The sequence below is a fragment of the Dermochelys coriacea genome, chromosome 2 (assembly GCF_009764565.3).
Source record: "Dermochelys coriacea isolate rDerCor1 chromosome 2, rDerCor1.pri.v4, whole genome shotgun sequence".
NCBI lineage: Eukaryota > Metazoa > Chordata > Testudines > Dermochelyidae > Dermochelys > Dermochelys coriacea.
This window is the reverse complement of record NC_050069.1, coordinates 240,097,832-240,242,010: the sequence shown is the minus strand read 5'-3', so window position 1 is coordinate 240,242,010 and position 144,179 is coordinate 240,097,832. Positions and strand designations below refer to the sequence as shown.

General features: G+C 43.2%; 1 protein-coding gene across 11 annotated transcripts; it reads right to left on the bottom strand.

Moving 5' to 3' along the window:
* Positions 1–28,480: 28,480 nt before the first annotated feature.
* On the bottom strand, positions 28,481–129,411 carry JCAD (junctional cadherin 5 associated). Of its 11 annotated transcripts, none has more exons than XM_043509517.1 (5): positions 85,421–85,595; positions 81,746–81,812; positions 58,616–58,974; positions 45,038–48,768; positions 28,481–34,252 (listed from the first exon to the last, which is right to left on the bottom strand). In XM_043509517.1, exons 3-5 carry the CDS (start codon positions 58,912–58,914, stop codon positions 34,218–34,220), a joined length of 4,065 nt encoding a protein of 1,354 aa, XP_043365452.1. In that variant the 5' UTR covers positions 58,915–58,974; positions 81,746–81,812; positions 85,421–85,595; the 3' UTR covers positions 28,481–34,217. The 11 variants fall into 11 exon arrangements, with proteins under 11 accessions (XP_043365452.1, XP_043365449.1, XP_043365450.1 ...); XM_043509514.1 differs by having other exon boundaries at positions 81,750–81,812; XM_043509515.1 differs by lacking the exon at positions 81,746–81,812 and adding an exon at positions 59,962–60,023.
* Positions 129,412–144,179: the final 14,768 nt, after the last annotated feature.

Genomic DNA, 144,179 nt, shown 5'->3' with positions numbered 1-144,179 from the left:
GGCCACTAGGATAATCGTGGGCCAAGCTCAAGAGCTTTACCCGGTACTTAGTTGAAACTACCAAGTGTCTCTGAAGATGCCAGTCTTCCTGGCGTCCACCAGAAAGAGTTTTCTTGTATAAAAGTCCTCTTTCTACAACAAACCTGGATCAATTAGAAGAGTCGAGAGGTGGTTTGCTCTGGGCCGCTGTCCAAGCTCTCTGGAGGCTTTCATCTGCTTCCTGTTCGATCTGGAACTGTTCCCTTGATGCTAGAGACATCAGTTCCTCATTGGATTGTGGACCTAGACTTGGTCCCTCTGGAAGCGATGTAGGGGATGGGCTGTTTCTGTTGACTGTGAACCGCTCTATGCACTATGTTGGGGTTCAGGCTCCAGCTGCACCTCTTGTGTAGGGTTATCGGCTTCTGCTGGTTCCGGGACTGGCTCTGTCTGGGTCTCTGGGACTGGATCCACTACTGCCATTGTAGACATTGGCATGGGGTCCAGGTCCATCTCCTCTGACTGGCTCCTGGTAGAAGTTTCCGGAACAGAGCTAGGCGGGACAGCTTGCTTAGCCTGGCTGCAGGTGACCATTCCCACCCTCTTGGCAAGCTTCACATGATTGGCCAAGTCTTCCCCTACAGCATGGGGATGGGATAATCATCATAGACTGCAAAAGTCCATGTTCCTGACCAGCCCTTGTACTGGACAGGCAACTTGGCTGTAGGCAAATTGAAAGAGTTGGACTTGAAGGGTTGAATTGTCACTTGGATCTCTGGGTCGATTAAATTGGGGTCCACTAAGGAAGCATGGATAGCCAACACTTGTGCTCCGGTGTCCCTACACATGGTGACCTTCTTCCTACCCACACTCAGTTTCCCTTCGCTCTGAGGGTATCTGGGCCTGAGGACCTCTGGTGTGATTCCAGTGCAATGAACTGTAATCTGTTGGGGTTCTTGGGGCAGTTGGCCTTCACATGCCCCGGCTTGTTACATTTAAAACATCGCCCAGCTGACAGGTCACTGGGGTAAGGTGGGTTGCTGGAGAACGGTGTGGCAGGACAATAAGGTGTCTGGAGTATTCCTTGATGGGTAGCTGGGGCCTTGGGCTGCCCCAGCTAGCAGGGTGTAGTCTGAGGGTGTCCCTTCTGGTATCCGCTCCAATTGCAACCAGGGTTGTTCCTCTCTCCTCCCTCCACCCATTTTGTTCTGGCTTGCCCCACTTCTCTGGCGGTCTGGGACTACTTGTATTGATCAGCATAAGAACCAAGACTTTCTGCTGAGTCCATTTCCTTATCCCATAAACACCGTTTTATTTCCTCCTTGGACATATTCAGGAAGTGCTTCTGAGCTATCAAATCACACATTCCGTCAAAGCTAGTGACACCCCTTCCTTGGACCCATTTATCTAACAGATTCTTCATCTGGTTTAGATAAGCCACATTACTTAGTCCAGGCCCTCTCTTAAGGGTTCAAAATTTTACTCTGTACGTTTCAGTGCAACTTGAAATTGCTTTAAAACCAAATCCTTGAACTTATTATAGTCAGAAGCCTCATCAATAGGCATCTTATTGAATATGTCCAGAGCTCTTCCAGTTAATTTTGCGACCAATGTGGTCATCTTGTGAGCTTCAGGAATTGTATGGAGAATGCACAGTCTCTCAAAGGTGAGAAAATATTCAGCAATATCACTGGATTCATGATACTGTGGACATAGTCACTCCCATTTGTGGATTGTTGGGGAAGGATTGTTAGGGTTATCCAGTAGATTCCACTCAGCCCTTATCTTCTTCAACTCCAGTTCATGCTTCCTCTTTTTCCCTTGCCTCCATTTCTTTTTCCCTTGTCTCCATAGCTCTCCTGTGAGCAGCCTCTTGGTGTTTTTCTTTCTCTCTCACTGCCTCCAGTTCTCTCTCGTGGGCAGCCTCTTTGGGCTCTGTCATGTTTGCTTCTCTGTTTTTAAACTAACTGTACACCCGAGAGTTAGAAATAAAAACAAACAAAAAATACCTTGGCTTGTCAAAAATATATACGTTATATATAGGTTGTGCTGTAACTGGATACCTATGTTCTCTGATAGCGATTGTCAGCCTACAGAAAAATCTTTAAGGTGTGTTTATATTTAAAAAAAAACAACCACCTTTGTCTCCAGGCAAAGAGACAGAAAACCCCTCTAGTTGCTCTTAGGTAAAAAACAACTTCAGGTCTGTGAAGACTTGTGAATTTCCCTGCAGGAGGATAACTACCCTGCCTTTAGGTAGAGAAAACTCCAGCTCACAAAAGACAATTCCCTTTGTTTCTGCTCTAGCCCCCAAGCAGAGACAAAAAAACCTCCGCTTTCAACTTAAAACCTGCTTTCCAGCTGCCCAAAAGAAAAAAAATTCCTTTAAAAAAAACCTGTGCTTCTGGTTCAAAAAAATCTCAAATTGATCTCAAAATGATTTCAATCCCACTGCTACCACCCTGTCAAGTTCCTTCCCCTCTCTGAACTCTAGATTACAGATGTGGGGATCTGCATGAAAAACCCCCTAAGCTTAATTTTACTAGCTGAGGTTAAAACTTCCCCAAGGTACAAATTATTTTACCTTTTGCCCTTGGACTTTATTGCTGCCACCACCAAGCATCTAATAAATATATAACAGGGAAAGAGCCCGATTGGAAATGTCTTTCTCCCCCACAAAATCCTCCCAAACCCTATACCCCCTTTCCTGGGGAAGGCTTGATAAAAATCCTCACCGATTTGCATAGGTGAGCACAGACCCAAGATCTTAAGAACAAGGAAAAAGCAATCAGGTTCTTAAAAGAAGAATTTTAATTGAAGTAAAAGAATCACCTCTGTAAAATCAGGATGATAAATACCTTACAGGGTAATCAGATTCAAAACAGAGAATCCCTCTAGGCAAAACCTTAAGTTACAAAAAGCTACAAAAACAGGAATATACATTCCATTCAGCACAACTTATTTTATCAGCCATTTAAACAAAACGGAATCTAACACATATCTGACTAGATTGCTTATTAGCCCTTTATAGGCGTTCTAACCTGCATTCCTACTCTGGTCCGGGAAAAAAAAACACAGAGAGAGAGAGAGAGAGAGAGAACTTTGTTTTCCCCCATTCCAGCTTTGAAAGTATCTTGTCTCCTCATTGGTCATTTTGGTCAGGTGCCAGCGAGGTTATCTTTAGATTCTTATCCCTTTACAGGTGAAAGGGTTTTTTCCTCTGGCCAGGAGGGATTTAAAGGTGGTTAGCCTTCCCTTTATATTTATGACAGAACCCAATTATAGTTTTGGTTTTCACAACATCCCCTGGGAATGAGTTCCACAAGTTGACTGTATGTTATCTGAAGAACTACTTCCTTTTGTTTAAGCCTGTTGCCTATTAATTCCATAGGATGACGCCTGGTTCTTGTGTTTTGTGAAGGGGTAAATAACACTTCCTTATTCAGTGTCTCCACACCATTCATGATTTTATAGACCTCTACCATATCCTGCCCAAGTTGTCTCCTTTCCAAATGGAACAGTCCCATTCTTTATCTTTCCTCATAAGGAACCTCTTCCATACCCGTAATCATTTTTGTTCCCCTTCTCTGTACTTTTCCCATTTCTAATATATCTTTGCCAAGATGAGGTGAGCAGAACTTCAAGCAGTATTCAAGGAGTGGGTGTACCACAGATTTATATGGGCGGGGGGGGGGGAGAGAAGGAAGAGAGCCTGAGACATAAGCCCGTGTATCAGAGGCCTGATATAAGGCAGGACCTGCTCACAGAGTCTGGCAAAAACAGGGCTGATAATGCAGAAACACACATTACTAAGAAGTGCTAAGCACAGAGTGCTCATGCAAATACATCCCCGTTATCAAGTAGTACCAGGACATTCCCATATCAAGGATGGCACAAAACACATTCCCCAAGAACAACAGGAACACATTGACCGCTCCTAAAAGATAAGGTCAGGATTACAGTACGGACTAGAGATGTTTTGATCGAACCAACATGTACAAGGTGATGGGTAATAACTAGCCATGTCAGAGGCAGAACTAAACTTGTTTGTATCATGGTATAAAGATGTACTTCAGAGGGAGTATCTTTGTCCAGGAAAGGGGGGGGAGGGGGAAGGGAATGGAAAGTCCCACCATTCACTGAGCTGTGTCCATTGTCATGCGTGTCTCCTCGTAGAGTCTGCCAGGTGCTATTACTGTGCTTTGCGACAATAAACCTGGCCAGGCACCTTCCGCTACTAAACCAAGTCTTGTGGTTCTTGGGCAGTTTGCTTGAGGTCTGCTGTGCCAACTACCTGCACAGAGCTGGGACAGCACACACCACACACACACAAACACCTGATGACAAGGGGATTATGATATTTGCTGTCTTATCTATCCCTTTGCTAAAGTTCCTAACATAGTTAGCTATTTTGACTGCCGTGCACATGGAGCAGCTGTTGTCACAGAACTACCCATAATGACTCTACAATCTCTTTTTAAAGTGGTAAAAACTAATTTAGACACCATACTTTTGCATGTATAGTCAGGATTCTGTTTTCCAATGTGCATTATTTTGCATTTGTGAACACTGAATTTCATCTGCCATTTTGTTTTCCAGTCACCCGGTTTATGTGAGATCCCTTCACAATCTGCTTTGGATTTAATGATCTTGAGCAATTTTGTATCATCTGCAAACTGTTTACCCCTTTTTCAAGATCATTTAAGATTATGTTGAACATTACTGGTTCCAGTATAGATTCCTGGGGGAAACCACTATTAACCTCTCTCCAATGTGAAAATTGACCATTTATTCCTACCCTGTGTTTCCTGTCTTTTAACCAGTTACTGATCCATAAGAGGACTTCCCTCTTATCCTGTGATTTCTTGCTTTGCTTAAGAGCCAGAGGTGAAAGTAAGCCAGTACACAGCCAACCATACCAGCAGGGGGCAGCTTCCCCAGGCAATTTAAAAGGGCCCTGGGCTCCCAGCAGCTGCTGGGAGTCCCTGGCCCTTTAAATCACTGCCAGAGCCCCGCTGCCAGAGCCCCAGGATTATGGTGGCAATTTAAAGGGCTTAGGGATTTAAAGGCCTTGCCCCTTCCACCCAAGGGACCCTCACCCCGCCTGCTCAAGACCCCAGCCCTGCATACCAGTAAGTCCCTTAAGTTACTTTCATCCCTGTTAAGAGCCTTTGTTGAGGGACCTTGTGAAAGGCTCTCTGAAAGTTCAAGTACACTTTATCCACTGGATCACCCTTGTCCACATGTTTGACCACCCCCCTCAGAGAACTCTAGTAAATTGCTGAGGGATGATTTTCCTTGACAAAAGCTATGTTGCCTCTTTGCCAACAAATTGTGTTCATCTCGGTGTCTGGTTGAAACTCTAGTGAAGCACAGATTTAACAATTTGCCTGTACAGAAGCTAGGCTTATTGGCCTGTAATTGCCAAGATTGCCTCTGGAGTCTTTTAAAAATTGGCATCACATTACCTATCCTCCAGTCATCTGGTACAGAAGCTAATGTAAGTGGTAGGTTACATACCACAGTTAGTAGTTATGGAATATTATATTTGAGTTTTTCAGAACTCTTGGTGAATCCATTCTGGCCCTAGTGACTTATTACTGTCATTTTCTGCCAACAGCTATACCAATAAAAACCCAAGTGTGGACAGTTTTACTTGTATACAATCGTGATATAGCTTATTTCATTTCACAAATGAGAATAAGCTGTACCACTATAACACTGTGCAGTACTTAAGCACAGACAAGCTCAAAAGTGAATATTCATGCTATAAACCAGAATCTGAGAATTACACTCATCCAATCAGCTTTTATTTCATTTGACCAAATCTGACTTGTAATGCTTTGACTTATAATCACTTAAAATCTTTATAGTTAATAAATCTGTTTATTCTACCTGAAGCAGTGCTTTTGGTTTGAAGTGTGTCAGAGGCTCCCCTTGGGATAACAAGCCTGGTACACATCAATTTCTTTGTTAAATTGATGAACTCATAAGCTTGCAGTGTCCAGCGGGCGTAACTGGACACTGAAAGCTGGAGGTTCCCAGGGTTGTGTCTGGGACCACAGATATTGGCCAATGTCATTCGCTTGCAAGTAGCTGGGGGCAGCTTACATGCCAGAGGCTGTGTGAGAACAGCCCAAGAGTGGGGGTTCTCACAGCAGAGCAGGGTAAGACTTGCTCCCAGAATCAAGGATTGGAGTGACCTAGCAGATCACCCATCCAGATACACCAGAGGGGAACGTCACGCAGCCCTAATATTATATTTAGCTACCATGCTAACTCAAGCCATATCCATCTAGCCACACTAGACAAGAAGAGTGCTAGCCACAGCAGACCCACAGAACAGCAGCGAAGCATGCTTTCAGTAGAATGATAGTAGACAACTAAATATTTCCCTTGTTTCTTATATTGTTTGAGAGCGAGATGAAGAGGATTGCCTCAAGATTCACCATTGACACATATTATTGTGCACAAAAAATTACCTTAAAAAGATTATTAAAGTTACAAAGTTAGGAAATACCAGAACTAAGATTGCCTGGGCAACACCAATACAGCCCCCTTGTGCAGTATGTATGCATTATGACAGAGTCTTTAATTACATGGTCATACGCTATTCCTTGCGCAGAACCTCTACCTCATCTAGTGCACAGGATTGAAAATACCAAATTGTGATGAGGTGTCCCCCCCACACAGGACTGGAAGGGGTTAAGATGGTGGGGGGGGGGGGGTTCACTCCATGGGCTGCACCTGGAGGAGAAGCCAGGGAGCAGGGAATTGATCAGAAGCAAGATCAGCTGGAGGGCCCTATGAGCCAGAAATCTGGCAAAAGAAGGAGCTGGAGGAGGGAAGGAGCCTTGCATCATTCCCTGGAAGAAGGGAGGTGTGTCTGGGGCTAGAGGTATGTAGCCTACAGTTACTCCCTGGAACGGGGGTGGGGAGTGTAGCTTGGCAAGCCCAGAGAAGTTGGAGAGCAAAAGGTGGACAAGTATCAGGGAAGAGCAGCCATGTATGAAGTAGGTCAAACGTTGGGTGCCAATGAGAGAGGCCCTGAGCTGGGGCCCATAGTAGAGTGTGTCCCTACCAGGTATCGATGAAGTGGCACTGTCAGGGCAGTGAGCAGAAAGACTGCCTTACCCCATTTGTCAAGAGGGACTTTGATATCCAGGAAGGAGGGGACACATATGGTGACTCAGCCAAAGGGTCGAGTTATGAAGAGGAGGCTGTGGTTCCCAGAGTGAGAGGGGCCACAAAGTGAGACAGGATGGGAGAGACACCACCAATGGAGGGTGCAACACCTGGAGAGAGCTAGTCCTCAGGACAAACAGGAAGAGGCACTACCAGCATCACACAAATGATTAGCTATTCAATATTTTGTTTTCCTGTTGTTCAGTGTGTGGCACCAGCCCTTATTTACTGCACACTATTCAAATGATGCCCTGAACTGACAATTATTAATTTCCTCACAGGCTTTTCTATGGTGCTCATCACTGCAGTACCTGAGTACTCCACAAACATTAATGAGGTCTTCACAACACCCCTGGGAGATGGGACTAATAGCACTGCCCTATTTTACAGCTGGGGAACCAAGGTACACAGAGGCTAAGGGACTTGCCCAAGGTCACACAGGAAGTTTGTGTGGAGAAGGGAATCTCAAATCCTAGGCTAGTGTCTTAACCACAGGGGCATCCTGCCTTTCAGTCCTAACTCCTTGTCCAGCCACTCAGAGTTCCCTCCTCCTGCCTCCAACCCATCTGTTCCTCTCCCCACCACTAGTTCCCAGTACTGTCTCCCGTCCCAGGCTCTTCATCCAATCTTGGCCTCTCCCCGTGATGGGGTTTGCTCTAATCACCGCTGGATGGTGCCACTTAATGGTGATCCTGGGGATTAGTGTGGTCAAGGCCAATGAACCTGCCAGCGATTACACCCCAACAGTTTCTCCTCTACAGCCCCTCTTGGACTCTCAGGAGCCACAGCTGCCCTCTTCATGATTCCAGCTAGGTCACTATCGTAGTTCCCCTTCCAAGGGGGAGTATCAAAGTTCCTGCTCTCCAGCAATCTCAGGAAGTCTTCTGCTTCACTGCCTCACAGTGCCACTCCCTCAGTGGAGGTAATCTGGGTCTGCCCTCTACTCCAGGTTCCAGATCGGGGACTTTCCACACAACAGCACAGGTCCATTTCCTGCACCTTGCTGCCTTTCCCTGAGCCACTACCATACCACCTGACCGTCCCCACTCCTCTGTGTTTGCCAGTCTCTTCACTCCCTTTTCCCAGGGAGAAACTTCAAGCAGTTCATCTCTGCAGGCTCCAGGCCTATCTCCCTCTTTCTAGTGAATACTGACAGCTTTTCTGAGTAGCCCCTTCTGTTGCCAGCCTCCTGGCTTATATAGATCCCGCCTGTCATCCACAGGTGAGGGTCTCTCTAATTAGCTGCCTCCAGCCTGTTTGCAGTCTAATTACCTGATTGGAACCACCTGGCCAAATTCAGCTCTTCCAGGACCAGTGTGCAAAGTGTAATTATTTTTCAAAGGTCAGATATGGGTGGATTTTCATGAGGATGGCAAAAGGACATACCTGACAAGACATATCTGTCACCCCACTTCCTAATGTTAAGTGCCTACTCCACAGATGGGGATGTTAGAGCATTTATTACAAGATCTCAAGAATTTTTTTTATTATAGGCAAAACGTATTTTCCCTGAGCCTTATCCTCAGAAACAAATTAAATTTTCCAGAAGAATTCAGCCTGGGGCATACACTAACATATCAGCCCAAACACACAAAGTTTGGCAAAGTTATAAGAACTGAATACACGGTTTTATAATGGGAAGTGTCAGGCAACCTGCAGGGGCAGCAGGTTTGTAGAAATTTTGATGGTGCCCAGAACACCCAGAACCTGCCTCCCCCTTTGCAAACTCCCCCGCTACCTGCCTAAGGCTCTGGGAGGGAATTGGAGGGGGGGCTGGGGTGCAGGCTCTGGGAGAGAGTTTGGGTGCAGAAGAAGTGAGAGGTCAGGCTCTGAGAGGGAGTTTATGTGCTGGGTGCAGGCTCTGGGCTGGGGCAGGGAGTGGTGGTGCAGGAGGAGGTGGGGGTGCAGGCTCTAGGATTGAGTTTGAGTGGTGGATGCAGGCTCTGGGCTGGGGCAGGAGGTGGGAGTGCAGAGGGGGATGAGGGATGCAGGCTGTGGAAGGGAGTTTGGGGGCAAAAGTGAGTACGGGGATGCAAGCGGGAGTTTGAGGGGAGGGAGGGGTTCAGGCTTTGGGATGGAGTTTGGGTGCTGGGTGGAGGCTCTGGCCTGGGGCCAGTGGGTGAGAATGGAGAAGGGGGTGAGGGGTGCAGGCTCTGGGCTGGGGCAGGGGGTGGAGGAGGGGGTGAGGGGTTCAAGCTCTGGGAGGGAGTTTGGGGGCAAGAAGGGGTGCAGGGGGATGGGGTGCAAGAGGAAATTTGGGGCCAGAGAGGGTGTGTGGGGAGGGGATGTGGGTGCAGGCTCGGGAAGTGGATGGGGGGGTTCAGTGCTTACCTGGGGCACCCCCTCCGGCAGCAGCTCTTAGGTGGGGCCAGGCCGGGGGGTGTCCCTGCGTGCTGCTGTCCCCAGGCACTACCCTCGCAGCTTCCCATTGGCCACAGGGGCATTCGGGGCAGAGGCACCACACAGCAGCACAGCCCCTCCCCTCCCCTCCCGTCCCCCCACAGGCTGTCGGGTGGCGGCAGGAGCGGCCGAGCTGTTTTAAAATCACCAGGGGGCAGCAGGCAGGGCTGGGGGATGCGCAGGGTGGGGGGGGGGGTGGGTAGGCGAGAATCTTTCCTGGAGCAGGGCCCTCAGGCCAGGAATATCCCTGGTGCCCAGGCACCAGGGGCCCATAGAACTCATTGTCCATGACCACCTCAACAATAGGCAGTGCTATAGCTTTGCCTATAATAATGCTTCAAAATGATCTTTATAATGTAACATTTTTAAAGGAGTTACTGCACATGGGATTCAAAATTAATGATTTAATTGAGGAAGCCATAGGAGAATCCATTCTGATTCGAGTAACCACAGGAGATCCCTCCAGTTTTCCTATAGACTTCCACTGAGATTAGATTGACTTCAAGAGCAGCTCTGAACTAACTGAGAAGCCATAAAGTGACAGTGTACCAGTGTTTCATATGGGCTTCTGCTGAAATTGGATCACTAGATTTACATTTTGTACTAATTGTATAATGTATTGACTAAAAATAATCCACCTATTAAAACAAGGCGACAATAAAAATCCCCACAAATCAGATTTTTTACTGTACAAATAACTAATTTAAAAATACTGGTCCAGGTTTAGAAACAGAGCAGTGGGTGCTTGGTAAAGGTGAACCACTGGTTTGACAGGGATCGTTTCTGGGTCATTAATGCTTCTCTTTGCCTGTTTTTCTCTTTATAAGGGCTAAATTTCCAAAGCTGGGTGCTTAAAACCAGAAACCAGTGTTAAATCCCCTGGGTACTGATTTAGGTGCCTGACGTTAGTTCTGCTTGAAAATTTAGCTGTCAAAATGTGGTCTCTGGTTCTCTGCCTTATCCTCATTTCAGCTCCTTTGGATCTATTTTGTTGTATCTATTTTTCACTAGTATTTGTTTTCCCTAAATCCTCTCTCTCATTGCAGGAGAGATGAGCTTTCTGAAGTGGGCTGGCACAGAGCTTTAAAATAATAACAACTTACACATTGAAAGAAAGACCCAGCTAGAACTAAGGGCACAAGTTCTTCTGATCTTAGAGAGAGGGACCTGGTCATAATGAAAATTCATTTTATGCAAATAAAAGCCATGCAGAAAACTCTCCACTTAATTCAGTTTTGAAAAAAGGCAATTAGATGCATCTTGAGGAGCAGGGTGAAGAATCTGATTCAAAACCCATTGGACTCAATGGGATTCAAAGCCCTTGTTTTTTTTTTCCCTTGTTTTTCAGTGCCATATCTCACCAAGTCATGACTGGTTTTTGTATTGACATTGGGTCAGATGCTCCCCTGTGTGGATGTAATATGTACAGGGAATGGAGGCAGAAACTGCACTCAGGTTCCTTACCCGAGGAAGAGGCCCCGGGTTACAATCCCTAAACCTGCAGACCTCCAGGATCTGTTGGACGGAAAGGACATATGAACAGAGACCCTTGGCTGCTCCCCACCTCTCAGCAGCCTGGCTACAGTGGCAGGGACTCACTCTACTTACAGGTACCCTGTGAAGCCCCTCTTTAGGGTCATGAGAAGGGGAGGGGAGTTCCAGAGTACCAAGGTGGGCAGGGATGGAAGTTCGAATCTCGGGTAACTACTTTTCCCAAACCAGTGAGGAACAGCTGTGGGAGAAATCAGGCGGAATAAAGCCCCACTTCTTCCATATCTATGGAGCAGCTATTGAGGAGTTTCTGGGCCATCAGGGTGGGTGTCTGTGGGGACAGGGGAATACAGTGCATTTGGCACTCCTCAGCTGCCATCCTCTAGACTCAATCCACGGCTTCAAGTTGCTCACTAGAGGCCTGCTCTGGAATCCATTGATGTCAGTGGGAGTCTTTTCATTGACTCCAGCAGGCACTGGCTCTCACCTGTTTGTGTATTAGACCAGGGGCTCTCAACCTTTCCAGACTACTGTATCCCTTTCAGGAGTCTGATTCGTCGTGCATACCCCAAATTTTACCTCACTTAAAATCTACTTGCTTACAAAATCAGACATAAAAATACAAAAGTGTCACAGCACACTCTTACTGAAAAATTGCTTACTTTCTTATTTTTACTATATCATTCTAAAATAAATCAACTGGAATATAAATATTGTACTTACCGTTCAGTGTACAGTACATAGAGCTGTATAAACAAGTCATTCTCTGCATGAAATTTTAGTTTGTTTAGACTTCACTAGTGCTTTTTATATAGCTTGTTGTAAAGCTAGGCAAATATCTAGATGAGTTGATGTAACCCCTGGAAGACCTCTGTGTACCCGAGGGGTACACGTATCCTGAGTTGAGAATCACTAATTAGAGGACCACTGAATTAGACGGCCTTTGAATCTGAAAGATTAAGGCCAACATTTTCAAAGCTGGGTGCATAAAGGTAAGCACCCAACTACATGGTGATTCTCAGAGGTGCTGAGCACCCACAACCAATGGGAGACACAGGTGTCCAGTACCTGTGTAGTCTCAAAAGGTGGCACATCCTTAGAGGAGAGGAAGGTGCCTGTAATCTGCTCCAAGGTAAATGGCAAGCTCTTGGCATATTGCCCAAGAAAGGGGTCCCTATGTGCAAAAATGTGGGTGCCCAGCCTTTACTACACAACCAGGTGCAGATAAGTCACAGCACACTTCTCACTGGTACAGCAGCTCCCAGAGAGGGCTGAACACAGCTACATTAGAACATGTCTTGTGCGATGTGGCGTGTTTCCTGCTGATGTGTGGTTTGTACAGAGTTAGCAGTTTCAAGCGCTGTCCAATCGGCTGTGAGCGAGGTGACCTCAATAATGTAAACATACTGCTCAGCTCATGCAATGCTCTCACTATCGATGGATGGAAGAGACCTATCAAGGCATCTAGCCCACCTCCCTGCCAGTGCAGGAATAAGGAGACATTTTGCCTTGTAGAAAGGTGTGGAAAAGGCTTTTTCAAGAACTAAAGATGAGGAACAAGGAAAGAACACCTCTAATAATATGTTGCAGTGTAGTGGTCCCTTGCTCCCAGGTGGGGAGGGAGACCACCCTACCTCACTACCGGCAGCCAGTAATCAGTAGTCTGTGGGGAAGCTCTGGCCCTCCTGGCTGTGGCAGACAACAAGCAACAGTCTATAAAGGAAAGCTCTGACCTTCCAGGTGGGACAGAGCCACAAACAGTCTTTAGCCCACAGCCTCCTGGCAGGGGCAGATGCCAATTAACAGTCTGTGGCTCCATAGCCTTCTGACTGGGATAAGTCAACACCACAGTACAGGTCTTCCAGCCAAAAGGGGGAGTTTGGCCACCCTAGGAGTGGGGTCAACAGCAGGGGGATAGAGGGACCCAGCCCCACCTGACTCCACAAGTCCCAGCCCGGGCCCTAACAGTGGCAGATGGATCCACCACTGGGTCAGTGGAGATCTTATCGAAACACACTAACTAATTCTTTGGCAGCAGAACCAGACTAAAGTCTTGTTCCCCTGGGCTACTTCCTACCACAGTCTAGGTGTAGAGACCCGCAGCCCAAAGGTTCTCTATCTCCTCGGGGTACTCAGCAGCCAGCAGTCCTCACAGCTCCCCAGGGCATTTGTCTCGAGGCAGTTCCAGTGGCTTCTCGGAGTACTCGTCTGCCTCCTCTGACTGCAGGGTGCACCTCCGCTCAGGGCCTAGTCCAGGATCCTGTCGAGATCTCAGCTCCCTGGAAGAAATGTCCGCTCCTTCTGGTGCTTCATCACCAACTGAGTTCCAGGGTTCTCCTATTCCGGTGAAGGGGGCGAGGGGGGATTGAGTGGGAGTGTCATGGTCCCTCGTTCTCCAGTTCAGAGAGGCCATTCCGCCTCACTACATGTAGCATATAGTATCTTCTCACCGGTAGATCTCAAAATGCTTTCAAAGGGTGGGGATTATTTCTGTTTTGTAGATGGGAAAATGGAAGCACAGAAAGCTTAAGTAACTAGCATAAAGTTATAAAGTCAGTAAAGCATCAGAGTCCAGAAATAATCTGCGTATGACTGGGGGAGTGAGGTCATTTATACTCCTGAATCCTTGGAATAGGTGAATGGAAATAAAGCTGTATGGAACATTCCTAACCTCTCCTCTCTTCCCCTCCCAATACAACTAGTGCTGGGTGTGTTACAAATGTGACACCCGGGACAAGTTTGTTGAGTTTGCAAACTTCTTAGCTAGCCTAGGGACAAATTTTGAGAAAACCTGGATTAAGTTAGGGAGCCAGCTGGAAACGAGGCAAAACTTGGTGATCCTGGCAAAGTTTCGCTCTGTTTTCTGACAATGCAAACAGAAATGTAAAGGAAAATTTAAAGGGATGAATGAGACCAGAAAAATTCAGATTCCACAGGGCTAGTGATGGACAACTCCATGCTTACTTCATTCATGTGTGTTGGGGCACCTAACTGCCTCACTTGGACAACCCTCCCTTGAAAGATAAGTGCCCAAGCCCCAGCTGTCCTCCTCCAGATGAGTGACCCCACAGTCAGACGAACACACAACAATCTCTTTTCCAGCTACTCTTTAGGCAGCCTGATTCTCACAGCCATGGAAAATAAGTGCATTCTGCTGAACATCACCATATTTACCTCCTAACTGCCTGAGATTTCTTGCTTTTAAACAATCACCTTCAGTTTATTTCCTATACAAGCTTCTAGTGCCACATTTGCCTATCCTGGAACAGGATTCAGTTGCAGAGGGAGAAGATTCTCATTGTGGAGTTACTGGAATGCTAATGGGGGCCTAGGTCACAGTCTCAGGGCTGAGGTGCAGTTCTGATGGGTGGGAGAGGAGGGAACCCTGGATTCTCTGTGTTACTGACTATGATACAACATTACAGCTTGGGAGATGACAACAAGGTCTGGTTAACCCAAACCTTGAAGGCCCTCAGTGTGTTGGTTCACTGCCCTCCAAGTGCTGATACTCAGAGGAGGCAGAATGGGCTTATTCAGAGTGGAATTACTCCAGGATAAAGGAGCTGGCACTTCCAGTCTTGTGAAAAGTGCTGTAGGATCTAGGCAGTAGATGCCATAGCCAGGACTTCGGTTTTATGTCTCTTTCAAAAGATGGCACCCCCAGTTAACATGGCCACTGTTTCATCCTCACCTAACTGCCCCTGCCAGTATGATTGGTGTGCTGGCGAGGACAGAGAGGCATGCTCTTCAAAATGGTGTCCTCCACCCATGGTACCAGACAAAGCCTTGTCTGGTTTTGCCTCAGTACCACATAGAGGACAAAACCTTAGAAAAAGAGGACTGTCCAGCTTCAAACTGGACATGTGGTTTGCCTACCTCCAGTATGAATAGCACATGACACCATGCAGAAGGCCAGGGTTGGTCTTAGGGAAAATGGCGCCCTGGACAAACTTGAATTTTGGCACCCCGGTCCCTGCTGCTTCCCCATCCATCCCCTGATCGCCTCTGGCCCTCGCTGCTGTCCCCAGCTCCTCACCCATCCCCATTGCCCCTGGCTTCCTCTGCCTCCCTGGCCTCCCACGCATTGCCCCAGCACCCACTGATTCCCCCGGCTTCCCACCCCTCCATTGCCCCTGGGATCTGCTGCCTCCCCACATTGCTTAATTTGTAATGAAAGAGGTGCCAGGACTCAGCCCTGGCAAGCCCCAGCATTGGCTGAGCAGCTGTAGAACAGCTGAAACTGAAAGGCGCACGATGCAGAAAAGAAAGGCATCCCAGTTGCATCGCCACAAACAGCAGATCAGGCTTTCCCTAGGAGTCCCAAGATCTGCCCTTGCTCATTTTCTGAAAACCCTCAAGACCACAGCACAGGGTGTTGAAACTTCCTCTCCCTGTACCCCTCTCCCAGGACACTTCATCTCACTTTTGGAGGTATCCAAGTTTTCCCAGACCACTTTGGCTCACCACTGTTTACAATACTTCTTTAAACATCAACCCATTGAATAAAGGACAATCCTAATTACACCCACATGAACAGCTTCTGCGTGTATCAGGGACTTTCTGTACGTTTTGCACATGCCGACACCTTGCAGAGATTAAACATTCTCCACAGCTATTTCCTTGCCAGGCCCAGCACAGTGCTGTGTGACTGAACACTGTATGAAATCAAATTCTCTGGCAGCTGCTTTTAATCACTAAATCGGCAACATCTTGAAGCATGTGAGAGTAATCATGTGAAGAAAGAGGGACAAGATTAAGCAAAATCAAAAATTTCCTTGTCATCATGTACAACACTCAAGTAAGTCAATCTTCTCCCACCTGCAGGAAGGTGCTCTGCCCATCTGCAGGGAAGCACAGAACGAGGGGTAACAGACAGAACCTCAGTCTGGAGAATACCTTCTGGAAATTTAGAAGAGCTCAGGCTCTTTAGAACTTGACTACACTGGAGTACTTCCATCAGCCATCCAGCAGGTGGTGCTGTTGTCAAGCCTTTCCTGCCTCAGTCTTTCTCCACATTTAATGAAAGGATGACCCACAGGTCAGATGGAGCGGGAAATGCGCATGGGCGGCTGAACATCTGCATTGTACTTGGCAAGAGCTTTTAATCAATCCATCTTTCCCCCCAATTTATTGGCATATATTTCTTAAACATATTAGATGAACCTTGCTGCACTGATGAGGAAAACAGGGTGTATTCTTCTTTGTTTGAACAATTGCACAGAAAGCAAAATTAGCCAGTTGGAGAACCCTGCTCTCGTAGAAATCCTGGTTCCAGAGAATCGGGCAAATACATAAATCCAAGAATGTATCTAGCAGCAGGAAAACACCAACCTTATGACTTCATTCAGTCATATCTAGAAAACACATACCCAAGCACAAGCTGGGCTTTGCTCCTGCCCTTTCCATGCTTATACTGCACTGGAGCTCCTGCCACTTGGCATTATATGCACATCTATATGTATCCAATCAGACTTAAGCAATTGCAGATCCACCAAGTGAGCTACTTTGTGTATTTTCACTCTGCTCATACGTCAGGGAGACGTTATGCAAATGCAACCCTGATGACAGACAGTGCAGAATACAGACAGGTATTCCAGGGACAAATATCAACTGCAGCCTTATCTTTATTTATAATTTAGCCATGTTAGCAAGAAACTGAACCAGAGACCCCTGCTTCCAAAAAACAGCTGAGGTCAGGCCCATTATAAAGACTTATAGAATCATAGAAATGTAGGGCTGGAAGGGACTTCAAGAGATCATCTAATCCAGCCCCCCATGCTGAGGCAGGACCAAGGATACTTAGATCATTCCTGACAAGTGTTTGTCTAAGACTTGTTCTTAAAACCTCCAGTGATGGTGATGCCACAATCTCCCTTGGAAGCCTATTGCGGTGCATAACTATCTTTATAGTAACAATTTCCCCCCCTAATATCTAAATCTCCCTTGCTGCAGATTAAGACAATTATTTCTTGACTTTCCTGCAGTGGACATGGAGAATAATTGATCACTGTTCTCTTTATTACAGTCCTTAACGCATTTGAAGACTATCATCAGCTCCCCACTCTGTCTTCTTTTCTCACCACTAAACACACCCAATTTTTTTAACTCTTTCCTTATAGGTCAGGTTTTCTTAACCTTTTACCATGCTTGTTGCTCTCCTCTGGATACTCTGCAATTAGTCCACATCTTTCTTAAAGTATGGTACCCAGAACTGGACATAGTACTCCAGCTGGGGCCTCACCAGTGCTGAGAAGAACAGGGCAATTACCTCCTGTGTCTTACATATGACACTCCTATTAATACATCCCCAAATAATATTAGCCTTTTTCTCAACTGCATCACAATGTTAACTCATATTCAATTTGTGATCCCCTATAATTCCCAGATCCTTTTCCTTTGTCTATCCAGTTATTCCTCATTTTGTATTTGCGCATTTGATTTTTTCTTCCTAAGTGTAGTACTTTGTCTTTGAAGCCAAACCTCTCCCAGCTTGTTGTTTTCCACATATTTTATAAGCATACTCTCCTCTCCATTATACAAGTCATTAATGAAAACATTGAATAGTATTGGATCCAGGACTGACTGCTGTGGGACCCACTAGACATATCCTACCAGTTTGACAATGAACCATTGATAACTACTCTTTTAACCAGTTGTGCACCTTATAGTAATTTCATCTAGACCACATTTCCCTAGTTTACGTATGAGAATGTCATTTGGGACTGTGTCAAAAGCCTTATTGAAATCAAGATATATCACGTCTGCTTCTTTCCTACTATCCTCTAGGCCAATAACTTTGTCAGAGAAAGAAATTAAGTTGGTTTGGCATGATTTGTTCTTGACAAATCCATGTTGGCTATTAATTAATACCTATTATCCTTTAGATGCTTGCAAATTGATTGTTTAATAATTCATTCCAGTATCTTTCCAGGTATCAGAATTAGACAGACTGGTCTATAAATCCCTAATTCCTTTTTGTTCCATTTTTTAAAAGATAGGCACTATGTTTGCTCTTCTCCAGGCCTCTGGCTCCTCTCCTGTTCTCCATGAGTTCTCAAAGAGAATCATAAAAGGTTCCGAGATTGCTTCAGCTAGTTCCTTCAGAATGAATTTTGTCAGTCCCTGCTGACTTGAATACGTCTAACCTTTCTTATATTCTTTAACCAGTTTTTCCTTATTTTGGCTGGTGTTCCTTCCCCTTGTTGTTAATATTAATTGTGTTAAGGATATGGTCACAATTACCCTTTTTAGTGAAGACTAAAGCACAATGGGCATTAAACAACACAGCCTTCTTCAAGTCTCTGTTATTAGTTCCCCTTCCCCACTAAATAACAGACCTACACTTTCTCTTGCTCCTCTGTATTTATAGAACTGCTAAATGTAACTTAACCTTTCTGATTTTGGAGGGCAGAATGGCATATGGGGGAAGTCGTCCAGTATAGAGGCTGCATCGGAGCAGTATGCAAAGCCCTACACTTCCCCCCATGCCAGCCCCTGGTGCAAGGGCATGCTTTGGGGGACAGGAGAGGGTGTGGCTGGAGTCCTTAGTGCTCTTTCTATTTTAGGCTGCAGAGTAATCCACAAGCTATATGTTAGAGTAACCCAATATGTTTACGCCACCTTTGACATCCCCATGTCTGGGCTGTGCCTCTTGAGAGGTGCTGTATAGAATCTGGCACCGGAGCTAACTACTGAGCTAAAGGAGGACCAAGGTTTGAGAGCACATCTGGTGCACAAGAGATACTGAGTCCATGAACTACTTTTTCCCTTGGAAGTCTATTTACTAGGCTTAGCTGTATTAGGCTTTTGAAGCCAAATAAAATCAGACATACTTAAGCCAGCAATAGCTTGTTTTATAAATACTTCCATCACCGCAGCCCTGGCTTCCTGGGCCAGGTGCTACTATCTCAGAAGCCCTAACTCAAGAGATTCCACCCACATGGATGGCTTCAAAAGTCATCATTTACCCATGGTTGTTACCCCCACCATATCTGAGATACCCTCCTTATGTTCTGTGATGGATCTAGGAAGACACAGCAGTATTTTAGACAGCACGTAGCTCCACTTCTCAACAGAGCCTGCTGTACCAGGGGTTAGAGGACAGAAGGCGTATTAGTGGCTTTAAACGTTTAATAGAGCCATCCCAGAGCTATGCCTAGCCAGTAGACCATCCTCCAAAGGACAAACAGTCTGTGGACTCAGTCTCTTGCTAGTTTTTCCCCTACAAAAAGAACAAAAGCCCATGTCACTTTCAGTCTAGAGGACTTATTTCCAATTAAGGAAAACAAAAGGGAAAGAAAGAACACCTAGGAAGTCTCCAAGCAACAGAGAACAGCACACTCAGAGCCTCAACATCCAGCACCTGAACTGACGCACAAAGCAGAAGCTGCCTCCACACGTAAAGATGCCGTGTACAGAAACAGATTGATATTTTCTTTCAGTTACATCCATCCATACAACTGGAAGTGGGAAGTCTCCAGGCACTCTGTGCAGGGGGACGGGGAGGTTGGCGGGGGGTTGATTAGTTGACATTCGTCTGGCACTTTGAAAATGTAAAGTGTACTATTAGCTCAAACTCTTGTCCCTTTACCTGCTGTGTTCTATGAGTTTTGAAGGGCTTAGTAAATTGGAATTTCCAATAAACCGGGGAGTGGTAATTCTCTCTTCTCTCTGGGTTTCTTGTATAAGGAGAAGTGGTGGTAGTGGAGAAACGCACCGTAACACTACTGAAGAAATAGTGGGCACCACTAATACTGGCTGGACAACACAGGAAGTTATCTAGAGTCTCTTTTCAAACTGGGGTTGTCACTAAGGAGACACAAATTGAGATCAATGGTGTTACACTGTGTAAAATTAGCATAAGTGAGAGGGGCCTCCGGGCCAGATCTTAGGTGGGATGATCAGAGACACTGTCTATCTAGGTTTCAGAGTAGCAGCCGTGTTAGTCTATATTTGCAAAAAGAAAAGAAGTACTTGTGGCACCTTAGAGACTAACAAATTTATTAGAGCATAAGCTTTCGTGAGCTACAGCTCACTTCATCGGATGCATTTGGTGGAAAAAACAGAGGGGAGATTGATATACACACACAGAGAACATGAAACAATGGGTTTATCATACACACTGTAAGGAGAGTGATCACTTAAGATAAGCCATCACCAGCAGCGGGGGGGGGGGGGAGGAGGAAAACCTTTCATGGTGACAAGCAAGGTAGGCTATTTCCAGCAGTTAACAAGAATATCTGAGGAACAGTGGGGGTGGGGTGGGGTGGGGGGGAGAAATAACATGGGGAAATAGTTTTACTGGGTGTAATGACTCATCCATTCCCAGTCTCTATTAAAGCCTAAGTTAATTGTATCCAGTTTGCAAATTAATTCCAATTCAGCAGTCATAGAATCATAGAATCATAGAATATCAGGGTTGGAAGGGACCCCAGAAGGTCATCTAGTCCAACCCCCTGCTCAAAGCAGGACCAAGTCCCAGTTAAATCATCCCAGCTAGGGCTTTGTCAAGCCTGACCTTAAAAACCTCTAAGGAAGGAGATTCTACCACCTCCCTAGGTAACGCATTCCAGTGTTTCACCACCCTCTTAGTGAAAAAGTTTTTCCTAATATCCAATCTAAACCTCCCCCATTGCAACTTGAGACCATTACTCCTCGTTCTGTCATCTGCTACCATTGAGAACAGTCTAGAGCCATCCTCTTTGAAACCCCCTTTCAGGTAGTTGAAAGCAGCTATCAAATCCCCCCTCATTCTTCTCTTCTCCAGACTAAACAATCCCAGCTCCCTCAGCCTCTCCTCATAAGTCATGTGCTCTAGACCCCTAATCATTTTCGTTGCCCTTCGTTGTACTCTTTCCAATTTATCCACATCCTTCCTGTAGTGTGGGGCCCAAAACTGGACACAGTACTCCAGATGAGGCCTCACCAGTGTCGAATAGAGGGGAACGATCACGTCCCTCGATCTGCTCGCTATGCCCCTACTTATACAACCCAAAATGCCATTGGCCTTCTTGGCAACAAGGGCACACTGCTGACTCATATCCAGCTTCTCGTCCACTGTCACCCCTAGGTCCTTTTCCGCAGAACTGCTGCCGAGCCATTCGGTCCCTAGTCTGTAGCGGTGCATTGGATTCTTCCATCCTAAGTGCAGGACCCTGCATTTATCCTTATTGAACCTCATTAGATTTCTTTTGGCCCAATCCTCCAATTTGTCTAGGTCCTTCTGTATCCTATCCCTCCCCTCCAGCGTATCTACCACTCCTCCCAGTTTAGTATCATCCGCAAATTTGCTGAGAGTGCAATCCACACCATCCTCCAGATCATTTATGAAGATATTGAACAAAACGGGCCCCAGGACCGACCCCTGGGGCACTCCACTTGACACCGGCTGCCAACTAGACATGGAGCCATTGATCACTACCCGTTGAGCCCGACAATCTAGCCAGCTTTCTACCCACCTTATAGTGCATTCATCCAGCCCATACTTCCTTAACTTGCTGACAAGAATGCTGTGGGAGACCGTGTCAAAAGCTTTGCTAAAGTCAAGAAACAATACATCCACTGCTTTCCCTTCATCCACAGAACCAGTAATCTCATCATAAAAGGCGATTAGATTAGTCAGGCATGACCTTCCCTTGGTGAATCCATGCTGACTGTTCCTGATCACTTTCCTCTCCTCTAAGTGCTTCAGGATTGATTCTTTGAGGACCTGCTCCATGATTTTTCCAGGGACTGAGGTGAGGCTGACCGGCCTGTAGTTCCCAGGATCCTCCTTCTTCCCTTTTTTAAAGATGGGCACTACATTAGCCTTTTTCCAGTCATCCGGGACTTCCCCCGTTCGCCACGAGTTTTCAAAGATAATGGCTAAGGGCTCTGCAATCACAGCCGCCAATTCCTTCAGCACTCTCGGATGCAATTCGTCCGGCCCCATGGACTTGTGCACGTCCAGCTTTTCTAAATAGTCCCTAACCACCTCTATCTCTACAGAGGGCTGGCCATCTCTTCCCCATTTTGTGTTGCCCAGCACAGCAGTCTGGGAGCTGACCTTGTTAGTGAAAACAGAGGCAAAAAAAGCATTGAGTACATTAGCTTTTTCCACATCCTCTGTCACTAGCTTGCCTCCCTCATTCAGTAAGGGGCCCACACTTTCCTTGGCTTTCTTCTTGTTGCCAACATACCTGAAGAAACCCTTCTTGTTACTCTTGACATCTCTTGCTAGCTGCAGCTCCAGGTGCGATTTGGCCCTCCTGATATCTTTCCTACATGCCCGAGCAATATTTTTATACTCTTCCCTGGTCATATGTCCAACCTTCCACTTCTTGTAAGCTTCTTTTTTATGTTTAAGATCCGCTAGGATTTCACCATTAAGCCAAGCTGGTCGCCTGCCATATTTACTATTCTTTCGACTCATCGGGATGGTTTGTCCCTGTAACCTCAACAGGGATTCCTTGAAATACAGCCAGCTCTCCTGGACTCCCTTCCCTTTCATGTTAGTCCCCCAGGGGATCCTGGCCATCTGTTCCCTGAGGGAGTCAAAGTCTGCTTTCCTGAAGTCCAGGGTCCGTATCCTGCTGCTTACCTTTCTTCCCTGCGTCAGGATCCTGAACTCAACCAACTCATGGTCACTGCCTCCCAGATTCCCATCCACTTTTGCTTCCCCCACTAATTCTACCCGGTTTGTGAGCAGCAGGTCAAGAAAAGCGCTCCCCCTAGTTGGCTCCCCTAGCACTTGCACCAGGAAATTGTCCCCTACGCTTTCCAAAAACTTCCTGGATTGTCTATGCACCGCTGTATTGCTCTCCCAGCAGATATCAGGAAAATTAAAGTCACCCATGAGAATCAGGGCATGCGATCTAGTAGCTTCCGTGAGTTGCCGGAAGAAAGCCTCATCCACCTCATCCCCCTGGTCCGGTGGTCTATAGCAGACTCCCACCATGACATCACTCTTGTTGCACACACTTCTAAACTTAATCCAGAGACACTCAGGTTTTTCCACAGTTTCGTACCGGAGCTCTGAGCAGTCATACTGCTCCCTTACATACAGTGCTACTCCCCCACCTTTTCTGCCCTGCCTGTCCTTCCTGAACAGTTTATAACCATCCATGACTGTACTCCAGTCATGTGAGTTATCCCACCAAGTCTCTGTTATTCCAATCACGTCATAATTCCTTGACATCACCAGGACCTCCAGTTCTCCCTGCTTGTTTCCAAGGCTTTGTGCATTTGTATATAAGCACTTGAGATAACCTGTTGATCGCCCCTCATTCCCAGTATGAGGCAGGAGCCCTCCCCTCTCAGACATTCCTGCCTGTGCTTCCTCCCGGTATCCCGCTTTCCCACTTACCTCAGGGCTTTGGTCTCCTTCCCCCGGTGAACCTAGTTTAAAGCCCTCCTCACTAGGTTAGCCAGCCTGCTGGCAAAGATGTTCTTCCCTCTCTTCGTAAGATGGAGCCCGTCTCTGCCCAGCACTCCTCCTTCATGGAACACCATCCCATGGTCAAAGAATCCAAAGCCTTCTCTCCGACACCACCTGCGTAGCCATTCGTTGACCTCCACGATTCGACGGTCCCTACCCAGGCCTTTTCCTTCCACGGGGAGGATGGACGAGAACACCACTTGCCAAATTAAGTGACTTACCCAAGGTCACATTGTAGGTCACTAACAGATCTTGGCCTAGAATTCAGGCCTGCTGATTGCCAGGCCAGTGCTTTATCCATTGGGACACAGTGCCTCCCATGTACAGCTAGTTTGAGTGAAGGGTGCTTTGATAAGTGATGTTGCTTCCCTGTTTGGTCATGATCATGAGACAATGTTTTTATTTCAATGGGAAAGCACAGGGGCAGAGGCCCAGATCTTCAGAACAATTTAGGTCCTTAACGGAAGTTAGGATCCTATATCCCCTCAAGGATCTGGGCCAGACTCCCTGGTCAGTCACCCTTCCCTTTGTGCAGCACATATGGCCTGGGACACCAGCTTTATCCCAGGGCCATGGAGCACCATTCTGTGGGCTAGTGCTAGCACATCACTGCATGAACTTTGCTGAGGGTTGCCTGTGGCTGGGTTTTCACTCTCCACAAGAAAACAGAAGCCACTGCAAGGTGGCTGAAGAACTGAAATGAGTTTGAGTGACCTTGAGCCACAGTGATATCTAGGCTCAGTAAAAGATGATGTTTGTGCTGGGCCTGGAAGAGGTCAGCGAGAGAGAGCTAATGAAGTTAGCCTAGTAGAAGGTAACAGTGTGACAGTTTGGGCCCGGTGATAGGGTTGCCAACTTTCTACTCGCACAAAACCGAACACCCTTGCTCCACCCCCTGACCCCCCAACCCCCCTTCTCTGAGTCCCCAGCCCCCTGCTCACTCCATCTCCCCGCCTCCGTTGCTCGCTCTTCCCACCCTCGCTCACTGCTCATTTTCACTGAGCTGATTCAGGGGCTTGGGGTGTGGGGGTGGTGAGGGCTCTGGCTGGGGGTGTGGACTCTGTTGTGGGGCTGGGGATGAGGGATTTGGTGTGCAGCTTCGGGCTGAGGGGTTCAGCGTGCAGGAGAGGGCTCCAGCTGGGGGTGCAGGCTCTTAGGTGGGGCTGGGGATGAGGGGATTGGGGTGCAGGAGGGTGTTCCGGGCTGGGATCAAGGGGTTTGGAGGGTGGGAGGGGGATCAGGCTGGAGCAGGGGGTTCAGGCACAGGAGGGAGTCAGGGGTGCAGGCTCCAGGCAGCGCTTACCTCAAGCAGCTCCTGGAAACAGTGGCATGTCCCCTCTCTGGCTCCTACGCGGAGGCACGGCCAGGCAGCTTTGCGCGCTGCCCTGTCCGCAGGTGCTGCCCCTGCAGTTCTCATTGGCCACAGTTCCCGGCCAATGGGAGCTGCAGAGCCAGTGCATGGGGTGGGGGCAATGTGCGGAGCCCCCTGGCTGCCCCTACATGTAGGAGCCAGAGTGGGGAAGATGCTGTTGCTTCTGGGAGCCGTGTAGAGCCACGGCAGGCAAGGAGCCTGCCTTAGCCCCACTGTGCTGCTGACCGGACTTTTAGCGGCCCGGTCAGCAGTGCTGACCGGAGCCGCCAGGGTCCCTTTTCGACCAGGTGTTCCAGCTGAAAACCAGACACCTGACAACTCTATCCGGTGACTATGTGCCCAGAGAAGGGCTATGCGTGAGTGCATCCGGCATCAGCCAGAGATCGTGCAGAGAGGCCAAGGAGCACTAAGAGTCTCAGCTAGAAATCCTCCTGGGCAGCACTGCATGGGAGGAAAACTACACTCCTCCCTCTGCAAAACTCACAGCATATGCCCCCTCTGGGCCCAGCTAGTTTGCTGGCAGGCCAAGTGTCCACAAAATTGCTAGGTGGGAGCTGGGACAATGTTCCCCAACAGGAGTGTGGCCAGCTCCTGTTAGCGTGTGATTGCTCTCTGTGCCCTGCCCCTCACACCGCTGACAGGGGCTGGTCAGAATCTAGCCCTGTGTGAGGTAGAAGTAGGAGGAAAGGTATGTACAGGGGTTTGTACTGAATTTCTTGGACTCTCAAGGCATATTGACTTAGGGCCAGATTTTCAGACGTGCTGATTCCCTACATCTCATGCTGACTGACCAGAGCTATGGGTGCTTAGCGCTTCTGGAACTCAGGCCCCTAGCACGCACCTGAAATGAGCAAACTAAGAACCAGCCCGGTCAGTGTTCAGTTTTGAACTTGCCACTCTCCTCTTTTAAAAGGACTTTTGGTGCTCAGGAGAGCCCTGGGCACTCCCATCCTCTACCTGGCCCACACAGCAGGCACCTTAACCTTCCCCACATTACCCTGCCAGGAGGTCTCACCTTTGCTTTGAAGACTCAGCTCTTAGGATGACAGTTCAGTCACTGTCCTAGTCTACACTACACAGTTAGGCTGACTAAGCTCACCACAACCTAATTATGTCAGTGTACACACTACAGCCTTACTTCCGCCGATGTAAGTGCCCCAATACACCCACATCATAATTCCACCTCCATCAGAGGCACAGGGCGTATGTTGGTGTTTAGGGTGACACAGTGTCTTTGTAGACACTCTGTTACTTACATCGGCTGTTACATTCCCTGGACAGCTGGGTGGCTGGACCCCACTCCCGGTTGGGAGCTGTGGTGAGAAGCCCAAATGGCTCAACCATGCTCCTAGAGAGGAATGGGGAGGCAAGAAGCCCCAGGTGGCTTCCCAAAGCTCCTGGCCAGGAATGCAGAGTGGGGGGCAGCCCTCCGGGAGCCTGTGGGGCAGCTGGGCTCCTAGCAGGGAGCTGCCAGCAGAGCTGAGAGATGGGACTCTCAGTTCCCCACTCTGCCCCTCTTAGGTCAGTGGAAACGGTCTGGTGAAGACGCACACCACCAACCCAACGAGGGTAGCGTGGACATGCACCATTGAAACAACTACTACAGTGGCTGTAAGTTGACTTAAGTTTTTAGTATATGCATACCCACTGTGTCTAGTCATTCTGTGTCCACAGAGGCTATCAACTATCCAGCAAAGCCAATAGGAACATGGACCCCTCTGGTCCTCTAAGAAATGGCCTGAGATAACCAGCTTCTTTCATGTGGAACACGCAACCATCAGACAGTTAATGAGACATTAACCTAGGTAGATTAAAACCCATGACCTGAGAGCGAATGGCTCAGTATTCTATATTATCATTGTCTGAGACATTCAATCTTGAGCAGTAAACTTAGAACCAGGAAAAACTAGACAAGACACCAGAAATACCAGGGTAAAATACTGTCCACAGAACTCTTAATGCAAGAAACACAGGCCACTTTACAAACCCTTCCAACTTAGAGCCCAGCATATCCCTAAAAAATAATGTTATTAAAATGCTAAACAGACTAATAGAGATTTAGTGGCTTTGTAATTACCGTTCTCTGTGAGTGGGCCTCCTGCACAACTGGGTGTCCTCTCCATCACAGGTACGTTTAAGAGACATTGCATCACTGATAAGATAGTTATAGAACTGGCTTCTTCAGCATTCAATGTATGGAGTTCTCCAAGTTCAGGTGGATCTGATAAAATTCTATTATTAAATGTCTAAAAGGCCCTCAATCAGACTCTGTGCCAAACTGCGGCTGCCATGTGAAGTTGTGTAAAGGGAAGAAGAGCTTTTCCTCATTGCATGGGGCTGGGAAGCAAAGGTAATGTGCATGGTTGGTGCCAATGGTCAGGGATGCTAGCTTTCCCACAAAGAGAAAGAAAGGTGAGGGCTAGAAGAAAGTGCACTCAGCCAGCTAGAATTCCTCCTGGTGGCTTCTAGCATAGAATAGCTTTTCTACCCATTGCTCTAGCACTGGCTACGGCTTTAAGCCACACAACAGTGTGGTGCATCTTAGAAGCAGTAACCAGTGTATAAAAAGGCCTGAATAGATTCGGGCAAAGCTCAGAGTTACTTTTTCATCAGCTGTTAGAGAAAACTAAATATCCATTCCTGACTCTGGCTGGGCAAAGCTAGGAAAAATGCACTTCAAACCACAGGGAGGGAGTGTATGTGTGTGCGAGAGAGAACAGAACACTGGTAAACCAGGGGTGTTGGAACAATTTGTAGAGTGGGGGTGCTGAGAGTCATTGAACCAAACTGTAAACCTTGTATATAATGGAAATCACTTCAAGCCTGGGGGTGCAGCAGCACTCCTAATTCCAGCACTTATGTGGTGAGCCACCAAATATAGAAGACCTGTATGTCCCACCATTCTTGCCACCTGTTACGCTATGTCTTCATTGCAAAGAAAGGTGTTTTTACATCGAGAGAGTTAACAAGATAGCTCTCTCGATGTAAAATCCTGTTGAGACAAGGCACTGCAGCTTGTAACCGTGGTAGGTAGTTAAGGTGAAATTTAACAGTGCCATTTCTCAGCTAGGATTTTACATTGATACAGCTAGCTCTCTCAGTGTAAAAAACACACATCTTTTTTGCGAAGACATAAATTGAGACACAAAATTAAAGTGACAACTGGAGTGTCAACCCGTGCATTTGGATGTCAAATGCGCTTGTTCTAATCTGGCAGGAGTTTACTCCCAGTTAGCCCAGGTGTAAATGACATGCTCCTAGGCAGTAAAGGACCACCAGATTCACACATATGGGGAGAACAGATTCCAAAGCTACAGAATAAATATATGGTGCAAAACCAAGATGGCAGTGAGCTGAATTTAAAGTCTGTTACAAGCTATAATGCCATCCCCTAAGAAGTGGGCCAGCTTTGTGGTGCAGGAAATAATTTTTCAGGGCACATACTTTAATTACAAGGTGAATTCTCAATCCACGAGGATATAACATGACCATAGTTTAGTGTCTGCTACCACACTCCCCTGACAAATATCATGATGCTTTACAGTTTCAATAGTCCCACTATCTATCTCCAGGTGAAGAGAAACATCAGCTGACACACCCCATTCCTTCCCAGAACAAAAAAAGCAAAGATCAGCATATTCATGCAAAACCTTTATTTGGAGAATGTCTATTGTTTGCCAAAAGTGCCACCTGACTTACATGGTAGCATGGAAACATAGTGTTTACATTGTGCAGAAAAATACAAAGAAATCCTTAAAGACATTCATCCTGCAATATTATACAAATATTATTGTAGTTGCTTACCCCTGTTTCCTCTCTTTATCCCTCTGAATCCCCTCTTGGCCTGTCTAGAGCAGAGATCAATGGCAATGACTTATTGTTGGCAATGGAGATGACCCACATGTTGAAGCTCTCTCTCTAGAAATACTTCCCGTTTTACATAAAGACCAACACATGTACACTGATGCATATTGTCTGTATTTTTCATCTTCTTGTTTTCTGCCCAGTTTAGGAATTATTTGTGGGATTTTTCTGGTTATTTTTTGAACCAGTTGAGAGTTGGACTGCTCAGCTTTCTACTGGGTAGGGTGGAACGTTCCTCATTTATTGTATAATCTCTATGTTCCTGCGGTTTCCCCCAGCTGGGAAATTTCATTTTATTTCTTCTCTCTGCTCTGTGTTGGTCACTTCAGATTTTTTGTTCTTTTCACCCACTCCCTGCACTGTAACACTGGGAGGCATGTTGCAAACACAGTTGGCAGAATGGGTGGTAGTGAGGATTGTGGATTTTGGTTTTGCTCGGGATATCAGGATTCATCTTTTTCTTTGTTTCAAACAATTTATTTTAAATAGTGATTAGGATAAACAGCTTTGATTTACTCCCACATTGAGGCTTCTGGTAAATATTTTCATTTGAGTTGGAAATAAGAGAATTAAATTGCAAATAATGTTCTAGCATTTCAACCTCCCTAACAGTGTTCGAGTGGCTTCAGCAATTTAGCCGTTGTCTATGGGTTTGCAGGCATGAGCCTGTAAACTCGCACCCTTTGGAGTAATCCAAATTAAATCAGTGGGGCTCCTTGTATGAGTAAAGCTTATGCCAATTAATAAGGGCTGCTATATTGTGGCCCTAGTGTCTATATAACCGAATTATGGGGAGCAGTTGAGCCCAACCTCGAAGAAACCAACTGTCGCAGAAACAATCAGTTTATGGACCATGATCCACAGACAATCTACCAATTCTCTCCATTCCATTTAACACAGTTTGTGGTACAGTTTAGCTCATGCCTCCACTTGCCTCTTTGGTCTAATGGATCCCATCAAGGAAAGAGTCTGTTTCCAGTTTTATCAGCTTAACCTGGAAGATCAGAATCTGAGCTGCAGCAGCCAGTGTACAGTTGAAGGATCTTGTGCTATTCGCAATTAGTAATGCAAAATAACTTTACCTTCTTCCTGCCCCCCACACTCACCCTCTTTCTCCCTTCCCCCTACACCTGGTATGTTGGAGTTCAGTCCTACTCCTAATGAAAGCGAAGGGTAGCAAAAGTTAAATCTCTATTCCCAGCATAAGTGCCAGCACTAGCAACTCCTCAGTCAATAGGTTGCATGTGCTTCCAAGGCAGCAGAACACTGACCAGATATATATTACTTCAACTTGTTGAAGAAGCAAAAGCCTTTTTACTAAATTCAGATATTTATATATAAACAAGCCTGCCGGACTGGAGATTTTCAGATAGGCACAAACTTGACACATTATTTGTATTACTTGTAAATTTTAAACACAGAGTGTAAACAATCACTTCTTTTCAAGGTTGGTTGGGTGCTGTAGCATATGAAGTACTGTACTTACCTCTAATGACTCTGCACTACTTGGAAGTCTCCCCACTGGATCTAAACTGAGGGAGCTTGGTGGCCCTGTATAGGATAGGTGTCTGACTCACAGATTACCCCGCTGGTACAATCTACCTTGATCTTTGCTTTGAATGACCTGAGATTGTGAAGGCTAAATTACGGTATTTTTTTACTCCTAGAAAGGTTGTTCTGAGTTAATTTAATGGCTGGGTGAGCACTCATGCAAGTACATGGCTGGGCATTTCAAGTGCCAGATTTCTTTGGCCACTAACAGACTTTTTCCAGACAGGTTCCAATTTCTTTAAGGGGACCTAAGGCCACACGCTCCTGTCCCTTACTCCTCCCCCTCAGCAAGGTCTGGAACCTGTGCTAGAAAAGTAGTGATTCTTTAAAGGAAATGTAAACCGCAAATTAACCCCAGACCTGCAGAAGGATGGATCTGTGCAAGTGGGTGCTTAGGCCTGCAGACAATCCCATTGGCTTCCCCAGAACTCCATGTGGAAATAGAGGGTCTGCCCACTGCTTCCCTGCACAGGCTAGGAACCAGCGTGACTCCCCATTGTTTGTGGTTGGCAAGGGAGTGAACAATACAGAGAAGCATGGAAAGGAGCTGTGGAATCTGACTACTTACACTTCTTCCCCGACAGAAGAAAAATGTCTGGGGATTTGGGGCTCTCACCTTCTTCCTGAAGGTTGTGTCGTTGCATTGGCACTGGCAATAACATGACTAGTTCTTTGGATTGATTATTCACTCTGAAGCTTGATGGAAAAATGGAAGATGATGGTGGGTTCTAGAGGACTTTTCCCGTTACACTTTTTTTTATTTTTAAAGCGGGCAGTAATTATTTTTATACATATTTGGGAATGCCTGGAAATGTAGTGCTTCTAGAGGGTTACACAAGGCTAGCCACACGGGAGCCTGCTGTCTTGTTTACTCACAGAATGTCTGCAGCAGTGCACGCTTCCTACACCAGTACTTGGAGGCACCACCAACGAAATTCGGTGCCTGATGCTCCACTGCTATTCTGATTTGGTGGCATTTTGCACCCACGCTGCTTTGGTGTAAATGATACACAAGGTGTAGGGAAATGGACAATCAGGCTCTTAGTTTCCCTTTCCACTCAGCCCTTGGTCTTTCTGCTGAGACTACCTCCACCACCATTGCTAGTTCCTGCCACTTGTGGGGATGGTTTTATACACCCAGTAAGAAAGGCACAGAGGAAGAATCTATATTCACAGCTTAGCTTTTTATGAGGATCTGTCTGGGACTTTTGCCCCAGCAGGTAAAAGTGTCCCTATGCTGAATGCTAACTGCATCTGGCAAAAGCCTCTTGGACTTATCCACCTATAGTGTTAGCTACTGGTTCCATGCCAGACAGCCATTTTCCTTTACAATGACACACGTGCTGTAGAAAAACCAGACTACAGATTTATGAATAATACACATTCAAGAGTATACAGTATTGTATCTTAGTAGGAAAGGACATGACCAGTGTTATTAGACAAATATACTATGTTCTTATAGCATTAGTGCTACCGTTGTTTCAGCTGTAGGTCAGCCACAAACTACTGTACCACCAGGTTTATAAATCTGCTGTCTAGATTTTAATTTTCCACACATAGGCAATAAATCATCCCCTACTCTCTGTTCACCTTTCTTTAAGATGTTGGCTGTTTACATGTCCTGGTCATTTCACTTTATCCACTCTCCATGGATTCACACAACGGATACATTGAAAAAATTGTTAATTGCCCCCTGCCTAAATTTGCGGATTATCCCCTACAGAATAAACAGATTATCCCCTACAGATGAACTGCAGGTAGGTGGACTGGTGATGGATGGTAGTATACAGTTCTCCTGAAATTCAAGTTATTGCCAGGCATCTCAGCTTTGCTACTCAACAGTATCACTGACATCAAGTGGTTCATTTAAAACAAAACAAACAAAAAAACCACAGAGTGTGACTCTCCTGAGAGAACAAGGGGAGAAACTTATTTTGTAGCTATTACTAGCACAGAGATGGTCTAGGTTGTTGCTAGTGATGAGTTGACAATGCAGCCTATTATGGTAGTACAACCAGAGAAGCCAGATTTAGAAAGGAGCAGGCGATGGCTAAGCCTTATGGATACAGATTGTTCACAAGTAGAGCTGGAGAAAGTCTGCAAGATTCAGTTCAATAAATTATACAATCACATTTTCTTTGAATATGTAACAAACTTTTAAAAATTCCATGAAGTTCCTGTGTAACCGAATCATGTGTTACAGATAAGAAATTCTTGCTGCCAAAGCACAGTATGTGTTTTTGGTCTGTTTTTGCCAACTCACAGACCACCCAAAAATTTATATTTCAGGAATTTGAAATGTTTAAAAGATAAGGTGGTTCTCCAAAACAAGAATGGCTCATAAGAAAGCTCTTGAAATTCATTGATATATTGTTAAAAGAATGTCAGCAAACAACACTTAAAAAACCCCCAGAAGTGGACATACAGGCTTTAAAAACACAAACAAACATTGTGCAGATTAATTCAGTATTAAACATAGCAGAATGTACAGGCCTTTTTATATACTCTTTAATGTTTGTTTTAAAAGCCATATATTTGAATGTCACAAAGAAGCTGTCCAAATCTATCCACCCCCTTCGGTAATGCCCATTGGCTCCAAGGGTGAATTTGACCCAGATTTATTTATTTTCACGCACTAGGCTAATTCAAAACCAAACCACATAAAAAATGTTTAACAAACAAACCCAGGTATTTTATCAGAGCTGCTCACAGATACCGAGACAGGGTTCCAAACCCACTTTTTGGTAATTACAGCCAGTGGAATGTTATGGCAGCAATACCAGCATGGTTGGTTCTCAGCTATGTTCTCCAAAGAGTTGCTCCAAAAAGAACAATCCAACAGTTGAGGGGAAAATTGTAGAAATTAACCCTGTACTCCATATACATACATATACACTGATTGTTCTTTTCACAACAAAAGAAAGTGGCAGTACTGGATATGAGGCCATATGGAACGTGCATTAAGATACATAAGTGACCCCTCCTTCGTCTGTCTTCTGTCAAAAGAATTCTTCTTCTTAAAATATAATAATAATAATAAGTCTTTATACTGGCCACTTAACAATTGCTTACATCGTAGAAAAATAGACAGTATTCTGTAACAAGAAATATAGTTAACTTTGTTAAAATGGGCTATTTTAAACCAGCAATTATTGTGTCATATAAAGAATTTCTAAACAGCAAAACACAAATAGATAATACTGAGTGCAAAACAGCCAGTGGTATTGTTTGCATTGGTTCAATACATTTAGTTGCCAGCTACTGTAATTACATGTTCTGTACACTGTACTACAAAAGTCTTGATCTTTTAGGAGCTTTGGGGAGTTTGCTTTTATTTCTCTACATGTGGCAAATAAGTATTTAATCAAAATTAATTCAAACTGTGGAAGTCCAAACTGATTTCACAATCAATCAATCTTCATTTACCTTATCTTGCATTCATTCCAAAGAATCCCCCTCTTCGCCTCCCTCCCCCATTCAGTGCAGCAGCACTCATGACTCATTTCTTATGGCCAAAGATTCCTCAACTTAAGTAAAGTTTTGGCTTTAGAGATTCATAAGTTTAGCTTATAAATTCACATTCCTTTAAAATCATTTTACTAGTCTCCTGTGTTTAAATGTATACAAAAGAATAAGCTCCAAAGCCTAGCCTCATTGAGTTTACCATCCCAGCTGAAGATTGTTAAACATCTTTTAGATGAAAACTCTTTGTCAAGTGTAGGCATTAAGTCTTAATGCTACAAAAAACAGATGGTATCCAAGTAAGAGTCAGAGTTTTCTGTGATCTCCACAAAGTAGGTATTTGTGAATAACTAATTTCCTATTGGCAGTGGTAAAGGCTTTATCAGAATATCATAAACGCCACAAATGGAGGCAATTTCCAAGTGTTAAAACACAGAGCAAAATCAGCAAAACATTCTTAGCAGAGCAGACGTCTCTAGATTCTCATCGGTGTTCAGCTCACACCCTTTCAACCCTGGAGGGATCGTACATATCTGAAAAATGCAAGACAGGAAAACCATGAGTGATGGGCTTTGAAATCTACTCAAGTTTAGTACATGTAGCTGGCAAGAGAACTAAGACACTATTTTCTTAATTTAAAAGTACAGAAAAGCCCTGGCAAACACATTCTTCTTTTACAAAAAGTCCATTTAAAAATTGAATAATTAACTTGCAATTATTCTTTTTTTACACTGTGTGGGAGAATTCAGTGCTGGTGCTGGACGGAGAGCCCTCGAGATGCAAGTTCTTGACTAGAGCCTGATTCTTGTCCCATTAGCTCTGATTCCGATCTCACTTACACTAGGGTGATTTGGGAGTAACTCCACTGAAGTCAATGGAACTATACCAGTGTAAAACTTGTGTAGATGAGACCAGGATCAGACTCACCAACTAGAAAAGGAGTTTTGCTATTTTGCCATTGAACTGAGTTGGGATGGGGCTTGGCCCCTAGGGGTGTGTGTGTACTGCAGCTGGGAGCGAACCTGCCAGCCCAGGAGGACAGACTCTGCTAGCAGGGCTACATATGGCGGTATGAACATTGCTAGCCACCTGACCTTGCACCCAGGGGACAGGGTGAGCTTGAGCTCAGCTGGGCTCAAGGCTCCTCCAGTGCCACAATGGCCACACCGTTATTTTTAGCCTGCTAGTGCAAGTTTGTCTACCCCAGCTGGGAGGCTCACTCTGAGCTACGGCACAGATGTACCTTAACACTGCAGAGCAAAGCCGGGGCAGCATACACCTCCCAGCCATGTGTCTCAACCCAGACCCATATGACCATTTTACAAGGTGGGGATACAGTTCCGTTTTCATTTTTCAGCACTCAGTGTCTCCTACTCTGCGGAATAATGTCTTTGCTTTAAATGTTGGTATCACAAAGAGAGGCTGTGTTACATCGCTGTGGCTAGGCTGTCTTCCTCCTGCGTGCAAAGCTCCAGGCCATGGTTTTCAGAGTTATTTTGTGTGGACAGAATGCTAGACAAAAGATGTGATGATGATTATCAAAGAAAATCAACCCCATGCTTTGGTGAATGCAACAAGTAAACTAATAGCATCATCACCCAATTATATCCATTTTTCTAGCTAAAAGTACACAAAAGCTGGTCTATTATATTTTCAATGGGTTTCAAACTGAAGTTTTTACTCAGGTTCTGATCATGCAAGAGCTAACATGCAAGCAAATATCTGCATCCTCCCATGCATATCAGCCTGCAGCACTGGGGTGGGACTGCACTGAAAGTCCATGGGATGTGTGCATCCAAGTCACGTAGGTCCTTGAAAACCATACCCATAGTTTGTAGTCATGTAACTCCCCCACTGCAGTGCCTGATCCCACAAACACTGGTGCATGTGAGTAACTTTATTCATGTGTGTACAGGAATGACCATGCAGATTTACACATATGCACAAGTGCTTTAGGATCAAGGCCTAAATCAATGGAAAGTTTTCCCAAGTAAGAACTTCTGGATTTGGCCCCATGTAAAGATTATAAAAATAAACATTTGTTGCACTGACAGATTGGTGTCATATCATTTTGTCTCCTCTCTTGCCGCACTCTCCCTCCCTCCCTGCAGTATTTACAGGGCAATCAATAAAGGAAACCTTGTCAGCAACTGATATATTTTAAAAAATGTGTCATTCACCTTCTTCTGACAGTGTCCAAATGTTTTTATTAACAGACAACACATAGATCAAAGTCAATAGAAGAATACTGTTGGAACTGCTGGAGTCTAAAAGACATTAATGCATGCATCTAAGCCCTATGGATCAATTGCATGGGAAGAACCCGCGAGGTATGGGCACTTTTCCCCGTGTAATTTTTTTTGGCCATTTTTTTTATATACATCCAGCCTTTTGGTATGTAGGAACTACACTTAGTAGAAGGAGATGAAGACAAAACTAGAAAGGAATTCATGGTTTTGAATCATGGTTCTCCCTAAAGGCCAGAGGTGCTGAACATTTGCTACTTCCATCAACTCCCAAGAGAGCTGCAAGTGTGCAGACCTGTGAAAATCAGGGCATAGGACAATGGAAGCTCCCCCAGCCTGAACACTATTTATTCTCTGAAAAGTTAGTCACGCTTTCAGCCATCTGAACTGAAGCCAAATGGATTAGGGCAAGATTCTGCCTGGTGTATGAAGGGGCAGCAAAAGGACTGGTTGTGGCTGGACCCTCCAGGCAGAATTCTGGCTTTGTCATGGAGCTGGTGGGCAGGCTGGGGGAGCAGATGCTAGAGTAGTAGATCTGCTCCCCTAGGATGGTGCAGCATGCTCCCCTGCTCAGCACCCAGCCAGTGCAGTGCATGCATGTGTGCATGGGAAACATGGCCATGGCACTGTTTCACTCTGCCCACAGACAGCTAACAACCATGGGGGGCATTAGCAGGGAACAGGCACTTCACTTCCCAATGGAATCCTGGCCGGTCCCTGTTCAGAGCTTCTTCCACCCTTTCCATTGTAAACCTATGCAGAAGTTGAACAGACTGTGGCCCTTGAGTTGTAGATTTGTAAATGTCCAAATTTGCATCAAATTTGGGTGCAGACTAGCACTGTCTTGCTTTCTCCACTCTTAGGAGACTGTTCATGCATGACAGAGGCTGATGTGCCCAACAAGCTCTGAGCACACTCAACCAAATTCACTGAAGTGGGTGGGGTTACACCAGGGATGAAATGAGCTGGTTGAATGTTTTATTTCATGAGACAGGATCATGTAATCTAAGCTAGTTCATACTATTGCCCTCCTGCTTACTTCTTAGGAATACATTGCACTTCAATTGCCCCTTCCACCAGCTGGATCTCAAAGCATTCAACACCATTAGTAAATAAAGCCAGATCCTCCTTGCTAGCTGGGTGACTAATTAGCACCAGCACTTCACGGAGGTTAAGCGACTTGCCCATGGCCACAGTGGCTTTTCCACAGCAGAATAGGGAAGTAAGCCCAAGTCTCCTGATTCCCAGCCCTGGGCTTTAACTCTGACTTTTCTTCCTCACATCTGACAACAAAAATCCAAAAAGTCCCTCCCCCATCCCATCAATTAAATAGCTCATTAGCTTACTGTATAAGACAACTAATTAGAAAGATCAACATACTAAGGAGGAAATCCTTGTCCCACTTCAGTCACTGGCAAAACTCCCACAGACATCAGTGAGACTGGGAACTCACCCAAATGCTTGCAGCCCAGTAATTACAATTGGCCCTAAAACCACTGTGTGTGAGGGTGGGGGCTCGGAGAGATGGAAAGGCATAGATATGGATGCAAACTGGACAATAGAATAAAAGCTTGGAAAGGTAGAAGATTTCAATGTCAAGGTTCCACGGTAATTATTATAAACAGTTGGGAGGAATTGTTTTTTTGAATTGTGTGAAATACTTTTACAATGTCCTTTGAAGACAATGGCATTGATTTATTCCCATTTATTCAAAATACAGTGAAACCTGTGTTAAGTATGCACTCAAAAAACAAAAATCTTAAGAAGTGATCTTTTACTAATGGTGGAGCAGAAATGTACTCATGTGTTTGGAAATACATTAGGGCGGTCTGTAGCAATGGTAGTTTGCATAATAAGGGGTTGTCTCTTGTACAGTGTTTCATTTTAACTCCAACTCCGTCATTTAAAAATAACTGGTGCGTTTGACAAGTTATTGTATAAAAATAGCAAAACAAGGCTTTGGATGAGAATCTGTTTGTTGACTCCTCTAGCATCTGTGATTGACCTAGCCTGCAACTATGATAGACATCAGTCTTTTCCAGTTCAAGCTGCATGGCACTTTGGCTCTTTTCTCTAAAATTCTGCTGGATACTTACTGAGTCCTCACACCACCTCCCCATTCCAGTCTACCCTCTCACTAGACACATAGTAAAACCTCAGAGTTATGAACACCAGCGTTACAAACTCACCAGTCAGACACACATCTCATTTGGAACCAGGAGTACACATTCAGGCAGCAGAAGGGACAAAATAAATAATAATAAAAAAAGTACTGTGTTGAATGTAAGCTACTAAAAAAAAAAAAAAGGAAAAGTTTGAAAAAAGATTTGACAAGGTAAGGAAACAATTTCTGCGCTTGTTTCATTTAAATTAAGATGGTTAAAAGCAGCATTTTTCTTCTGCATAGTAAAGTTTCAAAGCTGTATTAAGTCAATGTTCAGTTGTAAACTTTTGAACGAACCACCAAAACGTTTTGTTCAGCGTTACGAACAACCTCTGTTCCCGAGGTGTTCGTAGCTCTGAGGTTCTACTGTAAGCCATCATGGGACTTTGGTGGTGTGGGATAGTAGAGAAGGCAAAGCATGAAGCCTCTCTACAAAACTTAGTTTTATACTCCAGACTACACCTCACAGGCCAGGACTTGAGATTTTTCTGTGTCACTTGTATCCATATTTGGGTGTGAATAAGTTAATGTTTTGAGGATGGGAGGATGCTGGTGGAGGAGATTCCTTCCCAACCCCTGTACATGAGCAGTATGCCCTGTTGTATATTCATTAAGGGGAAATGAAGATCAAATTCTATGCAGTTGTGGGAAATGCTGTTACAGGTGCAAAGGAGCAAAACTCCTCTCTGTGCTCTGTTGAAGCGGCATTGTCCCCACCAAGGAGGACTGTATCTAGATGGGAACAAACTGTAGGGGTCAATTCAGCTCTGATTTACTCTGGCATAAACCAGGGCACTTAGATTGTAAGCTCTTTGAGACAGGGCCTGGGTTTTTTTGTTCTGTGATTGGACAGTGCCTAGCACAATGGGGTCCTGGGAAACCACTGAGGCTCTGAGGCATTATAGTAATACAAATAAATAAATCTTAAAGTCTGATCTGATACATCCCTGCAGCAGCGTACACTAGAAGGGCTCCTAAGGAGGCTTGACTGCTGCTCTCATGCCCAGCAGAATGTCTCAAAAGGAGGAAGACACAGGAAACCTCTTCGAGGCACAGTAGACCTGGTTAGTGCAGGGAAGTTGAATTTGCCTACATAGTGAGTTTGGTGTTGCAGTATAGTTCAACGCAGAAGGAGAATCTGAGATGGAGGGGGCATGAAATGAAACAAAGACTAAGGCCTGAACAGTAGGAGCTGGGGGGGATGCTGATGCCTATTTAGAATTCATGCAATTCATCCCAGGGGCTGGGATGGGGACAAAGTATGGTTAAGTTAATCTCCATCTCCCTACACTGGAGAATTTTACATAGATTTATACTGACTGGGTTAAAGAAGAAGTGTTTGTGGGTTTTCAGCTATTTGAGAGGAAGTGGGGAAAACAAAAGAAACATTAAGTACTGGGTTATCAACCTGCCTACCAAGTACCATGCATTTACTCTTTCCAACCAATTTAAAGTCTCTGAACAGGTGGCATGTCTGACTTTACATAGATCTATGGCTACACTTCAAGGGTGCCCATTCATTTAATTAGCACAGCACTATGTTCAAAAGACCAGATGTGAGCTGTTCTGGAGAGTTGATCAATTCGTAAGTTAACTTGGGGTTACTTAAGTAACCGACAAGACTGTCCTTGACCCAAGGAGCAGAGGACTCAGATTCATAGATTCATAGATACTAAGGTCAGAAGGGACCATTCTGATCATCTAGTCCGACCTCCTGCACAGCGCAGGCCACAGAATCTCACCCACCCATTCCTATGAAAAACCTCACCCATGTCTGAGCTATTGAAGTCCTTAAATCATGGTTCAAAGACTTCAAGGAGCAGAGAAGCCTCCCTCAAGTCAACCATGCCCCATACTACAGAGGAAGGCGAAAAACCTCCAGGGCCTCTCCAATCTGCCCGGGAGGAAAATTCCTTCCCGACCCCAAATATGGCAATCAGCTAAACCCTGAGCATATGGGCAAGATTCACCAGCCAGATACCCAGGAAAGAATTTTCTATAGTAACTCAGATCCCATCCATCTAATATCCCATCTCAGGGGATTTGGCCTATTTACCCTGAATATTTAAAGATCAATTACTTACCAAAATCCTATTATCCCATCATACCATCTCCTCCATAAACTTATCGAGTAGAATCTTAAAGCCAGATAGATCTTTTGCCCCCACTGCTTCCCTTGGAAGGCTATTCCAAAACTTCACTCCTCTGATGGTTAAAAACCTTCGTCTGATTTCAAGTCTAAACTTCCTGGTGGCCAGTTTATACCATTTGTTCTTGTGTCCACATTGGTGCTGAGCTGAAATAATTCCTCTCCCTCTCCTGTATTTATCCCTCTGATATATTTATAGAGAGCAATCATATCTCCCCTCAACCTTCTTTTAGTTAGGCTAAACAAGCCAAGCTCCTTAAGTCTCCTTTCATAAGACAAGTTTTCCATTCCTCGGATCATCTTAGTAGCCCTTCTCTGTACCTGCTCCAGTTTGAATTCATCCTTTTTAAACATGGGAGACCAGAACTGCACACAGTATTCTAGGTGAGGTCTCACCAGTGCCTTGTATAACGGTATTAAAACCTCCTTATCCCTACTGGAAATGCCTCTCCTGATGCATCCCAAAACCGCATTAGCTTTTTTCACAGCCATATCACATTGGCAGCTCATAGTCATCCTATGATCAACCAATACTCCAAGGTCCTTCTCCTCTTCCGTTACTTCTAATTGATGCATCCCCAATTTATAACTAAAATTCTTGTTATTAATCCCTAAATGCATAACCTTACACTTCTCACTATTAAATTTCATCCTATTACTATTACTCCAGTTTACAAGGTAATCCAGATCCTCCTGTATAATATCCCGATCCTTCTCCGAATTGGCAATACCTCCCAGCTTTGTATCATCTGCAAACTTTATTAGCACACTCCCACTTTTTGTGCCAAGGTCAGTAATAAAAACATTGAATAAGATTGGTCCCCAAACCGATCCCTGAGGAGCTCCACTGGTAACCTCCCTCCAACCTGACAGTTCGCCTTTCAGTAGGACCCGTTGCAGTCTCCTCTTTAACCAATTCCTTATCCACCTTTTGATGTTCATATTGATCCCCATCTTCTCCAATTTAACTAATAATTCCCCATGTGGCACGGTATCAAATGCCTTACTGAAATCTAGGTAAATTAGATCCACTGCATTTCCTTTATCTAAAAAATCTGTTACTTTTTCAAAAAAGGAGATTAGGTTGGTTTGGCACGATCTACCTTTTGTAAAACCATGTTGTATTTTGTCCCATACACCATTGACTTCAATGTCCTTAACTAATTTCTCCTTCAAAATTTTTTCCAGGACCTTGCATACTACAGATGTCAAACTAACTGGCCTGTAGTTACCCGGATCACTTTTTTTTCCTTTTTTAAAAATAGGAACTATATTAGCAATTCTCCAATCATTCGGTACTATTCCTGAGTTTACAGATTCATTAAAAATTCTTGCTAATGGGCTTGCAATTTCAGTTGCCAATTCCTTTAATATTCTTGGATGAAGATTATCTGGGCCCCCCGATTTAGTCCCATTAAGCTGTTTCAGTTTCGCTTCTACCTCTGATATGGTAATATCTACCTCTATATCCTCCTTCCCATTTGTCATGCTACCATTATCCCCAAGATCCTCTTTAGCCTTATTAAAGACTGAGGCAAAGTATTTGTTTAGATATTGGGCTATGCCTAGATTATCTTTAACCTCCACTCCATCCTCAGTGTTAAGCGGCCCCACTTCTTCCTTCTTAGTTTTCTTCTTATTTATATGGCTATAGAACCTTTTACTATTGGTTTTAATTCCCTTTGCAAGGTCCAACTCTACTCGACTTTTAGCCTGTCTCACTTGATCCCTACATGTTCTGACCTCAATTAGGTAGCTTTCCTTGCTGATCCCTCCCATCTTCCACTCCCTGTATGCTTTCTGCTTCTTCTTAATCACCTCTCTAAGATGCTTGCTCATCCAGCTTGGTCTACAACTCCTTCCTATGAATTTTTCCCCTTTCTTGGGATACAGGCTTCCGATAGCTTCTGCAGTTTTGATTTAAAGTAATCCCAGGCCTCCTCTACCTTTAGATCCATAAGTTCTTCAGTCCAATCCACTTCCCTAACTAATTTCCTTAATTTTGGAAAGTCAGCCCTTTTGAAATCAAAAACCCTAGTTGCAGATTTATTTTTGTTAATCCTTCCATTTAGTTTGAACTGAATTAGCTCATGATCACTTGAGCCAAGATTGTCCCCTACAACCATTTCTTCTATGAGGTCCTCGCTACTCACCAAAATTAAATCTAAAATGGCATCCCCTCTAGTCGGTTCAGCAACTACTTGATGAAGGAATCCATCAGCTATCGCATCTAGGAAAATCTGAGCCCTATTATTATTACTAGCACTGGTCCTCCAGTCTATATCTGGGAAGTTAAAGTCTCCCATGATCATGCAGTTTCCATTAGTATTTACTTTATTAAAGACATTAAAAAGGGCTCTATCCATATCCAAATTAGATCCTGGAGGTCTATAGCACACCCCAAGCACTATCGTAGGAGAGGCTTTACTAGTTTTCTTCCCCAATGTAATTTTTGCCCAGACAGACTCTGTCTTATCCATTGCATCGCTTCTTATTTCTTTACATTCTACCTCATCATTGATATACAATGCTACTCCACCCCCTTTACCTTTGTTTCTGTCTTTCCTAAAGAGCACATACCCTTCAATACCTGTAGTCCAGTCATGACTTCTATTCCACCATGTTTCTGTTATCCCTATGATATCTGGTTTCACTTCCTGCACCAGTAGCTCTAGTTCCTCCATTTTGTTACCTAGACTCCTCGCATTGGTGTAGAAACATCTTAATTTTTGCTGTTTGGCCTCGCTCACATTTTGTACCCTATTAGGCACAGTCATTCTACAGCCAGTATAACCTATTAGACTAGTATCCACACCGCCCTCACTCCTTATATACATTCTCCTACCCACGGCTGTATCCATTCTTACTTCATCTTCTTCCCTCTCAATGCTAAAATCTGGTGTGGAGATTTTCTGGACATCTCCCATCCATCTCCCCCCAATTCCTAGTTTAAAGCTCTCTTTATCAGTTGTGCCAGCCTCGATCCTAGAAGTCTATTTCCTTCCCTACTGAGATGAAGTCCATCCCGAGAGAACTGACCTCTGTCCGTGAATGCCTCCCAGTGGTCATACATCCCAAAGCTCTCCTTATAGCACCACTGCCTAAGCCATCTGTTGACAGTCATAATCTTGTCACACCTTTGTTGCCCTTCTCTAGGAACAGGAAGGATCCCGCTAAAGATCACCTGAGCCTCAATTTCCTTAAGCGTCTTCCCCAGCCTAGCATAGTCTCCCTTAATACTTTCCAGCGAGAATCTAGCCGTATCATTTGTTCCCACATGAAGGATAATTAGGGGATTCTTTCCCGCTCCCTTTAGGATCCTTTTCAACCTCAGGTCTACATCCCGTATCTTAGAACCCGGAAGACAGCACACCCTTCTATTCTCAGGATCAGCTCTAGTTACAGGCCTGTCTATTCTTCTCAAAGAGTCCCCGATCACATAGACCTGCCTTTTCCTGGTGACAGTGCTATTCTCCAGTCTCTCCCCTGTTCCCTCTGGCTGCAAGTTCTTTCCATTCCTATTTTCCCTTACAATCTTCTTCAACCCATCCTGTATCCTCCTGGGGCTCATATTTGGTGTAGTCTCCCTTGACTCTTCCCCTTTTTCTATAGGGCTAGCCTCTCTTCTCTTCTTCCTTACCCTTCCACCTTCAACAAGTACCTGCTGAGCCCCTTCTTCATTTTCCAACTCTGCAAACCTGTTCCTAAACTCTATTTCTCCTTCACTAGCCCGTCTTTTTCTCTGCCTGGTTCTTTGAGTCACATGTTTCCACTGACCACTTTCCTCATCCAGTCTCCCCTCAAAATTCCCTAGCCCTGCTTCCATCCGTGAGTCTGAGCTTTTCCCTTCAGATACCTCATATCTTTGCTCCATCATCTGCTCAAACCCCTTCCTAAACTCAACCAGACTTTCCACCTGCATCTCCAAACCTCGGATATTTTCCTCCATCAGCTCTATCAGACGGCATTTCATACACTTCAAGGGTGCCCATTCATTTAAGTAGCACATCACTATGTTCAAAAGACCAGATGTGAGCTGTTCTGGAGAGTTGATCAATTTGTCAGTTAACTTGGGGTTACTTAAGTAACCGACAAGACTATCCTTGACCCAAGGAGCAGAGGACTCCAAAGCATATGCTGAAAGATTTGGCCTCATGTTTTTCTGGGGGATATCAGTTATCTGAAACATTTTGTATAACGTCTCATGAATATTATCTAGACAATTTCTACCCTGAACGTTTAACCCTTTCTCCATGGCTTCAGATTAGAATACATCAGGTTTATAAGTATTTTTATTTCTTCTCAGTCCTGATGTGGTGTGTTCCTGACTGGAGAATAAAAACCTGGTCAGTCATGGAAAAGGTGGGATCATAATGTGTGCTATGTTGGAGCGCAAAACCAGGGCAGGTATTGTGAAATTTCACTTTATTTTTGACACATGCAGTCTTCTGAATCCATTAGGTAACAGGAAAGTCTTACAACTTTATGAATGAACTTCAGTAATCGGAACCCAAGTGGCTGCAATAACGTAGAGGATAATGCTCACCGCAGGAAAACTACAACTCTTTTATTGACAACTAATCTGTTTATAGCCTATTAAATTACTATTTAAATTACTATTACTAGCAACTGTAGTGTGTGGCAGTAAGTAAACAGGAAGGTTACTTCTTCTGAGGATACCACAGAGGGAATTGATGTACGTTCCCTGTTAAAAAACGGTGCCCAACTGAATCCCAGATAATGGTAAAATGGGCCTTACCTAAACAAAAATCTCTGTCAGCCTTCTTCTTGCCTATCGTAGTTACGTGTCCATTTTCGTCGAGAGAGATAATGCGCTTGGAAACAGCACCTGTGTGCACCATTTTGCGAGGGAGTTCATTACTGCTGAGTGGGGCATAGCTTCCTCTCTCCTCTTGTACCCTTGGAGATTTCTCCTCATCTACTTCCTCCCCTGAATCTGCACTCTTGATACTCAGACGTCGCATACGGGAAACCGAATCAATTTCTTTCATTCGCACCAAACGATCCATGACTGTTCGGCTAGGAGGAGAGGCAAGTTTGCCTTGTAATGTCTCAATCACCTTTGAGGTGCTTCTAACTCTCTTTTCCGAGCTCGGAATGATCACGTTTCTTTCAGCAAGTTGATGCTTAACAGACTTGCAAGGCAGGTCTGGATCCTCATCTTGCCTGTTGAGACCCGCATGCTGTTCAAAACCTTGCTCAATCACCAGAGTTTTAGATCTGGCTTCTTGGTCAGTGCTCTGGTATTCAGTCCAAAATGAGAAGTCTCTCTTTCCAGCAAAGAGAGAACTTTCTGTCCAGTCACACTTTTGTCTGCCCTCGTAAGAGCCGTCTTTTGTTTCTACTTTGTCACGTGCTATTCCCCCTACTGGTAATTCAGGATCCTGGACACTATTTGCAGGGCTGGTATATTGGTGGAGGCCAGTTCTGTCCCCAGGAATTAGAGACTCCACTGCTACTTCTATACCCAGAATCCTTGCAGCTCTTGCCTGCAGTGACTCATTTTGGGGGATCTCCATTGCATTTGCATTAGAAGAAAAATCAGAGTTGTTAGCACCAGGTTCAGGGTAAATATCCAGTCCCACCGACCTCAAATCTGGCTCAGAATGACCTTGATTTCTACTAGTTAAAGACAATCTTACTATAGATCCTCTCTCTAAAGGTTTATCACTCCTGGAAATTGCGCTTTTGTTCCGTTTTACAAAATCTAACATTTTAGCTATGTAATTTCTATCTTCTTTTGTCTCCTTTAAGTCCACATGATTGAATGGATTACTCTGATTTGCATTATTTGGACTACTGGACAAAACTCTATTGCCTGGGCCTGAACTAGCTCCCTGTTTGTTTGTTCTGTTCTTGACTTCCTGGTTACTTGTTTCTGTTATCACACTTCCATCTGCTGGCTTGATTAAACTACTGCTCTCTTTCGCATTCAAGGAGCTTTGTGATCCAACACAGATATGTGGATCATCAGACTTAAGCTCCATACTCCAACTTTCAGACTTACTTTTAACTCTTCCTTGTTTAAATACAGGAACATCTGGTACCAGAGTTTTTAGCTGCTTACAAGGTCTGAGTTCCTGGGTTGATTCATCAGTTCTGGAGGTCCCTATCTTTGTAGGAACACAGTCCTGCTTTGTTCCCTCACTCTCCACGCCATCTTCACTACTAGTGCTTTCTTCCTGTTCTTGGAGCTCCTTGTTAAAACTTTCTAACTCACTTATTGCATCCCAGGGACGGCGACCAACAGGTTTCAAGAGAAACTGACCAAATAGTTCTTTACTCTTGCAGGGAGCATTTGCTTTGCCCTTGACCACATCACCCCTGGGACTTGTGCCAGTTTCCCTTTCCTGGGTAGGCATGGTTATGCAGGACCCGTAAGGCTGGCTCCGGTATGCCTTTGGTGAATGTACCCGAATTACTGAAGTGGCAGTCCTTGAAAAAGCACTATTGCTGGATGGATTGAGGTTCATCTGACCTTTCATATTGTATGCATTCTGCCTATATTTTCTGTCATCGGGGGACAAACCTGCCTGTTCTGATCCAACCAAAGATGCTGTACAGGCTAAGAATTTTGGAGCCATCAGTTTATTATTTGGTTCACCAGGTTTTATACCATAGAAAAATTGTGACCTTTTAGAGTCTTCAGTGAAACAGGTCTGCGTTTGCTGGTCTTTGTACTGATCACCTGGCCAAGAGCCAGAGTATTTGAGTTCCCTGTGTTTTGTAGGCTGAGTAAATCTGAGGTCATTCATTTGTTTGAACTCCTCTGGTTTCCACAGCTCTTGTTTTTGTAACTCGGTTTTATTGGTCATGCTTCCTGTGAGCGCTTGTAACTCCAAGTCGGTAGAAGACATACTTAAAAGACTTTGTTCTTGCAAAGCTCCATTGTTATCAAATTCATTCTTCTTATCAGGGCTCTGTGTTAAGTTATTGTTCCTATCAGTATCTGGCAGATTTGATTCAGATTTAACTGGGATGGACACCAAACAAAATATAGTTTCATTCATTTTTTTCTTTGAACTCTTTTTGCTCTGCATCCCAGTTCCAGGTTCAAACTTTTTTACTCTAGTGACAGTCTCACAGGTGCTATCCATATGTGGGTTTCTTACAGAAAGGTTGCCCTTTGTGTACTCCTGATTAGTTTCATTTTCAGGGAGGTGGTTATCTGTGTCACCATTGTCTCTTTGGTCAGGCAAGGCCCAGTTTTCCTGATCTCTGTTGGATGCTGCCAACCACCTGTTATGTGTTGTGCTGTCAGGAATTCTGTCACCCTTTACAGTATTTAGTAAGTTTGATGGATCCAAAAAGGCACTATTGTATTGTAGTTTGATAGTTTTCTCCTGCAAAGCAGTAGGATTGGTGCTACATGTATTTTCAGTGTGTTTAGTGTTGTCCTGGAGGCTCTCTGGATGTGCTATTTTAATATGCCGTATTCGAGGATCATCAAAAGGAATATACTGAATGGAATGCAGGTAGTCATCAGTGTGCCTGGAATGGCTTTGTTTTCCATGAGGAAGTTGGTCATCTTTGCAGTGTTCACCCGCAGTTTCCAATGTGCTGGGTAGATGGCTGCTGAGGGTCCTCTCTACTGGATGCCGCTGACTGTTGTCAAAGCACAAGTCATAGTTAGGCACTTCATTGAGGGAATGCTGATTCACACTTGGCTGAGGTGGGGACTTGTAAGATGGAGGTGGTATATAGACAGGGGGCTCTAAACCAGAGTCTGGAATGTAAATGTCTTGCTTCAGCTCATTACCTTTAGCTAAATATGAAACAGGCTCATCTGTTTGCTGGTGATCCTGAAAGCTACTGATTTCTACCGGTGCCCTCATCTGTCGGTGCAGTTCATAGGATGGAGGTTTAAGGGGTCTGCCATACTTGGGCTTGGCCAGAGGAAGAAGGTGGCTTCCAGTTTCCCTGGGTTTTGTGAATTCCAAAGGCAGTCTGTTTTGGGGACTAGAGGGTTCTTTAGTTCCACTTAGGAAGTGATGATTATTCACCAGGGAGGGTATTTCCACACACTTCAGGGTGTCTGGTGAAAGAACTCTTGGCAATGAATGTGATTTCCCTTTGTTATGGGAGCTAAGTACATTGTCTCCCAGGCTCAATGAGTATAAATTTTGAAGCAGTTTCTCTCTATCACCATCAGACATTTGTCTTCCAAATTTTTTAGGGTGTTTCCAGCTTTCTGTTCTTAAACTTTGCCATTTGTAATCACCGGGCACTTTCCAGGTCTCCTGCAAGCCACTTCTCGTCACACTGTCTGTTCCTGCTCTTACCTCCAGCTGACTTTCTTTAGCATGTCTGTACACTCCGTGGGGCGGTGCCAATCCTTTCATTTCAGAGTCTCCTTTGTCAGTGTAATCCAGTAAGACGCTAAAGTCTTGTCCTCTTCTTCTCCAGTAGGCCAGATCTTTATCAGTCTTGGACCCCGAAGACCATGCTAACAGAGATCTGTCATAAAACCTGCAAAAGAAATGCAGTGTCACAGGCAAGCTATAAAAATGCAGTCTCTTTCCTTTATAGGGAATTTTATTAGAGGGTCAAATGCTGAATTATGCCAATAGGGTTTCCACTCTCAGTTTCTGTAATTTATTCACAAACGTAGGACATTAAAATCTTCTCTTAGTAATTAACATACACATTTTCTCACAAGCAAGGAAGGAGGCTAAGCTATATGCACATGCACATTAGCATGGCATTTATTTTATTTATTGGTATGCTTAGCTGTTAGAAAACAATTTACACAATGTTGTATGCTGTGCAGACATGTAGAGTCCTACTGAATATATACTATAAAAAGTGAACTGACCATGTTAAAAAAGGCTTTGAACCCTAATTTCTGCTCTCATTTACATCAAAACCTATTGACTTCATCAGGATTGCACAGGATAGGCAAGCATAATATTATAGGACTCTAGATTTAAAAAGAGAAGGCAGTAGAGGGAGTTTCTTAATGTAAATTTCTATAAGAAACAGGATTTTGCATTACAGCACAAGGTTTGAAAGAGAAGATAGTGCTGGTTAATTTGATCTTTTGTGTTTGTTATAAGGAATAAGTATCTCTAGATGCTTCAAATATATCACCATTGTGGTATATATCATTTTATGTGAATATAGTTCTAATGAGATTTTAAATATCAGGTTAATTTTTGTGTGCAACCTTTTAAATTTTTTTTTAGCAAAACACATCACTGAAACATGAAAAAGGAAGGATAAAACAAACACTTTAGTTATAGAAATTCAGAAGGCAGATTTCTGAATTAAATCTAGCAGACAATATCAGATCCTTCCCATGTTTCCAGGCATGGTGTGAAATATTTTCCAAAGGAAAATTGATAGTTTTCTGCATTAAAAGTTTATCTTTTAGTTATACTGTGGTTCTGCTGTTCTTGTAAATAAGGTGTCCAAAAATCTAACTGCCATTATTTTACTATGTAACTGCCACCAGCATAACACAAGAGAGAAAAATCAAAATTGACATAAATAGGACAAGAATGTAGATGGAACCCAAGAAATTCCTTCCTCCTCCCCCACCCTGAGTTATATGTACAGTCTGCTCTTGGTTTCTGCCAAAAAACTAATAATCTTCTCACAAAAAAGGTTTAAATAGATAATAACGGTCAGAATTCCGAATGAAAATGTAGCAATCCACATTCAGAACACTCTTCAATAATTTTCTTTTACGTATGCAAACTTTATCCTATCAAGCAAAATGTTTAAAACATTGGGATAAAGACTAGTTTTGTTTTAAGTCTGATGGATTAAAACCCATTGTCTGAACAAAAGGTTCACCATATAAAATACAATTTGCAATTTGCTTTCTGGGTTTCAATATTAAAAGCCTGTATAAATTCATGGGCTATAATGGGACATCTCCTATATTGGGAATTTTACCATAGTTAGGGTGAAAACCACTATATCTTTCAGCATGAGAGAGTCTGCAGCTGACTGTATTCTGTCAGCCTTTGGAGATTACCAAGGCCACCTCTGCTACCTTTATGTCTTCTCATAATGCTATAATGCTGTTGTATAGCTATTGACTGGAGAGACTGTGAGTGACTGGGTCTAGGGAACAGACAAGCTATGCATTGTTCTGTGCAAGATCTGGTAAATGACATAAAATATATGGAAAGCTCAGTCATACTAAACTATTAAAACACACCAAGACTATAACACATCAAAACCACTGGAGGGTCTTCTAGGCAGTAAAGCAACACTGAGGTTAGTGATCACTGTTATTGATGATGGATAAGTGAAATGCCCTGGTTATATGAAAGTAGTGTTTGTGAATAACTACTGGAAAAGTGTTACCTAGATTCCTAGTGGGAATCCACCAGAAAACAAAGAAGAGTCAGCCTTCAATGTATGAAATTATGTGAATGTTTCCCCTAGTCATAATGCATGCTTCAGAGGAGAGAAAATCCTGCCTCCTTAATAGTGAGAATGTAACCAAATTTTTTTTTACAGAAGTTGTTTAAACAATATTTTGTAGTTATAGTAACTAAGGAAGTTCTAAACATGATGTAAAACACCATATGAAGATCTACATTATGTCATCACAGCAACTAGAATGCAGAAAGCATGTTTAAAGAAAGGTAATGTTAGGGTTTTTCTAAGCCTTGTAACTTATGTATATTAATGAGGCAGAGAACATTATTCAGTTTATATCATGTGGCTCACAGCAATTAGATTCAGGAATGAGGATAGTAGAGGCATGGGTAAAGATGCATTTAGTGGTACGGAGAAAAATCCTGGGGGAAAAATATTAAACTACTGGATTGAAATGTTATTCATGTTGTTATTTTGGTTAGAAGATAGAAATTTTAAAATCTCTCTCTCCTCCAACCCCCCTTCCAATTTCTCTTGTTAGAAGAAAATAGTATTAATGTAATAGAAAAGAAGGCCGATGACCTTACTTTGAGTTAAACTTGAGTTGATTTCAGAAGCAGTGCAACATTTACCATGACAAGTAATAGCCTTGCACTAATCCACATGGAGAAATAATTTTGTATCCAGGATAGTTTGGCCATATCCACAGTTGAGAATATAACTGAACAGTTATCACGGTTGAGAATGATCAAGAGGAACCTGTTGTGAAAATTTTTGCTATCTGGTAACATCACTGCTTACTGTGCAATTCTGCCCTACACTACTTGCAATATAACTGGTGATACGAACGCAAAAACAAAAACATTATACAGTACACCTGCCCTCTTCAGTTGGTTGTCCAATCACTGAGGCACCAAAAATCACCAGACATTTTTGAAAATGTAGGCCACTATATTTAACAGAATAAATCAGTAATAAGGAAAGCTTATTAGCCAATCCATTAAGAGCTGGAGAGTAGGGTCAGTAGACTTAGATTTTATTCTCCACTCTGCCAGTAACTTGCAGGGTGACCTTGTTTGAACCAATTAACCTCCCTGTGTCTTAAATTTGTGCTAATACCCACCTTTGTAAAGCGCTTTGAGATCTTTGGATAGAGGTGCAGTGCGAGTTCTAAATATGCTTTATTCGGGACCCAGTCCTGCAAACACGGCATACTCCCTCGTACTTTAGTGCTTAGTCCCATAAGCATGGGAGGACCCATGGGAGTATCATGTTGGATAGTATTTACAGGATCACGACCTATTTGGTAAAAACTATTTTCTAACACAGCTGTTCCTATAGCTAGTACACATATGCTGTCAAGTCTTTGCTATCTCTCTATTTAAAAAACAACAACCACACATTGGAAACATTCTGGGTCAGAGTTTCTTTGATTACTTCCCTAGATGTGGTGTGAATTAGTTCCATCTGAAATTACACCGATGACAAACTTTTAAACACAATTTTGGAAATTTTTTAAACAAAAGAGCAACTCTAGCCGTATTTGAACTCAGTGTCTTTGCAAATAGGAGGCCAATGCTAAACGCTAGGCTGCACAGTCTCTGGTCATCATCCATCAGAATTTACAAGGTGTGACTTGGTTACACTAAAAATAATCACTGTGTAATATCTGGTGTTCAAAACACTGCATGTCTATTAGCTACTTAGTTCTCAACACACCGCATGAATAATATTCTTACATCCATTTTATGGCCTCTCTCATGGAGGAGGTCACAAATTCACCCCACAACTGTAGGAATTATGTAGTTTTTTTTTTTTTTTACAGGTATCCATAATCTACTATATACCATATTGGGGGAAGTTCTGCTAATCATGGATCAGCAGGGATCCTAAAAATCCGTTCTCTATGGAAAAACATGGAATTTGTATTTTTACAGTGAATCTTTAGTTTGTATATTTTGTGAAAAAATAAAAACCATATATCAATTATTAATTAAACTTTACTGAAAGTCCCAGTACTGCTGAAAGTATCATGCGGGGCTGACTATCCGAACCCCAGCTGCCTGGGAAAACTAAAGTTCAGCATTTCCTTTTAATTGTGGAAAAACATGGATTTTTAGGTTGTTTTAAGTCAGAAAAATTTTTATCACGGAAAACTAGGATCCCTGCCAGTGGCATAGCTTGGACAGGAAAATTGGGTAGGCTTCGACTTTTGGGTGGGCAGGCAATGACAGGGGGAGGGTGGGGGAAGGGGGAGGAGGAGGGATTCATAGATACTAAGGTCAGAAGGGACCATTCTGATCATCTAGTCCGACCTTCTGCACAACGCAGGCCACAGAATCTCACCCACCCACTCCTACGAAAAACCTCACCTATGTCTGAGCTATTGAAGTCCTCAAATCATGGTTTAAAGACTTCAAGGAGCAGAGAAGCCTCCCTCAAGTGACCCTTGCCCCATGCTACAGAGGAAGGCATAAAACCTCCAGGGCCTCTCCAATCTGCCCTGGAGGAAAATTCCTTCCCGACCCCAAATATGGCAATCAGCTAAACCCTAAGCATATGGGCAAGATTCACCAGCCAGATACAACAGAAAATTCTTTCCTGGGTAACTCAGATCCCATCCATCTAATATCCCATCTCAGGGGATTAGTCCTATTTACCCTGAATATTTAAAGATCAATTACTTACCAAAGTCACATTATCCCATCATACCATCTCCTCCATAAACTTATCAAGTAGAATCTTAAAGCCAGATAGATCTTTTGCCCCCACTGCTTCCCTTGGAAGGCTATTCCAAAACTTCATTCCTCTGAGGGTTAGAAATCTTTGTCTAATTTCAAATCTAAACTTCCTGGTGGCCAGTTTATACCCATTTGTTCTTGTGTCCACATTGGTGCTGAGCTGAAATAATTCCTCTCCCTCTCCTGTATTTATCCCTCTGATATATTTATAGAGAGCAATCATATCTCCCCTCAACCTTCTTTTAGTTAGGCTAAACAAGCCAAGCTCCTTAAGTCTCCTTTCATAAGACAAGTTTTCCATTCCTCAGATCATCTTAGTAGCCCTTCTCTGAACCTGCTCCAGTTTGAATTCATCCTTTTTAAACATGGGAGACCAGAACTGCACACAGTATTCTAGGTGAGGTCTCACCAGTGCCTTGTATAACGGTACTAAAACCTCCTTATCCCTACTGGAAATGCCTCTCCTGATGCATCCCAAAACCGCATTAGCTTTTTTCACAGCCATATCACATTGGCAGCTCATAGTCATCCTATGATCAACCAATACTCCAAGGTCCTTCTCCTCTTCCGTTACTTCTAATTGATGCGTCCCCAACTTATAACTAAAATTCTTGTTATAAGATGAAAATGGGAATGAAAAGCCCGCCTGCCCCCGCTCCCTCCAGCTGGTCCTTACCGCTTAGCAAGTGCCAGAATAGGAGACTGCTCAGAGCACATAGGCTGCGAGGCACGCCCATCGGGTGGATGGGGGCCCCGCTGGAGCTTGAGCTCCGCCCACCCCGTCCGCCCCCAGCATGGGGTCTATTCATCCGGCCGCCCAGGTCCCTCTCCTGCCGACACCCCGCTCTCCAGCCCCAGCACTACCCCTGTCCAGACCCACCGCCTCCCAGCCTTTGGATTTGGGGGGCTCTGGCCCCCATTTGGGTGGGCCTGGATGCTAAGTGGGTGAGCCATAGCCTACCTGAGGCTATGCCTCTGATCCATGCTGATCAGCTGCAGCTTGAGGGGAAAGGAGCAGCTTCAGAGCTTCACCACTATTGCTTCTACATCCACTGCTCCAGTTGGTTAGGGAGGAGCCATGTGACCTTAGTACTACTGTCCCCCACTGAAAATCAGGATGGGGAGAAGAACTTCAAACCACCAGCTCCCCAGGACAGGAGCAGTGGAAGCTCTCTAAAAGTGGAGGGCCACCAGTGCCCGAATCATGGCCCCACCCCTTCTCCCAAGGCCCCGCGCCTATGCTGCCTCTTCCCCCCCAAGACCACGGCCCTGCTCACTACTCTCCGGCACCTGGCCCCCACCCCCCGTTGCTCATACTTACAGCCAGTAAAAAGTGGGGCCATGGCCCCTAGCCCCAAGAGGAAACCCATGGCTTAACAGAGGCTTCTGCTATACCCCATCTCAGGTTTTCAGCCAGTGAGGCCAGCTGCTGCAGTCTGGGAGAGGAAAGGGTCATCTTTCCTTAACATTGTTTTAGGGCTCAAGGGAGGGAGTCTGAAGGGGGTGGTGTGAAGCAAGAGTAAGGGGGAGCAAAGGCCTCATATGGGGGTTGCAGAATAGAGGGCACACACAAAAAATCATTTCCAAAGATGGAGAAACGACAACACAAGAGAAAGCCACTGCTTAATGACAGGATGGGGACTGTTTGAATTTCCATCAGCAACCAACCTAATTAGCTACCAATGGTAATTAGATCAGTAGCTGAAAGAAAAATAAACTCTGCCCTCTAGAGGTGTTTGAGTGTCCCCATTTGGAAGAGAAAGTGTCTGCAAGATCATCCCCCGACCAAGTGATTGCAGCACAGGCTCAAATATTTCTCTCTGGATGCAAGAGAAACACATTGCAAGACAGAAAACATGAGAGTTTAAACAAAATGCTTTCCATAGACAATAACTGCTAGTGCTTGTAAGATTTCCTGGTAGGGCTGGTGTGTAGTAGGACTTGCTACATGTAAAAAGAGAGGTAGCCATTTTAACGAAAGGCAGTTCAGGCCCAATATTTGGGTCCCTATTTTAAGGGGCAAAAGGGAGCTTTTTAAAAACAAGATTTAATATTAAATACAGTGTAAATGGACAGGTTCTACTCCATTACTTCTCATTTCATGAGAGGTTAGGGAGGGACACACTGAGTGGACACCCAGTCCTGTTTTTTAACTCTACTCTTTTTAAAAGATACCACAGCCAGTATTTTCCTCATCCATACTTGGATTAAAAGACATCTCCCCCTACATCTTGGCTATGGCAGACAAGAAAGCTAGTATTTTCTTGTAATGTTGATGTGCCCTAAATGTACTTATACCCTAATTTTCTCTCTCCTCCTCATGGGCCCAGCTCCAAGTCCAACCATGTTCTCCCTTCCACTTTCCATATGCTCTGTCCTCCTCATTTGCCCTTTTTTCCTATCTCTAGTAGTATATTACTTTGTTGATGACGACTAGTCTCTCTCCCTCCAACTGCTCTTAAAAGAACCTCCTCCACTGGTTCCCCATCCTCAATCTTTAAAGACCATCCCTCTCTCTCTCTCTCTCCAAAAGGGGCCAAACAAGCTTGGATCCACATCTAGACCAGAGATCCTTTTGAGCTCCCCGGCTGCCTTACTGCTGCTGCACAGCTGTTGAATTTGCTCCTTTCAGTAATTCTAGTTGGGAAGAATTCTTCCGCGCCCAGATCAACAGATTACAGGTAACCTGCAAGGGGAGGAGATGTGAAGGAGAGAGGAGAAAAGCCTGGCAGCCAGGGGGTGCAGCACTGCTGTGCTACTGAAGGCAGCATAGGTGAGTTAGGCCAGCACTGGTGGAGAATGTCCCAAGACAAGATCCCGTTTGCTCACTCAGGACCTTAACACTTTCCAAACCCTTTGGACAGAGGAAGATGAGGAGGAAACTGACCTTCTTTTTCTGATAACCACCCAGGATATTTTGACTTGCTTTAAATATCTTCCCAGCCTCTTCCCTTTGTTCATTTTTAGCATACAAGTGGCTACAAAAACTTAACTACTGAATACGTGTTCTAGACAGAGTCCTTCCTGTCCATTTTATTACAGTTCAAAAGTGCACACACTACACGATGGGAAGTGCAGTGGTGCAAGTACATTTTATGAAGTGATGACAAGGGCTTCCACTGAGTTTGAGCTGCTTTAACAAGAACTTACAGACACCTTCTCATATTTGCTCCATGAGAGCTGCCTAAAAATAAAGATTGTGACCCTCTTTGGTGAGGGAACTCCCCCAGAAGTAGCTGCATTCAGCTGGATATCCACCAGGGATCGACGCACACATGAGAAATAAGGAGCTGGGTTCTGTTTTACAACTATTCATTTTCACAAGCAAAATTTTTGCCGTGTAAACATCCCAATAGTGAACAAAAAAGGCAATGGTGAGCCCAGGCTGAAGCCAAACCCCCCTTGCGACCACACACCAATAGTGCTAACCTAGGGTCTGAATCCGTGTTAAGCTGGGACTCTGCCCTTCCTGGGGCTGCGTGTGCAGGGGTGCCCAGCTGTGTGAACTGTCAGGGCAGTGAGTGGGAATCTGTCCCAAAAATTCCCTGCAGCCTCCTGTGATCGCAGCTCCAGCTCCTCTGCACTGCAGGGAAGTTTTGAGCCTGGCTCCTACTTTCTGACATCACAGTGCATGCAGCCCAGGTGCCCCTGCACACACAGCCCCATGGAGGGCAGGGGTCCTGGAGCAAGGGCCAGAGAGCAGAGCAGGGACCAAGCGTTGCCCTGCAGGAAGGGGGAGCAACAGAGTTCCTGGCTCGGCACAGCCGGGGGAGGGATACCCCCCCCCCAACCTTGACTGCTCCCCCTCCCTTCAGGGCCTTGCTTGGTCCTGCTCTGTTCTCTGGCCCTTTCTCCCAGGCCCTCTCTGGACTTCCTGGGGCTGCGTGTGTGTAGACACCTGGGCAGCGTGCACTGTAAGGCCCGTGAGTGGGAGCCAGCCCCAGAACTTCACCATAGCCTCCTGGGGTGCAGTGAGGGCAGGGATAAAGGATCCCCAGGGGATGCACTTCACTGCTCTGCAGCTGGCAACAGCTAGACTGGGGTGTTTTTCCTCTGAAACCTACATTTTATCTCAAATCTCAAAACAGACAAAAATAAATAAAAAGCCCAAAACAAACCCCCTAAATGAACATCCCATTTTAAACATTAAGAATTGCAAAGTTTCATTTGAATAGTTTGCCAGCCCTGGAGATTGGTGTCCTAATTGTCCTCAGAACAGGTGCACCTGGGTGTTTTCTTGCCTATGTGACTCAGCCTAGCCCGAGCTCAATTCTCAGATTACAGGGTGGTTCAGTATAAAGCCTTCTCAAACTGAAGTCAGTCATTCTGCTGAGACATCCACCAAAGGAACTAATTACGAGCTTTATGTACTCATGTGCTGAGTACGTGCACCCGAGTCCCACCAAGAGCACAGAGTGGGCAGTAGAGTTTTCCCACAATGCACCATGTTCCTAGGGCTAGGATGTCGACACTGGGGAGTTGCTAGGCACTTTGGGATATGTTTACTTTGACTCCGGTCTGTGCACTGCAGTGTGCACACCAGATCCCTTGATTCGAGCACAGGTCAGAAAATGATTAACCTAGGGTTAAAATGTCCAGGGTTCCTGACATGGGTCAACTAACTTGAGTCCCACTAACCCTAGGTTTACATTGTAGACATAGGATATGTCTACACAGCAACTAGACACCTGCGATTGGCCCATGCCAGCTGACTCAGGCTTGCGAGGCTGTTTCATTGCTGTGTAGACTTCTGGGCTCGGGCTGGAGCCCAGGCTCTAGGACCCTGCAGGGTGGAAGGGTGGGAGAGCCCAGGCTCCAGCCCTAGCCCAGAAGTCTACGCAACTATAAAACAGCCCCGCAAGCCTGAGCCCCATGACTCCGAGTCAGCTGGCACAGGCCAGCCGCGGGTGTCTAGTTTCTGTGCAGACATATCCTATGTGACCTGAGCTTCTCCTCCACACCAGCAAGGCCTTTTGTAAAGGGTGTTTGTTACTGATTCATTAAACTGCCCCTTCCCCTTCCCTCTGCTGTTTTGATAAAGGCTACATACTACAAAAAGGCATGTTAATGTTAGTGTGCTGCATCATGTAACATTTCAGTGCATTGACGGGCACAAAAGCAAACAAATGTTCACTTATCACAGGTAGAGAGTAAGGGGGTTTGAAGTCATGCTCAGTTATCTGCCAGAATGAAAGGGAAGAGAGCAGAAAGCCAAGCCATGGAGTGACACAGACACTTACCCCGCTTCTGAAGTATGAAAAGTGGAGAAACCCCGGAGGTCTGGGTGGTAACCGGGACCAGCATGCCTCCCTTGGCTCCCATGACTGCCTTCGCTGCTGCTCAAGCTGCCTTTTGCCAGTGGTTTCTTGTTGTAAATGTAGGCTCCAGAGTCTGTCTCAAACCCATTCAGCATTCCCCGACTAGTTCTATTCTCTGTAATCTCAGGCTGGTATCCATCATTTCTGTTCTCGTATGAAGCAGGGGGATTTTTAGACAATTTGTATCCATGAGAAATCAGGAGATCCTCCACACTGAACATGTTGTGCTGGTTTCACTCACTCCTGTGCCACGAGAAAGCTCTCTCCAGCAGGATCCATCACTGAAAGAGGGAACAGAAGGCTGTTCTAATAAGGAAAGACAACTTTACTCAATCTGCAGGCTACTGGATGCAGAGTTCCATTCTCTTGCCTCAACATAATAAAATACATAAGACTGAAGCGCCTACAGATGCTGATGAATCATGTGTTGACCTTCCCTAGATAGCGTACGTAAATTTGTTCAGCCAGGGAACATATGCAGAGCTGCTGCTGCTGAGTCAGTCCATTTGAGTGAAGAATTTGGTGATGATTGCAGCTTTCAGATTTTGATAAGCGATCTTGGGAAGCTTTGCACTGGAGATCAGCAAACCCTTGAGAAAGGCATTTTCTCCAAAATTCGTTTTTTACTCTGATCAGGTGGAGCTGTGCTTTATGCTCGGAGGGGGGGCTTAGATTGCAGGGCAGCACAGCCTCCTCCTGGAGCCCTGCAAATTCTATCAAAATTAGCTGGTGAACGAGCACAAAAAAAAATGTATAACAACAAGAAAAGAAAAAAAAGTTTATTGTGTTAGCTCATAAAGGCACCGCTGACGGTCCTGCTGTGCCTCCAATTAGACTCCCTTGTTTACAATCTTTAAAGGTTGCTTTTTGGGAAGATTTCTTTATTGCCTAAGTGGACCTGTTGAAATCTATAATCAGCTTATAGGTGTAATACAATTCAAAGAAGCCCAGTAAACTGCATCTGAAGCCATGCTTCTTGTTGCACAATGATTTCCAAAGCAAATGGGATCAATTCAAAGTTAAAAGATTTTTCCTCCTATCTGCCAGCCCTACAGACTCAGCCTGAGTTCTTTACTGATGGCACATTGTTACTAGTAATAGGTTCTGCAGATCAAATTAGTTGATCTGTAACAGTTTCTCTTGGCTAGCTCACCCTTGTAACCTACTGTCTATTCTACTCTTCTAACTTGTTCTATTTATGGGGTATCAAGTCTTCAATGGTTTGGAACTTGGTAAACACTTCTGTAGATCAATAGACTCCAGCGCACCATCTCTTAGCTGTGCTGTTCTGCCACATCACTGAGGTGGGTGGATGAGACTTGAAATACGCCTAGGGAGCAAAAACATTGAGTAAGACACTCAATAGGACACTTGATAGGGGGCTTGTATAACATGCTCAATGTTACAGGTCTGCATAAAGAATAAGAACCTACTATTTCTAGAAGCTAATGAAGTTTCTCCTTCGGCTGAAGTGCTAGAGGCCTGTGCTTTGGTGTAAGAAATCCTGGGTTCTGTCACCAAGAATGAGCTTTACAAAGAGTCTCTACTGTGTGCTAAAGAAGGAACTCCATTCACTGCTATAAATATGAGACACTTTTTGTGAAGTAGGCACTAAAGGGGGAAATGACACATTTACTTAGTGTGTTCCAGAAGTCAATTTTCAGCACAGAACCAAACTTTAAAAAGTGCCTCTGCAGACCATGTAATTGTTACTTAAGGGTTTGAAAATATTCATTTCTAAACCTGTTTAGAATCTACAACAGTCTCTGCATAGAGCCTAAAGAATCTGTCCCCTCTACGTGTGGTATTGTACACCTCTTAAAGAAATAAAACATTCCCCATTTTTGGAGTGGTGTTTTTTTTGTTTTTGGGGTTTTTTTTTTTTTTTTTGCCAGTACAGGGCTCCTTAAACCTAGTAAATGCTACACTGTACTAGAAGATATCAGCAGATAGTCACAGGGATAAATAAGCCAGCCAAGAGGTACTAGACAAATTAATGGAAGAAAGGAGTGGAATCCCTTCCTTTAAAGGAAAAGACGGTTTTGTTGTTTATTTTTAAACACTTCAATAAACAGGAGGTGGGGCTAGATCAGGTCAACTCAAATGATTTCTCAATTCCTAATTGTTTCTAGAACACAAAGACCTGGAATTGTGAGAGGAGGTAAAAGCACAGAAGACAGAACAGCTGGCTGCTAGAGCTATTTAACCTCTAAAGAGAAAAAGATCCACTGTGACTACATAAACAATAGAATGCCCACTGGACAGCGCACAGGTGCAAGGAAGAAATGTGCTTTTCCTGTTATTATTGCTTGGGGGTCAATATTAACCCCTTCTCTCCTGCTGCTGTGAATAGTAGCCAAGTGAAAACAATATTTGTCAGAGGTTGAAAGAGGCAATATGCAGAGAGAGAGAGAGAGAGAGAGAGAGAGAAACAGGCAATTTAGAAACAGACAAAACCTTTGGACCATGGGTCTTATTCTGATCTCACTTTCAATACTGAGAGTCAGGAGTAACATGAAATAAGTGGAGTTACACCATGGGGAAAACTCAGTGGTAGCTGGTGCCCAAAATAACCCCTCAAGGTTAATCATATTTTAAAGTAAAAAACTGGGGTAGCATTGGGGAGGTGTTACAGGAAAGTCCTTTGGTGGGGATATGGGGAAGTGAGGTGGGGGGGGCAGGGAGGGAGGGAGGGATGCTCTCTTCCATGTCAGTGCCCTGGTCTCCAGAGTGAAAAACAGAGACACTTCACCATAAAGGTCAGGGTGGGAGAACACAGTTCTCTCCTCATCCCAACATCTCTCCCTCCCTCACAGCTAGCTCTACCCTATCATCTCCTTGATGTTTCCCTATTCCCACACTCACCACCAAGTCACCCCCATCCTCATTCACTAAAGAATTTCCCCTGAACTCAACTCTGTAAACCCAGCACATCTCATTCCTAGCTCAGAACCTCCCCAAACCTTCTCAGCTTTCTCCAACCCAATCAGTACAGACAGTGTTCCCGCCCCTCGTGGCCCACCCCGATGGTTGCCACCTCTGAAGTACAAAAAAACAGGATGACCAGGATGATTCTGAGAGCCCATAAAACTAGACAGCTGGCTGTGCGTATTGACTATTTCCCAGGACAGCTACTTCCGAAAAAGGGACAATCCAGGGAAAACATGGCCAGGTGGCAACCCTACCCCCATATCTATCCAAAAGCCCTTCCACTTCCTACCTAACCTCCACATCTCAAAACCAGCCCTTCAGCTCTGCAACCTTTCCCCCCCCCACACACACACACACCTCCATCACACCCCCGCCCCCAGGTCAGAAAACTCCTCTGCAAGCACAGAACCCATCTCCCTCCTATCAGGCATCCACCAATAGCTAAGTCAGGACTACGCTACACCCACCTGCCCACCCACATGTACACTGCCGGTTCTGGAGAAGTAGAAGCAGCAGGGAAGGACTGTGGCTGCAGGGAGCCCTATACTCCACATCAAGAGAGAACTGGTCCTACAGGAATCTGTATTCCATGCTTTGTGCCTCTCCCCTCTGCTGCCTTGGAGTCTATGGGCTTCAGAGCCAGGATGACATAGGGCACCAACCTGTATGACATCCTTAGTCCAGAGACTGCAGAAGCTTCAGCCTTCCCCAAATGGCAGTCAATGGCATTGCACACTGCAGTACCTCAGCTGTGCTACACAGCTCTGTCTCCAGCATAGCTGACATTATTGATAGGGCTTAGTTCCATTAGCTCCCAGTAAGAGTACTATAAATGAAGTCAGGATATATTCAGAATAGAAGACAGTGCAATGGGTTGGGTGCTAGACTGCGACTTGGGAGACCTCAGTTCAATTTCTTCCTCTGACACACACCTTTTGTGTGACCTGAGGCAAGTCCCTTTGTCATTCGGTTCCTCAGATGCCCATCATAAAATGGGGTTAGCAGCACTTCCTTCCTTCACAGGAGTATTATGAGGATAAATACGTTAGAGACATTAAGACATTATAGATACTTATATGGCTCCCATTATCAAAACAGATAGAAAGGATCATGCCCCATGTACACATATTGTACATTTTGGCAATTTTCCTACTGTTTCAAATCCAAGGTTTCGACTTTTCAGGTGGGAGGCCAGTTCCTTTTACTAGGAGTAAGTGGATGAAATTAAGTAAAGGAAGATGTAGTTGAATATGAGGAAACATTCCTGACTGCAAGATCTCTAATCCTGTGGAACAGTTTCTAATAGAAAGGGATGGAAGCCCTGATCATTTGGGGCATTTCAAGTATTGCTGTCCCCTTGAAATCTAAGCAGTTTCAGAGAACAAGTTAAAAGTAGTTTCAAGTAACGTGCATGTCCCTGAGTCCACCAGCCAATTTGTTGTGGTTTTACACTAACATTTTCTTTTTAAATGTTTTTCTCACACTAGTTTGTATGGATGTTTTGCACAACAAAAAGGAAACCAACTGACTGACCAGATGTGAAAAACAATGAAACCATCTATGTGCACGGTGATATCAAATGCACCAACTAAGCCAACAGGAAAAAGAGAGAGAAATCTACCTCCTCAGCTTCTTTCAGTCATGGTATCTTAGCAGCTATTTCTAACAGTAGTAGGTACAAAACTAGGTACAAAATCCCCAGATGTGGGATTTTTAAATTTTTAAATCACTTTAAAAGTAACTGAAATAAAACACCAGTGAATGTAAAAGTGGGGACAATTGGGCACACAGGCAAGGAGATGGCCTAAGTAATCTAATAAATCTTTTCTATCTCCCTGGTCTATGAAAAAGTGGGGAGGGATTTTACTCCTGGCAATATGACAAAACTTATCCTGCTCATTCCCTCTACTACTGTGATTTGGAGGCAGGCAAGAAAGGGTGTGTCCCCCATTGCAACACTGAATTCTAAGAATCACATCCAGTTCTAGACTCTGGCTCCAAAGTGGTAAGGCAAAGAATTTGGGCCAAAAGTGTGTGTGAGTGTATTGTAAGGGATGAGGGCGACTCCTTGGCTCCATGATAGCAGACCAGGACCACTACTGATCAAGCCTTGAAGTGGATCAGCAGACTGCATGTTAATGAAAGAACCTGTAATGCAAGGAGCTGCAATTCATTAGAGTCTAGTTTAATACACAAGATCTCAGCTTCCTTCAAAGTGTGTGCCTGGCAGGAGAGAGTGGAGCTACTGTGGAGAAGGGTTCCTGTGAACAGCAGATGATTATGAATCTTTCAGACCAAGAGAGTGAAAGCTACCATTCTGAAGCTGACTGGGGAAAAAAAGTTGCTATCAATGATACCCCATCAAAGAGATAACACTCAGTAACAATCAATATTTCATACATAAGGATAGGATTAGATTCCTGTGTGCATGTTATCTCATCCATAGTATACACAACAAATTAAAGAAACAGGTGCAGAAGTTCTCACTCAAGAGCAAAAAGAAAGCAAGATTTAACACCAACATCAAAATAAACTCAACTCAAGGCAGAGACAAACATAACATAAGAGGGATAAAAAGGAGACTAGCCACCGGATCCAGCTAAAATTTTTTGTACAAAAAGTTTTCTAAGGAAAAATGGCTTTTTAATGAAACCAGAATTTTGTAAAATATTGTCAACAACTTCACACAAACTTTTGTGAAAATGTTGATGTTAATCAAACTGCTTATTTAAACCATGACAACATTTAAAAATTTGATAACTATTTCAAACAATTCTGGTAACATTTTGATAGAAAAATTGATGAGATAGCAGAATTGGGTTTGAAAAATACACCCATTTTGAACATTGCTATAGTTACAAAATCTCATGTGAAATGCTTTTTTGTCTTTGAGACAGCTCCACAGGTCACTGATGGAATCTGTTTCAGAACAGGGACATATGCTTGATCTGATCTAGTATGGTGAATGGTATCCTATGTTCAGCAATGGCACATATCTGCTATGTCAGCAGCAGACAGAAATCCTCCCAAATACACCTGACAATTGTACTATGCAGGAAAGAAATTCCTTCTTGACCTCTGTGGAAATCTGCTGATTTCATCACCTGGACCATGAGATTTCATCACCTCAATTTTAGCAGTACAGCTACAAGTATTATTGCTCATTAAATTAACCAGCTCCTTTTCAAATCATCCCATTGGATGACTTCTACCAGTCTTCAGCTTTCTTAGTGTGAATGACTAGCCAGCACTTATTCATAGATACTAAGGTCAGAAGGGACCATTCTGATCATCTAGTCTGACCTCCTGCACAGCGCAGGCCACAGAATCTCACCCACCCACTCCTATTTAAAACCTCACCTATGTCTGAGCTATTGAAGTCCTTAAATCATGGTTTAAAGACTTCCAGGAGCAGAGAAGCCTCCCTCAAGTGACCCGTGCCCCATGCTACAGAGGAAGACGAAAAACCTCCAGGGCCACTCCAATCTGCCCTGGAGGAAAATTCCTTCCTGACCCCAAATATGGCAATCAGCTAAACCCTGAGCATATGGGCAAGATTCACCAGCAAGATACTACAGAAAACTCTTTCCTGGGTAACTCAGATCCCATCCATCTAATATCCCATTTCAGGGGATTAGTCCTATTTACCCTGAATATTTAAAGATCAATTACTTACCAAAATTCCATTATCCCATCATACCATCTCCTCCATAAACTTATCAAATAGAATCTTAAAACCAGATAGATCTTTTGCCCCCACTGCTTCCCTTGGAAGGCTATTCCAAAACTTCACTCCTCTGATGGTTAAAAACCTTCATCTGATTTCAAGTCTAAACTTCCTGGTGGCCAGTTTATACCCATTTGTTCTTGTGTCCACATTGGTGCTGAGCTTAAATAATTCTTCTCCCTCTCCTGTATTTATCCCTCTGATATATTTATAGAGAGCAATCATATCTCCCCTCAACCTTCTCTGTACCTGCTCCAGTTTGAATTCATCCTTTTTAAACATGGGAGACCAGAACTGCACACAGTATTCTAGGTGAGGTCTCACCAGTGCCTTGTATAACGGTACTAAAACCTCCTTATCCCTACTGGAAATGCCTCTCCTGATGCATCCCAAAACCGCATTAGCTTTTTTCACAGCCATATCACATTGGCAGCTCATAGTCATCCTATGATCAACCAATACTCCAAGGTCCTTCTCCTCTTCCGTTACTTCTAATTGATGCGTCCCCAACTTATAACTAAAATTCTTGTTATTAATCCCTAAATGCATAACCTTACACTTCTCACTATTAAATTTCATCCTATTACTATTACTCCAGTTTACAAGGTCATCCAGATCCTCCTGTATAATATCCCGATCCTTCTCCGAATTGGCAATACCTCCCAGCTTTGTATCATCTGCAAACTTTATTAGCACATTCCCACTTTTTGTGCCAAGGTCAGTAATAAAAAGATTAAATAAGATTGGTCCCAAAACCAATCCCTGAGGAACTCCACTGGTAACCTCCCTCCAACCTGACACTTCGCCTTTCAGTAGGACCCGTTGCAGTCTCCCCTATAACCAATTCCTTATCCACCTTTTGATGTTCATATTGATCCCCATCTTCTCCAATTTAACTAATAATTCCCCATGTGGCATGGTATCAAATGCCTTACTGAAATTTAGGTAAATTAGATCCACTGCATTTCCTTTATCTAAAAAAATCTGTTACTTTTTCAAAAAAGGAGATTAGGTTGGTTTGGCACGATCTACCTTTTGTAAAACCACGTTGTATTTTGTCCCATTTACCATTGACTTCAATGTCCTTAATTAATTTCTCCTTCAAAATTTTTTCCAGGACCTTGCATACTACAGATGTCAAACTAACTGGCCTGTAGTTACCCGGATCACTTTTTTTTCCTTTCTTAAAAATAGGAACTATATTAGCAATTCTCCAATCATTCGGTACTATTCCTGAGTTTACAGATTCATTAAAAATTCTTGCTAATGGGCTTGCAATTTCAGGTGCCAATTCCTTTAATATTCTTGGATGAAGATTATCTGGGCCCCCCGATTTAGTCCCATTAAGCTGTTTCAGTTTCGCTTCTACCTCAGATATGGTAATATCTACCTCCATATCCTCATTCCCATTTGTCATGCTACCATTATCCCTAAGATCCTCTTTAGCCTTATTAAAGACTGAGGCAAAGTATTTGTTTAGATATTGGGCCATGCCTAGATTATCCTTAACCTCCACTCCATCCTCAGTGTTTAGCGGCCCCACTTCTTCTTTCTTAGTTTTCTTCTTATTTATATGGCTATAGAACCTTTTACTATTGGTTTTAACTCCCTTCGCAAGGTCCAACTCTACTCGACTTTTAGCCTGTCTCACTTGATCCCTACATGTTCTGATCTCAATTAGGTAGCTTTCCTTGCTGATCCCTCCCATCTTCCACTCCCTGTATGCTTTCTGCTTCTTCTTAATCAGCTCTCTAAGATGCTTGCTCATCCAGCTTGGTCTACAACTCCTTCCTATGAATTTTTTCCCCTTTCTTGGGATACAGGCTTCCGATAGCTTCTGCAGTTTTGATTTAAAGTAATCCCAGGCCTCCTCTACCTTTAGATCCATAAGTTCTTCAGTCCAATCCACTTCCCTAACTAATTTCCTTAATTTTGGAAAGTCAGCCCTTTTGAAATCAAAAACCCTAGTTGCAGATTTATTTTTGTTAATCCTTCCATTTAGTTTGAACTGAATTAGCTCATGATCACTTGAGCCAAGATTGTCCCCTACAACCATTTCTTCTATGAGGTCCTCGCTACTCACCAAAATTAAATCTAAAATGGCATCCCCTCTAGTCGGTTCAGCAACTACTTAATGAAGGAATCCATCAGCTATCGCATCTAGGAAAATCTGAGCCCTATTATTATTACTAGCACTGGTCCTCCAGTCTATATCTGGGAAGTTAAAGTCTCCCATGATCACGCAGTTTCCATTAGTATTTACTTTATTAAAGACATTAAAAAGGGCTCTATCCATATCCAAATTAGATCCCGGAGGTCTATAGCACACCCCAAGCACTATCGTAGGAGAGGCTTTACTAGTTTTCTTCCCCAATGTAATTTTTGCCCAGACAGACTCTGTCTTATCCATTGCATCGCTTCTTATTTCTTTACATTCTACCTCATCATTGATATACAATGCTACTCCACCCCCTTTACCTTTGTTTCTGTCTTTCCTAAAGAGCACATACCCTTCAATACCTGTAGTCCAGTCATGACTACTATTCCACCATGTTTCTGTTATCCCTATGATATCTGGTTTCACTTCCTGCACCAGTAGCTCTAGTTCCTCCATTTTGTTACCTAGACTCCTCGCATTGGTATACAAACATCTTAATTTTTGCTGTTTGGTCTCACTCACATTTTGTACCCTATTAGGCACAGTCATTCTACATCCAGTATAACCTATTAGACTAGTATCCACACCGCCCTCACTCCTTATATACATTCTCCTACCCATGGCTGTATCCATTCTTACTTCATCTTCTTCCCTCTCAATGCTAAAATCCTGGCGTGGAGATTTTCTGGACATCTCCCATCCATCTCCCCCCAATTCCTAGTTTAAAGCTCTCTTTATCAGTTGTGCCAGCCTCGATCCTAGAAGTCTATTTCCTTCCCTACTGAGATGAAGTCCATCCCGAGAGAACTGACCTCTGTCCGTGAATGCCTCCCAGTGGTCATACATCCCAAAGCTCTCCTTATAGCACCACTGCCTAAGCCATCTGTTGACAGTCATAATCTTGTCACACCTTTGTTGCCCTTCTCTAGGAACAGGAAGGATCCCGCTAAAGATCACCTGAGCCTCAATTTCCTTAAGCGTCTTCCCCAGCCTAGCATAGTCTCCCTTAATACTTTCCAGCGAGAATCTAGCCGTATCATTTGTTCCCACATGAAGGATAATTAGGGGATTCTTTCCCGCTCCCTTTAGGATCCTTTTCAACCTCAGGTCTACATCCCGTATCTTAGAACCCGGAAGACAGCACACCCTTCTATTCTCAGGATCAGCTCTAGTTACAGGCCTGTCTATTCTTCTCAATAAAGAGTCCCCGATCACATAGACCTGCCTTTTCCTGGTGACAGTGCTATTCTCCAGTCTCTCCCCTGTTCCCTCTGGCTGCAAGTTCTTTCCATTCCTATTTTCCCTTATAATCTTCTTCAACCCATCCTGTATCCTCCTGGGCTCATATTTGGTGTAGTCTCCCTTGACTCTTCTGCTTTTCCTGTAGGACTAGCCTCTCTTCTCTTCTTCCTTACCCTTCCACCTTCAACAAGTACCTGCTGAGCCCCTTTTTCATTTTCCAATTCTGCAAACCTATTCCTAAGCTCTATTTCTCCTTCACTAGCCCGTCTTTTCCTCTGCCTGGTTCTTTTAGTCACATGCTTCCACTGACCACTTTCCTCACCCAGTCTCCCCTCAAAATTCCCCAGCCCTGCTTCCATCCGTGAGTCTGAGCTTTTCCCTTCAGATACCTCATACCTTTGCTCCATCATCTGCTCAAACTCCTTCTAAACTCAATGAGACTTTCCATCTGCATCTCCAAACCTCAGATCTTTTCCTCCATCAGCTCTATCAGACGGCATTTCATGCAGAAAAAACTCTTACCGGTTCCCCCCTCCAGGATCATGTACATACCACAGCTTCCACATCCAGTCATCCTCAATGTGTCTTCCACTACAGGAGTCACTCCCACAGCTGCCTCTGTATCTGTCATCACCTTCCCACCTAAATCCTGTTAATCTGGGAAACAGAAGCCACACCAAAAAGACCTCCCCCAGCAAAAGCAAACCCCAAACAAGCACCACAATGCAAACTCCCCTTACAAACTCCCACTCAAACTCCCCTGTTTAGAGCTCTGTTTGCTAGCTCCTGTGCCACTGCAGCTGTCTGTGCCGCTGCCTGACTGGCTGGCTACCTTTATAGGACCTCTAGTCTAGTCTAGTCTTGGACAGTTTGGAAAATGAAAGCTGAACCCGTCCATAACAGCAGCTCTACTAGTGCACGCATCTTAGCAGACGGTGGATGGAGGAGACACGACTACTGTCATTGCTAGTCTTGCCTCTTACACAAGAAATAATAAATGTGCACACTCCATAGGTGTCAAGTATCAGAGGGTAGCCATGTTAGTCTGTATCCACAAAAACAACAAGGAGTCCAGTGGCACCTTAAAGACTAACAGATTTATTTGGGCATAACCTTTCATGGGCTAGAACCCACTTCATCGGATGCATGTGCACAATCCATAGGTGGTAGCAGTGCTTTTAATGGTCTCATTCTCCCTTTAATTTATTCCTCCCTCTTTCAGCCACTGATACTTTTTCCTTTCCCGTTTTCTCATGTCTTCTTTCTCCTTATGCTTCTCATTTGGCCCCAATAGGCCAAACATCTACATCTGACATGGGAGCGAGAGGGGGGAAATCAATCATAGAACATTACAACAAGATGAATAGGAGGAAAGAAACCCAGTACAAATAAGAAATGCATCTTTTTGGTAAATCTTTGGTAAATTCTTTCCACCATTCACTATCCCACAGAACCTGTCACTCTTCCCACTCTGTGTGATAATGAATGAGTACTGTGAAGCACCCAACAAAAGATACAGATTAACACAAGGTGATGTCTTATGGCTTCTCTACACTTGAAAGATGTTTCAAGTTATGTTTTCTACATTAAATAATCAGGAACAATTATTCTGAAAGCAACCACTGCTTTGTTTTCCTCAGTTAAGCTACTTCCTTTTTGAATCATTGTTTCCACCCACCACTGCGTTGTTTTTTTAAACAAGTGCACAGCATTCTGGCTGAGATGCCACAGTGCAATGCTCAGCTGCATGGCTCTATGCATTCTGGGAACGTTTTCAACTGTGAATTATGGGATACCTACCAGAAGCCACTGAAATTCTGGGACTTGGGGTCAAACTAATAAATTCCCATGATTTTTCTACTTTCATCCCATCATTCATCTGGCTTTTGCAAGCCAACACAATTTTCAAAGTGCTGTCGGGCAGCATGGAAGAAACGCAGCTAAGTGCTGCACTTCCAATGGTCATTAATACAAGCAGGCTGATGCAGATGTGTTGGCCGTTGTGCAGCTGGATGGATGTGGATGACTTGAGAAGAGATCATGTGTGCCTGGGTCCATCTCCTCCCACTCAGCGTTCTCAATGGTGTCCACAAGCTGCGGTCCTGTGGTGGCCTCCTTTGCAAAAGGTATGCTTCAGGGCCTCATAGCAGATGGTAACCATGTGAGCTCTCCCATCATCTATAGCTTTTCTATAACCCTGCCAGAGCGCCCTTCCTTCGTCGTAGCACTGGATCTGGTGATGGGAGTGCCCCCTCTCCTCTATTTGTTTCACAGAGTCATAGAGTTTAAGGCCAGAAGGGACCACTAGATCAGTTGATCTGACCTCCTGTATATTACTGGCCACCAACATCACCCAGCAGCTGCACACTAACCCAACAACTGACATTAGAACAAAAGTATTACAGTCCACAGGGGACTAGACTATTTTGTGCCAAAGGCAAAGAATAGGAGGGACTGAGGCAGGGCCAGCTCTACCGTTTTTGCTGCCCCAAGCAGGACATCTGAAGACAGAAGCTGCCGCTGCATTGCCATCGCAGCAGCCAGAAGAGTAAAGCTGCTGCCGAATTGCCGCCATGGCACAGCCTGCAGAGAAAAGATGCCACCAAATTGCCACAGCCACAGAAAGACGAGTGCTGCCCCTTTCACCCTTGGAACGCTGGTGCCTGGAGCCGGCCCTGGACCAAGGTGAACCTATACCCCCACAATGGCAGGGAAATGACTAAGTGAGATTGTCATAAATATAAAGGGAAAGGTAAACACCTTTAAAATCCCTCCTGGCCAGAGGAAAAATCCTTTCACCTGTAAAGGGTTAAGAAGCTAGGATAACCTCTCCGGCACCTGACCACAATGACCAATGGGGAGACAAGATACTTTTCAAAGCTGGAGGGAGGGAGAAACAAAGGGTCTGTCTGTGTGATGCTTTTGCCAGGGACAGAACAGGAATGGAGTCTTAGAACTTAGTAAGTAATCTAGCTAGATATGCATTAGATTATGATTTCTTTAAATGGCTTAGAAATTAGACTGTGCTGAATAGAATGAATATTCTCGTCTTTGTGTCTTTCTTGTAACTTAAGATTTTGCCAAGAGGGATTCTCTATGTTTTGAATCTAATTACCCTGTAAGGTATTTACCATCCTGATTTTACAGAGGTGATTCTTTTTACCTTTTCTTATATTAAAATTCTTCTTGTAAGAAATTGAATGCTTTTTTTCATTGTTCTTAAGATCCAAGGGTTTGGGTCTGTGGTCACCTATGCAAACTGGTTGAGGATTTTTATCAAGTCTTCCACAGGCAGGGGGGGTGCAAGGTTTTGGTGATGATTTTGGGGGGAAAGATGTTCCCAAATAACGTTTTCCCAGTAAACCCAGTCGAACGTTTGGTGGTGGCAGTGGAAGTCCAAGGGCAAAGGGCAAAATAGTTTGTACCTTGGGGAAGTTTTAACCTAAGCTGGTAAAAGTAAGCTTAGGAGGTTTTCATGCAGGTCCCCACATCTGTACCCTAAAGTTCAGAGTGGGGAAGGAACCTTGATAGAGATATACCCAGATAACTCTGGCAAGTGACCTGCATCCACATGCTGCAGAAGAAGGTGAAACACCCCCTCTCCCTGGTCATTGCCAATCTGACCTGGGGGAATATTCCTTCCTGGCCCCACATGTGGCAATCAGTTGGATCCTGAGTATGTGAGCAGGAACTAGCCAACCAAGCACCTGAGAAAGAAAATGCTCAGTGTTCCATCAGAACCTAGCCCTACCCTGCCCAAGGTCCCATCGCCAGCCGTGCCTGATGTTTCAGAGGAAGGAGATAAAAAAAAATAATCCCAGACTACATTCTGAGAGGAAAATGGTAGTGGTGTCTGGCTGAAACCCTGAAGCATGAGCTTTAGGAACAGAGGACATACATTTATGTGAGGGTACCATCACAAACAGCCCCATCATACAATCACACTCAAATTTATCCATCTCTCTCTTAAAACTAATTAAGTTGTTTGCTTGCAAATCTCCTTTTAGAAGGCTGTTCCAGAACCTCAGCCCTTTCATGGTTAGAAACCTTCTTCTAATTTCCAGCCTGAATTTGTTCATGACATAGTTATACCCATTTGCTCTTGTGCCAACATTGTCCCTTACATTAAATAGATCTTCACCCTCCCTGGTAGTGCACCCCCACCTCCATCCCTATGTACTTATAGAGAGTAATCATATCCCCTCTCAGACTTCTCTTTGCTAGACTAAACAAACCAAACTCTTCCAGTCTCCTCTCATAAGACAGGCCCTCCATGCCTCTGATCGTGCTAGTATCTCTTCTCTGCACCTGTTCTGGTTTAAATTCATCTTTCTTGAACATGGGTGACCAGACTTGCAGACAGTATTCCAAATTAAGTCTTACCAGTATCTTGTGTAATGGCATTAATACTTCTCTGTCTCTGCTGGAAATGCCTTGCTTAATACATCCTAGGATCACATTTGGCTTTTTCACAGCCGCACCACACTAGTGGCTCATAGTCAAACTGTGATCAAACCACATGCCCTGGTCTCTCTCTTCCTCTGTCACTTGCAACTGATAAGCCCTCAGCTTGTAGCTAAAATTCTTATTAGACTGTAAGTGCATGACCTTGCACTTCACACTGTTGAATTTCATCCCATTTCTGTCCCTCTAGTCTTCAAGCTCATCCAGCTCTTCCTGTAGATATTCTCGTGGGTGTCTTGGCATTCTGATAAGTGCTGTTAAGATGGAACTGGACGGCTTCCTCTTCCCAGAAGGCAATGAAGTCCAGAACCTCAGCGTGGGACCACCCTGAAGCATGGGACATGGCTGCTATTGGCTTGGTGTAGTGCAGTATGTGACTCTGGTGTGTGAGCTTGCCATGTGTCAGGGATCAGGGCCTGTAACAGAGCCAGTCTCCACGTAATCTAATGAATGCAACAGGGCTGTAGTAGGTTGCCCAACTGACTACACCGCCTGACAGAAGAGTCAGCAGACTAGCTCTTAAGCCCAGCAGCAGCAGAATGCTCAGAGCATTCACCCACCATGATAGCTCCTGTGCCTGCATATTCCCAGACTTGCCCCACCTTGTTCCAGCCCTGCTCCTTGCTTTACTCCAGGTAACCTCAGCTCCAATTCTCCTGCTCCAACCACATGACCGCTCATGCCCCGCTCTCTGATACCATGAGTGAGAATCACAAAAGACACCATCTGGTATGTAAACAGGCTGGTGACTTCCAGTCAAGTTGGCACCAGAGGGCACACAGATAAACAGATAGGCTGTCCCAGATAGGCAGCAAAGCAAAGGTGTGAGAATAGGCGGGGGTAGGGTCAGGGGGCCATGCCCCCCCACTTTTAAAAGTCACTTTTTACTGGCCATAAGGGTGAGCAACGGGGGGAGAAGCAGAGAGGAGCGAGCAGGGGGTGAAGTATTAGGGGGAACAGGCAGCGCGGGAGCAGGGCTTTGGGAGAAAAGGCGGTGCTGGGGCAGGGTCTTGGGGGAAGGGGCAGTGCGGGGGCAGGGCCATTGTTTGGGTGCCTATGACCCCCCCCACACACACACACTTTTAAGGTGCTTCTGCCACTCCTGCAGAAAACTAGTGTGGGATAGCAGTAGGAGGATTACCAAAGGCAGAAAACTTGATTCAAAATGGAGATGTCTCAATCCTGAATGTCAGTAAACTCACTTCCAAAATGGATTAATTAATATGGTTGAGACACCAGATAACCCAGAACAAAAAAATTTGGGTGTAGACATAAGGCAGTTTATCCAGGAAACAAATAAACCTCAAGATAAATCTAAAACAACTTTCACCTGTAGAGAAGCCCTAAAACTGAGTTTCCCACATTATCTTCAGCTGTATGTCGATTTTACATCTCTTTGGTTTGCTAAGCAATAGATTTTTGATTAAAGTCAAATTTACAAGACTATCTGATAGGGAGATAGTATTTCCAGCCACCCCTTTTCAAAAAGAAAAAATTCACTTTCTTCCCCACCGGGATGTATGTCTTCCCTAAAAAAAGATGAATGAGTAAAATTAGTTCAGAGGTAACATCTTCAAAAGCAGTAAGTGACTTAGAAGCCTAAAATCACACTGACTTCCAAGGAAACCCACTCTTAAGTGCCTAAGTCCCTTTTGAATATGGGATTGGGCTTTTGAAAAACTTTTCCTTGGGTCTTCAAATGTGATTTGTTACAGAAGTGTATGTAGGTTCTAATATTTGCATGGTTGTCCACAGGCACTAAGCAGTCATTTTACAAGATGGAAATGCAAGATCTAGTCCTCTCACAACATTATAGTTCCTGGATTGTGGAAATACTGTAAGAAGATCAGATCTTGCATTATTTCATCCCCAAAATGTTTCTTGAGGCAAAAAAGTATTTAAAACAAGACCTCAAAACACTGAGCTCTCCACGTGTTACCTGAACACATTGATTCTATTTGGCACACACTAGGTTAACTTAGTGCCCATGGACCATGAATACACAGTCCTGGTTTATTATCCTGTTAAGTTCTGGTTGAGGAACAAATGAAAATTGTGTATATTAAAAAGCAAACGACAGCAAAATAAAGTGCCCCATGGGGGAGGGGGGGAGGAGAGACTTGAACTATTGCTCTCTTTTAAAGACTCTCTCAAACTGGGCCAGAAAGTGGATGTGCAGAGTTTCTAATTTGAGGTAAGATCAACAATGCTGGAAAACAGTTTGTTTTCCCAGAGCTCATTTGGTTTGTTTGCCAACGACACCACCGTGTTCTGATAGGTTTTGCATCCTGAGGATGCCTGTTATCTCGCCAGCGTTTCCGACTTGTCAAAGTCAGCTGGTCCAACTCTAGTGCAGTGGAAACATGGGTCAAACTTTCTTTGGCTACCTCTAATCTACAATGATCAGAGCCAAAGAAACAAGTGTGCATTCATCCATGAAAAATCTGCATTAGAACACATACACACACACACAAGCATAGTTAAGGATTAAAATCTCCAGTACTTGGATACAATGGAACCCCTGGAGGGGAACATTAAAAGAGTTCCTTGTTGTGTATTATCAAACACCAAAAGGCTTTATTTGTGCATTTGTCTTGGGCCCTTAACGTTTACTGAGTTTTAAAAAGAAAGAATTGTCATTCTTGCCTGAAGGGCGAGAGAAGATAAATGATATTGATACCATGGTGCAATATCATTGAAAGAACAGAAAGATGCATATGCTGGGCCTATTGAGCGTATATAAGCTTTGTTCATACTGTGAATTGAATGACTACGCCTAAGCGAGATGGCAGCACTGGAAAGTACTGGACAGTTTATGTTCTCTCTCATCATCTGAATCTTTGATATATGTTCTCTTGTTCTCGACACAGAGCCTGAGCTGCAGAAGTGCTGAGCACTGACAACTCTAATTGAAGCCAGTGGGAGGTGCCGTGCCCAGCATCTCTGTAAAGCGGACCCTTAATGAGTAACAACCCCTGCCATGTTACATGTTCACGCACAGCTCCCAATGACTTCAGTTGCAGTTCTGAGTGCTCAGCACTTCTGCAAATCAGACCTCAGGGTCTCAAGTCAGATACCCAGAAAATGAGGAACACACTATAATGACCACCTGTGAAAAGTTTGGTTTAAGTGACTTGTCTAATTCTTTACAGAGACAAGCTGGGTGAGGTAATATCTTTTATCTGACCAAATTTCGTTAGTGACAGAGACAAGATTTTGAGCTACACAGAGCTCTTCGTCAGATCTGGGAAAGGAACTCCCAGCATCACAACTAAATACAAAGTGGAACAGATTGTTTAGCATAAGTAGTTAGTACATATTGTAAGGTTCATTCAAGGTAGAGTGATCCGTTAACACTTCTGCAATCATAGAACAAAAAGAGGGAGTTAGCAATTGTTGTAATAAGCCATAAATCCAATGTCTCTGTTCTGTCCATGAGTTTTAGTGTCTAGCGGAGTAATGAATCTAAGCTCCCAGGCTCGTCTTTTGAAAGTGTTGTGGAAGTTTCCTTTGCGGATGAGGAGTGCTGTAGAATGATCACTTTTTACGAAGCATTCACCCACAGGTGATTTTTTTTGGTCTTATTTTCCTGTGAGAGTCTCCTTGCCCATCTAGTTTCACTTCTCCTCTTCTGGCTCCTGGTCTGATCTGCCTCGCTGCTGCCCCTCACTGCCTCTCAGTCCCAGTCTGCCTCTCTGGGCTCTTCCCGAGGCGGATTATGGTTTTGTGGGGCCCTGGGCCACAGCAAGTGGGGGCCCCTTCCACCTGCAGTCCCTCCAGCCCCCACGCTCCTGCCAGAGAAATCCGGTCAGGGCATGGGGGTTCACCCCACCCCACCCAGTGCTCCTCCCAGACAGTGGGTTCAAGGTGCAGGGGCACTCATTTTTCCAGGGCACCCCAATTGGCTGAGGCCTCTGGCATGGGTCCCATTGGCCTAGTGGCTAATTGGCCACTGGGCTCTTCATCCAACTCAGTCTTTTCTCACCCTCTCCTCTTGTCCAGGATCCCCACTTCCTGTCTCTTTGTCCCAGTTTCCTTGTCCAGCCAGGCCCAATCTCCCCTCACCATCTCATCAGTGGCTGAGGCCCCCTCTCAACAACCAGGGAACTGACTTCCAGTTCACCCCCCATTTCCCTCACTGGTTCACAGTCCCAGTCTCCCCCCGGCTCTCGGTTGCCAACCAGCCCCAGTCTCCTCTCCCTCATCCTCCAGCTCCCAGTCCCAGCTTCCCTGCCCGACCAGTCTCAGCATCCCCCTCACTCCTCAGTTCCCAGCCTCCTTGCCCATCCGGTACCAGTCTCCCCCATCGTGCTCCATCACAGTTTTCCTCTCCTGCTCCGGTTCTAGTTTCAGCAGACTCCTTCTCCTAATCTCCTCTTCTTCATCCTCTACCCCAGTTCAGCTTTTGTTGCCTCTACATTTCACTCAGACAGCGTCCTCATAAACTCAGTCTTTAAGGTCAGAAGAAACCATCATGATCATCTAGTCTGACCTCCTGCACATTGCAGACCACAGAACTACTCAATGTGGAATGAATAATATTAACAATATGGAAACTGAGGCAAAGAGGTTTAGACTGACCCATGGTCACACAGTGTGTCAGTGACACATCCTGAATTAGAATTTAGGATGTCTGAATCTCAATCTCATGCTTACTCCACTGGACCATGATAACTCTAAAATATTACTCTGCTCTTTAAGTTCTTCCAGCGTATTAACAGCAACCACCATCACAACCCTGCTGTGAATATATGGTAGGATGCAGACAAGAGAGGAAGATGGATTGGGCATATATGGTACAAGTATAGATCCGGGGGGGGGCAGTCCAGAAGAGGGACATTGATTTGACATAAAGTATGCTAACAGGGTGGATTTTCACAGGCATAGCAAAAAGCATATATTCCTGACACAGAGGCCACATCCCTGACAAATTTCAAGTTGCTGATCCAAAACACAGGGACACTAGAGCGTCTCAATGAATGAAATGGCTGTAAGATTTTTTATTTTCAGGAAGAACAAAACAATGTATTTGTCCCAACCTTGTTCTCAGAAACAGATAACCTCTTTTAGCTGAAATTTTCAAAAGAAATTCATCCTGCAGCTCACACTCAGCATGGGAAATTTCAGCTCAAATGGCTAAAGTTTGGCAAAGTTATAAGCAACTGAAAAGGGGATCTTATATGGGAAGTGTTGGGAAACTTTAATAATGGGCAGTGCTATCTTTGATGTTTTAACCTCTTCTATTTCTCACTCCTTTTCTTTTATGTAGCAGACAGTGTATTAAAAACAAGCATTTTAAATACGATCTGGTTTTTACCTTGACCATTTAAATCTTCTTTTAAATCGAAAAATCCAATTAGACTAAACGCTTCAGGACAAGAAAGTGATCAAATGCATTTTAATGTTTTGTTGAACTGATTCAAAATGAAACATTTTGAATCAGTTTAAAAAAAAATGAAATATTCTGATTCAGGTGGTTGGTGTCAGATCACAGACACCCATCAGCACAAGGCTATTAGGAGAGTTTCCGTTACAACCAATAGCACACTTAGGGTGTCGAAGGCAACAGATCTAGCTGAAAAAGCATCTCTGATGATTGCAAGTAAAAAGTGTATGTCAAGGTCATTGTAGATTGGGAAACATAACTTTATGTTGGGACCCTGTGTGCTCCCAGGCATGCACATCTCTCTAATTCAGCTCACAAGAAGATACAAATCTGTGAATTTTGCATTTAACCTTCACTGCAGACAGCAGAGTGTGTACATTTTTCCCAAGGAGAAAGCAAAAAAGTGTATATGTTCACATTCACTGAAAATCATGGTCCAGATTTTACCATCAATTTCTGAGCAGAACTCCCCAATGAAATTAATCAGATGTTGTGCCACAATGTATTCTTATTAGGCACAATATGGCTCCCAAGAAAGTTTGGAAGTGGGGGCAAAAAAATAAAAGGAAAAAATGTGACCAGATAGAAACTAAATAGCATATTTCAGAGACTGACTCTTCCCCCGCAACATATTGGCACAGTGGTGGTCAATAGAGGCACCTGACCTGAAGCATTGTTAGAAGAGCAAGGGAGTGGCTCGCCAGGGCATTCTCCACTGGAGCCCCAGACCTTTGGGAATGGCTTCTGCCCGGGTCTGTAATAGCCTGAATTTGCTAGCCTTCAGGGCATGCAGTAAAGCTTTCCTCCCGTGATCATGAGGAGACAGGTGCTGAGAGGGCTGTTTGTGGTGATGTGGGACTCTGGTGGGAGCTGAATGTGCATTGAGAGTTGAGCCATTTCTCTGGTATATATGTTGCTGCTGGATGGCCTGGGGGAATAGATCTGGGTCTGGTTAGTTATTTTGTGTACAGTATTTTAAAAAGTTTGCCCAGGGTGCTAGAGTACTGGATAAGTGCTCTTTTATTGTAGCATGCACAAATCCAGAGAAGGTAAACACATAAAGGAAGAGGGGGAATCTTTGAATATTCACCATTATGATCAGCTCCAAAGAGCCGGTTTTCAGAATGTCGAGAGCTTGCTGCAACTGATCACAAAGCACCACACTAGTAGTCTGAAAACAGGCCAAGGGGTTTTCTTTTTTCTGGTTTCTTTTTAATAAAGAAGTAGCGATTTTTAAACACTGTTTGCTGACATTCCATACGGAAGATGTAACAGGTTCCTAGAGGAGTTGGCAGCGTGTGGTAGAAGTATTTCCTCCGACAGTTCTACTGTTATAATAAATAGTAAAGTATTTTATTAAACAAAAAGTAAACAGCCAACTCCCTTCCCTCAGCCCTCCTCCCCCCGCAAAAAAACCCACCTACAAAAGAACACGTGTCTCAGTTTGAAAACATGTTTTCTCATGCTGTTCAAGCCGCTGTCCATTGGTAAAATCTGTCAGAGCTTTGTTGGAACAAAACAAAGGAAAGGAAACTTACATTTCTTGACTCTTAAAATTAAGTCCTTGAGAGCCAACAGTTCCACTTTAAATACCTACGTGCAAAGCCCCAATAAATTGTTCCCACACTAAACTATGTGGATTTTTTCTTTTTAACCAGGAGAAAAAGCTCTCCGTTTGGGCAAAACACAGAGAAGATCACTTGGGCAATTGTATTTAATTGTATGGAATAAGAAATGTTTTAATAAAGGGATCCATCACAGATCTGGACTTCTTTGAGATGATAGGGACATTGGTTATAAATCTTTGGCTCCATGATCAAAAAGGATTACACACATGAGCATTCTCCTAATCACAGCAGAATCAGCCAGCCATTCAGGCCAGGTTTCAAGAAAACAAACAAACAAACAAACAAACACACACGCACATACACACTTTCTCCTCCTCACAAATGCAGATGGTGGCTTGTGGTGGGGGCTCCGCAGGGCTGGCCTGCCTCCCCTCCTTTCAGACACCTCCATAAAGATCATGTTTGCCGGAGTAAACAGACTCTGAGCACATCTTTGTCTGCTTTGCTCACTCATTTTCATGTTACCAGCCTCTCTTGCCTCCCGTTAGCATACTTTTATGTGGAATCAATGTCCCTCTTCTGGACTGCCCCCCAGATCTATACTTGTACCATAGATGTCCAACCCCATCTTCCTCTCGTCTGTGACCTACCATATATTCACAGCAGGGCTTTTGTTGTTGTTGTTAATACGCTGCAAGAACTTAAACACCAAAGTAACATTTTAGCGGTATCGTGGTCCAGTACAATAAGGATAAGACTGAGATTCAAGAATCCTAAATTCTAATTCAGGGGATGTCACTGATACACTGTGTGGCCATGTGTCAGTTGAAACCTCTTTGCCTCAGTTTCCACATTGTTAATATTATTAATTCCACATTAAGTAGTTTAATATTTGGTATTTGACAGTAAGGAAAGCAGAACGTAAGGGCTAGAATACACAAGAAAAATCATACCAATATAATATATTGCTTAGGCTGATTATTTTAACCCTAGTGTGAACACTTATACCAGTATAAAGGTACCTTACACCAATACAGATTATTCATCTTCCCAAACTAGAATAAAACCATACTAGTACACCTGCATCTACACTAGGGAAGGGTTTGTTATTTTAACTGCACTGGTGTACTTAAAGTGGCAAATCTTTTTAGTGTAGACAAGCCCTTAGAGACTGAATAGGCAAGTGATAGCCAAGCAATAGAAGAGGGACTGTCCCAAATTTTCAAAAATGGCCACAAATTTTGGATGCCAACTTTAAGATATATGACTGTGTCTTTTGCATGCAAAATTAGTAGCCACTTTTGAAAAGTTGGGCCAGTATAGTTAATACTATAAACATACTTCCCATCTAATATTGTCTGAGTGATCACTGACAAATTTCAATAATGTTCTAATCATGAACTACTTGGGCAATGTACATACTGCTGCAATCTTTCATTGTCTACTATAATCAGCAATATATTGCACAGAGACATATTTAGGTTATTCCTGCTGTAGGTGTTAAAAAATCCCATCAATCTATGTAGATATCTACATTTGGATCTTAAAGGTGGTATAAAGTTATTGAAAGACTGACCTACCCTTTTCTTTGTAGCTGGACCTAGCGAGTAAGCTTCCCCCAGCATTCCACAAGTCCACAGGCTCTTGAAACAAAGCCAAATAGCAAGGTTTTAGCAAGTGAGATAACCCTTTCCACTCATGAAGGGGAAAACAACATCTGTTAAAACCAAACAAATTGGTGTAATGGATTCAGCAAGAGACCCAAAGGATTTTGAAGACATAGCTCTTGGTTGGTCAACACATGTGAAAAGAAAATTACAAGAGAACAATTGTTTCATACTGTGCTCTCCCACCCCTAACTCCCTCAAGATTAATTAGGATGGACTCTGGCCAAATTCATTAAAATAGAAGATTTGGGCAGGACCTTGCAGCCTGCTCATAAGCAGCTCGAAAATTATGGAGAAGTTCAGAAATGCATCACCCTCCAACTAGATCTGCTTTTGGCAAAACCCAAGTTTGCATGTGCCATGTCATTGCTGTGACAGCCAGGAGAATTATTTTAAAATGCTCTTTTCTTAATTAGATAGCAACACAGAAAACATTTGCTTTTCCCCACTGAACAATAGATCCTTGTTTATTTTCTGTGTGCTCTTTAGGTCATGAGAAAGCCAGTCAAGTTATGTATCTAACAATATACTACTGTAATCTGTTAACACTCAAAAGACTAAAACCTACAGATTCAGTCGGATTAGTACTTTTTGAGCACAGGAGAATGTGTTTTATAGCCAGCAATTTTGAATAATGCTACAGGAAGTGAGGAGACAAACTAGGGCCCCCATCCTGGAAACAATGGGTTAGACTGTGATTTCACAATCTGCTTTGTGCAGGTAGTGGTGTGCTGCCATGCCATCTAGGAGCAGTGCAGGGAAGGAATTGTGCCTCAGAGATTTGCCATCCCACCCTGTGACCCAGGAGATAGTAATTTGCTATTGGTCCTTTCTAAATTACAAACCCTATTCCATGGCAATTCAACTGCACAGGCTAGTACATTGGGAAGAAGGATAGAACCAATGTTCCTGTCACTTCCCACTCTCCTGCTTTGTGGAGAATAGTGGACACACAACAAGTGAGTAAAAGCCATGAGATTCCTCGCCAATTAGTACTGCAGTAATTTATTCAGAAGTTGCTTATTCTGCTCTTTAACAATAGAATTTAATTGGGTCATTATTTTCCATGTAACTGTTTATAACAACAACAACAACAACAACAACAACAACAAATGGTACCATCTTTTTTGACTTAATGCAGACTCTTTAAAGCAAAGAAAGGAAAACAGTTCAGCTACTGCTCAGGAGCGTGGCTGAATGTTTTAGGCTAGAAGGCAAGATACGCATTGCATTGTCACTAAGATTTGGTATCCTGACAACATGGATCAAAATGCTTGCTCATGCAGTTGTACTCAGATTTTTACTTAAGAGTGTGAGCTGAAGTGTCTTAACTTCTGGGATGCCTAACCGTGGAAAAACAATTTTTCTGAATCCTTAACAAAAACCCAATCCAGAAGAGATTCTGCAGACACATAAGTCCATTGGATGGATTCAATGCCCAAATCAGGGCTATAATTTGTAGTTCTAGGACAATTTAAAATGTAATATTCAGCCTAACACCCAATGGAAAAACAACAGTTTTTTTTCTTCTCTTTGCAATGGCAACTGAGTAAAGTGTAAAAGGGTGCACTTATAATAGACAGCACTAAGACTGATAATAAACCTTTGCAGCTTCAGGTTTAAGGCCCTGATCCTGCAAACTAATCTGTGCAGGTAGACCACCCCTAAAGTCAATGGGGCTCGTATGGACACAGGGGTAGATGTATAGATCAGTCAGAGGAATTAGTGCCTATGACTGTATTATCACATGCTAACAATCAGGTTTTTAAAGGCAATTTTAGTTTTTAAAGACAGTCATTAACTTTATTGTGACTCTTCATGGGAGTAAAGTTAAGCAGGAGTTGGGATTCATTTGCAGAACCAGGGCCTTTTACCTCACTAAAGAATTCATCTCTCCTGTTCAGAAAGTGGGTTACAATGTGGGAGAAGACTGGAATTAACAGGAAGAAAATTGATATGAACAGATACAGAAGTCTCACGCTGTTATAGGCACTTTCCAGGGTGAAGGCAAGTTTGTAGCTTTAAAAGAGAGAAAATAGCAAAGCAGGAAAGAAATTCAAAAACCATAGAAAGAGACAGAGGGAGAGGATTGCTTCACAGTCTGTTTTCTTATTTGGTGTGCTTAGACACAAACCAGATTATGGCTCTTCACAAAAATTACTTTGCAAGATTTGGGGATTTAACTAAATGTCTTTAATTTAGTTACAGAAGGGCCTGTTTTTCTCATGTCTACTGCTAATTCACCCACTATGGGGCGGGGGAAAAGAAGGAACAAAGGTTAGTTTCCAGTAGCTGCCTGGTATTAACCATTCACACATTTTGTCTTGCATGTACAAATTAGAGTAACTGATGCTTTGTTGTTATGATTCTAGAGTGGAATTATTTAGTTTTTGAAACATCCAGATGGATCCCAAGCATTAAATTTCTGTTATTCCTGGCAAGAAGTAAATGCAGTTTCTCTTAGTAAACTAGTTCGTGTTACAGCAGTACTCTCATCTCTCTGCTATAAAGTACCTAAATGTTTCATTTTATTGCTAAACTGGTAACATCTTGAGAGAGATGCTTGGAAAATCAGAGACCCTGGGCTGGCTATAGTGCTCAATAAACATCTCCCTTACAAGGGGTTTAGTTTGGAATAATAAACATTGTAAGAAAACTCGAGGGATGTAGCAGCAAGGCACCATAAAGGAGACCTACACAGAGGCATTTAGATTTCACACTCACAGATTACCAAACCCTAATCCCTAAAGCACTAAACCCTCTCTGTGAGGGGTGGTGCTTTCCGCAGCCTGGGTTAACATCATTATTTCTTTGATGGAACATTTTAAACGTCAAAAACGTGGGGGGAAAGTTTGTAAACTTTGCAGGGCTATCGGTACAGAAACTGAATCTGCTACAGCAGTGGTCACTGAATCAATTAATCAGCAGGTCACTTGAAGAGACCACAGGCTGCAATTTACTGCAGAAGACTCATTAGAAGCATAGAGGTGATCTAAAACCTGCCTTGAAAATATGATCTCTTTCCACTGCTGTGTGGGAAGCCAATCCTTTCGCTCTGATCTCTTTGATTCCACCTACCCAGTGCAAAAAGGGTAGCGGGAGTTGCTAGCAGGGGACTTTAGGTCCCCCTGTGTCCAAGCCAAATGGGGAACACATACCTCACATAGTCTTCAAACAACTGAAGGAGAGAGCCAAGCTGCTTGTAAACACATACTCTCTGGTACTCGAACAGTTACATCTGCAACTAACACCAGCGGAGACCAAATAATCTACTGCTGCTCCAGCAAAACTATTCATCTGTTTGAAAACGGTCAGAGCAGCGTGTGCAAGAACCATACACTCAGAGGTCCGGAACAGAGCAAAAAGCCGAATGGTTTGACATGAGGAGAGAAACTTAGAAAAAGTTAAAGTTAGAATCGTTGGCAGCGGCATGACAGCTTTGCAGTGGCTTGGTTCGTTTTTGCAGCATGCCTTACAGAGAAACAACAAAGCCACCCACACAATTTCCTTAAACTCTTAATTTAGGCTGAATAAATTAAGTGGCTTTAACTTGGAGCTGTAGGAAGAGAATGTCACTGACTTACCAAGTGGCTCCCCCATGCTTGCCTCTGTTCTCTGCGTTTGGAAATATTGTGAGCGAGCCCAGCCTTGCATGAAGCAGTCACTGCGGAGCATGCCTAGTGCAGACAGCTAGCCTTGCCTTTCCTCCCCAGCAGCTTAATGGCTTTGAAGTGAACCTCAAGCTTCCTGCAAATTATCAAAGATTCCTCCATGACAGAAAACTTTTTTTTTTAAAAGGAATAAACCACTCTAGTTTCAACCCAGGTGGTATGGCTGTTGTGAATTCCATCAGATCTCTCTTCATTATCACCTCTCTGAACATTTTAGCCACCTGAAGTAGCTTAGCCCCCGGGATTAAAAACATTCTTGTTAATGTGCTGCAGATATATATACACACACACACACACACACACACACTTCAAAAGTTAATCTTCACAAACATGTGATGCTGGGTTAAGACGAAATGGGGACCAGATCCAATCCAATCCAAAGGCTCCCCTCAAAGCAAAGAGCAGCCCACAACAAATCAAATACTCTCAGGCGCCCCAACCTGATAATCATCCCTCATGTCCCAGGTCCCTGTGACAGACCCCCTGTGGAGCCCTTTCCTACAGATCTGAACTTTGGCCCCAGTTTTGCAACTTGTTTTGCGTCAGCGGAGGATCTTGCTGTGCAGAACAAATTGTAGGTTTGGGGCCCTCATGAGTGTATGGGTTCCCCTCTAGCCCACGGCCTGGATCTACAACTCCGTGAATCCTGCTCTAATCCACCCCTGTAAATGTGCTTACTTGTGCTGTGGGAAGTCAGAGTCCAGCACAGCACTTCCAAGAGGTAAAGCATACACAGTGCTTTTGAAATCTAAATAAAAGGGAATGTCTGAGGAGCTATGTGGCTGGTTAGCTTCAAGCAGATATCCCCATCGCTCAGAGCGGTGTGCCTTTGCAGGCCTCCTATACAGGCATCTGGCTATTAAGCCAAGTCAGACAGATTTCCAAATGCAGCATCTTCCTAGAAAAACAACAACGGGAAAGCAGAAAAGCCTGACCCAGGAGCACCAGCCACCAGTTCTGACAACAGCAGACTTGCTGGGAACATCCTTCAGCATGGGGTATATTGTTTCCGTTGAGAGGACAAACAAAACACCTCCAGCTCTCCCACAGGAGCTGCTGAGTCTGTAAGTGCTATATAGTTAATAAGAAAAACATCAGCTCTCTGTGCATGGAAAATCTGTAGAATGGAAGATTATAGTCTATCAAGGGGAAAATAGGATGCACTTTTAAAATTAATGCTGTCTGACAGGCTTGGCTAGTACCCAGGACAAGACATCAAAGGGGTCCCCTCCTCATCCAGAGAAATGCTTTTGGGTCACCTGGGAGCCAGGATGCTGGTGGCAGGAGACGATAATCATTGCATGTAAGTGATGGCTGGAGAGACAGGCCAATGCTTCCAAATCCACCCACTGGCAATTTCTCCAAAGAAAAACACAGAATTATTTGGCTTCTTAAATGCACCCAGATAGGCCTGTTGTAATAGAATCCTGTCGCAGCTAGCTCTGTTTTAATGATAGTATTACCAGAGTTGGCCCAATGTGATCTGAGTAATTTAGTTGATGAAGTTCATGATCTCTTTTAAAGAGGAATTGGAGGAATATTTTTTCCATCATTTGCTCAAGCTATAGAGCTGGGCAAATCATTGGTGAATAGATTCCAGCTTAGTGAAATTTTCCATATTTGTGAGTCATTTCTTTCATTAAAAAGAAAAGGAGAACTTGTGGCACCTTAGAGACTAACAAATTTATTAGAGCATAAGCTTTCGTGAGCTACAGCTCACGAAATGCATCCGATGAAGTGAGCTGTAGCTCACGAAAGCTTATGCTCTAATAAATTTGTTAGTCTCTAAGGTGCCACAAGTTCTCCTTTTCTTTTTGCGAATACAGACTAACACGGCTGCTACTCTGAAACCTGTGATTTCTTTCATTATTCACCTGGTTTTACCAGCTGTTTTGCATTTCTCAATGGATGCCTACCCAAGGCTCTCAAAGGGCTTTGAGCGCTCATTCTTAATCTTTCCCTGTTTGCTGTATAGGATGTTGATCAGGTGGTTTTGCAGTTTCTTTGAGAGTGTGTGGCACAATCTCTCAGCATAGTCTATGTGCTATGTAGATTGTAATGGATTTTTTACCTTTAGTCCTTTTGGTATGATGTCCATCTGTTTGCATTTGGAAAGGAAGATGATGTCTGTCTGTATCTGTAGGAGTTTTTTCATGAAGTTGATTGATTTCCATTCCATACAGCTAAATTCAGTGCCTCTGAAACCTGTCAAAGGGCTTTGACCACGTTCATGCACGGAGCCTCACATCATCCCTGTCAGGTATGTGATGCACTATAGCTCCATTACACAGCTGGGGAAACAGGAAGAGACTCTAAGTGACTTGCCCAAGGTCATCCAAAGAGTCTGCAAAACAGCCAGTATAGAATACAGATTTCCTGCTCCCCCATTCTGATGCTTTAGCCATAAAACCGCCCTTCTGGCAATTTCTGTTATCTAACAATCTTTCTTTCTTATCTAACCATAGGGTTCTGATCCAACCAGCACTTAAGCACATGCATAACTTTCCACACATGAGTACTCCCCACTGCCTTCAAGGGGGCTACTCACATGCATAAAGTTATGCAAGGGCTTAGTACCTGCAGGATCAGGGCCTGTACAGAAAAAGCTGTACTCCTTTTGCTGCTAAATGTCTACACCATGTTTCAGCCAGCTACACTCATCGTAGAAAAATTACATGGTCTCACTACAACCATAGGGGTTTTATCACAGATACTCTCTAGATGAGATAACACAATTTGCCATCAGTCAAAAGGACTGACAGTGGATTGAATATTTAAATCTCTTCACTGTGTTAAGAAAACTGGAAGTTCAAATAAAAAATAACCAGAATCTGACGCTTTTTGCAAAACCCTTTCTGGGATGATTAGTGTCATTTGCATGTGTGTAATCTTATCTCAATCAGGAACTGTTTGCTATCCTATAGCAGCTGTTCATTAGGAGAATACAGTCATGAGAAGCAGCATTGTACACTTCCCCCTTCCTCCTTGGCCTCAACACCTCTCACCGGCTATTGTGGTGTTTACTATGCAATATACAAAACACCTCTTCACTTCAGCGCTGGTAACTCTCTGCTGATTTCATTAGGGAAAGGCTGTCATGCCATTCAAGGGACTGAGAATGGGGTAAATTGCCAGTGTAAAGGAGGGGATTGTTATTTATTAAGCACCATCAGGGTGCAGAAAAAAGGAAAGGGCAGTCCTTGCCTCAAGGGGTTTACAATCTAAGCACAGTACAGTACAAAATCCACCATATAATCGTATGCTGCTCACATCTCAAAGCAGCGTGGATATTTTTTGGTAATGTAATTTTCCAGAGTTCTTAGACTGGGGGGTTGCTGTCAAATGTCAATAGAATTATGGAAGAAGTGCACTGTCAACTCCATTGATTTTACTGGAAATCTTGCCATAGCTTCTGTTTTTCTTAAAGTCCCAGCTCTTGGAGCTGAGAATCTTAACTTTCATTAAAAAAAAAAAAAAGTTTCTGAAAAGCCTGACAACATAAACTCAGTGTAACCTAAAGGCTCAGAAACTGGATGGCAAATATTTTAAAAAAGGATTATTTTTAAAAAAGAAATGATTTTTAAGCCATGACTCCTGATGTTTTGGGGCCAGACTCGTGATTTTTAAATGCTCAGGGGTGGCAGTACTGGAGGTGCATTTGATGGAAGGATCCGAATGAGAGAGGGTGACTTGTGGATAAGGCACTGGACAGGGACGCAAGAACTAAGTTCTATGCCTGGCTCTGCCACTATTTTGCAGTGTGACCTTGAGAAAGTCACTTCTCTTCTGTTTCCTCTTTCACCCTTTAGACTCTAGGTTTCTTAAGGCAGGCATTGTCTTACTGTGTGTTTGTACAGCATCCAGAAAAATGGGCCCTTCTCTCAGTTGGGGCCTTGTAGCTGCTACTATACTACAAATAGTAACTCCAATGAGAAGATCAGGGGGCTAAAGTAAGGAGGAGCATGGGAGATGGTGATGGCAGCTCCCCTTTTTACACTAAAAGTGGAGACAGTGATCTCCCGGGCATGGCTGAGTAGTGCTTCGCCACAGGTCCCCCTCCACCTTGACTGGTGTAGTGGAGCTCCCCCTCTTGGTTCAATTGACTTCAACCTCTGGAGAAGAGGGTAGGTGTTTGGCATTCAGGAGTATGCAGATTCAAGCATAAGAGAGATAGCCACGGGAGAAGTGTCTAATAGGAGGGACATTTAGGAGAGGAAATTGGGAAGAGGAAAGGAAAGCGAAGATGTGGATGGGGGTGGCATCGTGCAGAACCCAAAAGATGAGGGTGTTGGGGGAAGGAGAGAAGAAGCCGAGGAGGGATTCTGAGAGAGGAGTGACATGATCCAGTAGCAGGAGAGAAGACCATGTTAGCAATAACATTTTGTACAGACTGTGGAAGTAGAGCAGGGCAAGCACAGGCGAGGAGGTTTCAGAATTGCAGCAAGACATAGCCGAGGGCTGGGCTAGGACCCTAGGTAAAGTTGCCACCTATTCACTCATCTCACATTCTGACAGGTGTCCCGCAGGGCATTCAAAACAGTCTCAAAATATCTGGGGATGACAAATTTCCAGCACAGGAATGCAAGGGGTTTAGTCCTGAGAAACTAGAAAGCAGCATCCATAAGTTGGAGTCAGTGGCGAGTATGGAAAGGTAACTGCTGCAGCCGTAACCCACACACCTCTTGGGTGTGGTGTTCTGTCCCATCTAGTGGCACCGAGAGCACTTAGTGAGAAAGATTAATGAGTCTGCTCTACAGCCTTAGCTAAGAGGCATATGGTTTTTAACTGCAGTAGAGACTCATGCATTTAGCTCCAGAGGTCCCAGGTTCAATCCTGCCCGTCAGCGACCGGGGTCTGTTGGTGTTACACATCCAAAGGTGGAACATACAAATACAGAAAAAATTGGCTGGATGGGGGAACATATAAAAGTAATAAGCAGGGAGCACAGAAGAAGGAACAAATGCAAACCATACAACAGCCAGCTCTTTGTGGCAACAGCTGTCTTGCTTCTTCAGTGTACTGGAGCCTAGGTCACTTCTTGGCAATGGTGAGTGAGTGGGAAGCACTGCACTGCTCAATGCATTTCCCTGCTGCCTTTCTGGTTCACTTTGGGCCAAATTCCACTTCCATGGAAGTCAATGGGAGTTTTACCATTGACTTCAGTGGGATCAGGACTTGGCCTTTAGCAATTCTTTCCCAACTCGCTCATCCCCTAAGGTTACAGTTCACGTTCCACTCTCAGCTTTGCTGATCAAGGTCAATGCTTTCCCTCCATTTCTGCTAAGCTCGTTATTAGTGTTATGTCTCGTTTCTGGAAGTGATCTCGTGTCAATGGGTTTTGCACCTGGTTGGGAATGTGATAGAGGCTAGAGCTTCAGAGCCAGCAAGTGTTCAGTGAATGACATAGGACTGACACTTTGTAGGGTTTTTTGTTTTGGGGGGGTTTTTTTTGAATGAGTAGGTGTATTGATTTTTCATAGTTTTCTCTATAGCTCTTGTTGCTAATCTATTGCTGCATTCTAGAACACATGCTGAAACCACCACATACCTGAGAGTTACCATAACTAACTAGTCACAGATGTAGTTTTAAATCCATGGCTATTTTCCCTCCCTCTTCTGTCCTATATAGCACACGTTACAGCCACAATATATTAAATTTTCTTGGAACAGATGCTATTCGTAAGCAAAATTACTATTATACGTTTGCAGAAAAACATGTTGCATTGCCCATACGGTCAGCAAACACCTGTTTATAGAATTGGCACCTTTTTTTCATTTGGAGCATGTTAGCTTGAAATATTTTATAGTTACGTGGAGGAAAGCATCAAGACTTGCCACGGAGAGGAGATGTTTTCATTTGTCAGTTCTTTTCTGCTTCTTCAGCAGTATTTTTGACTCTCGTCACTTGGGGATTCAATTTCTTAACAGCTTCAACAGCTTCCTAAACGTTCTTTAACAAGCAGATTAGAAGGGCTGCCTTTCAGTGGTGGGGAATCAGTCAAGGTATTTTTTTTTAGTGATTATTCTTTTAAAATAATGTAATGTGTATTTAGTGTTCTTGAAAAGTGCTGTATTGGAATCTGTGGGGAACTAAGTTCTGTGTTTAAGTCACTGAACTAATAAAGCATGGGTAGCAGCAGTGTAGGTTCCTTGCACAGCTGGGTCAGTGTGCTTCAGCCCTGACCTAGAAGGACCACTTCAAGGGGTCTTTCAAGTCCATTCAGTCTTTGGCCTCTCTACTGAGGCTCACTGTGTTGTTAGACTGTGCCATGGACACCTGGGTCACTGAGACAGGTCAGAGCATTTGGTGCACAGATAGGGGTACTAGTGATGGAATTAATACACTACATTAATCAAATTCTTTTCCCCCCCCAAACATAGGATTTCAGCTAACACTTAAGCTGAAACTGCCTGGAGCCTCTAAAACATGAAATAATAATGGGAAAAATAAGCTCCTGAAATACAATAGAACCTCAGAATACAAACATGAGAGTTACAAACTGACTAGTCAATCACACACCTCATTTGGAACCAGAATTATGCTATCAGCAGAGACAAAAAAAATTAAAAAAGCAAATTCAGTACAGTACTTGTTAAATGTAAACTACTAAAAAAATAAAGAGAAAGTTTTTAAAACAAAGATCTGACAAGGTAAGAAAACTGTTTCTGTGCTTGTTTCATTTAAATTAAGATAGTTAAGAGCAGCATTTTTCTTCTGCATAGTAAAGTTTTAAAGCTGTATTAAGTCAATGTTCAGTTGTAAACTTTTGAAAGAACCAAAATGTTTTGTTCAGACTAGTGATGAACATTTCAGAGTTACGAACAACCTCCATTCCCGAAAGCCCCAATTTTATAGCCCCATGGCCTGATCTCCATGAGCCTGAGTTAGCTGTGCCATGGGTCTTTTATCACAGTATAGACATACGCTAAGTGTCTGAACAAGGCTTAGAGAGCCCTCTGTCTATTATTTATGAAACTTTTCTTTTCACCCTGTGACCATGTCAGAGAAATTTCCTGAGTGGGATTCTCTGCCCCTTCATTTCTCACGTGAACTCCAGAAAATCCCCAATGTCAAGCAATTGTTATCTAGACCTAATATGAACTAAAATTGCTTACAAACTGAGTGAGAAAGGGACCGAATCTTGGTCAGAACTGGCCAGCTGAAAATTATTCTGGCATGGATTGAGGGATCTCTCGGCTGGAAAAAGTTAGCAGAGCCAGCACTTGTGCCAACCACCTCCAGCTTGGTATAGAGGGTGTCAGGGACAGAGGGACCTATTGAGAGGGTAGACCTCTGTTCTGCTGGTCCTCAGTTGGTGTAGGGGCCCTAAGTAGAGCTCAGATGCAGAAGAGAATCTGCCCTATAATGAAGTCTGTTACACTGCAGCACAGAATACTGCACCTTAGACCTATGATGTTGTTTCAAAAAATTATTTTAGAATTGTCTTGCTCTGTAGAATTCTGATGCCTTGAACTAGCTTCATGAGAGTAATATGGAGTGCTGAGCTCAATTAATTAAAGATTAGAAAGACATGGACAGTCTTGTAGTTAAAGCAAAGGGCTAAGAGTCAGGAGATCTGAAGAACAATGGCCAAGGAAACGATGCTAGCATTTTTCTAGAGAACCGTGCTTAAACCAATCAGCACTCAAGCCTTGTCTACACTGGCAAAACTACTCATTGTTGAGAATGGGTATCAGCAGTGGCTCAGCTAAACCCATTGTCGACACCCACTGTTAGCAGTTTATCATTTTCAAATACTGACCAGGTCTCTAAGATGATTTCCTGGTCTAGAGAAGATGGGAATAAAGTACCAGCAAAGGGTGTGAATCCCATAAGAGTCAGATGATGAAGGGCCATAGTATGTGTGTAGCTGTAATGAGGAAAATAAGTTAGTGCAACAAAAGATAAAAAGGAATAGGCCTGGTCCAGATCTCATTTACAATGGCATAGAGTCCTGATCCTGAAAGGTATTAAGCAGCTCCTGGGAGGTGCTAATGTCTTCAATTCCCATTAACTTCAGTGGTAGTGGAGGGCTCTCACCAACTCCCAGGAAGTGCTCAGCACATTGTAGGATTGAGTCCTAAAGCTGAAGTAACTCCACTAAAGTAGTAGGGCTCATCATGGCCTCACCTGTACCAGTGTAAATCTAGTCTCAAAAGGAGTCACTCCAGATTTACACAGATGAAAATAGGATCTGACCAAATGGTGTTACACTGGTGTAAAACTGGTGTGAGAACAGAATCAGGTCCAATATAGCCACTCACAAAAGTTCAGGGTAACTAATGGTGCCCAAACACCCTTAGCCTCCTTTATTAAACTAACTGTACAGCTAGTTTGAAAAGAGTAATTCCAGTTTTAGAGCAGCTACATACACATTCTCAGGTGCTAGAAGTAATTTAACTTACAAAGACATAGCGTATATCATGAGAAACTCATCTGTTCACTCATATAAAGAGTGATTGAAATGACCGGGATTGTGTTTCTGAGAGAGGAGACGTGATAAAGTATACAAGGATAAAGAGAAGGTATGGTAGACTGAGAGTTTCTATTCACCTGTCTCATAATATAAGAACAAGGGCACAATCAATGAAATTGGAAGGTGCCAAATTCAAAACTGAGAAGAGGAAAAGCTTTTTCACACAAGCAACCATTTGGATTGTGGACCTCATTGTCACAAGATATCACTGCAGCCCAGAGCTTAGCAGGAACTAGAAAAAATATATCTATAATAAAAATTCCTTCTTACTATAGGTTTCAGAGTAGCAGCCGTGTTAGTCTGTATTCGTAAAAAGAAAAGGAGTACTTGTGGCACCTTAGAGACTAACAAATTTATTTGAGCATAAGCTTTTGTGGGCTTCAGCTGTAGCTGTAGCTCACGAAAGCTTATGCTCAAATAAATTTGTTAGTCTCTAAGATGCCACAAAAGTACTCCTTTTCTTTCTACTTACTATAGTAATTATTCAAAAATATGAGTTTGGAAGGAATACAATCCTTCAAGTTCAAGGCATAAACCAACCTCTAGCTACCGGAGGGTTAGGAAGAAACTTTCGCTAGGGCAGGTTACCCCATAAATGCCTACTATAGGGTTTCTTCCTCTGAAGCAGCTGGTATTGGCCACTGTCAATATTGACCAAATATTGAACCAGGTAGACCTTGAGTTTGATCCAGCCTGGCAAGTTCAAGGTTCCTTGTTTGGTTTTGGAAAGTAAGAGATAATTATATCTTCAAAGATTTTTTTTCCACAAAACTGAATTAGGATATCACAGGAGTTAGTCTTTTCCTTCTCTAAGTCACCTAGTCCATCCACTTGCCAGATCAAGAATACTCCTCACAGTATGTTATCTAGTTCTTTGTCCAGCATAGTTTCACATATCTCATGTCATTGGGCTTCTATAGGTCAATGGGGAGTTTTCCATTCTTGAAATTATTCTTTTTGAAAAAAGAAATGAACAAAATGGCACATGTTGGTATTAAACAATGGTAAATTAGTTTGATACAATGGTTTCCTAAAGTAACATAAAGCACTGTGTCAAAGGCTATGATGCAATAATCTTTAGCACAGAATTTTATGTTACAGTAGGACACAGTAGGAAATTAACTTGAGTCTAGGACAATGACCAAGCCATGATGTAAGTGCCAGTAATAAAAATAGCTTATTGTAAGTGCTTTGTGCTATAGACCCTAAATTCTATAGAATTTAAGAGAGAAGAAACCAATAGGCTTCCATAGAAATTAAATAGAATTTTATAGATATTATTTTATGAACCAAAATCCTTTTTGAACCGTCCTACAGATATTAATGAGGAATTATGCCCCTGATATAGAATCATAAGGTTGGTTTAAAAGAATCTATAGAAAGGATAACATTCTATGTGACTCTTCCATGAGGAAAGTAGTTAGTATATGATAACGATGACGCGGTGTGGAGAAAGATGCATCTACTACAGACACATCCAGATAGCTCTACAAGAGACCGCAGAACTCCTTCAAATCATTAGGCCCTCACAAAAAAGGAATGTACTACCCAAGGAACTAAACAACCATGATAATTTTGAACTGACAAGAATATTTTGAGGGCAATTTTTGGTTTTGAATGTGAATAGCTATATTTACCTCCAAATAGTAGCCTTATAGATGCAACTGTCATCCACTGGGTTAAAACAGTAGAAAGAAAAATACAGATACATGCCCTTAACTGAGGAATACTGAGCATTAGACAATCCGGTTCTGAGGTGGGTAGAAGTTCTTGTTATCTAACTGATATATACCAGAAGTGCCACAATTTTTACAAATCTAAACAAATCTTGACATGGATGGTTATACAGATTCTGGAGCTGCTGGAAAGAGGCCAGGGAAATGAACCAATCCAAGAGCAGCCCATCAAGACGGGAACAGGGAGAGCTTTTCTACATAGTTATCCAATGTCACAAATGATTCTTAATATTCTTGTGGGGCCCTAGGATTATGCTTTTAACAAGCTTTTAATAGAAAATCATTCTAAAATGGCTGACTGACACCGCTATCAAACTGTTCCGTGGCTGTATTGTTATCTATGCAAAAGCATTGGTCGACTTTGGTCAATGTATGTTGAACATACAAGTCCAAGCAAAATTATCTCTAGATGAAGCATACTATTTGCACAAATTCATGATAGACCAGCTTCATTTTCCCTTGAACCGCTAGTAACAGAGCGATTCTGCCTTTATGTGAGCTTCTGCCTTTTAGACAAACAAACAGGTGTGAGACTCATTGCATTCAATGCATGGCCTGTGCACATATGTAAAGGCAGAATTTACCCCAGTGCACATTACACACTTCCTTCTCCATATACACTTAGGACCAACTGCTACTGTCCAACTAAAATCTTAGCCCCACTCCAATGGAAATGCTTCCCGAGGAAGACCAACTAAGAACTGCATGATTTGGCCATCTTAAAATAATTTGTGTCTGTCTACTCTAATGCCCTCTGACCACAGATTGGTGATGACTAAGAGAAATGTATATAAGTAGTGAAAAAGTCATGTTAATTACACTGATTTTTCCCAAGGGTCATGGTCATGTTAGTATAGTGTATTTACATAAAAAGGCTAGGAAAGAAGTAGTCACCCTACCAAGATGAAAGTCTTTGAAATCTGTTAATTCTTTATACCAATATCCTTTTGTCAGAAAATTGTTGTTACAAACAAATCTTGTTAAGAGGTAAAAGGCATCAGCACAGGTTTTGTTACTTTCATGTTATAACTGTTTTCTTTAATTAAGTTAAGGTGTTACCTTCCATTCTGGAATACAGGAGAAGTACCAGTGCTTAATTAACTAGGGCTAAGCATTATAACAATAAAATCCTTTATTAGGCAAACTCTCATTTGGATTAATGAGAAGGAGCCAATATACACTTTATTAGGCTTTTTTAAAAAAATCTAGGAAAATATGATTTAAGGCTGCCACTGCATCTTTAATGTGCCCAGGTTACGCCCATATAGTTCTCTTGTAGGGGGATCAGAACTACAGTTGTACCTATATACAACGCCATATGTACCGCACTTAGGATCAATAGGGTAAATAAAGGATACTGTGAAAATCTTGATTAATCACTTCTTTGTTCTTATTGGTTTAAGTCTCAATCCTGACATTGGATGGGTTATAGGCATTGTGAGAAATAACCTTCAAGAACTATAACATTAAATGATAGGCTGATTAAAGGCTTGAATAATGTGAGGATACACTTGTACTGTGAGATTCAAAAATTAATCTGTTCATTCCTAACACACACATCACTGATATCAAACAGAGGAAAATATCAACTTTCTAGCAATCCCTTATTGGTAGTGGACTGACTACAACCTGAGAGGGTGATACTGCTCAGAGCAAAAGAGGGTATGAACACAGGGTAACCAATGGAAGGACAGAACGTAGAGTTCATCTCAAATTATGAGCCCAATCAAGCCCGGGGCAACTCCCCACTGCAGGGGGAAACGCCCAGGAGGAACTCTAAGAGGGTCATCTCATGACGTGTCCTTCCCAGTCTCACTTCACGAGGTAGGGATGTCCAACCCCACGCTGGGGGAGAGAATGTGGCCTAGATACCACATGCAGGCGAGGGCTACACAAACCAGTCAGGCTGCAAGCTGGAAGTTTCCCAGGCAGCAGCACAGCCAGCCTGGCCCTTTCACGTGCTTCCTAGTCAGCCCACTCCACCCGACAATACAGTTCCACTAGGAGCCATGCTGTCATGGGCTCTCTCCCCTGCATCTATGCTCTGGTTCAACCACAAGCTGTTGGGCTAGATGCAGGAATCACCATGGGAGAGGTTCTACAGCCTTGTTAAATAGCTAGTCAGACTACCTAGCATATCTTAAACTTTTGAAAGCCGAGGGCCCTTTCAGAAATATGAAACCAGTTGTGCATTCCTTAAGCCCTGGCATGCGATGTTAAAGGTCAATGCCAAATGAGGGTCACAAGGTATGTCGACGCTATGGATATACCAGCATAGCAGTGTCAGCATAGCCCTGTAGGTAGTCATAACCCTACGCTGACAGAAAGGGTTTTGTCCCCCCCACCGCACCCCGGGGCCCTTCTTCTTCCCCCAAAGCCCCACCCCGCCTCTTCCCTAGGAGACCCTGTCCCCAGCCAAGCTGGAAGCTGGAGTGGGACCAGGGAGCCTGGACCACTCTCTGCTCAGGGGAAAGAGGCAGAATGGAAACAAAAGCAGCCCCCTGCCTGTGTCTTTCCCCCCCGTCCCCCCTGGGAGATGGAGGTACTTTGTAGAGTTGATGGAGCTACACCAAATTAAAACAGTTGAGGCTCTACCCCAGAAAGCAGCAACTTTGTCGCTTTTACAGATCCAGACTAACACGGCTATCCCTTTGATACTTGATCCCAGAAAGGTTATTCAGCTCCCTTCAGCCCATGAGTATTCCAAAATGGACATGAGCCTAGAAGGAAATTCTGGGCCAAAACAGTAGTTAAGACCTCTGTGTGCATTCAAGAAAGTTTGGGGAGATAGATAAGCAACATCTGAACAAATTATCATTGAAAATAAAATTCACACACAAAATCTTGCAGTAAGTCAGAACAACACAGAAGATCTAACTTAAATCCACTAAAACCAGGAAATTAAAATAGAGTTACATCTTCTTACTATGTCCTTCTTTTGTTGTTCCTTGTAGGAATCCAAGAGCACATGTGTGATCATGCACACAATACTATTTATACTACAAAAGCAACACAAAAATGACCTGAATGAAGAATTGCGCGTGGAGCCCTACCTCTTAATTTCCCCCTTTTTTAGAAAGCAAGGAACAGAAGAGTTTGTTTTCTGATCCTTAAACAATGGTCTCCCTCTATTTCTCAATGGTTTCCTCAACACAAACAGCACCACAATTGGCCTTAGTACTTGGCATCCTTATTAGTCTTAACAGAGACGGTAATGAGTGAATGGTGTGGAAATTGAACTATCTTCGTAGCCTTAGCGGTGGTTACTCCAGATCAGGACTGACACACATAAATGTGGCAACTTGGAGAGCTTACATTGCTGCTTGCACTGTAACTAGACAGAGGACTTCAGTTACCAGGCAGGCCATTCTAGCACTTTTGATGACCACAAACATTTCCTTTAAAAAAACCAACCAAACAAAAAAAACCCCAAAACCTAAAAATTTTCATTAACTGAATTAAGCATTTAGTGTTTATTATTAATTTTTTCTCTCATGATTTGAACAGGCCTGTCTTGAATCTCTAACAAACACACAAGAGACTAGAAGCACAATATAAACTCATTCTTAGCCCTACATAGTTTTTTTAAGTTAACCAAGCATCCCAATGTGATGCTGAATTTGTCATCCATATTCCTCTCCCCTCAAGCTAGACATAAAAATAATAAGAAAGTTATGAAAATCCAGGTACAAAGAGAGAGAGTACCTCACCATTTCACTGCACTGAATTAATTCCGAATTCAAAAAGCAAATTATCTTTATGCATGGTGTGCAGAGAAATAAGCAATTGAGAAACGTGTGTAGGGAACTCATCTATTTTGATGGCAGTACCTTTTGCTGGAGATGAAATATCTGTTTGGGTGATCTGACAAAAATCTTTCAACCAAGTTCTTATGCTATAAGTGCATTACATTTGGCTAAATTCTTCTCTCATGTGATAAAGCAGTTAGGGGTCCATGTAACAGACACTCTTGCACTTCTCAAATATTTGTCTCTCACAGGGTTCCACGTGAACAATCTGTTCTTTTCATCAAACCCTTCTGTTTGGCAAACTTTAATGCAGTTTACCTAAATCCGTGCTAGACTGTAAAAGGCCTAATCGATTTAACATGTTTATTCCTGGTGATGTCAGGCAATGGTTACAACAAGTCACCAGATGAACTGATCTGGTGGCAGGTAAACTTAGGTTTGCAATCAGAGGCTTATAACTTTAAAGTCAAATGATCTAAGCATAGCTCATTCCTGAAAAAATGCATCCATCCTTAATAAAATTCTTTCAGAGAGTTCACCAACACCACAAAGAAAAAATCTCTCCCTCCCAATACTATACTGCATTCTCATATTGATACCTTAAAGAATAGCATGCAGATGTGGAGATATATTTCAAAAAGGAATTAGAAGTAAATCCAGGATTTAGAAGTAAAACTTTCCATTTAAAAATTAAATACCACGTTACAATATTATCAGCACCATGATTAGAAGAAGGATGAAGAAACTCTTTAAATATGGGAATGAAGGAAGAAGGAAAAGTTCTGCTCTCAATCTTGCACAGTAATGTGCAAATGTAGTGTCTCCTCTGCCTATGTGTGTATGTTTCCTGCTTGACATCAGCAGGAAATCTGCACATATAGGTTTGCAGAATACTGAAGATGACCGTTACTGTGAGTGTCTCAGAAGAGAAATTGGCTGTCCATCTGTATACATGCGGTATACTGTATGTTTCCTGTAATTGGCCACTATACTCCAGTAGTACTACAATGCATGTATCAAAAGGGACCATCCTTTCTCCTGAAATTATTGGCACTGGAGGAGCAGCAGAGCTAGCAAACATGGTTTCTGGAGTTTATATATTTTTCAACCCACGTGACAGAGGTTCAAGTAGCAATTTTATTGGAAAGCCAAACACAGAGGTTTTACTTAGGTTGGAAACTGCATATTATTTGTGTTACAAAAATAGTTACAATGCACTGTGTATTTTGCTGATTGCAATAATTATAGCAGAGATTTCCTTTTATCTAGTTCAAAGTCTCAGTTGCTTCAAGTTTAGAGCTGTCACACAGCCAAATGAATAATACAGGGCCCACATTCAATGGAGATGGCGCACCCAAAACAGCTGCTGACAGTAGCCTACTTTTGAAAATCTACAGGGAGTGAGGGAAGGACAGAGTACACCAGGATGCAAGCTCCCATCTATAGTTAACATTACTCTGACTCAAAATATAGTCTACCAGGACTATCACAGGTTAAAGCAACAACTGGATTCTTGAGGGGGGTAAGCCAGCATTTACACTGAACTCTACATACAGGTAGAAATCAGTATTACTGCAAAGCTGTCATATATGCCATCATATGAGTGCCTTCTTATTTTAAATAAGATCATGTTAATGTGAGGAAACATCAGGAACATTATAAAATTAGTGGGAATCAGAGAAGAAAGTTGAGCTGCAGCTGATCTCTTTGAGAATGAAGGAGACACATCCTAAGTGTTACATAACTAGGAGAGGAATTTTTTTTTTTAAATGACAGAACATTTTGTTTTAACTTTAGAAGAAGGTTTTGTAATCTGACACACTAAAGGTAGGTAGCATTAGCCAATACTAGCTGACAAAGTCCTAGTGCAGAGGGTCCTAAATATCCAACTTCTCCTCATTTGCCATTTAAGCAGATTTATAATTTACAGAACATTATTATATCTTTACAAGCCAACCCCAGCATAGCTAGTCATAACTAGACAGATAACCACTGTAACAGGAGTGCATACAGAGTTCCATGTGCATGCACCGCAGGATACCTGCGGAGTAAGTGAACCTTAGTTTTCTAGGTACTCTTTACAGGAGACGATGAAAAGTGTAGCTTTTCTGTGAATTTCTGATAGATCCCTCAGCAGGAAACAATTACTTGTAATACCAATTTCCTGCAGAATCTCACAAATCCGTCCCTGCAGGGATTTCACCTTTCAGTGGTCTCCACTGTACAGTACACAAATCTAATTGGAGTAGTACAAAGGCAGATCTGTGAAGCAACAGATGTTTTGCACTCTCTCAAGGCTGGAGAAAATAGTCTCTCATCTTTTAATAAAACAATGTCACCAAACTATGCACCCTCCAGTGAACAAGATGATTCTGCAAAGAGCCAAGAGGTGGATGTAACGCATGGCAGGGAGGACAAGAACAAGCACATTCAGCAAGTCCTGCTGCTTATGAGGTGCGAGATTATACTTCTGCCTTGACAGCAAAACTGGTAAGAATTACATCTGTGATAATTGGACACACTTGGGCATTGAAACATCAGTCAAAGGGTGCACTTCCCTAATGACAACCCGCTAGAAAGAGGAAAGCCTCCTGAGAGTGCATTTCAACACCACTGCACTCTCTGGCTACACCATCAGGATAAAAGTGGCTGTCATCCCAGAGCGCTTTTGGAATGGTTGTTATTCTCCACCAGTAACAGTGAGGGTGCTGGTGCTGAGGAGATCACAGAGGCAAAGATCAGATACACATTTAAAAACAAATCAGAGAGCGTTGCAAACTAGAAACAGATCCTCAGCTGGTGCAAATTGGTTTAACTTCACTGAAGCCGAAGGAGCTACACCACTTTACCCCACAGGAGGTTTTGTCCCACAGAGTCCAGCTCCTAGTGAGCTTACATCCATAAATAACAAACTACCACCACAATTGGCACTAACAGGTATTCTTGTTGGCAGACTCAGCAGGGAGAGTGAGGGCTGAATGGATGGGGAAAACGCACTATCTTTGCCCCAGGGCTGACCACTCCCATGGGGGTTGAGGCAGGACAGCAAGGAGACTCTCACACTGCTACCTGTGCCGTTTCTGCTCTATAGGCGAACAGAGATTTCCAGTCTCCAGGACCCCCAGCCTGGCAATGAAAATTCACCTGCACTAAACTCACTGAAAGAAACCAAACAAAATAACCCAGAGGATTCTATTGGATTATTGTCATAATCATCAGCTCACTTTATTCTTTTGGATGCCATTGTCATTTCTAGCAGCTGCAGCTGCTGCTGCTGCTGCTGCTGCTTTCCTGAATGGCTGCTAGCATGAATGTAGGCCCAGTTTTCAAAGATTCAGCATGGCCAGAAGGGAGCAGGAGAGTGATATAGGAGAGATATGTAAGTCCCAGGATGAGGAGAAGCCTTATTCCCTGTAAAGGGAAGAAAGGTTTCTATAGATTAATTAAAAGCACCTGAAGCCAATTAGAGCACCTGAAGCTAGTCACCTGATTAAAAAAAAAAACCCTGCTTCAAGTAGCCATGGGAAGGAGTTGGTGCAGAGAGCAGTTTGAAGGAGTTGAAGTAGAGGAGAGTTTAGAGAAGTGCCGTGGCTGGCTAGAAGACCAAGACCCTAGGTTAAGAGACACCCGGCTTGTGCAGAGAGAGAGGGCAGGAAGCCCCACAACCTGAAGAGCAGGAGAGGGAAGTAGGCCAGGGGAAGGAAGCACTAGTTCAAGTGCTTTACCACTATCCCTAGGGCCCCTGGGCTGGGACCGGGAGTAAAGGAGGGACCTAGGTCCCTCCCTCTCTACTACCCTTCTCTGGGTTATTAGTGGGACAGTAGATACCCTAGTTCAGGGGCAGGAAACTCCACCCTGAACCCCCTCCAAGAAGAGGAAGTGCGGGACCCATCATAATCATACTGGCAATTTGCCACAGCCCCACTTTCTGCACACTCAACATTTGCTCAGGCCTCCAAACTGCAGATTGAGGCAGCCAAAGTGGGTACTTAAGTAAGCAGTTTCCTCATTACTGTGTGCAGGCAGATGTGTACACACAGACCCTTGGCCCTTTGAAAACTTAGTTCTATGTATGTGCATTTGTCTGCCTTATTCTTTAAAGCATCATAATATGTCTCATATGTGCAGACACCATGATCAGCTGCTAACTGTACATTTGTGGCACTGGTAACAGAATTAACTGGTGAGCTTGATCAGCAGAGTTTACCTCTGAGCAATCTGATATATCTCCCCAGCAAAGGAGCAAAGCCAGTCCATTGCAAGATGCCCTGTATTTTAGAAATTCTGACAGGTAAACACCAACAGGACTTGTCCTACTTGGTCATGGTTATAAATATTCAACAGGGTTTTTTTTTAAAACTCTTTGTCTTTTCCAGTATTGAGATATTTATTAACTCCAGCTTAGGTGGACTTGACGTTAACACTCCAGTTGAACCTGATCTCAGTTTCTAACTGTTAGAGCCCTTATGGCTTTATCATTTAGAATGGAATTTCAGCATGGAAAGCACATTGTCACCTTAGACTTAATCTTGAGCGTTAATAAAGAAAGGCCACAAGGTATGTGCTGCTGGCAAAGTAATAATTCAAATCTTCGCGAGGATGGGACTAAAATAATGAGAGGACTCAAACAACTGAGAAAGCTGTTTGGTTGCAGTAAGCTTTCTGGGGACTAGGCTGTGCCACACTACTCTGAGGGTATGCAAGGAAGGGGATAGGGTGCCCCTGAGTGGCAGCCAGGCACAAATGCATTCCCTGCCTGTTTTGGAGTCCAGGAACTGCTCCCTCTCTGCATCCCTTGAAACAGTGGGCGTGGAGAAGATGAACTTATGGATCTGCCCCCAAGCACTGACAAGCAGAGCAGACAAGGTGGTAGGGGAGAATATTAGGAAAAACTATTTCACTAGGAGGGTGGCGAAGCACTGGAATGGGTTACCTAGGGAGGTGGTGGAATCTCCATCCTTAAAGGTGGCAAAGCCTTGACTGGGATGATTTAGTTGGGGATTGGTCCTGCTTTGAGCAGGGGATTGGACTAGATGACCTCCTGAGGTCTCTTCCAACCCTAATATTCTGTGATTCTATGCAGCATCCCTGTATGTATGCCAGGAGCTCTGAAAGGAATTCTGCCTCTGCTGGGTTTCCACCCCAACCCAATGCAAAGCGGTGCCTAAATGACACAATAGAGGGGGAGGAGGAAAGGGGAGTGTAGAAGTACAGAGTGTAAAAATCTGTGACCATTTCAGTCTTTGACCTTCTGTGCTGGTCTCTAGTATCTGAAGAGAGCAGAGAAAGGGAACAGTTCTGCGCATGAGACTTGAGGAAAGCATGATGCTATCTGCAGCAATTTTTAAAAAATTGTTCATTGCTTTCTAACTTGGAGGAGTTGAGGGGCACAGGGTGTTATCCCCTTCAGAGAAGTCAGAATTTAGAGGTCACATTTCCAATTTTCAAACAGCTTAAAATCTATAATACAAGACTCTGGCCTACTCTCTCACGACAGAAGCTCATCTTAGTCTGGACTGGCTACCATATCACCATCTCTCAGCTACTTGGAAAGTTAATTCTTTTCTCTCCACTACAGCTGGTCAAAAATGCATTTTTCCCCTCATGAAGTGAGAAATTTTCTTTCAAAATTTTTCATATGTTTCACGTATCCCAGAAAACTAGTCATAATGTTTCCATCCAACATTTTGCATTTTGATAATATTTGATTCAAATGTTTTTTTTTTTTTTGAAAACTAAAAAAATTCTGGTTTTTGCTTTTCCATAGATCCCAAGGCTGGAAGGGACCACTGTGATAATCTCATCTGGCCTTCTGTAAATCACAGGCCATAGAACTTCCCCAAAATATCTTAGAAAATCATCCAATCTTGATTTAAAAATTGTCCATGATTGAAAATCCACCACAACTGTGATAAATTGTTCCGATGGTTAATTACTCTCACTGTTAAAAATTTTCACCTGATTTCCAATCTGAATTTGTCTAGTTTCAACTTCCAGCCATTGGATTGTGTTATACTTTTTGCTGTTAGATTGAAGAGTCCACTATTAAATATTTGTTCCTTATCTAGTTACTTACGGGCTGTAATCAAATCACCCCTTAACCTCCTCTTTGTTAAGCTAAATAGACTCCAGGAGCTCAGTCACTATAAGGCAGGTTTTCTAATCCTTTAATCATTCTTGTGGTTCTTCTCTGAACCCTCTCCAATTATTCAACAACTTTCTTAAATTGTGAACACAATATTCCAGCAGAAGTCACACCAGTGCCAAGTACAGAGGTAAAATAACCTCTCCACCCTTACTCAAGATCCCCCTGTTTATTCATCCAAGGATCACGTTAGTCCTTTTGGCTATAGCATCACCGTGGGAGCTTATGTTCAACAGATTATGCCTCTCCATCCCCAAATCTTTTTCAGAGTCACTGCTTCTCAGGATAGAGTCCCCCATCCTGAAAGTATGGCCTACATTCTTTGTTCCTAGATGTCTACATTTACATTTAGCTGTATTAAAATGCATGCCATTTTCCCCATTCTGCCTTTTCACTACCAAAGTCAATAGGCTAAATAATGTTTATTTATTTATTTCCACCTCCCCCTTTCCACTCTAACTTTTAAAACTTCATCAGCTTTAGAAAAGTTACAGTGCATTCCTTTTTCCCTTTACCACTCTGCAAGTTTTCCAAAGTTGGAGCCGTTTTGAAAAGTTGCAGTATAAAAAGAACAAAAAGGAAAGATAAAAAAATGTAAAAAACAAGAAAAACCTTTGTACATTATTCATTGTATTGAACTCAGTGGCAAAAAGAGGGAGAAAAGGGGGGAAAACAAAAATTCAAAATTTTTAAAAAATTTGGTTTTCAAAAAATGAAACAAAATGTAAATTTAAATGTGAAATTAAAATTGTCGTTTCAGTTCACTTTGAAATTTTTCAATGGAAAATTTGATCCAAAGCAACATCTTCCTGTAACAAGCATCATTTTTGACTAAATGCCACTTTTTGACAGGGACATTTTATGACCAGCTTTGCTCCCCAATATGGAGGATTCAACATTCTTTCATCAACTCTGGGTTAGATTGCTACAATTTGTTCTTCTTTGGGTTCCCCTTGAAGTTGATCCAGACGCTGCATCACCTGCTGAAGAAAACTTCTCATTTGCTTTTCAGTATAGGGAGGTAGAAAGTGTGATGCTTACCCTTGGAGATGTGCACTCACTGCTAATAAACCAATGGATGCACCATAAGGCTTTAATGTTGAGATATAAAGCCATGGGGCACATAGCCCAGCTTTCCATAAATTTGTTAGTCTCTAAGGTGCCACAAGTACTCCTTTTCTTTTTGCGAATACAGACTAACACGGCTACTACTCTGAAACCAAAAAGAAAAGGAGTACCCGTGGCACCTTAGAGACTAACAAATTTATTAGAGCATAAGCTTTCGTGAGCACCTGATATTCATGTAACCTCATCTATTTGTATTCATAATCTTGTAGATGTTGGGATTTCTCTAACAATCTCTAATCCAAACACTGCATTCCCCCCTTAAGATCACAGAAAGAAAAGAGCCAGGGTAAACGTAATTTACATGTTAATAGAGGTCTGCTTGAAAGGAGGTGTGTGTCCTAGACCAATTAGCCAAACAACTGGCAAATTAATTGATATGCATTTTTAAATTGCGAAGACCACAAGATAAAATATTTGTTTGTAAAAGCAATAAAGAAACAATGAAAGAAAAAAGAAGTTTAATCCTTTCCTATCTGTGGCATTTTGAAGCGTTAATTGATATCAGGGTAAATCCAGGATGGAAATTATTCTACTGCATTGAGCACAATCATTAAGTCATGTGTGTGAAAGGAAGCTGTACTTTAGGCTATGCAAAAGCTTACACAAAGGCATAGTTTGATGCAGCTCTAAAGGAATTACCCCTTGCTGCAATTTGTGACATGTTTACTCATAATGGAGGGGAAAGATAAAGGGACAGACCTTGGCCAACACTTTATGGGTACATGAACATAAAAACAGGCATACTGGGTCAGACAATGGTCCACCTAGTCCAGTATCCTATCGTCCAACAGTGGCCAATCCCAGGTGTTTCAGAGGGAATGAACAAAATATTTAATCATCAAGTGATCCATCCTATTGCCCATTCCCAGCTTCTGACAATCAGGGGTAATCAATTATTTTTTATCAGGGTCCAAATTTCTTGCTCAAGGTATAGTCAAGGTCCAGACTCCAGAGAAAATAATGCAAAAATAATAATGATAATACTAAGGAAATAAAAAGATTTTGCAGTCCGCCTATCTATTACCCCTGGATCCCTGCCCATCCTGACTAATAGCCATTGATGGACCTATCCTCCAGGAACTTATCTAGTTCTTTTTTTGAACGCTGTTATAGTCTTGGCCTTCACAACATCCTCTGGCAAGGAGTTCCACAGGTTGACTGTGCATTGTGTGAAGAAATACTTCCTTTTGTTTGTTTTAAACCTGATGCCTATTAATTTCATTTGGTGACCTCTAGTTTTTGTGTTACAAGGAGGAGTAATCACAGGTTTCAGAGTAGCAGCCGTGTTAGTCTGTATTCGCAAAAAGAAAAGGAGTACTTGTGGCACCTTAGAGACTAACAAATTTATTAGAGCATAAGCTTTCGTGAGCTACAGCTCACTTCATCGGATGCATTTGGTGGAAAAAACAGAGGAGAGATTTATATACACACACACAGAGAACATGAAACAATGGGTTTATCATACACACTGTAAGGAGAGTGATCACTTAAGATAAGCCATCACCAGCAGCGGGGGGGGGGGGGGGGGAGGAGGAAAACCTTTCATGGTGACAAGCAAGGTAGGCTAATTCCAGCAGTTAACAAGAATATCAGAGGAACAGTGGGGGGTGGGGTGGGAGGGAGAAATACCATGGGGAAATAGTTTTACTTTGTGTAATGACTCATCCATTCCCAGTCTCTATTCAAGCCTAAGTTAATTGTATCCAGTTTGCAAATTAATTCCAATTCAGCAGTCTCTCATTGGAGTCTGTTTTTGAAGCTTTTTTGTTGAAGTATAGCCACTCTTAGGTCTGTGATCGAGTGACCAGAGAGATTGAAGTGTTCTCCAACTGGTTTTTGAATGTTATAATTCTTGATGTCTGATTTGTGTCCATTCATTCTTTTACGTAGAGACTGTCCAGTTTGGCCAATGTACATGGCAGAGGGGCATTGCTGGCACATGATGGCATATATCACATTGGTAGACGCGCAGGTGAACGAGCCTCTGATAGTGTGGCTGATGTGATTAGGCCCTATGATGGTATCCCCTGAATAGATATGTGGACAGAGTTGGCAACGGGCTTTGTTGCAAGGATAGGTTCCTGGGTTAGTGGTTCTGTTGTGTGGTGTGTGGTTGCTGGTGAGTATTTGCTTCAGATTGGAGGGCTGTCTGTAAGCAAGGACTGGTCTGTCTCCCAAGATCTGTGAGAGTGATGGGTCGTCCTTCAGGATAGGTTGTAGATCCTTGATGATGCGTTGGAGAGGTTTTAGTTGGGGGCTGAAGGTGATGGCTAGTGGCGTTCTGTTGTTTTCTTTGTTGGGCCTGTCCTGTAGTAGGTGACTTCTGGGTACTCTTCTGGCTCTGTCAATCTGTTTCTTCACTTCAGCAGGTGGGTATTGTAGTTGTAAGAATGCATGATAGAGATCTTGTAGGTGTTTGTCTCTGTCTGAGGGGTTGGAGCAAATGCAGTTATATTGTAGCGCTTGGCTGTAGACAATGGATCGAGTGGTATGATCTGGATGAAAGCTAGAGGCATGTAGGTAGGAATAGCGGTCAGTAGGTTTCCGATATAGGGTGGTATTTATGTGACCATCGCTTATTAGCACCGTAGTGTCCAGGAAGTGGATCTCTTGTGTGGACTGGTCCAGGCTGAGGTTGATAGTGGGATGGAAATTGTTGAAATCATGGTGGAATTCCTCAAGAGCTTCTTTTCCATGGGTCCAGATGACAAAGATGTCATCAATGTAGCGCAAGTAGAGTAGGGGCATTAGGGGACGAGAGCTGAGGAAGCGTTGTTCTAAGTCAGCCATAAAAATGTTGGCATACTGTGGGGCCAAGCGGGTACCCATCGCAGTGCCGCTGATTTGAAGGTATACATTGTCACCAAATGTGAAATAGTTATGGGTCAGGACAAGTCACAAAGTTCAGCCACCAGATTAGCCGTGACAGTATCGGGGATACTGTTCCTGACGGCTTGTAGTCCATCTTTGTGTGGAATGTTGGTGTAGAGGGCTTCTACATCCATAGTGGCTAGGATGGTGTGTTTAGGAAGATCACCAATAAAATAACACTTCCTTCTTTACTTTCCGCACACCAGTCACAATTTGAAAGACCTCTATAATATCCCCCCTTAGTCATCTCTTTTTCAGGCTGAAAAGTCCCAGTCTTATTAATCTCTCCTCATATGGAAGCTGTTCCATACCCCTCATCATTTTTGATGCTCTTTTCTGAACCTTTTCCAATTCCAGTACATATTTTTTGAGATGGGGCAACCACATCTACACACAGTATTCAAGATGTACCATGAATTGATATAGAGGCAATATGATATTTTCTGTGTTAATTTCTATCCCTTTCTTACTGATTCCAAACATTCTGTTTGCTTTTTGATTCCCGCTGCACATTGAGTGGATGTTTTCAGAGAACTATCCACAATGACTTGAAGATCTCTTTCTTGAGTGGTAACAGGTAATTTAGAGCCCATCATTTTTATATGTATAGTTGGGGAGGGCACTAGGAATTTTCTTCTTTCCCTATGGCCTTCTGCTGAGGCTCACTCTTCTCTTTTTTTGGGTTGTATAGGATCTTCTCCCGTGTATCATTCCCACAAATGCTAGATGCCTAAAAGATGGCAGAGTGAAAGCATATCTGCACACCATCTAACAGAGCTGGCTGGGCTCAGAGAAGGAAGTGTGCTGTGCCCTCCTCAAGAGTGGCACAGTGAGTGCACCATGGATGATGACAGGTCACAGGATACAGAAGAATTCTTCCTGGCGACTGCTGTTGCTGTGGGGTCCTGGCCCCTCTGCTCTAACACACTGCACAATCTAGCCACAAATCAGCAGGGTTACAGAAGAACCCTTGACTGATGGAACATCTAAGGCAACCTGAGATAACTAAACACATTAGGTTTTTAAAAATTTTAGTATTAGTCCTTTCATCTTTCCTGTGCAACTCTTAACACTTGCTTGTACAGTCTTATTGTAGGGCCTGTTTTTAAGTGCTTTGTTACCTTTAGCCAGTCTCCAGTCAAAACTGCAGGAAGTTAAAACATGGTTTGTGTGTGTGTTTTATTTATTATATTTTGTGTTTTATTTTAATTGAGAAGCTACCAGTTGTGGTGAAGGAATATACTGTCATTGCAACTTTTACAAAATTACTAATGGTACAAGTGAAAACAATGACACCTGATGTACACTGGTATAAATAAGAGAACCAGACCCAGAAATTCTGGCATGCTTGAGAAATAAACACTTGTGCAGTATGTAATTACTGAATTACAATTGATAGTGTTTCTGATGCATGTTCTTAAAGTGGACAAGCACTCTTATCTTTAGTGATGTTAATTACCTGTCCCACTTTCATACCAGATACATCTGGCTGCCTTTTGTACTATCAGGGTAAAAAAAATAACCACCAACTATTAGCAGCATCATTCTTTGCTTGAATCCTTTTAAGCCAACTTTACTCTTGGAGCTAGTTTTCCTAACCAAGTTGCAATACTCAGTGAACAGGGGCTGACTATATACTAGAGATACAAGTAAGCCTGTAACTATAGGTGTACAAACATTAAACAGTTACCAAAATGTTATTTAGAATACTTACTGGTATATTCAAAGTAAATAATTCTATTGGAGTCACTTCTGCATGTGTGAATTGGATGCTCTTCATTGGCTAGAACTAAGCACAATGAACCACTCTTACACTAGTATAAATCTGGACTAACACCATTGAATTTGTCCCTGTGTGGGCAGGCACTGTTCTATTCTGGATCCTACTTCTACCAATACATCTCAATCCTGGTCTGAAACTTCCTGCTTGTGCTGGGGTGGCCTGCTCTTTTAAGGTCCTGAGACCTGGAGCTGGCCATCCCCAGCCTGTTAGCCTGCCTCATACACCTGGGATGGGGTCTGTGGTTAATGAGTAGAACCAGTTGAGTATGGAAGAGCTGATTCTCCCATAAAGAGCAGTAGGAAGCTGTGGGGGAGAGAATGAGGAGGAGGGGAAAAAGTATTCAGGAAGTATAGAGAGACTGCAGAACATGGGAGAGGCTCCTGCAGGGAAGACCCTGAGACTAGGGGAGTTGCTCCAGCTATGAAGGGCTGGGAGTAACCTGCTAAGGCAGGAAGGACCCTGAAACACCAGAGGAGTTTGGGGCTGTGACTAGCTTAAGGCTGGAGAGAAGACTTCTGTGTTTATTTTTGAACTTTAGTGTAATAAACCATGCCCTAAGGAGGGCTGTTGTTACTGTATTCAAGAAAGCCTGTATGAAGTTGATTTAAGAAGCCCCTCAAGGAAAAGGAAAGTGAGGCAAGTCACCTGCAGAGCAACCTCTGGCCATGATGAGGGGCTCAGGAAGCAGCTAGCATGGTAATATTGCTATACCAATCTTAGGCATATCTCAATCATATCAATATGTGTGGTGGTTTCTAATAGGGAGACATTCTGATTAAAGGTTTCAGAGTAGCAGCCGTGTTAGTCTGTATTCGCAAAAAGAAAAGGAGTACTTATGGCACCTTAGAGACTAACAAATTTGTTAGTCTCTAAGGTGCCACAAGTACTCCTTTTCTTTATTCTGATTAAAGTTTAGGTTGAGGCCATTCAAATCTTTCCCACCTGTGACTCTGAGTCAGGACTGAAATCCCAGATGCTCCACTCAGAATGGGGTAAATCAGGAGCTTCTCCATTTAAGTCAATAGTTATACCAGGGTAATACTGACATAAGTGAGCAGGAAATCAAGTCTCAGGTCTCCAGAGGAAACAGGCCTTTAGTTCAGAGTCTTTCACTGAAAAGAAGGGTTTGTACTAGAAACAAAGATCCATAGTTTCATATAAATTACCATAATAAAAGAAATGCATAAGCAATCAAATAAAATAATGCAATTAATTTGTATATGACTCTCTTGCTCCCAGCTCTTACTCAAGATAAAGTTATATAATTGGAAAGCCAGATCAGTGAATGGACTCCAGTTATGTTTCCTTCTGAAATATTGTGTCTGCCCCTCCCACAAGCACTTGATTTGGGAGATGCTTGGACAGGTTATTATTTATGTCTGCACAAACTGGTGGTACCAGGCATGCCTCTGCAGTAGGGAAGGAAAATACTAGCACCAGCATCTTTGCACAGCATATGTATGTGATGAGATAATACTCATCTGGCACTGAGCAGCTACTGGAACTCAGTAAATCTTTGTTTTGTAACTGTGTGCAGAACAGCTACTGCCAGCACTGTATATGATTATATAGCATGCTGTATAAATTAAAGATTTTGATAAAGCTCTAAATTGTGTAAAGTTCGTGTTATTTCCAGAACTTTGGTTAAACACTCAGGGCCTGATTCCCCTCTTACTTACATTGGTGTAAGTCAGAAATAGCCACTTGGAAGTTAGTAGAACTACAGAGGTGTAAAATTGGTGTAAGGGCGTCATTGGCCTCTTAAACTCAGATGGAAGGCATCAGAGATGAATCACTCTAAAAAGCGGTGTTCGTATTTATAGGTAACCTATAGTTAACCTTAACCAGTCCATGTTACTGGCATTTGTAAAGGAACTGAGAATCAGTCATTCATTAGAAATTGCTTATGTTTATGTTCTGTAGCAGATCTTGCCACATAGAATATTATTCTGTTAATCAAATTATGTGATTTGTGATAATGATGAGGTATTTCCAGTTCAAAACCCATCAGGATAAATATGGCCAAATTCTGTTCCCTCTTACATTGTGTAAAATCTACAATAACTCTACTGACCTCAGCTTGGTCCAGAGTGCATCTCTGTGGCTTTTGTTGGTAAACTGGTGGGACATTTCATCTCTCATAGCAATAACAGGAGCAGAGTGTCCAGTTCCACTGCATGGTGTTCTGGAACTATCTGTTTGAAGGCCAGGTTTGAGTGAAACAAAAATGAAAGAGAGAGATGTGGAAAAATCTCTTTATGCCTATAAAAGGATCACAATGAAACCACAGGATTTTGTATAGGAACCTATTTCCTTAAATAGTAGTAACTGTCATTAGATACATTCCCTCAGTTAAACAAATGGTGGCACAGAAAAGAACTACTATATCATACAGCCGTTTCCTCTCGTCTTCCTCCTCTCCTTCCTCACATGTCTCCTGCCTTCAGAAACTGCAGATTTAGGACATATAAAAGGAAAGTGATTGCAAAATAAATATACAAGGAAAGGAAATTCTGCAGGTTGGGATTTCACTGCCCTCCTCAAAAACCACCATTTTCTTCATCTGAACTAGAATAACTGAAACCTTGAACTAATGCTTGCTGGACTGCTAAAATATGGTACAAATTCACACTGGAGACCTGCCATCTGAGGCATACCCAGTGTCCAGAATGAACTAGAGAAGAGTGGAGAGTCAGAACTGTTTAGCCCTGCCTTAGAAGTCACTGAGCCAAATCCTGCCATTATCAACCAGCCTGGATAATCCGACTGCTGTCAGTCAGGGAAGGAGTTGTGCCAGTTTTCCTTGTTTAGGGTGGGATTCTGATTGCTCCTCAAGGGCCAGCGGTTGAGGAATTTGGGTGGTTCCACTGCAGGGAATGTGGCAGAAGTCAGTGAAATGGAACCCAGTTTTGTGGGAGCATCCCACACATCCCAGTGGAGTGGAGTTGGTGGAGGATGAAGCAGAACAGGTAAGAGGAGAAATGGGGACCCGGCCACCGGGTCCACCATTACATGGAATGACTGGCCAATGCTTACAAGAAAGCATCTCCAGCTACTGCAGCTTCACATTCAACTACTACCCTGCAAGTTAGAGAGGGCTAGGAAGGGGAGAAGATTCCTGATACCTCAGCCCCTATGGAGCCCCCTGAGCACCAAGCATGGGATAGGGTGGGGGAAGAAGATAGACCTTAATATTTACATTGCATGAGAGACCCCTCAGCCTGAGCATAACCTTTAATATGAGGTTTGTTGGAAAGGGCTGTGGTTGTCATTTATATGGGGAGACTGGGTGGTGATTTGCAAATTAGCGTGATGCACATGCTGTACAGAATGGTCTGTGTAGCCCTGTCCTTTCCCTGGCAGAGTGAGGATGTTATCTGTGGCCCTGGGGATAATTCTTGGTAAGGTGAAGGGCAATCCCTGCCTCCTTCGCAAAAAACCTGAATAAAGGGCTTTGGAGAGAAGTCACACCACAGACTGCATGCAAAGCATGGAGCACCACTGCAGCCCATCAATTGCAGCTATTCCAGCACCCCATGTGGACATGAACATTGCAGGCTCATAGGTCACGCTCCAGCTCAGTATGCAGCTCCCCTTGCCTGCCCCCCAGAGAGGCAACAAACAGCAATGGCCAAGGCGCCGGACTAGGATGCAGGAAACCAAGATTCAAATCCATGTGCTGCCAATGGTCTGCTGTGGGAGCTTGGGTGAGTAACTTCATCTCTGCATGTGGCCATTTTCTCTCCCACCCTTTGGCTGTTTATTTGGATGATAAGCTCTTTGGGGCAGGGAGTGTCTGTCATGATGTCTTTGTACAGCACTTAGCACAATGGGATCCCAATTTCAGTTAGGGCCTGTAATATAAATAAAAATAATAATAATAATTAATAAAAAGCTGGGGAGCTGACCACCCCCAGAACAGTGAATAGTTGTATTTCTTCTGCTTTGGGGGCTCTTCCATGCCATCTCTCAGTTCCACCCTTTGTGAATAGCAGGGCACTTGCTCTGCATATGTACATTGCTAATAAAAACATGAGTGCTATTAATGAAGGACATTTAGGACTCTCATATTAAACCTCTTACCCTTTATAGTGTGTACCTGAGAGTAAAGAAGTAGGTTGTGTGAATGGAGGGATGCTGCAACAGAGAGAACACTGAATTAACTGGTTTGTATACTTCTTGAACTTTTTAATATGATCCGGCAGCAAACCAGTGCAAATGACGTGTTATTTTTCCATGCCTTTGTCCCAAAGTGTATATTTCATGGGCTTAAAAGAATAGTCTATTAAATGTGATAAATGAGGCCATTTGTCACCGGCCTTTTAGCTTTTCTATTAAAGCATGAAACAAGATAATGAGGAGGGCTTGAAGAAATCCTTTGTGGTGTTGGAAACCAGGGGCACATGATATATGGAGTGGATTTTATGCCTCTTCCATCATGTGAATGAGATCTGACAATATTCCCCTCATACCTCGTGAGTCTTTGACAGAGAAATCAGAGACAAGAAGAAAATCACTAATGGACCAGAAATCAGTGACAGGTTCGGGAGGGCAGAAAGTAATAAAGATAAGAAGAAATTCACTTAGTGTAGGGCAAATCTGTCTCCATGTAGTTTCTTTAACCTCTTATTTTAAAATTTGGTTAATAGCACATTTCTGTCTCCACCATGGTATCCCTCATTAGCCAGAGTTTCTCAATAACAAATTCAATAAAAAGCCTCAAGAGATTTAATATTACATCCACTGAAAGGAATCATGGACTAGATCTGGCCCCTACAGCGGAGGCTGGAGAAAGTGGTGATGCAGGAGTTGGTTTATACAGCTGGAGACTCCTCCACAGTAGAGGAATCTTCAGTTGGGGAGATCCTTTTAGGCTCCTTTGTGCCACTAGAACAGGCCAAAGTGGGCCAGACTGGAAAAGGGAATTCAGCCCTTTTTTCAGAATTATACATTTTGGGCCACATGTTCAAGAGAGAGCCCCATGTGCTGTGCATCTCTACAGTTACATGCAGTTACACTGATTCTATGGGCAAATTGGGTGATTACACATGCAAATAGCTGCTCAGGCAACTGATTTTTATGGTAGGAATATAACCCAGGACACTTGTAGGAATTAGGTAATGCTTAGGTTCATCTGGATTAATTGAACATGGAATCTGAATGTGACCCTTATTTTCTATGCATGTCCGCTGACTAGCACTTTAATCTGTACAGTAATTGAACCTTTACTGCATATACCTTTATACATTAGAAAACATTTTACCATGATGTGCGAGACAGATGTATGCACATAGAAATGTTAACTGAATGTAAAGAACAATTTCATAGGCTTTATTACCATACATTAGGCACTTCAAAAATAGCATTTGTATTTTAATTCCGCCTACATTCTAAATGCTCCGTTTGTACCTTTCTCCTGCTCTCACCTTTGCACTTTCCTCCGTGCTATTAAAATGCAGCACTTCCTCCCTTTCCTTCTGCCTAAAAATCAACATACATATACAGAGCAAGATAGAGATATAGGTACATATAGATTGCTGTAGTCATGAACAAATAACCAAAGAGAACAGAGTCTCTGGAAGTTTGAATCTATGTTGTATGTATCAAATATATCTATACTGTATGGTCTGTATTTGAATTAGATTGTCCCATGGATCTTCAATGGGCTCTGGGTGAGCTCTACAAAGGGACTTAGGCATTGCAATGCTGAGCATCATGGTGTCCAGGCTGCAAGGAGGCACCTCACGCTGCTTAGCACTACATGAGTGGGAACCTGCTGTTTGCAGGTGCCTACACAGTTTCTTGCAGGAATGAGTGATGCATCAGTCTCACTCCACACAAGCTTTTAGCCCAGTGGTTAGTGTACATGCCAAGTATGTAGGAGACCCAGGTTCACTTCCCCCAACTCTGTCAGAGGAAGAATCAGGGGTTTCCCTCCACTCAGGAAATCAGTCTAACCACTGAGCTATGGGATATTCTGATGTGGGGCTCCCTCAGTGTCTACTGTTGAAGCTGTCTAGATAAGTAATGAAGAATGGTTGGGACCCAGGGTCTCCCACTTCCCAGGTGAGTGTTTGTGACCCAAAAAACCTCTTTCTGTCAACTGCCAGAGGGCATAAAGGGTGCATAGAATCCTTGTGTCAAGTATGTACACAATAATTCACCACAGGGAGGCCTATAAGGTCCTTCCTGAAAGCCAGTAGCCCACCGGTCATTGTAATCATTGTGAAATACAGATAATATTTAAGAAGATATGGACCTATACTGTAAATCATGTTCTTAAAGCCTTGAAATTAAAGGCAGGTCACCAGGAGGTGACATGGGGCAGTAGATGCTTATCTCTCTGTCTGGTCATTGTGTATTTCCTGTCTCATTATGTAAGTTTATTTGCATATTGAACCACCAGCTAATCAAGAATGCAAAACTGATGAGATTGTGAAATCTACAGGAAGAAACACACAGCAGGAGGGTGTCTGTTGATGACTAAAGATCAAAGGAATGTTTTGATATATCTGGGGTTGCAAAGAGACACACTGTATCCTTCACCTAAGGGACAAATTGCAGCTTTCGTTGTCTCATATAAAAAGGATCACAGCCAGGCCTGGCTGAAAATCCTGAAAGGACTTTGAGGTGAGCTTTGCTCTGTAAGACATGAAAAGTATCTAGTTAAATAAATCTAACTTCTAGAATGTGTGTTATGATTTTATTTGATATATACCCCTTTGCGTCTAACACTTCCACTTGCTATCATTTGAATCTCTTTGTTAAATAAATTTTTGCTTGGGTTTCACTATAAACCCATAGGCGCTGACTCCGTCAGTGCTCAGCACCCACCAGGCACAGCTGTTCTCCGCCCTTGCTCATCAGCTGATGGTGGGGTGCTGCCACCCAACAACTGATGGGGGCCGTGCTGCCATCAAACAGCTGCTTGGCCGTTCTGGGAGAGGTTTGGGGGAGGGCAGAGAGCAGCGAGTGGGCGGGGGCCTCAGGGAGGGGACAGAGGGAGGCAGGAAGAGGTGGGGCAAGGGTAGGGCCTTGGGGGAGGTGGCGGAGCAGGGGCAAGAAGAGGCAAAGAGAAGGTGGGGCTTTGGGGGGAAGAGGTGGAGTGCGGTCAGGGCCTCCGGGCGAAGCAGGGGTGGAGCACCCCTAGGGAAAAGGAAAAGTCGGCACCTGTGTATAAACCTATCTAAATGCTGTGTGTTAAACAGAGCAGTGATTGGAAGTAAAACTGGTAAGCTGGGGTGTACTGCTTCTCTGGGAGCAGTGACACTGTGAGTGTCCAGTGGTGCAGGGGCAGGAACCCAAGGCGGATGCTCAGAGGGCTCCAGGTATCTATCACTAACCCGCAGAGGGACAGTGGAGCCTGCGTAGGACAAGAGGAGAGTGCTTGTGTTGCCTGTGGCCAATCAAGTTAGGGAGCTGACCCCTCGCAGCCATAGACAGGCTTCCTCCCGCTAAGGGCAGATGGGAGTAAGGTGCCTCACAAGCATCACAGTGCCCTAACTACTGGACTACAGAGTCATTTTCTCTCTCGCCAGCCCAATGATTGGTCATATTTTTCAGATCAGGCCTTAAATTAAATGTTTTGGGGCTCAGTGCTGCATCATTAAGGTCAAGGAAAGTTTTGCCATTGATTTCAGTGGGAGGAGACTCAACCCCTGTCTGCAGACTGCCCAGACTACATCTCCCTGAAAGAGTGGAATAGCATTGCTCGTGCTGAAGTCTTGGTGGTCTTCCCATTTCCCCTCCTCCTCACTCACTCAGTTCCAAAACAAACTGCTGTTGGAAAGGCTCAGAGAGTTTGACTTAAGCATTCCTGCTTGTAATATGATCCCCTTTCCACTTTGTATAGGGAAGTGAACTGGTATAATGCATTGAATCCTGAAAGGAACAAAAATCAGATAGTCATAGGAAATATCAAGAAATATTTCATAAAATACCATCCTAAACCACACAGGAGATTGAATGCTGCAGATGTACAGCTTGGATCAGCCTCTTTAACTGGTGCATTTTCAAAAGCACAATGGCCTATCACTAAAACTAGCAGGCAATGGAGTTCATAACAGCACCCCTTGAGTTCATAGAAACAAATCCACCCTTCCATCACGGACATGTGGGAGGCAAAGGCAGTGAAACGGGTGCCCAATTGTGCAGAGGATCTGCAGCTATATGGATCCCAAACCCTCTTTTTTCCTACACTGCTCTTCCTGCTGTGGTATCTGAGCTCACACTGGAGTCCGAATACTGAGACTGTAATAGTGACTCATGCAGGGATTCTGTTCGTTCCTAATGCTGCAGAGCCCCCCAACACAACTAATTCAGGATAAGAGGATTATGAGGATTTGACTCACAGCAGTATAGTATTTAGAACGGAAGGAAAGTGGTTCTGTTGTGAACACCTTTAATTGGCTTGTTCATCTTATTAGTTCTAAAAGGGTTAGGAATTTAAAAACAAAACAAAACACAATGAGTCAATACTGCCCCAAGTTACACCCTGGACAATTCCATTAACTTTAGTGCAGAGGGTATAAGTCAGGGCAACCTATCAGTTCAGAGTTGGTCAGCAATATGCTTTGCTAGTACAGTTGTAGCTTGTTTTGGAGTTCAGGAGCTGTTCAAAATGTTTACTTATCTGACTGACAAAACAATATTAAATAACTTACACAGTTAAAGTACCCATGGTTCAGTGTAAACAATTTGTAGTGCCAAGATTGATGCTAGATGCTATTTGGAAAATAATAAGACTGATATACATATTTTGGGTATGTGTTTGGATAATTTAGTTTCAATATGACTGGAATGACTACATAATAATTAATAATTAGCACTTATCCAGCTTTCCATGTTCATAGAGCTCTACAGACACTATAGAATTAATCACTACAGCTCCTTAGGCAACTATTATTATCCAAGTTTTACAGATGGGGAAAATGAAGCGGAGAGGTTGAGGCCTCATTTTCAAAAATGGTTTCTAATCTCAATTTTTTTGATTTCTAATTTTAAACGCCTTGGCCAGAATTTTCAAACATAGATGCCTAAGGTTAAGCACCTAAATACGAGTGGCCTGATTCTCTGAAGTGCTGAGCACTTACAGCTCCTATTTTAGTCAGTTCTACCCCTTGGTTGAACCACTGTGATCCACTAGGGGAGTCACATGACCACAGCGATTTTCAACCAGCTCTCCTTAACATGCTCTTGATCTGGAAACTATGTTATAAAAACAACAGAAAGGCAAAGACTTGGAACATTTCTTTCTTTTCAAGTTTAAGCTTCATTTGTGTTAATAAGGTACTGTTCAGATAATGTAGCACAAAATAGCAATTTAAAGAAATAACTGAAGCCCTTCTCCCTGGATATATTCTTCTGGACAGATTTAAATTCACAAGTCCACTACTACGTGACGCAAGTGAAGACAGCGTGGAAAATTAAAGGAAGAGCCTAAAGAATCAACATTGACACGAATGCAGGATGGTTGGCTGAACATGAGGAATGGCTGAATAATGGCTACAAAGTTCTCAAACAGGGAAAAATGTGTTTCTGCTTAATGGATTGAGATAATGAAGTATTGATTGTACATCTGAAATTAAACTGTGGAACATTGCATCCATTTTGACACAGATGCCATCCAGTAATTTAGAGAACAGTATGACAAAAGGTTTTTTTGCAGTTGCTCAGTCAATGAAAATAGAATGAAAAGGATGAGAACTACTGAAGTCTAGATATTCAGCATAATATATTAACCTTATGGAAAAAATCGTAATATCTAATGCAGTGTTACAATGCATTGTGCAAATTCAAAAATGCTTCTGCAGCCATCATCAGGCTCATGGTTGATTGAATGAGAAGGTTGACTGACACCCCATCTTTCCTGATAACACTCAGTGCAACTCTCTGGAGAATGAATCTCTTCAGTTAGTTCAAAACTATAAGTAAGTCGGGAGTTGCACTCAGTACAAGAAGGGTTTTGATTCAAACAGCGCATGAGGGACTACAGAAAAACACTAAGTTTACAGAAGCAACTGAAGGTTTCAGAGGGGCTTGACAGATTGCAGGCTGATGACACTACTATTGTAGTTTCTGTGGAAATCTGGCTTGATGTAATTAACAAGAAAGAACTCGAACCACAGAAGGACAAGATCAAAAAATGATTCAGAGAAGCAATGGACTCTTTCCATGGCTTTGCCATAATGACGAAACCCAAATGGCCTAGAACAGGAAGACGAGGCTGAATTATAGGTGATGGATCATAATCCTGTGTCTCTTCCTTCTCTTCTAGCATTTAAAAGTGAAGAGTCAGTTTTCTACCCCAAATCTATGTTTGCAGAGGTTTTGTCACTGCTTGTTTGCATCAAAATGGTGGATGATTGAGGAAGTAAAATCAAGAAAGACAGGATAGAAATTCACAAAAGCCAACATGCAAGGCAGGGAGCTGCCTAAGCTAATCAGTGGCAGATGCCAACCAGAGGGGTGTTTGCTAAGCCCTGCCTCTCCCATGAAGATATAGGCATCTCCCTGCAGCCTCTCTGCTAGCAATTCACGACCTGGGACCCTCTTTGGAGTTAGGAGCCTGTGCCTTTTTTGCAAAAACACAGCTGTCTAGGAAGCTTTTTGCTGAAACAATTTAAGCACCAAGTGAGTTTAGGTGCCTACAAGTTTCAGTGGGAGTTTTGTGAATCACAGTGGAGCCTAAAACTGGGACTTAGAAACCTAAAACCAGACCTAGGCTCCTAAATAGGACTTTAGGCATCTAAGTACTTTTGTGAATCTAGGCCTTTTTAGGCAAGGAACAGAGCACACACAGCTGGTGCTGACTTCAGTGAGAGCTGTGAGTATTGAGCATTTCTGAAATCAGGCCATTTATTGAGGTGCCTCACTTTAGTCATCTGACTCTTGGTCCTTAGTGTTCTACACATGACTACAGAAGTCAACATGAACACTTCAGACTATAACTCAGTCCTGACGTTCCAGACCAGTGGAAAAAAAACACTAGATGATCCCTCTCTTGGAGAATTATTACTTAATCAAATTTGGTTTAAAATTCAGTTATTTTAAGTTAAAATAAATATTTGATAAAGATGTTTGTATTTTCACACAAGTTTGTAAGAGTTACTGCTTATTACTGACAAGAGAAAAAGAACCCGTGCTGTTAGCACTGCATGTCTTCAGAAATAACTGACTGTGGACCAAAACAATTCCTCTTCCTGGAAGTCATTAAAATATTTAAATTTCTGGAACAGCAATAATACCAATAGGAAAACTTGCAAAAATCGACTCTGAGAGATTGTGTGACACTCTGCATTGTGATTGTGGCAGCCCCTTGGCCTGATCTGTGTATCAATAAGAAGATCTCAGACCTTTTACAAAATGAGATCCACTAAAATAACATGGGTAAAATAGGAATGGCTTAGTGGACATTATTTTGTCTTGATTCATATTTAAAGTAGGTTCCTACCAAAGGAAGGGTGCATTGTGTGAGTTAAAAGTAGACTGTTTCAATATGTGAAAAGTGTGTATGTGTGTGAGAGAGAGAGATCTTCATCATGGAATAAAGAAGATGGAGGAGGCTATTTGTGTTTCTTCAAAATGCAGTATTGACAACAGTATTTCTATTTTAATGTTTACTTTTCACTGAAGTATATGTGAGTGATTGCAGCAAAGTTTAGTACACAGTAAATAAAGCCCTTTTTGCTGACATATACCCTTTTCAATCTTGTCTAAATTGATAAAATTGTCCAGCATGTACGTAACCAGAGAATTTAGCCACTAGTGTGAAATGCTGTCACAGATGATAGTTAACTTACAATGGATACTGCATCAGTCCCTACTCAGAACTACAGGTTTCAGAGTACTCATTCTGAGTGTGCATGGGATAGAGGAGCGGCAAAAGGAAACATGTCAAGTTATGCTCCATCATGTGTTGTGGCAGCTCTTTGACAATGGCTTGGTGATTGCCCCTGATGCTAGAAGGACTGGAAGTTCTAGGTACTTTTTCATTTTAAAACCTTTGTGATCTGTGTGGGGCACAGGGATGGAAACCACAAGAGTTATGTTTGTTAGGCTCCTATGGCCCCTTTTGGGCACTGCACGGAGTTGGGCAGCGTAACTCAGCACAGTGCAAAGTTTAACATCAGAGGTTTAACAAAAGGAGGCACTTTTTTCCCTGCAGGTAGAAAATGCCAAGAGCATAAACAGCCAAGCTTGAGTACCTGCAAAATAAGAGAAAGAGAGACAGAGAGAGAGAGAGAATGGGAACCCACTGCCAAGACGCCAAGCTATTAAGTAAAAGGGAATATCATTTCTGTATCAAGAGGCTTTGACCAGATGCCAAAACTTCAGTGCTTTTGATGTGATTAGCGTCCTGCATATATTCTAGTCTATTACTTACGTTTTCTCTGGCAATTTATACATTTAATTTTAAAAATGGGCCAAAACTTCAGGGGAGTTCAGAATCAAAACCGGCATCTGGATCTGAATTTCCCAGAGGGGCCTTATCTCTGTAAAGTGGTGAAACACCCACATGCCCATCACACCACCTAGATTCAGCTCCTGATCTGAACCAGACTTTGGGGTATTTGAAATCAGCCCTTGGATGAGGGAGTGCAAAGAACTATCCCCTAAGTTTTGTGGCTCTAGGTCATGTCTGCTTATTTTTACCGATTTACGTATTCTCAAACAAGAGGTAGTACATTAACCCCTTGTCTTCACACTTGCTTCTGTGCAACTACAGTTGCACTGGACTGATACCATCATGACATACCAGGCAATTTCAACAGTCCAGGAGATAAACATCTGATGGATATCCAGGAGTTGGTATGTTGGACAGCACTGGTTAAGAACTGACACAAATTCCCCTCACTGCTTATGCCCAGTGGTTTGTTCCTCATTGCTGCTTCCTTCCTAAATTCACCCAGCAGCACTAGCAAGGGAATTCTCCAACCTTCCCTGACTCATCCTCAAGATGCCTTGTCTACTTTGAAGTATATGACACACAGTGAAACAACCGGCTCACAGGGTGCCTCATGTTTCAGAACAGTATGGAATACAAGTAACTGAGGTGATGTCTATACTGCAGTTAGACACCTGCAGCTGGCCCATGCCAGCCAACTTGGGATCACGGGGCTTGGGCTAAGGGGCTGTGTAATTGCGGTGGAGATGTTTTGGCTCAGCCCTACTTTGGGACCCTTCCACCTAGCAGGGTCTCAGAGTTTGGGCTCCAGCCTGAGCATCTACAGTATAATTAAACAGCTTCTTAGCCTGAGCTGGGCCAACTGGGGGTTATTAATTGTAGTGCAGACATACCTAAAGCACCCACTTAGTGGGAGTCTAATAATTAGTTATCTATCTGCCTACTTCTACTGTTAATGAAAAAGTAAGGCCAGGTATTGTTCTTTCTCTGTTACCAGACCTCTATTCACTCCTCAGTTGGAACTGAATCACAAGCCAATAGAAAACAAACCAAGTCTTACAAATCAGGAGTTTTTTTTGTATTAACCCTGAAGTTTATAAACTTCTTTAGGGGTCTCACATCTCCAAATGTACACATTGTTTAGTGCTGGTATGTGAAGATAACATGAGGCCTATTATAGAGTGCGATGTGTTTTATATAGAAACATATTGTTTGAAACATCAAGAAAATTTGTCACCAGAGATTGTATTGTCACCTAAGACTGTATTCCTTAAGAGACAAAATCCTTTTTGCAGTTATCTGAATTCTTCATCACATATTTCACTTACCTCATCTCACTGGTTTGATCATAACACAGGAACAGATTCTGACACCTGCTGCAGTTCTTTGTACCTATCTGCTAGCACAAAGCCACTGTACAGATGGCAGACCAAGCTGCCTGAATAATCTTCCAGAATGAGGGAATCGCCAGGTGGAATATGCCTGGGGTAATGGCCTTTATGCTATCTTCCCGCCGGTCTGTGGTGAAGGGGGTGTGGGTGGGGAAAAAAAGTTATGGTTAGAGTGCCCCCATGGCCTGGGAATCCTTGCTCTGCTGGAACAGGCCCTGAGATTTGGGCAGCCTGAGCAACTTAGAGCAGCCATGATCCTGCTCTAAATTGTGCCTTGGGATTGACCTGGTGCTTAGCAGTCTCAAGATCTGGGAACTATAAAGGTAGCTTCAAACCACATTTGCAAACCCTGCCCCCCTGCATCACAGACAAGGCAGATCTGAGGACCTGGGCCACAGTGTCAGAAGAGAGGGAACATATGAAACATATTTCAAAGTGTATCATTAACAACAAATAATGATCTGTAAGATTGAAAGACAGTTAATTCGTAAGTATGTGGAAACCAGCTGGGAAGATAAATCACACAAGAGCCATCATTTTTCTGTGAGCAACTGCAGCATTAGCTTCATGTCCATTACTCTGCAGCAAATACCAACTCTCCAACCAGATCCCCAATAACAGTACTACAGTAATTATTGGTTTAAGCAATAACCTAATGGGTTGTAGCAAACCAAATATAAAGAGTAACTATCTGGGGTAAAAAGAAAAGGAGTACTTGTGGCACCTTAGAGACTAACAAATTTATTAGAGCATAAGCTTTTGTGAGCTTCAGCTTCAGCCACAAGTACTCCTTTTCTTTTTGCGAATACAGACTAACACGTCTGCTACTCTGAAACCTATCTGGGGTAAGCAGTGCAGTAAGAGCTGGGTTCAAACCCAACTGGGTTAGAAATAAAAATGAGTTGGATGGTGTCATGTTAGTTCCTGAGAGATGTTTGTCATATATGCCAGCTACTGCACTGTTAATACTAACAATGAAAGGACAGGGACAGCGAGTGTTGAAGGTTAGGAGTGAGATGCTCTTCTAGAGCCAAGTGAAGAAGCTTGTACAATTCATGCCTGCACTAGGCACAATGGTGATCACATTCCTGGACTATAATCCAACTGTTATATTAGTCCACCACCTTCCTGAGCACTACATTCACCCAGTAGATAGTAAATAAACAACACTAATAATGAACATACTATAATGATTTCTTCTTTAGTAGGTTTCAGAGTAGCAGCCGTGTTAGTCTGTATTCGCAAAAAGAAAAGGAGTACCCGTGGCACCTTAGAGACTAACAAATTTATTAGAGCATAAGCTTTCGTGAGCTACAGCTCACTTCATCGGATGCATCCGATGAAGTGAGCTGTAGCTCACGAAAGCTTATGCTCTAATAAATTTGTTAGTCTCTAAGGTGCCACGGGTACTCCTTTTCTTCTTTAGTAGCTTTCACATGAGCATCTCAGAGCACTCAGAAGCAGTAACTGATTCAGCCTCAAAGCCAGCGCTCCTTTGTGCTAGGTCAGATCATACAGGCTTCTGTCCCACAAACTGCCTGCACCAGGGGAGGGTTCAAACACAGGGAATTTGTCCAGAACTGGTATGTATGCTTGCCAATGGAGTTAGGAGAACGGTGGATGGAGGTGTCCTCTTAAACAGGGGGAAGGAGAAGCTGTGCTGTGGGTCAGGCAGTGCTGCAAGAAAGAGGGACACATCTCAGTTCTCAGGTTATCCCTACAGAACTCTCAGTCAGTGCACAGCAGGTTGTTCTCCACAAAACATGTCACTGGAACATAAGCCACAAGTATCATTGCAACATTTCAACTCATCTCTGATGAGCTGGGATCCCCATAATCCAAGGCCTCCTCAGCTGAAGGTTTGGCAGCATTGCCTAAACTATCTCTGTACACCACTAGTACACAGCCACCTTTGCGGTGAGGCACAGCAGCTGTTCAATAGTGCACAAAACTACACAACAGGATAGGGCAGAAAGTGAAAGACGCCCAACAACTTGAATTCCCAGGGGGAATTTAGACAGGCAGAACCTAATTACCTATGTTGAAAAGTAGGTGGGACCCCCAAGTGGTCAGGACCTCCATTTTACATTTCCATCATCTGCATTCATATCATGCCCATCTATGGTGCTGTATATATAACAACATTCAAACAGTAGAACCAGAGAAAGGGTGGCAATGCTATTCATTTCATGTGCATCGTCCCAAAGTCACTGGGAGAAAACGTGAATTCAAGGACATGAATAAGTCTTTTGTGCCCTTAACAGTTCATCTTACCCTGCCAGCTCTGCTTATATATCAACCAGTTTTGCTGAAACCATCCTCCCTCCATAACATTCATGCACATTTGAGCTTCTCCTTTCTTGGGTAAAGGGAGTTTACAGTAAAATATAATGGTTCTCTGAACATATGTATCATTATCAATAAAAAAATAATACAACACACACTCCTCTGGCAGGTTCCCATAAATATCTTCCATAAAAGTTCATTTTTCCACATGAACAAATTGTGAGTATGTGGGGTTTTTTTTCCTCTGAATCTTGATACAGAACTTACAATTCTTGGCACTAGCCTGTAAAGTTAAAATGACATCAGCTTGACTTTCTAAACTGAAATTTTATAGTTGCTGCCTAACCACATTTCTTTGTCCTGAGAATATTCACTCTCCTCTTGGCTGCATCTTTAATATGGCTTACTGTTCATGGGTATCACTGAAAGCTGTGCATGTGTATTCACTATAATTCCCTGTGTTCCATACCACAAAGTGAGTGGTGGTAATGGAGTGATAAAGCTGCATTTCTCTCTACAAGACAATGAGGCACTGTCAGTTTTAAAAATGTGCGTGGCTTTGCCAATCCAATGTCTTTCTAGTGGCATTGCATAGTCTGTGGCATGAGAAACCTGACTTTGCTATCCACCTCAGGACTGTTTCTCCCTAGGACCAGTGGAGTTCAGGACATACTGTGGGAGATGATGCATGTTGGGGATAGCAAGGGGAGGTGGTGGCCACTTATTGTATGAATACAGCCACAGGCTGAAGCTATGTAAAAAAGCCACTCTAGCAGCTATCAAACAGAGAAAATGGATGAACTGGAAGAGAGGGTGCAGTGGGCAAGTTAACGCCTCAAAATGTGAATGGGCTGGAGGATTAAGAGTGCCACCTGTAACAGTATTTGTTTGGTGTTGTGTGCAGTTAGGGAGAACACAAAGAGCCCAGGAATGGGGCAAGCTAGTGAGTGGCAACATGAAAACAAATTAAACAAGCAATTATCTCAGTAATGGACATTGCCAGTATTTTCAGATGATGTGACCGCTGATTTCCAAGAACGAAGACCCTAAGGACTGATTTCATGCCCAGAATCTGTGATGATCTAAACTGTGGGGGAGAAGCAGGGCAGGTACAACTGTACAGTTCAAACCTCTGAATACAGTTCAACCTCTGTTTGGAGCACTATGTTTCATGCCTGCATTTCAGAATCAAATAGGGTTTCAAGAAAGAGGTGATCTTTTACTATGCTGTGTCTTTGAAAGCAACACAGCAGATATAAAGGCACTTAATTATCTGGCAACACTGCATCAAAAATATTCCAGAATAATAGCTCTGTTGTTATTTAACAGCACTACTCTATACACTGTAAACATATCCAGTGTGATCCTAGAATGCACAGCTTTAGCCTTTTGCATGGAGATTACACAGGTCAGACAATCCTGGGAGTGACTGCACTTAACATTCAACAAAACAGATCAGGTTCTAGTTTAGCATTAGGCTGACTCCAACAGAATAAAATCCAGTTTTGTTACTGCATCAAACCCTGTTTTATCTATTCCCTAAACACTCAGCCTCTTTTCCATGTGACAGAGAATCCGTGCTGCTCTTCTCTCTCAGTGTAAGCTTATCATTTCATCATTTCACTCCTGTTGTATTGAAATAGCCACAAAACCAGATTAACAGTTAAAGATTGTGAAGCCATTTGCCAAATGCTTCTTGCTCTATTAGTAGCAACATTTTTGCAGTTTTCACACACATAGACACACACAGATATAGATACACAGATTGCAGGAAATTTTTACCTTGCATGCAAACAGGAGAGATCCTGGTTTCCTCGCATGGATCAGAAGTAGGATAAAAAAACCCCACCAAAATCCTAACAGACTCATCTGCTGAGAGTTCTCTAAATCCCAAGTCTGCTTCAGCCAGCGGCTCTAAGTTTGTGCTCTGAATAGAGGCTGTGTTATTTTAACCACAGGATTTCTGGTCATGGGGGAGGAGAGATGGATTAGGTACGTTTGCAATCTAATGCTTCACGTTTACCTCAAGTGAAATTAACTACTCTAAGCCTGATGTAAATAAGAACTTCTGAGATATAAATTTCAAGAGCCCTCAAACCAATTATGCCTAAACTAACATGTTAAATAACTGTGGAAAATTCCAGAGGAATAAGATAACATACTTTTGTGTTCTTTCCTAAATAAAAGGCATGTGTGGAATGCTAGATACTGACACAAGTGAGACACAACAGATGAACTCTACTGACCAACCTATACAAGGTACAGTACCTTAGACAGTAATGTTCCCAACACCTGTTAGGATGTGTTTCATCAGACATCAGAGCTATTTGATTGATCATGGTCCATGACAATTGCATAGTTAAATGTAGGTTTCAGAGTAGCAGCCGTGTTAGTCTGTATTCGCAAAAAGAAAAGGAGTACTTGTGGCACCTTAGAGACTAACAAATTTATTAGAGCATAAGCTTTCGTGAGCTAGTGAGCTGTAGCTCACGAAAGCTTATGCTCTAATAAATTTGTTAGTCTCTAAGGTGCCACAAGTACTCCTTTTCTTTATAGTTAAATGTAATATTTCAGTAAAGCAAATAGCATCTTTTTAGAATAAAAAGCAACGTTTGTAAAGGGACCTCATCAGGCTCTCCAATTTTGTAGGCGCATAGGTGTCAGCCGAAGCAAGGAAATAATGAGAGCTCTTGAAACCTATCATTTGCACTCACAAACAGCTGTAATCACAATTAAATGGAAGAAAAAACTTGTGCCCACAAAACTTTTAAAAAACAAGCTGAAAATCTCTATTCATTGCCTGGTTTCTCATAACAGACACAGTGGTAAAGTATCATGGTTTGGCATGGGCTAAGTGACAGACTTCAGTGCTCACCTCAAAAGCAATGATTTACAAAAATTGAAGCCAATAGGCCTCCTTTCTGAGCCGAAAGTCATTTTTGTAAATAAAACATGCCCTTGAATTTTGGACTTAACAGAGGCCAATCATTCGCATGGAAAAAAACAGTGAAAACAAGAATACACTCCAATCTGTCCTTGACAACAAAAACACCATGAATGGAAATTTGGCTCCATTTTGAGTAAACTTGAGATCTACAAATAATATCATCTTACATTTACATAATGCTTTTCATCCCAAAGCATTCCTAAGTGCTTTACAAGCATAATTGACTCATTTGTAAACTATCAGCAGACATCATTTCACTCACCACTAAAATATAGCTGCTACTGGGGTGAAATGCAGAAGCTATTTAATAGAGCACAGGAACACTCCCCGAAGTGGGGAATAGCATAGCCAGCTGAAACTACAGTAGGGTTAAGCAAGCAGCAAGTACTGTAATTACCTGAGTTGGAATTTGGCCAATATATCAAGATCAATACCCTAACTCTTGTGAAAATGAAATGAGGGGTGTGGGGTCAAAACTTCAGCTGGTGTAAATTGGCAGAACTGCACTGGCTTCATTGGAATTTATGCTGATTTACGATGGCTGAGGATCAAGCCCAAGTGCCTCCATAATGACCACCGGCGGTCAAGAGCTGTTTTACTTTTCATCCAAATGAGCTGTCTAGTGAAAAAATGCTTCCTAATAACATGCTGGGGCATTTGTTCCATAAACACTACATAGGAAGTGCCACCTTCTGACTCACCAACTCTACTTCCTGCACCAAGCACTCTGTATGTTCCTTGGAAACCTCTCTTCTTATGACTGACACAATTTAACTAATTTTTTCTGGCTATGCCAATTTTGCATTTGGAACAGAAGAGGCTATTGGAACCCTAAGCATTTGATGTGTGAACCAGGCAAAGTCATACACCTAAACCAGAAAATAAAATGATCAGAAGCCCCAAATTTATGTAGGATTTTGTGATACTGCTATTATGGCCCATCCTACTCTCTCCATTTTCTCCCAGTGAGTCTCCACATAATCTATCCCTTTCCTAATCCAGACACCTCTTTATTATTGCCACAGTCACAGGAAAACCCATGTCATTGACAATTTCTGGAACAGTGTGGGCTTGATTGTTCCTGATCTCTGTGTAGGGCCTCAAAAGGGGAGAGGGTGCAAGGAGCTTTCTCATTCCTATATCTGTTGCACAGAGGACAGGTACAGCTGCAGCCAGTCCCTATAATCTCCTCAGATCAAGGTCTCTCCCTGCTAGCATCCCCATGAGCACTAGTCACTCAAAAGTCAGTAGGACAGAAGTGGAACTAAAGGTCCATTGACAACATGCCAGCTATTGGAGATGGCTGGGAGTGTGATCCTCACCCTCCGAAAGTGAGGAGGGCACTACAGACTCATCCCCTGCATTCTGTGATTCTTAGATGCACGTTTTGACTTACGACACTATTTGAAAGTTCCACCTGGCTGGTGCAGTTCTGCATAATCTAAACTTGTACCTGTGCTTTAATGGCCTGAATCTGCAACTAGGACACATGCCTTCCTTGATAATGAGGTTATTAATTTTTCCCTCTTGGGTGTATAGGCTATAAATGGTCACTCATCTGACACTGTGCTTCTATTACAGTACAGACCTGAAAGCTGCACACTGCTTCCAAAGAAAAGTGTCTTTTACATACTTTCATAGGGCTATTCCCCTCCCATCCAACCCTAACATTAAAGACCGGGGCTATTTTATGGGCTTAAACAGCAACAAATTAGTGTCCAAATGTGAGACAAATATTCCTCTCAGAACATTCATTATGTTGCTTTGAAACAAATGGGCTGTAGCAGCTCTAAAGAGAGCTTTTGGGAGCCTGCTTCCTGGTCACTTAGGTCACCCAGGGCACTGGGTGTGGTTAGAGTAGGCATGGGTTTGGAAGGTGAGAAGGGATCACTTGTACCTGTCGAGAACCTGATGGGCTAATGAGGTAATTAGGTCACCAGATGAATAGCTGGGAGAAGAAGGCAAACAGGATAAAAGGATGAGCCAGGGAGCCTGAAGTGGGTTTCCCATTAACTACTGCTAAGTTAGTGTTGTACCTGGGCCAAAGGGAGCAAATGATTGATGATTGATGATTGATGATTGATGGATGAAGAAGAAGAAGAAGAAGACAACAACATTGGTGAAAGTACCCTGGTGGCCTGTGTATGTTGTTTAATTCACCCATAGGGTTTACCTGCCAGGGTTTCCAGAAGGTAAAGGAGAAACCCATTTACAAGGGCTTAGTCCTGCAAGCTGCTGAAATCAGCCAATTCCCACTGAAGTCTATATTATAATGTGTCCTATATTAGAATATTTAGGTATTATATTTTGTATTTCAGTCATTGGCTAGAGGAACATGGATGACAAATGAAAGGAAATATGAATTACAGTGAGCTATGTTATCAAGCAATGGCAACTCAGCAGAAATGCCCACACTAGCCTCACCCCCTCTGATAACAGGATGAAGAGCTCATAGTAGACTTTGTTGATAAAAACCCACAATAGGGAATAAGGATGGGTGCACCAATTTTGCCTAATTTGTCAGTCTTGTAAGGTGCACAGAGACTAAGACCAGGGCAAAACAGGCTTTTGAAGTAGGAAGCAGTTGCTATAAGTAGAAATGCCAACCTAGAAGTGTTAACAAAATCACACTTTAGGCTCCAACAATCATGAGATTGTCTTAATGCATGAGGTTTTAAAAAAATAATAAAATTGAGGTATTTTTTATTTGCCATTTGGTTTTTAACCTTCAGGGTTTACTTGGGCCACATTTTCAAGCTTTTTTTTCTGCAATTATAGGGTCTAGAAATTTACTTTTATTTTAAAAGAAAGCTGAACTCCTCACATAATCAAAGGACTCCAGGGGCTGGGGCTTAAAAATACACAAACAACAAATAACACAAGCATCTTTATTAAAAAGTGAGCATTAACAACAATGCAAAGCCAGTAAGAGCACAGGATTGGTTTTAGTTGATCAGACCTGGATCCCTTTATTCTAGATGTCAGTCATAATAATTTTTTTAAAATTTATTTTAATTTTTAAAATTTCTAAAATTGCCACCATCACAACTGTCTCTAAGCACCTGAACTTAAAAGAAAAATTGAAAACAACCAACCGACTCCCTAGTTAACAGATATTAACTAAAACTGAATAGGTTACACAGTAGAATTTCTCATTAAAGCAATATGCTGTGAACAGCCTCTCTCCTCATTCTCTCAGGGAAAAGCCAGGGAAAACAGATGGACCTGCAGGTCAACTGACCCAGGCTCTGTCAGACCAATGAGGGAAGCAAATTCCAGAGCCAGTAGCCCTCCACTAAAAATACCTTTCCAGTAGCCCTGAACATTCGAATCTCGAGACTCTTATCGCAAATGCATTGATTGATCTCAATAGAGCAGAGGGAGAGAAGCAGTCCACTGACAGCTAGGAGCCAAACTGTACAGGGTTTTAAAATCAGTTACAATACTTTTAATTGCACTCGGAAGTGAACAGAAAGCCAGTGCAGTCTCTGAAGCACTGAGTTAAGGTGCACTTTATGGCTTGTCCCACTAAAAAAGCCTCTGACTCCTGCACTGGCTGTAGCATTTAGACAAGCTGAGTGTCGAAGCTCCGTACAGAGCACATTGCAATATTCCAACGTGGAGGGTCACAAGGGACTGGGTAACTGCGGCAAAGCCCACAGATCACAGAGAAACTGACACCAATACTATGCTAAACATATAAAGAAGGCTCTTCTTCCACCATTGTCCCCTGGATTCCAGGGACAATCAGAAAGTCAGGAGCGTCCTCACTTGTAAGCCTTTTTGCCAAGGGAAGGGAAACATAAACATTCTGGAAGGGGCAGACCCCCTCCCCCCATAACATACTATCCCCACCCAACCAATATCAATTCCATCTTAACTAGAGTGAACCTCAGCCAGCTCACTTGCTCTCTCAGCCCAGCAGTGGGAAAACACAGACTCCATGCTATCCAGGTACACGGAGAACAAGACTCAGAACTGTGTGTACTGTAATTATGCAGCATAGTGGTAGCCATGTCGGTCCCAGGGTATTAGAGAGACAAGGTGGATTAGCAAAAAGAAAAGGAGTACTTCGGGCACCTTAGAGACTAACAAATTTATTAGAGCATAAGCTTTCGTGAGCTACAGCTCACTTCAGGTGGATTAGGTAATATCTTTTATTGACCAACTTCTGTTGGTAAGAGAGAGATAAGTTTTCAAGTTTCTCTATGTGAGCTCAAAAGCTTGTCTCTCTCCCCACCAGAAGCTGCTCAAATAAAAAAGATATTACCTCACCCACCTTGTCTTTCTGTACTGGACATGTCAAGAGACTCGCAGCAGATTGCTGGAGGGAAGCTGACATCCTGTCTGTCTTTCTCTAGGGAAACATTAATTATTAAAACCAACCAAATGAAACAATTTACTAGGCACTAGATTCAATGTGTCTTATTAATGCATTAAAGACGAAGCAACTCAGTACAGGATAATGGTTGTTACGATGGCCATGACATTCAGCACTAGGCCAGACTAAAACTGAATCAGTTCAGCTGAGATATTGGGAACATGCCAGGATGGCCTGAATGCCACAACTATTCCCAGTTAAATCATATTCTCTGTTTCTGGTGTACTGAACATCTCAAATGAATCTCTTTTTAAAACAGCACCTCCTGGAATCTCATTCAGATAACACAGCCACATTGCCCCCTTGTCCCCCTTTTATGTCTTAAAGGTCAAAAAGGCTGCATTTTTCAAGCAAATTAGCTTAACATGATTACACCCGCCTCCCTAGGCTAAAACACAGCCAGCTAACATGGCTTCTGACATGTACACAAATATACCCTTGTTGCCCTTTAATACAGGATCTTAGCTCATGCTGGACCCAGTACCTGTCCAGAGCGAGCTGCGCTGACAAAGGCTTTGTTCCATCATTCAGGCAGGTATCAGTTATGTAAGTGAGAAGGGGAAGAATTTTAGGGATCTATGATGGCGGGTTCCAGGATTCCGCATAGGAATGCAGGGCTCCTCTGTTGAGTCACTAGAAGATCTGGTGCTAGACCCCCCCTCCACCCCCATCCAAAGATGCAGAGTAATTCTGTCTGACTCATGCTATCCAGCAGTTCCTATCAGATTACAGGAAGGTTTGGAGCATCTCTCTGGGGCAGAGAAAGCAGGCAACTGGCACAGAGAAAGTCTTGCAGGAAAGTCCTAGGAATAGCCAGGCTTGAGGAGAATGTTCAGACTGAGGGCTTGTCTATGCTTAAAGAGCTGCAGTGGCGCATCCACACTGCTGTAGCACTCAGTGAAGATGTTCCCTATGCGGATGGGAGAGCTTCTCCTGTCAATGTAGGTACTCCACCTCCCCAAGGTGCTAGCTATGTTGATGGGAGTAGCCCGATGGGACATAGTGCTGTCTGCATCAGGGGTTAGGTCGGTACAACTACATCTCTCAGGGGGGTGGATTTTCCAAGCACTAGGAAAACATAGACACCTTTCTAAACAGGCTTCATGCTTTCCACACCCTCTGAGTGACATAGTTCAACAGACATAAATGTGTAGGGTAGCCCAGGGCTGAGGTTTATGTTTTGTTCTGTAACTGGAATTACCAAGAAGGAAAAGGGGTACATTTGGCCTGTATATGGTGTGTAAAGACTGTTCAAAGCAGGGTGAGAAGTTTGCTTGCTTAGCTGGCTCTTTTGTCAAAATAAAGCAGTTTATAGAACCTGATAGGGAAAATATATGACTTTCCCCAAAATTTCTTAGAGTATGTCTTAACTGCAGGGTTATTTCAGGTTCTTACTCTGGTGTTGACTGGAGCTGGAAGAACAACTGATTTTTCAGTTCAGTGGCAGTTCTGAAAAATTGCAACAACAACAACAAAATTCATTTGGGTCAAACCAAATCTCAATATTTGGTTAATCCAAAAAAAGAAGCATTTGAACCTGGATCTCCTGCTCCCCAGGTGAGTTCCGTAACCAATAAAGGTTATAAGAGGGTAGTTGCTGCTTCTCCTCCTCCAGCCATTTTGTGAGTGGCAAAACTATTCATGTCAAATTTATGAATAGTTTCAGGTAAACTGAAAATGCATTTTTTGTCAAACTATTTGTCTGAAAAATGTTGCCCAGCTCTAGTGTTGCCCCAGTTCCCATTCCTGTCCACAAACAAAACCTCTCGCTTGAGTTTGATGGTGCTGTCAACCCAAGCTAGTGGGCCTAGCTGGCGGTATAGGCTAGAGCTCAGGTGCTGCTTTCATTCAGGCTGGTAACCCACTCACTTTGTAGTGAGGCTAAATTACGCAAGTACTGATAGGTTTCAGAGTAGCAGCCGTGTTAGTCTGTATTCGCAAAAAGAAAAGGAGTACTTGTGGCACCTTAGAGACTAACAAATTTATTTGAGCATAAGCTTTCATGAGCTACAGCTCACTTCATCAGATGTGAGCTGAAAGCTTATGCTCAAATAAATTTGTTAGTCTCTAAGGTGCCACAAGTACTTCTTTTCAAGTACTGATAGTCCTCCACTGCTTTCCCACAATTCCCCCTGTGTGCCTAAAAGGACAGACAAGTTCTTCCACAATTCATTGGGAAAGGATCATAGAGTGGCTCAGCCACACAAGCATCAGAGGGGTAGCTGTGTTAGTCTGGATCTGTAAAAGCGGCAAAGAGTCCTGTGCACCTTATAGACTAACAGATGTATTGGAGCAAAAGCTTTCGTGGGTGAATACCCACTTTGTCGGATGCATGTAGTAGAAATTTCCAGAGGCAGGTATAAATATGCAAGCAATAATCAGGCTAGGGATAATGAGGTTAGTTCAATCAGGGAGTCTGAGGCCCTCTTCTAGCAGTTGAGGTGTGAACACCAAGGGAGGAGAAACTGCTTTTGTAGCTGGCTGACCATTCACAGTCTTTGTTTAATCCTGAACTGATAGTGTCAAATTTGCAAATGAACTGAAACTCAGCAATTTCTCTTTGAAGTCTGGTCCTGAAGTTTTTTTGCTGCAGGATGGCTACCTTTAAATCTGCTATTGTGTGTCCAGGGAGGTTGAAGTGTTCTCCTACAGGTTTTTGTATATTGCCATTCCTAATATCTGATTTGTGTCCATTTATCCTTTTACGTAGGGACTGTCCAGTTTGGCCGATGTACATAGCAGAGGGGCATTTCTGGCACATGATGGCATATATTACATTGGTGGACGTGCAGGTGAATGAACCAGTGATGGTGTGGCTGATCTGGTTAGGTCCTGTGATGGTGTCGCTGGTGTAGATATGTGGGCAGAGTTGGCATCGAGGTTTGTTGCATGGATTGGTTCCTGAGTTAGAGTTACTATGGTGCAGTGTGTAGTTGCTGGTGAGAATGTGCTTCAGGTTGGCAGGTTGTCTGTGGGCGAGGACTGGCCTGCCTTCCAAGGCCTATGAAAGTGAGGGATTGTTGTCCAGGATGGGTTGTAGATCACTGATGATGCATTAGAGAGGTTTTAGCTGAGAACTGTATGTGATGGCCAGTGGAGTTCTGTGGGTTTCTTTCTTGGGCTTGTCTTGCAGCAGGAGGCTTCTGGGTACACGTCTGGCTCTGTTGATCTGTTTCCTTATTTCCTCGTGTGGGTATCGTAGTTTTGAGAATGCTTGGTGAAGATCTTGTAGTGTTGGTCTCTGTCTGAGGGGTTGGAGCAAATGCGGTTGTACCTCAGCGCTTGGCTGTAGACAATGGATCGTGTGGTGTGTCCGGGATGGAAGCTGGAGGCATGAAGGTAGGCATAGCAGCCGGTGAGTTTTCGGTATAGAGTGGTATTAACATGACCATCACTTATTTGCACCATGGTGTCTAGGAAGTGGACCTTCCGTGTAGATTGGTCCAGGCTGAGGTTGATGGTGGGGTGGAAGCTGTTGAAACCATGGTGGAATTCTTCCAGGGTTTCCTTCCCATGGGTCCAGATGATGAAGATGTCATCAGTGTAACGTAGGTAGAGAAGGGGTATGAGTGGACAAGAGCTGAGAAAGCATTGTTCCAGATCAGGCATAAAAATGTTGGCATATTGTGGGGCCATGCGGGTGCCCATAGTGGGCCACAGGTCTGGAGGTATATATTATCACCAAATTTGAAATAATTATGTGTGAGGATAAAGTTACAGAGCTCAGCAACCAGTTGTGCTGTGGCATCATCAGGGATACTGTTCCTGACAGCTTGTATTCCATCTGTGTGTGGGATGTTTGTGTAGAGAGCCTCTACATCCACGATGGCTAGGATGGTGTTTTCTGGAAGATCACCAATGCATTGTAGTTTTCTCAGGAAATCAGTGGAGATAGCTGGGAGTAAGGAGATAGCTGGGAATGCTAGTGGCCTGAGAAGAGAGTCCACATATCCAGACAGTCCTTCAGTGAGAGTGCCAATGCCCAAGATGATGGGGCATCCAGAGTTCCCGGGTTTGTGGATCTTGGGTATTAGATAGAATAACCCCAGTTGAGGCTCTAAGGGTATGTTGATTTGTTCCTGTGTTAGTGTAGGGAGTATCCTGAGTAGATGGTGCAGTTTCTTAGTGTATTCTTCAGTGGGATCTGAGGAAAGTGACCTGTAGAATTTGGTACTGGAGAGTTGTCTGGCAGCCTCCTTTTGGTAGTCAGACCTGTTCATGATGACAACAGCACCTCCTTTATCAGCCTTTTTGATTATAATGTCAGGGTTGTTTCTGAGGCTGTGGATGGCATTGCGTTTTGCACGACTTAGGTTATGAGGCAAGCGATGTTGTTTTTCCACAATTTCTGCCCATGCACGTCGGCGGAAGCATTCTATGTATAGGTCCAGACTGTCATTTCAACCCTCAGCCACACAAAGAACTCTGGCATATGCTTCCAGAACTTCTAGTGATACATAGGGGTGAGTGCAGCACCAGTGAGGACACAGTAACTCAGGTCTGGCTTTGCAGTGGCTGGCTGCTCACTGCTGGATTAGGCTGAGCTGGATGCTAATCAGCCGAGTGAACTCTGCAGTAAGCTGTACCCTAAGGACCAGGGCAGTGCCTAGCAGATCTCCTAGAGGAATGAGAAGCATTTATGTTGCTTTATGCTTGTTTTGGACTTTGAGTGCCCCAGAAGGGTAGAACAGTAAGAGACCTAGCCAGAGGACTACGTCTCTGCAACCCAAAAGACAATGGCATCTAGGTGTCCAGGAAGAGAGTCAGGAAACTGAGGCAATGTGCCTGCTGCACAGCATAATGCTGAAAGGAGGCGCTCTGGTAAGGATGCACAATAACTAACATCTTTGGTTTGGTTAGGTAGAGGAAACAAAGGGATTTAAGGAGGCAAAGTCTGGGGACTCAATCATGGATCACAGGTCTGGAAAAGGGGAGCTCTTGGATTCAAGAAATGAAATGACCAAAGACTTGGATTTGCCTGTATTTGAGAGGATAACTTGGCCCTAAATTTTTTGATATAACAATACCTTATTAGAATTTCCTTATTGTAATTTGTTCCAGAAGTGACTTCCTATTTGTGGGACGATTTCAGTTAATATTAATATGCTGAAAAAGCTCCTGTTTTATTTTGGTCGTGGTCCTGGATATGGTCCTGGATAGCTGTGAGTACTTTATTATTACTTTTAGAGGTGGGTGGCATGAACTATCTATATCCTGTTTAAGTTTTGCATTCCTCTTCTGCACAAGGAGGTTCTGTACATACCTGTGACTTATAGTTATGGCTACATAACAGCTTTCCTTACTTTTTGGGGAAGTCCAAACAATCTACATGGAATGGTGACTATTATAACTTGGAGGTCTTGTCTTTGAGACATTTCAAGGCTAGTGTTGATCTATTATTTCACACTGATTCCCTATATGGAATTGTTGGGAGCCAGCCCATTTAATAGTGGTGGGAAGGGTTTATAGGTCATTCAGTGTCTAGGTGTTTGTAGAGCTCGTCAGAAATTTTCCAACAGAACGCTTATCTGTCAAAAATGTCAGAAGTGAAATGTTTGGTGGAAATATGTCTATTTTGGTGAATCTTTCGAGGGAATACATGCAGGTTTCAAAACTTGCCTGCCAGACAGACAGCTTCCTTTCAGCAATTTGCTTAGCTCCCCGCCAGCACTCCCGCCCGTCTCCTTGGCAGTTTGGAGGACTGTCCCAGGATCAGGTACTCCAGGACTTTATAGGGTCAGCGGCTCTAGTGGAGCCTGCATGCAGACTGCCCCAGCGTCAGGAACTCAAGGGCTTCCAGGTCCCCTGATGTGGAGCCAGGAGCTGGCAGCTGAAGTTCTTGCAGGGTTTACAGGCTCCACAGTAGGAGAGGAAAGCCTGGGGAGAAGGGTTGGGCTTGGGTTTAGGTTGTATTATTATTTATCTCGTTGATAGAGTCAACTGCCAAGAAGAGGGCAAGTTTGGCCCGACAGTGTGTTCAGACTCTCAATCCTGCCTGTTCCTAGAACCCTGTGAGGAAGGTACTATTATATCCATTGTACAGATGGAGAAACTGAGATAGACGGAGACTACAAGATATTAGACGTGTTCTTACTCCTATTGAAATCCAGGGCTTTCCAGAAGGGGGCAGGGAGCAAAAGGGACAGTTGTAACCTGGCATATGAGTTTGATTCACTTGCCCCTCTATGATCGAGGGGTAGCCAGGCCAAACTTGAATGGCACTGTGACCCCAAAGGCCAGGTTGTAACACCAGGAGCAGGAAGTCGGGCCCAGCCCCATAGGCCAGGAGCTGCGACTGAGTGCAGGTAAGTGCAGGGCGGGCTTGTTCCCCACCCCACATTGGTCCTTCCCTCAGTGGTAATTTTTTTGGAAGGATAGGGGCCTGGTAAGAACAAAAGAACGGCCAAATGAGGTCAGAACAATGGTCCATCTAGTCCAGTATCCTGTCTTCCAGCCATGGCTGTTGCCAGATGCTTCACTGGGAATGAACAGAACAGAGCAATTATTGAGTGATCCATCTCCTGTGGTCTAATCCCAGTTTCTGGAAGTTGGAGGTTTATAGACACCCAGAGCATGGGGTTGCATCCTTGACCATTTTTGCTAATAGCCATTGATGGACCTTTCCTCCATGTTTCAGATTTTGCCCCAGGTCTCTCAGAACCTCTGTGCAGTCCTGTGGAAATCGGTAAAATTTTTGCCAATAACCTGAATGACAGCAACTTGGAATTAGAACTCTCAGCTTCCAGTCTGTGTTGCAGCTAGTCCACCAAGCTCTCTCCCTTTTCTTATAAGTGTTTCACCCATCTGTCCTCACAGTTTATTATTAATCATTTGTATGAGGTTAGGAGGGAGCTGTACAAATAATGAAGCTTTTGGTTTGCTGGCAATTCTGAAAAAAATCAGGGAAAAAATAAGTTCAGGTTGACCCCAAAGTGATTTTTTAAAAAATGTTTGGCAAATTGAAGAGTTAAAAACAAACAAAGAAACAAAAAAGCCTTAATCTTGAATCAAACTAAGTGTTTCATTTTGATTCTGAGCTTTTCAACTTAAAAATAAAATTTAAAGGAAATTTAAAAACAAAGAGCCATTTTGAATCAAATAATTGAAACTTTGTTTCGAAACTGCTGAAACAAAATGTTTCAATTTTTTTGAATTTTTTTTTGTTTTATTTTTCCTGATCAAAACAATTTGATGAAATTGACATGATTTTGCTCAATGTCATTAAATCACCATTTTTCACTGAAAAAAGTTGCAATCAAAAAATTTTGTCCAGCTCTACTTGGGGCCCCATTGTGCTAGGCACTGTACAAATACATAGTAAGAGCCAGTCCCTGCTCTGAAGAGCTTAGTCTAAATCGACAAGACAGAAAAAAAACAGGAAACTAAATGGGCATAGAGAGGTGAAGTGACTTGTTGAAGGTCAGTAGAATTGCTGGGAATAGCACCCAGATGCATTTCCCTGATTGTTTCCTGCGTGAAACCTTGCCCACTGAAATCTAAGTACTACCCACCTCTTGTCTGTCCTGGGTGTTGTTTTCTTAGCAGTTTGGTCAATTTTTGCTTAGCTATCACAGCAAGACAGAAGACAACAAAGCAGTTGATATGGGTGGGGAAATAAATGCAGGCTCAAAATTTTAGCCCATACTTCTAAAAAAGACCCCCAGTGAGCAGAGCTACCTATCAGTTGCATCATGAGGTGTCTTGCTTCTAGCTGCTTATTTATATTATAGTTGGCCAAATTGCCGGCATTCATCTGACCGAAGATAGTGCTGACGGGAAATATAATTAATAAAAAAACATTATGAATTAAACACAGAGAAAGATTACCACCAAACCTACACTACCAAACCAATGTTTACCTCCAACACTGCTAACAAAGCATTCAGTCTTGCTGAAACAAAAGATTTCCCATACATGACTACTAAAAAACTCTAACTGCTATAGTCTCCCTTTGTTTCAGTTCATCTGCTAAAGAACTTTCTCCATGTTATTAAATCATCATCAGTTTGGAAATCCTGGCAATATTTATTCAGAAATTATCCAAGATTGAGTGTGGAAAGTGAAATATCTTATTACACCTCCACGGCTGAAGAAGAAGCTGAATCATGCCTTTCCTCCACATAAAATATGGGAGTATAGATCACCACCTCAGCACAATCTTAAACTGGGGGCAGAGTACAGCAGCATGACCCCAATGCAGTGTTGGTGCCATTTCTCCTGGGAGGGGCAGAATGCCTCCCAGAACTTTCCCAGTGAAATACACAGATTGCTACACCCCTTTCATCAACGGCAGGATCTGGCTTATGTCATTTTCTCTGACACAAAGATGGCTAAACAACACACAAACACAGCAAAAAAACCCCAAAAAACAAAAAAAACAAGGGTCAAAGAGGACTGCAACACATGCAGGGATTGTGTCCCTGACCGTCACAGCTAATAGCCATTGATGGACCTATCCTCCATGAACTTAGCTAATTCTTTTTTGAACCCAGTGATACTTTTGGCCTTCACAACATCCCCTGACAACAAGTTCCACAGGTTGACTGTGCATTGTTTGAAGAACTTCCTTATGTTTGTTTTAAATCTGCTGCCCATTAATGTTATTGAATCACCCCGGTTCTTGTGTTATGGAAAGTGGTAAATAGGACTTCCTTAGTCACTTTTGCCACACAATTTGTGATTTTATAGACCTCTGTCATATCCCTTCTTAGCTGTCTCTTTTCTAAGGACAGTCCCAGTCTTTTTCATCTCTCCTCATATGGAAGCTGTTCCATGCCCCTCATCATTTTTGTTGCCCTTCTCTGTGCTTTTTCCAGTTCTAATGTATCTTTTTTGAGCTGGGATGAACAGAACTACACAGTATCAAGGTATGGATCTACCATGGATTTATATAGTGGCACTATGATTTTTTTCTGTTTCATTATCTATCCCTTTCCTAATGGTTTCTAACAGTTAGCTTTTTTTGATTGCCATTGTACATTGAGCAGATGTTTTCCGAGAACTATCCACAATGTCTCCAAGATCTCTTTCTTGATTGGTAACAGCTAATTTAGACCCCATCATTTTATACGTATAGTTGGGATTATGTTTTCCAATGTGCATTACTTTGCATTTATCAACACTGAATATCATCTGCCATTTTGTTGCCCAGACACCCAGTTTTGTGAGATTCCTTTGTAATTCTTTGCAGCCAGCTTTGGACTTAACTTTCTTGAATAATTTTGTATTGTCTGCAAACAATATTCATGGGGGTTCAGCACTGGGTTCAATTCCCAGTTCTAACACAGTCTTCCTGTGTGATTTAGAGGAGATTACTTAAGGTCAGATTTTCAAGTGCTCAGCACCCACAGTTGTGGCCAGACTTTCATTGCA

Bases quoted from the DNA above. Each gene is read 5' to 3' on its own strand.
- JCAD (XM_038393084.2), bottom strand. From the start codon at position 58,914: ATGTTCAGTGTGGAGGATCTCCTGATTTCTCATGGATACAAATTGTCT. The intron at 48,769-58,615 runs GTAAGTGTCTGT...TTTCTTTTGCAG, and splicing joins TTTCATACTTCAGAAGCGGG to GTTTTATGACAGATCTCTGT. The intron at 34,253-45,037 runs GTAAGGCCCATT...TGCATTTTTCAG, and splicing joins TGACAGAGATTTTTGTTTAG to ATATGTACGATCCCTCCAGG.